At 41.9% G+C, this 144,179-nt stretch overlaps 10 protein-coding genes and 2 long non-coding RNA genes across 20 annotated transcripts; 3 read left to right on the forward strand and 9 right to left on the reverse strand.

Moving 5' to 3' along the window:
- Positions 1 to 15,110: 15,110 nt before the first annotated feature.
- Positions 15,111 to 18,152, reverse strand: hoxa1a (homeobox A1a). Its single transcript, XM_021559868.2, has 2 exons — positions 17,255 to 18,152; positions 15,111 to 16,283 (listed from the first exon to the last, which is right to left on the reverse strand). The coding sequence occupies exons 1-2, from the start codon at positions 17,868 to 17,870 to the stop codon at positions 15,913 to 15,915; spliced, it is 987 nt and encodes a 328-aa protein (XP_021415543.1). The 5' UTR covers positions 17,871 to 18,152; the 3' UTR covers positions 15,111 to 15,912.
- Positions 18,153 to 21,748: 3,596 nt separating this feature from the next.
- hoxa3a (homeobox A3a) lies at positions 21,749 to 62,447 on the reverse strand. Of its 8 annotated transcripts, XM_036971254.1 has the most exons (5): positions 62,111 to 62,447; positions 54,190 to 54,294; positions 36,879 to 36,939; positions 23,502 to 23,703; positions 21,749 to 22,841 (listed from the first exon to the last, which is right to left on the reverse strand). In XM_036971254.1, exons 2-5 carry the CDS (start codon positions 54,225 to 54,227, stop codon positions 22,072 to 22,074), a joined length of 1,071 nt encoding a protein of 356 aa, XP_036827149.1. In that variant the 5' UTR covers positions 54,228 to 54,294; positions 62,111 to 62,447; the 3' UTR covers positions 21,749 to 22,071. The 8 variants fall into 8 exon arrangements, with proteins under 8 accessions (XP_036827149.1, XP_036827148.1, XP_021415549.1 ...); XM_036971253.1 differs by lacking the exons at positions 54,190 to 54,294; positions 62,111 to 62,447 and adding an exon at positions 38,290 to 38,634; XM_021559869.2 differs by lacking the exons at positions 21,749 to 22,841; positions 23,502 to 23,703; positions 62,111 to 62,447 and adding exons at positions 27,556 to 29,202; positions 32,455 to 33,043.
- Positions 25,583 to 27,674, forward strand: LOC110487954. The gene is made up of 2 exons (XR_002468322.2): positions 25,583 to 25,740; positions 27,142 to 27,674. It is a non-coding gene; the product is annotated as an uncharacterized LOC110487954 (long non-coding RNA).
- LOC110487953 lies at positions 39,036 to 41,042 on the forward strand. Its single transcript, XR_002468321.2, has 2 exons — positions 39,036 to 40,199; positions 40,298 to 41,042. It is a non-coding gene; the product is annotated as an uncharacterized LOC110487953 (long non-coding RNA).
- Positions 45,020 to 48,512, reverse strand: hoxa4a (homeobox A4a). The gene is made up of 2 exons (XM_021559876.2): positions 46,718 to 48,512; positions 45,020 to 46,228 (listed from the first exon to the last, which is right to left on the reverse strand). Exons 1-2 carry the CDS (start codon positions 47,130 to 47,132, stop codon positions 45,903 to 45,905), a joined length of 741 nt encoding a protein of 246 aa, XP_021415551.1. The 5' UTR covers positions 47,133 to 48,512; the 3' UTR covers positions 45,020 to 45,902.
- Positions 54,886 to 61,619, reverse strand: LOC110487950 (homeobox protein Hox-A5). Its single transcript, XM_021559875.2, has 2 exons — positions 56,665 to 61,619; positions 54,886 to 55,998 (listed from the first exon to the last, which is right to left on the reverse strand). The coding sequence occupies exons 1-2, from the start codon at positions 57,260 to 57,262 to the stop codon at positions 55,742 to 55,744; spliced, it is 855 nt and encodes a 284-aa protein (XP_021415550.1). The 5' UTR covers positions 57,263 to 61,619; the 3' UTR covers positions 54,886 to 55,741.
- Positions 62,448 to 63,649: 1,202 nt separating the features above from the next.
- Positions 63,650 to 67,038, reverse strand: LOC110487952 (homeobox protein Hox-A7). Its single transcript, XM_021559877.2, has 2 exons — positions 66,259 to 67,038; positions 63,650 to 65,077 (listed from the first exon to the last, which is right to left on the reverse strand). The coding sequence occupies exons 1-2, from the start codon at positions 66,623 to 66,625 to the stop codon at positions 64,686 to 64,688; spliced, it is 759 nt and encodes a 252-aa protein (XP_021415552.2). The 5' UTR covers positions 66,626 to 67,038; the 3' UTR covers positions 63,650 to 64,685.
- Positions 67,039 to 72,586: 5,548 nt separating this feature from the next.
- Positions 72,587 to 77,951, reverse strand: LOC110487956 (homeobox protein Hox-A9). The gene is made up of 2 exons (XM_021559879.2): positions 74,154 to 77,951; positions 72,587 to 73,766 (listed from the first exon to the last, which is right to left on the reverse strand). Exons 1-2 carry the CDS (start codon positions 74,710 to 74,712, stop codon positions 73,522 to 73,524), a joined length of 804 nt encoding a protein of 267 aa, XP_021415554.1. The 5' UTR covers positions 74,713 to 77,951; the 3' UTR covers positions 72,587 to 73,521.
- Positions 77,952 to 78,687: 736 nt separating this feature from the next.
- LOC110487955 (homeobox protein Hox-A10) lies at positions 78,688 to 85,013 on the reverse strand. The gene is made up of 3 exons (XM_036971368.1): positions 84,719 to 85,013; positions 80,347 to 81,381; positions 78,688 to 79,545 (listed from the first exon to the last, which is right to left on the reverse strand). The coding sequence occupies exons 2-3, from the start codon at positions 81,242 to 81,244 to the stop codon at positions 79,271 to 79,273; spliced, it is 1,173 nt and encodes a 390-aa protein (XP_036827263.1). The 5' UTR covers positions 81,245 to 81,381; positions 84,719 to 85,013; the 3' UTR covers positions 78,688 to 79,270.
- An 883-nt stretch (positions 85,014 to 85,896) lies between these two features.
- On the reverse strand, positions 85,897 to 88,955 carry LOC110487957 (homeobox protein Hox-A11a). Of its 2 annotated transcripts, none has more exons than XM_036971369.1 (2): positions 88,134 to 88,955; positions 85,897 to 87,298 (listed from the first exon to the last, which is right to left on the reverse strand). In XM_036971369.1, the coding sequence occupies exons 1-2, from the start codon at positions 88,765 to 88,767 to the stop codon at positions 87,066 to 87,068; spliced, it is 867 nt and encodes a 288-aa protein (XP_036827264.1). In that variant the 5' UTR covers positions 88,768 to 88,955; the 3' UTR covers positions 85,897 to 87,065. The 2 variants fall into 2 exon arrangements, with proteins under 2 accessions (XP_036827264.1, XP_021415556.1); XM_021559881.2 differs by having other exon boundaries at positions 88,128 to 88,941.
- A 10,877-nt stretch (positions 88,956 to 99,832) lies between these two features.
- Positions 99,833 to 101,784, reverse strand: LOC110489441 (homeobox protein Hox-A13a-like). Its single transcript, XM_021562148.2, has 2 exons — positions 101,059 to 101,784; positions 99,833 to 100,821 (listed from the first exon to the last, which is right to left on the reverse strand). The coding sequence occupies exons 1-2, from the start codon at positions 101,723 to 101,725 to the stop codon at positions 100,574 to 100,576; spliced, it is 915 nt and encodes a 304-aa protein (XP_021417823.1). The 5' UTR covers positions 101,726 to 101,784; the 3' UTR covers positions 99,833 to 100,573.
- A 14,959-nt stretch (positions 101,785 to 116,743) lies between these two features.
- Positions 116,744 to 121,109, forward strand: LOC110489442 (homeobox protein XHOX-3-like). The gene is made up of 3 exons (XM_021562149.2): positions 116,744 to 117,336; positions 118,453 to 118,688; positions 119,197 to 121,109. The coding sequence occupies exons 1-3, from the start codon at positions 116,964 to 116,966 to the stop codon at positions 119,722 to 119,724; spliced, it is 1,137 nt and encodes a 378-aa protein (XP_021417824.1). The 5' UTR covers positions 116,744 to 116,963; the 3' UTR covers positions 119,725 to 121,109.
- The last annotated feature ends 23,070 nt before the right edge of the window (positions 121,110 to 144,179 follow it).

The following is a 144,179-nucleotide window of genomic DNA, read 5'->3' on the forward strand; positions in this document are numbered from 1 at the left end:
CTATTGCGGACAGTCTGAGCACTGATGGAGGGATTGTGCGTTTCTGGTGTAACTCGGGCAGTTGTTGTTGCCATCCTGTACCTGTCCCGCAGGTGTGATGTTCGGATGTTCCGATCCTGTGCAGGTGTTATTACACGTGGTCTGCCACTGCGAGGACGATCAGCTGTCCGTCCTGTTTCCCTGTAGCGCTGTCTTAGGCGTCTCACAGTACGGACATTGCAATTTATTGCCCTGGCCACATATCAGTCCTCATGCCTCCTTGCAGCATGCCTGGGGCACGTTCACACAGATGAGCAGGGACCCCGGGCTTCTTTCTTTTGGTGTTTTTCAGAGTCAGTAGAAAGGCCTCTTTAGTGTCCTAAGTTTTCATAACTGTGACCTTAATTGCCTACCGTCTGTAAGCTGTTAGTGTCTTAACGACCGTTCCACCAGTGCAAGTTCATATATTGTTTATGGTTCATTGAACAAGCATTGGAAACAGTGTGAAGTTATTTGGGTTTTTACTAATTATCTTTGAAAGGCAGGGCCCTGAAAAGGGATGTTTCTTTTTTTGCTATATTTATTTATTTATTTATTTGTAATTTTTTTCACATTTTTAAACAGTCCATTTATGTTTTCTAACGGGACTATACACTTGGGTGAGATTTTTTTCTCGCCTGTGTAGCCTCGCTTCACTACCAAAGATACAATTAAACCATCTAGTGTCCTGTGAAATAACAACACAATGCAGGTAGCCTAGTCAAGCAATTAACATCCGAAGTGGCAGGTTAATGGTTGGTTAATGTGTTGAGCTAGTAACCGAAAGGTTGCTGGATCAAATCCCTGAGCTGAGAAGGTAAAAAAAATAATACTCATTTGTCTCTCCCTGAACAAGGCAGTTAACCCACTGTTCCCTGCTAGGTTGTCATTGTAAATAAGGATGTGTTCTTAACTGACTTGCCTAGTTAAGTAAAGGTTACATTAACTATCACTCCTCCACTAATGGTCTGTATGTAGCTACTGCTCATTCTGTTTGCTTGAAAATTGTTTAAAAAACAGTGAGGTCCATGGAGATGTTCTAGCTCTACTGGTAGTACTGCTACTACCAGCAGTACTACACCTGCACCTGTTGATGACACAAGTTGTTCTGCTTCCACGAGCACATCCAATGCTAGCATTAGTAATTCTACATTTGTTGTTCCATCTGTAGCATTTCTTAATATTATTCAGTTCCTTTGGCTTTGCCGCCTCATTGCTGAGTATTGCTCTGTTTAGGTGGACTGTAATTTTAGTGTGATCTGCTAGGGGTGTCAGTGGGCTGACTATGAACGCTCTGAGAGACTTTAGGTTGAGGTCAGTGATAAAGTAGTCTACAGTACCACTTATAAGGAATGAGCTGTATGTGTACCTACTGTATGAGTCCCCTCAAAGCCTACCATTGACTATGTACAGACCCAGCATGAGACAGAGCTGCAGGAGTTCTGACCCATTTTTGTTGGTTGTTTTGCCATAGTTGTGTCTAGGGGGGGGCATATTTGACAGGGAATGCTGTCACCTCCGGGTATGTGTGTGTCCCCCTGTGTGCTGAGAGTGTCAGGTTCTTGTCCAGTTCTGGCATTTAGGTCTTCACGGACTAGTACATGTCCCTGGGCCTGGAAATGGTTGATTGCCCCCTCTAGGATGGAGAAGCTGTCATTGTTAAATATGGGGATTCTATTGGGGGGATAATATAGGTAGCACACATGAGGAAATGTTTCTCTGTTGAGAAAATGTCCTTATTAATTTCTAGCCAGATGTAAAATGTTCCTGTTATGACTAATTTAATAGAGTGTCAGGTCTGCTCTTAACCCAATTAGCATACCCCCTGAGTCCCTTCCCCGTTTCACACCTGGTAGTTTGGATGGGACTACCAGCTCTCTGTAACCTAGAGGGCAACCAGTAGGTCCGTCTCCCCCATATCATGTTTTTGTAAGATGACAATGTCTGTATTTCCAATTTCTTTGATGAAGTCTGGGTTCCTGCTCTTTAGGCCAAAGGCAGATGATAGTGGGGGGTTGGGCCTGTTGCTCGGCTCACGGCCTGGGCATATGTCCTGCTGTCATGTTAAGGTTCTTGCTGAAGGGGCGGGGGGCATGGGGGGGGCAGAAGGGGCATAGTACTGATGTGGGGGGGACTATATAGGGTGTGGCTAGAGTTTGTTTGGGGAGGGGTCGACTGGTTGGGGTGGAGATGTGGCTGGTGGTGCTATGGTCTGGGTGGAGGTCCTCTTGGTGCAGATCCTCCAGGTAGAGGCCACTGCAGTTCTGGGGCGGTGTCTCGCTAGTCTGGGCAGGGTGTCCGTTTCTCTGTTGCTTCTGTGTGAGTTTCTTGGGCTGCATTTGCTGGTGATGTCCTTCAGGGTCCTGGCAAAGGCGGGTAACTGCTGTTTTGTGGAGTTCGACCTGGTCATAAAGGCTGTTCAAGAGTAGTGGTGTGCCAGGTAAACATTTGGTTTTGAGGCACAGTCCCAGGAAATGCTTGCATTCACTTGCTGTATGGTGGCAGGGTAAGTATTTTCGTGGTAGCAGGGTGGAGATAACCACTTGTGCGTTGGGGAAAGTGGAATACGCTTTTCAATCACTCCCTTGAGTGCTGTGGCCACCCTTTCCTGCTGGGCCCTCAGGTTGTTTGTGCCTTATGATGTGGCTGGGGGACCCTAGTCGGTCCTCTGACAACAGCTCCATGGCACGCCAGGGTGTTTGGACAACAGAGTTTAGCCACTTGTGTTTTGAAAAAAGTTACCTCTCATCAATATATTACCCATTTCATTCAATGAGGAGCACAATCTGTCTTTTGTCCTCTGTAGGTGTGGGGGTGTTGCCAGGAGAGCTGACAGGCCTGACGGGGGACGGGGGCCGGGGGGGGGGGGGAATACTGCCTTGACTGTCCTGCTGTGGTGTTAAGACTGATCGAGGTCTGAAGTGGACTGTCCTGTTGGTTTCTCCGGGGGGATGGCTAGCTTTCTCATGAGTGGTTGATTGTCACACCTTAGCTTTCTCACCTCTTCCTGCAGTGCTGTTAGCTGGGCTGTGTGTTCCTCTGTTAGCTGTGCCATGTGTTCCTCTCTCTCCTCCTTAAGTTCTCTCACCTCGGACCGGAATGCAGCCAGCTCTATCAGACAGTCGTCTATCTCCACCTCCAGCCCTCTGGGTACTGTAGAGGGGGTGGTGTTGTGCTGGTCTGTTTTGTGTGTCTGTGCTGTCTGGAGTGTGTGGACTAGCTCTCTAATCTCCAGCTTGTCTCTCTCCAGCTCTGTGAATGTATCCCTCTCAATGATGGATGAACATTGCAGTTGTGGGACCCGAGTGTGTTCAGTGCTGGGGGGGGGGGGTGACTATCCTCGTCTGCAGGACAGTTTGAAGAGGTGTGATCAGACTCGCTCGGGGTGGGGGAGTCGTCACCAAGAGAAAGCTTCTCCTGCCTGATTCTGAGGAAGTCCTGTTGGAAATGTGTGAAGTTGCCCTGCAACACCACTGTTCCATTCTTGTACAGGTTGAAATCCCTCAAGTGGTGAGGGGGCTGTGCTTCGGCAACATGGGTGGGGTTATATTTTGCTTTGTTGGCCCTGTCCAGTGGTATCGTTGGACGGGGCCACAGTGTCCTCTGACCACCGCCTATCTCAGCCTCCAATATCTATGCTGCAATAGTCTATGTGCCAGGGAGCTAGGGTCAGTCTGTCATATCTGGTATAATTCTCCTGTCTTATCTGGTGTCCTGTGTGAATTTAAGTATCCTCCCTCTAATTCTCTCTCTCTTCCTCTCTCCCTCCCCTCCGGAGGACTTGAGCTCTAGGACCATGCATCAGTAATACCTGGCCTGATGACTCCTGGCTGTCCCCAGTCCACCTGGTTGTGCTGCTGCTCCAGTTTAAACTGTTCTGCCTGCGGCTATGTTCACCGGACGTGCTACCTTGTCCGGAACCTGCTGTTTTCGACTCTCTTTATAAATACATTTGATTGATTGATTGATTGATTGATTGATTGATTGATTGAGTGAGTGAGTGAGTGAGTGAGTGAGTGATTGATTGATTGATTGATTGATTGATTGATTGAAAGAGGGTGGCTCAGTCTCAGTGTCCTCGTTTTCCAATATTCAAATTTTCCACCCAATGCCAATACTTCTCTCTTAAAAGAGGGTTAGTGTGTTCTTATAGCTGTGTGCCATTACCAGGGATGGTCTGTGTGGAAGACTAGGTTGCTTACATTCCCATTTTTGTAGCGGTCAGCAAAAAGTGTCTCTGGATTGTCCATGAGGAGCTTCTCTTTGTGGTCTTTCTGTGCCTTGTCATTTTTATATCAAAGGGGGTACAGAGGGATGTCATGGAGCAGGGAGCCAAAGAGGCCTCTGCATTTGGGTGGGGGAGGAACTCTGCTGCCGTTGTTGGGCTTCACACCTCTCACTTCACACTTCAGTGCTAATTAATGTTGCAGTCGTTTCCTAGCAAGCTTGGTAGCCTTTTAACTTAGCATTCAGTCTTCATAACGTTAAATATCTAGAATTTATTGTAATGTTCTTTTCACTCTAGGCGTTCAAAGTAGCTTCAGACTGAACATTTCCTACTATTTTGCTGGTTGCTGGTTTTTCAGAAAGTTTTCTGGATCATCCTTGGCAGTAAGAATCCACGGTAAATAAAATCCTTCCAGAATCATTCCAGGTCATTTTGTCCAAAATCAGGTTGTAGATTTGGAGTTTCGATTTTGGAGTGAGGGTTATGTTCTGGAGGGTAGTATCCTCTATACCTTAAATCTGTATTTTTATAAAAACATGCAATGACCTCTCTCAACTCAATTTCATTTCCTTTCGATCTCTCTGCTTTCTCTCTCCCTCTCCCTCTCTGTTTCTCTCTCTCTCTCCCTCTGCTATCTCTCTTTCTCTCTCTCTCCCTCTGTTTCTCTCTCTCTCCCTCTGCTATCTCTCTTTCTCTCTCTCTCCCTCTCTGTTTCTCTCTCTCCCTCTGCTATCTCTCTTTCTCTCTCCCTCTGCTCTCTCTCTCCTCACTATTTCTCTCCCTCCGCTCTCTTTCTGCCGTTCTCTTTCTCTCTATCTCTCTCTGCTCTCTCTATCTCTCTCTGCTCTCTCTCTCTTTCTCTCCCTCTTTTATCTCTCTCTCTCTCTCTCTCCTGCTCTCTATTTCTCTCTCTCTCTAACAATCTCTATCTCTCCCTCTCTCGCTCTCTGCTCACTCTATCTTTCTCTCTCTCTCTCAATACTCTCTCTCACTCTCTACTTTATCGCTCTCTCCCTCTCTCTCTCTCTCTCTCTGCTTTCTCCCTATCTCCCCTCTACATCTCTCTCTCTGCTCTCTCTCTCACTCTCACACTCTCTCCCTCTCCCTCTCGCTCTTTCTGCTCTCTCCCTCTCTCTCTCTCTCCCTCTCTCTCTCCCTCTCTCTGCTCTCTCTCTCCCTCTCTCTCTCTTTCTCTCTCTCGCTCTGCTGATTCTATGGTTGACTGTGTAGTTCTATAGGCCAGAGTCAGAGTTAGTGTCCAAATTATTGCCACAGATCAGAGATCACTTTACTGATTTGGGGTATTTATGACAACATTGTCTAATCCATGGTTTATATGTGATTATAACAAAGCCTGCTGGAAATCCTGGGGAGGATTCTGGAGTGTTCCATCTGCAGCTTCTATACCGTGATTCCGTACAGTGACCATTCCTGTCTGGTGAGAGAGGGGGATGGGCTTGCCCATCAGTGTGTGTGTGTGTGTGTGTGTGTGTGTGTGTGTGTGTGTGTGTGTGTGTGTGTGTGTGTGCGCGAGCGTGCGTGCGTGCGAGCGAGCGTGCATGCGTGTGTGTGTTTGTGTGGAGGAGTAGCCTTTCTGTCAGGTGTTGGTACTCACATTAGTCACGTAAAAACAAAGCATTCTGGGAGGCGCTGATGGGCGACACAAAGGGAGCATCCAGACTCCCCTCTGCGTCAAACGATACCCGATCCCCTCTCTCTCTCTCTCTCTCTCTCTCTCTCTCTCTCTCTCTCTCTCTCTCTCTCTCTCTCTCTCTCTCTCTCTGTTTATGTGTTTATGTGTGTGTGTGGCGAGGGGGGTACTGGGGATGGGGGCGTCTTATTGGCTGCCAGGCTGGGGTCACAGTGAGGTCGAGACTTCCGTGATGGATGGACTACTCTGTCTCTACCCTGGGTTTCCTTCTCCTCCCATTCCCTTGCGCTCTCGCTCTCTTCCTAAATTGTTTTCTCTACTGCGGTCTCCATCTCATGCTCTTTTTCTTTCTTCCAATTCCCTCTCTTTATCTCTCCCAGTGTCTTTCTTTCTCACTCTCTTTCTTTCACTCTCTGTTTAAAATAAAATTCCTCGCAATATCTCTAAATGCATTTCATTTTAATGCATTTTCTCGCTCCACTCCTTCGGATTCAATTTCCCTCTCAGCCTTTGTCATTATTTTGGAGATCACCATGTCTCTCTCCCCTCTCCCCCCAGTCTTCCTCTCTCTTTCAGATGTGCTGGTCTTCCATCAGTCATTTCAGGTCTAAACCAGAGAAACCTCATCACATGCCCTTCCACTTTCTGCTCCCTCAAGCCCTCAATTCTTTGTTCTCCCTTCCCTCCATCCCTCCTCTCTCTCTTCTCTCTCTATCCCTCCTCTCTCTGATCCCTCCATGCCTGCTCTCTCTGTTCCCTCCATCTCTCCTCTCTCTCTCTTCTCTCTCTATCCCTCCTCTCTCTGAACCCTCCATGCCTGCTCTCTCTGTTCCCTCCATCCCTCCTCTCTCTCTTCTCTCTCTATCCCTCCTCTCTCTGTTCCCTCCATCCCTCCCCTCTCTCTTCTCTCTCTATCCCTCCCCTCTCTTCTCTCTCTATCCCTCCTCTATCTGTTCCCTCCACCACTCCTCTCTCTCTTCTCTCTATATCCCTCCTCTCTCTGAACCCTCCATGCCTGCTCTCTCTGTTCCCTCCATCCCTCCTCTCTCTCTTCTCTCTCTATCCCTCCTCTCTCTTCTCTCTCTATCCCTCCTCTCTCTGTTCCCTCCACCCCTCCTCTCTGTCTTCTCTCTCTATCCCTCCTCTCTCTGAACCCTCCATGCCTGCTCTCTCTGTTCCCTCCATCCCTCCCCTCTCTGTCCCCTCTATCCCTCCTCTCTCTGAACCCTCCATGCCTCCTCTCTCTGTTCCCTCCATCCCTCCCCTCTCTGTCCCCTCTATCCCTCCTCTCTCTGAACCCTCCATGCCTCCTCTCTCTGAACCCTCCATGCCTCCTCTCTCTGTTCCCTCTATCCCTCCTCTCTCTGAACCCTCCATGCCTCCCCTCTCTGTCCCCTCCATCCCTCCTCTCTCTGAACCCTCCATGCCTCCTCTCTCTGTTCCCTCCATCCCTCCCCTCTCTGTCCCCTCCATCCCTCCCCTCGCTGTCCCCTCTATCCCTCCCCTCTCTGTCCCCTCCATCCCTCCCCTATCTGTCCCCTCTATCCCTCCCCTCTCTGTCCCCTCCATCCCTCCCCTCTCTGTCCCCTCTATCCCTCCTCTCTCTGTCCCCTCTATCCCTCCACTCTCTCTCTTCTCTCCATTCATCCTCTTTCTGCTCTCCCCATCCCTCCACTCTCTGTTATCTCCATCCCGCATGCCTTCATCAGAAGGCCTGAAGACTGCTGAGGAGAGAATCTTTAAACGGAGAGACAAGGCCGGTAACAGACTCATTATTATCATGTAAGTACAGGTGAGACTTGCTTCTAATCCAATAAAAATAAGAAAGTGATTGGCTGCTCACTACTTGACAGGCCCATGAAACTGATGTTTATTGAGCTAAAGTTCACCCTTGGGAGCAATAAACAGTAACATTCACTCTCTTTTTATTGCTTTATCGTTTGACATGTTTAGGTGGTTGTAATTCCTGTATTTTCAATTGTTCATTATAGACACTCTTCAATGACTTAACCTGACCTAGTTCACCTAGTTAACCGAGCTCCCGAGTGGCGCAGTGGTCTAAGGCACTACATCTCAGTGCTAGAGGCATCACTACAGACACCCTAGTTTGAATCCAGGCTGTATCCCACCTGGCCATGATTGGGAGTGCCATACGGTGGTGCGTAATTGGCTCAGCATTGTCCTGGTTTGGTTGGTGTAGGCCGTCATTGTAAATACAAATTTGTTCTTAACTGACTTTCCTAGTTAAATAAAGGTTATTTTAAAAAACCTGTCCATGTAGGGTTGTAAAATGTTGGTAACTTTCCCAGAATGTCCTGGTTTTCCAGAAATCCTGGTTGGAAGATTTTCAGAATCGGGGGAATAAGCAGGAAATGTGAGAATACTCCAACCAGGATTTCTAGAAAAACTGAAATGTACAACCCTATCTATACCTTGTGTGAAGCAGTAGATGTAACTGGACTAGAGATAACTTTTTTTTTTAAATGCATTTCCAGCCTAACGCTACATCGCACATTCTACAAGCAACATCAGAGAGACATAATGTCATCTCTCACACTCTTCCTCTCTCTCTCATCACCGTTCTCTCTCTCTCTTTATTTTTTTCTCGATCATACTGTCAACCCCTCCATCGGCTCGATCCCTTAGTCGGCACCCGGAGACCCACATCTGTCGATGGTGGAATTCATTTTGTCTGCCACTCAGAGGGGGAGGGGTCAATGGCTGCCGACGTGCCAATAACCAGACTACCCTGATGAGTTCTGTCTGTCTGTCTATCAGCCTCTCTCTCTCTGTCTGTCTGTCTGTCTGTCTGTCTGTCTGTCTGTCTGTCTGTCTGTCTGTCTGTCTGTCTGTCTGTCTATCAGCCTCTCTGTCTGTCTGTCTGTCTGTCTGTCTGTCTGTCTGTCTGTCTGTCTGTCTGTCTGTCTGTCTGTCTGTCTGTCTATCTGTCTGTCTGTCTATCAGCCTGTCTCTCTCTCTCTGTCTATCTGTCTGTACATCTGTCTATCTGTCTATCTGTTTATCTGTCTGTACATCTGTACATCTGTCTGTCTGTTTGACTTTCAGGATCTGGGCGTATGTCATTGCATCATGAATCATGTGTGTGTGTGTGTGTGTGTGTGTGTGTGTGTGTGTGTGTGTGTGTGTGTGTGTGTGTGTGTGTGTGTGTGTGTGTGTGTGTGTGTGTGTGTGTGTGTGTGTGTGTGTGTGTGTGTGTATTTGCGTGTGAATACCTGTGTACCTTCAGCTGTCCTGTCCCTTTCACACTGTGATGGCTGCTTATGACGTCATATCATCCCTTTATCACATCCCTTTATTCTTATCATCATCTGATGACTCTTCGTCAGCAGAAGTGAGGACAGACGTCTGGCATACCTGATCACGGAAACACAAAGTGTTGTTTGATGATTTCTTCATAACATAGGTAGGCCTATAGGTTAATGTATACAAGGTGAAATAGATCCACAAACACATACAGACAGACGCACACACACATGGTGAGAGAGCGAGAATTTCAATGGTGGATGTCTCAGATCTGTTTAGCATGTTCAAACATCACCTCGTGCTATTCTTGTCATTGAGCACTAATGCGAAATCCCAAACTGTTTATGACGTGTCCTTTGGAGACACTATCCACTTCACAACATTGATTCATGTTGAGAAAAAAAAGATAGAAACGTTTTGGGAAGAAAAACTGGCTCTGTGCTGTCTACTCCCCAAAGGAGTCTTCCTTTGATAGAGAAAAGTCTAAAGAATAGAAAACTAAATGGACAGATTCGTGATAAATAACGTTTCAAACTTCTGAGAGGGTTTTAGTTTACAAATGGAACGCATTAAGTTTAACAAATTGTTGAAAGAGTGTGCGCGCCAGACCGAATGTCCGCGCCAGCCTGCCTCAATCACTCTTGCGCAGACGACATCGATAAACACAACAGAAGTCCAGAAAGCAAGGCTTGCTGGGAAAACGAAGAATCAAACAAAGTTAAAAACTGAAGTAAACCGTTGAACGAATAGATATTTATTTTTGTTGCTAACAATGCATTTGAGAGTTGCATCCATCAGACTCATCTGAGAAAACTTTATCACACACAGTAGAATTTATTTCCTCTTAAGAGGATTTGGTTATGTTTTTAGCAAGTGAATTTTGTCAGATAATATAACAATCAGCTGTACATGTTATTGAAAATGTAGTGGTTTGTGCTATCTTTTTTATTTCCACAATGTTAAGCATTAACTTCTTTGAATAAAATTGAAAAGGGGAGAGTGCAACCCAGAAATGGTAGGGCCTATATCGGAATTGCATATTATAACATTCGTTTATGTATTGGTCTAATGGTTACAAAAACAAATGACAAGAAAACGTTTCTAGAAGCATTAGCCTACTATTAGCCTATCTTAACGATCCAGTTGAAAGAGAAAAAAAAATGAAATTACGATATTATATTAGACGCTTCCTCAAATAATTAGTTTTGGTCTAAAGCATTCAATTCATCTAGTTTACAAAAGATAATCAAAAAAATAAACAAACGAAGTTGTTATGGCAAATGTGCTAAGACCTTTCCGATTCAGTTGAATCAGTTAAAACCACTTGTTGAAAGTTAATATAATTTGATTATGGTACTTTTACCGCCGAAAAAAAAATGGTTGGTTTGGAAACGAGAAAAATGATAACATTAGGCCTCCCTAGAATATATCAAGACAAATAGAAATAGTCCCGATATATTTAGATTTCACTTGAAAAGTTAATGTGAGCACTCAAAAAGTGTTTTTACATTTGGATAATAAAATGTTGCATTACATCCTCCAATGCTCAAGTTGTTTTGCACAAATTGTCTTTTCTGGTCCAAATCCAGGATACACGATGAAATATTTATTCAATTTCATAATCTACGTCACCTCCTTATGTCAAAACTTTTAAACATCTATTCCCCCATCAAAAGGCCGTAATTGTTTACGTCAGACATCTATCATCGAACACTGTTTATCCGCGAGCCTAATGGGTACCATCAACTAGGCTTACACAAGAACACCACGTGAGCAGAATCTACCGGCCGGAGTCAGTGAAAGGGTTGTTCTAACATACCTTTATTCTGAGGTCATACTTGTAAAAACGTGAATTATACCTACAACATATGTGTCCTGCTACAACCGAGAAGGAGTATTGCTTTGTAGCTAGATTGTGACTGTGTTGTTTGCCCAGTGTGGTCTTTAAACTTTTGTTTGGGTTCGGGGCTGCTGTGACAAACAGCCTCGGAGAGGAACGGTGACCGCGGAATGACCCCGAGTTTTCTTTACTTTGTGTTTTTAATTCAATCCTCGTCGCCCTGGTACCCAGAGTTCATACGGTGTTCGTCGCCCTGGTACCCAGAGTTCATACGGTGTTCGACGCCCTGGTACCCAGAGTTCATACGGTGTTACTGCTGGTGTGGGGGAACGTTCAGTGGTTCCAAAGGCCTCGTGTAGGCTACAGAAAGAAAGAAGAGAATAGCGGATAGGCTTCATATAGACAGACGGATATGAAACTCCAGGCAAAAACGACACATGTTGGTAGCCGATAGCCTACAGCTGGGTTCTTTTGGTAAATATGATGTATTTTGAATTCAACTGAATACAGGCCTAGCCTATATATCATAAACTGACATAGATATGGATCATAGCATGCATCATGGATAGAACTGCTGTAGAGCAGTTGCTAAAGATAGCCTATGTTGACTGTAGTAGTGAGTATAGTAACGTTGAGTATAGTAACTCTAACCATAGTAATATCTGATAGGTTGTCCTAATATTGTAATATTATTGCTTGAAAATACATTTATAATTTAACCATGGACCAACTATGAAGCATGAAGATTATCGAATGAATGTTGCAAGAACAACGTTTTATTTGAAATAGTATTGGAAATTATATTTTCTGTTTTGGCCATTTATTTTGGATAAAACTCGAACATTATAGTATAAATGTAGTTTATTTTGAGATCCAAATTGTCAAACTACAAATAAATAAATAAAACCCTGTTTGTGGACTAATACTCTGGCACAATTAGGTGGACATGTTTTACAACGACATACATGTATTTTCCAATAGGCCTGTGTTAATACATGTCATTATTTCCCTGTGCTTCCTGCATTATTGGCGTTTTAAACAAGTCTACACAAGTAATCGCATTAATGATTTCAGAAGCACGGCCCTGCACGGTGACGCAAACGATATAGAGACAGACGCCAGCTCTCTATCCTCGTGGCAAACAGAAAATATAATACCAACGGTAATTTTGTAGATATTGATTACATTTCGAAAGATTCGAAACCAAAACAAGGGTCTAGGTTTATTTTAAAAGAACATTGGACAAATTTGTGGAATTAAATGTTATATAAAATGATCTCTTGAAATGAATACATTGTGATCAATTGGCTTTGCTGAAAATGATCTTGCAAATGTATATTATTTCAAATAAAATATTTGAAGCAAGGAAAATAATTGTATTTTAAATCATGTGAAACAATGAGCTCATTTTGGATATGCTACAGGCTCAACATTGGTGTAACATGTTATCGTAATTTAACATGCAAATAGGCTATTCACTATGTAACATTCAGTGAAAACACGTGTCATATTAGCAGGTCAGATTTTGAGCAGAGAAAACGACAAGTTCATTAATTGACTATTGGGAACTTTTGATCACATATGGACTATTGTATGTAACATTTAAGAAGAATTGTGTTCACGAAAATAGCATATATTTATATCTAAATAACATATATATTTAAACTGTGTATACAGCCAAGGGCCTCAACCAACTGGTAGGCAGGCCAATGTTTGAAAGTGGCTAGACGACCGACAAAAACATGACTGGCCTGGTCTATCAACCAACACAAATACCAAATCCCTGATGAACACCGTTGTTTATATGTATGACTATTTATACAGAAACACCCCTAGTATTCAAGAATGACGGTGTCTTTCAGGATTTTACCCTCACAAAAAAAGTAAAATGGGACAAACAGATGTCAATGTCTAATCAAACAATCCTTTTTTTTTTGTTGTCCAAAACTGATCAGATGGTGGCCCAATTTCAAACCAATAAGGAGAATGTCTATCATTAGAAATAACTAAACGTTTCCCAAACTCTCCACGGAAAAAGAAACGTCAGCATCACTTACGTTGCTTGTCCAATCGGTTCCGGCTATCTCCTGAGAGCCCGAGCTAGCTGGCGAGGCCTAGCGCACAATAGCAGCTCTCTCAGGTGGATTTCAACCTCGAATTCAGCTAGCAGACATGTTTTGCCTGAAAAACGTAACGTGAAGTGTTCAGAATAAGTAACAGTTCTTTAAAGAAAAATCTGTCGTTTTAGACCCGTGTGTAAACTTACTGTTTTGTGGCAGCTTGAAACTCATCCAATTCATACCAATATTTGCCTTTGCCACTTTCCAACAGCAACTAACCACATATTCATGGTTGCAATCCAAATTCAAAATATAAAATAAAAAGGCAGGTTAATGGGTTAGGGTTAGGGTTAGGGTTAGGGTTAGGGAACTGTGGGTGTGTTCGGTGTGAGAGTGGTGAGGACGGTGAATTGGCTTACTATTTTGGTTTATTTTCATATCATATTCATCTATTTATTTTCCTCAATGGAAGCTATTGAAATGAGGAACAATAAAGGTGTAAGTACCAGCCCACGTGTGTCCAAATAATACACACTAAACCCAGTCAACATTTGAAAATATATAGGTCCGCTGTGTTTGTATGATTGTTTGATTCAACATCGCTAATGGGAGATGAAGCACAAGTAGTCCTACCGTAGTCCTTTGTTGTTGAAACAGTGTGTGTGTGTGTGTGTGTGTGTGTGTGTGTGTGTGTGTGTGTGTGTGTGTGTGTGTGTGAGAGAGAGAGAGAGAGAGAGAGCTCCTGACTTCATTGCTGACTTTATACTCTCCAGTCATTATGACAGACACGCATCTTCCCGTATGACCACTTACAAGTAATGCATGAACATATTGACATTTCTCTGTATTTATTGGTTGGACATAGGCCTACATCTATCATATAGCTCAATGGACATAGGCCTACATCTATCTAATAGATCAATGGACATAGGCCTACATCTGTCATATAGATCAATGGACATAGGCCTACATCTATCTAATAGATCAGTGGACATAGGCCTACATCTATCATATAGCTCAATGGACATAGGCCTACATCTATCTAATAGATCAATGGACATAGGCCTACATCTATCTAATAGCTCAATGGACATAGGCCTACATCTATCTAATAGATCAATGGACATAGGCCTACATCTATCTAATAGATCAATGGACATAGGCCTACATCTATCTAATAGATCAATGGACATAGGCCTACATCTGTCCTCTATTTGTCCTTCTCAATGTGGACAGGGGATCCGAAAGCGCATGACTCCCATCGCACACCGTTGGTACTTGACACGTCATCTAGCACATTGCAATATTTGTACCTGCACCTTATGTACTGCCGAAGCCAAGTCACTGCCCATATTCAACCGTGGATATAGAGCATCCTTTCTGACGTATCCTTTCCCAGCCTTATGCCGTCAGGGGGAAATGCCACACATCTCTGGTACCTTGAGGAGCCTGACAGACACACCGAAAATGACAGGAGCAGAGGGGCTCATCCTTGTCAATATCCTCCTCTCGATGTTTTAATCTATTACCTTTTTTTGTCCCTTCAATAAGCCAGCAGCTCGATAAGGTTGTCATCGCGAATGCCACTGACGTCTGCGCTCTCATCCCCTCCGTGGAAAAACATGCCTTTATTATGCCAATAATGCTTTAACCCATGGGACGGGAGTGCGCACGGCTGCATGCACTGACAACGTTTAAACTGGAACACATACAGCCCTATGCTGGAGAGATAATGACGTTGGACTTCGGACATGAGAAACCTTAAGCTATTGTATTGTAGTCGATTACTATAGTCGGGTCATTCTCAGAGGCCTGTATACAGGTACACTTGCAACGCTATCATATAAGAATAACACTATTGTAGTAGCATCTAGGGGCATATGGGTCATGTCTTCCACTTTCCACGGGTCTCCTTTGACAGAAATGGGCTCTGTTCCATTTTGACGAGAGATCCAAATGTGAATGCTTGGTCATGCATGACGAGAAAAAAAGCCTATGATCATCCTTTTAGCCACAATAAACATACATCCAGAAAATGTCGTAGAGGCAAAAGCACTTTAATACACATATTTTGACCCGTAAACATCGCGCTGAAAAACCCTTTACATGTGCTCTGCTCGAATAAATAGTAACAGACAAGCCTTATAAGACATACGTCATCATCGGTCTCCAAACTGATAAAACTCAGTGTCCAATCAAGTATAGGCTACATGAAAGCTTGGCGTATCATGCAAACCTCACACAATACATTCAGATTGACACTCGCGACACTAGGATAGTACAAACACAGGCCGGAAACACAGGTTTGAAAATGATTCGGGAGGTATTCTAAGAATGTGCCAGCAGTGATTCCACACATAAGAGTTATCCTGGCTGATTGTGCGTAAAACACAACTCCTAGTGCAAACAGTCTGCGAAAGTAGTGCTGCACTGTCTAATGAATCAATCTGGCACACATGAGGTATTTGTTTCGTTGTGCAGCTTGTGTAGGTTATAAATCCAACTCGTTGTGGAGCAATGGTCCACTCTGCAGCATTTGACTTGGGAAAGTATCCCATGTGCACTATGATTACTCTACACATGAACGAACAATTGGAATAGAAATCTGACAGATTTGAACTCACAACTCCATGAACTGGTCAGATGTGTTACCCTGTTTAAACCACAAATTACAACACACCATAGATGAACCACGTAGCCAGGACAATAGCCCAATCTCATTGTCTCAAAATCCACCAAGTAGTGCATACATTTTTATATTTACCTTGTTCAAATTAATTTAACCTATCCGAATTAGGACTTGTATATTATATTTACTATATGTAGACCGTTGCCACGCGGCAAGGATTCTTTAGCTGGAGGAGTATGGGTCAACCCCAGAGGACACTGTTGAAGAGGATGGAGATGGGGTGGAGGGGGCGGAGAGGGACTTGTCAGATCCGGCTGCTTTTTCCGGGCAGCTATCCCTCGGGTCTGACACTGCGGCATTGGTGGGCAGCAGGCATTCCTTCTCGCGCTTCTTCTGTTTCATCCGGCGGTTCTGGAACCAGATTTTGACCTGAGTCTCGTTCAGCTGAAGCGCTGCCGCGATCTCCACGCGCCGCGCGCGGGTCAAATACTTGTTGAAGTGGAACTCCTTCTCAAGCTCGGTGAGTTGTTTGGTGGTGAAGTTGGTCCGGACGGTGTTGGACTGCCCCCCATAGCCATACTCCCCTGATCTGCCTGTAGAGGAATGAAGGGAGAACATGAGGGCTACCTGGAGGTCAGGACTAAATAAAGGCCAAGGAAGTTGGAGAACTGACACATTTCTCCCAACCTTCTCCCAACCTTCTCCCAACCTATGATCCTTAGAAATCGTGTGCCATGCACACATGTTTGGAAAGGTACTGTCATTTTTACGCACAATGGTTTAAATCCACCTTTTTGATCGCCAGAAGTTAACATAACTAAACGTAGTTAAAATGTATATGTTCAAATGCACAACAATGTAAACATTGCCACAATTACTTTGTGACATGTTAATTTTCACGCATTCAACCTTTCATGCATGCTCAAATCACTTATGATGACATCAGTGGAATGCTTCGTTACTTTGTATTCAATATTTTACGAAAGGCAAACAGTTCATCACCGTTTTCACGCGTCATGCGTGGGTATTAGATGCCTGCTTAGATGTCCACTTTCTCCAACACCCCAAAATGTTCCATGCATTCCAGATATCACACCCAAGACAAACCAGACACCATACCAATAGCTTACCAGGCCTACAACTCAGGCTTACAACTGGTAATTAATTATATATGGCCCAACACTTCAAAACATGTCCTAAAGGAGAGTTTGGCCAACTTGAGAGCTGAATACCATAGAACTGAATGCCATGTTGTTGCATCTAAGAAGCGTTCCATAATGTCACTCACCATGCGTAATTTGGATACGATCTATGTGGCGTCAGAATGGCTGCCATGACATTGTGGTGTTGTGTCAGCGTGTCATTGTGAAATCATATCTATTTGAAACTGCAATAGCCAAACCTTCATCCTCCACTCTGCACTTGGGTTACTTCCTCCAAAATCTGTCTTTACTACACCTGTTCCAATAATAACAGGCGGCCAATCGATCTATTACTCACACTCTACATTTGGGTTTATGAGAGGTGCATTCATCTGTCAACTTATGCATGGTACGGCACCCACCTGTCTTGGGCGGGTTCCTCTTCACTTTCATCCAATCGAAGGTCTGTGCGTTGGAGGCGCTCTCGGAGGACAGGGGCGAGCAGCACGAGTCAAGGTGGGCCGCGTGCAGGGGTGACAGCGGGTTTGAGCACCCAGAGAAAGGAGGCAGGTTCGCCTGCTCGTGCCCTCCACCATAGGTGGCGTGAGCGTACTGGAGCTGACCCAGGGGCGCTCCCCCGTAACCTTGGCGATGCTGCGGTACCATGGACGAGGAAATGTTGCCGGAGTACATTAATGGGGCGCACTGGGGGAAACCCGTGGCCGACTCCACTTCCTGGTTCAGTGCGTAATGGTTGTAGGTGGCACAGAAGCCCTGGGGTCCATAGCCCGAGCCGCAGGCAGGATGGGCCCCATAGGCTAAACCAAGAGAGCCAGTAGGAGTCTGGTAGGACCCCGTTTGGTGAGGGATGCCATCCGGGGAAGACCTATTGGGCATGAAGCGCTCATCCGCCCCACAGTTGTTCACGGTGACTGCGCAGGACTGGAATGTAGTAATTCCGTGGTCTGAGTGGAAAGCCCTGACTGAGCAGGACCCGCCGTCGCCGCTCATCACAGAGTAATCTAAGAAGCTGCTCATTGTAGCATTGTCTCAGCGGGACTGAGACCGTCCACAAAAGGCCCGGTCTTCTGATGAATCTCTCCTTGTCTCACCCTGGGTGACCGTGCCACCTTACCGGTTCCCTGCCTTATCAGATAAGGGAGGGGGCAACACAGGGCGATATCAATGAAACGGTGGGTGGTCACGTGGACCGGGTCAGCCAGTGAGCTGCTTGGCCCTGTCCCCTTAGCTGTGACAGATTGGTGTCTGAGTGGGTATTTAAATTCCAAGCGCTCGTCGATCAAGGTGACGTGCTTCGGCACTAATGTATTGGCCGAGCAAACAATGAGCCCGGAGGCAGACACCGCAGACAGCGCTCAGGTCGCATGTAGAGCGGGGAACAGCAAATACGGCATCCACTCTATACCCTGCCCAGCACGGATGACTGTCTGGAGAATAGTTATAGGCTATCCCAAACCCTCCAGGAAAATGACCTACTCTGTTTCTTCAGTATGCACGAGGTAAGGTGGCATTTCAAGATGAACAGGGGGATATGGAAACATAACTGAATGCATTTTGAGAGCGAGAGAGAGAGAGAGCGAGAGAGAGAGAGAAAGATAAGAGACTGTGTGTTAATATCGTCAGCTGGTTGGCATGGAGACGTGAGTCCCTCTCAACTTACCATACCCGTGGGCCTATTCAACAGGATTCAACGTGCATTATGTTATTTCACTAGATTGGGGTCTGTATACATCTGTATACATCACTTATGTATCAAGGACTTCCCCGTCGTTTGACCTCATCTCTGCGTTGATAGAGGGACAGAGGCATTGTAGGGTTTAGATTTCTTTGAGGCAGGCTTAGCTGAGCCCCATGATGATATTTGAAGACCACAGAGTTGACCCATCACCAAGAATCATAGTGACAGTTTTAATAGTGTTGCTCCAAAGGCCAGTCTACAGTGTAGGTTCCTCTCATGATCAAGTGATCAGCTGATTTAATATTGTGAGGTCTGTGTTGTAAGGCTCCTACAGCCTGAGGAGAAACTGCTGCTTGATTATCCTGTTATGAGACAGTTTGAGAAATGAATGGTGATGAAATATACTGTTGCAGAGAAAGGGTAAACGATAGGGTGACTGGTACTCCCAGTCCTGGTGCTAAGCTCTCTCAATCGAATACAAACAGATTTATTGGCATGGGAAACATGTTTACATTGCCAAAGCAAGTGGAATAAATGACAAACAGAAGTGAAATAAACCATCAGAAATGAATAGTAAACATTACACTCACAAAAGATTCAAAAGAATAGAGACATGTCAAAGGTTATATTACTGGCTATGGACAGTGTTGTAACAATGTAAAAATAGTTATTCAAGTAGGAACAAACTTCTTCAATGGTTGCTCTTTGCTTGTGGCAACAGGTCACACATATTTCTGCTGTGATGGCACACTGTGTTATTTTACCTAGTATATATGGGAGTTTATCCAAATTAGATTTGTTTTCAAATTCTTTGTGGGTCTGTGTAATGTAATCTGAGGGAATTATGGTCATACATTTGACACGAGGTTAGGATGTGCAGCTCAGTTTCCACCTAATTTTGTGGGCAGTGGGCACATAGCATATCTCTCTCTCTCTCTCTCTCTCTCTCTCTCTCTCTCTCTCTCTCTCTCTCTCTCTCTCTCTCTCTCTCTCACACACACACACACACACACACACACACGCACACACACACACACACACACACACACAAAACCCAAGTCATATAGGCTCCATCATAGTCACAAAGTATGTTTTTATATAACGTCACAAAGACATGTGACATGATGTTTCAAAATCAGTTGCAAGCTGAACTGTATGATCATTGTTATCGCACACAGATAGACACATATCAGAAGGGCACATATCACACTCACACTTTAACAAAGACAGAGAGAGGACTAGGGTAGAGTGAGAAGAGTGGGAGAGGGTTTGCGCCCCTACTGGATGATGAGAGGACTGTATGGCCTAGTGTCGGTCATTCTTACAACAGCCTCTTTTCCTTCTCAGCAGTATTTCCCCCGCGGTAGTAGATTAGCTCACATTGAGCTTCTAGAGCACAACCCGTATGAACGCTGATAGGGCCTATCTTACATTTAGCATAAAAACGGACTGACACTACAAGACTCTTAATTCTAAGAAATGCAAGAAAGTATCACACTCCTTCCTTACGCTTCCATTTTCTCCCTTCATCATCTCTCTCTCTCTCTCTACAACGGTGCACACAGCCTAGCCCCTAGTAGTGCGTGGGCGCAGAATTGAATCTCTTCCCCAGGCCATGGACGTTCCAGAATACGCTTTGTGCGAACATGGAATGGGGAGAGAAAAGGCGCATTGTTTCGGAATGATTTCGTTACCAGCCTTTGGAAAGGAAAGCCCACGTTGGACCAGAGTTGTATAGCCTAGGCTGATATGGCAGCTTTCCTCTTCGCATATGTGCATAGCCTATACACGCCCACTGCCAGTTTGTTTTTAGGAAGTTAAATATTGGCTAAACGTCACTCCAGTTAAATGTAATAAGGCTATGCACTTAACTTTGCAATGCTACGTTTTATGATCGATCCATGCTATGTAGCAACCGGTGGTTAATATGCCCACAAGCATAAGCATGTTGAGTGATGTAGGAATGTTATAATTCTACTCAAATTTCAAACAACTTGCACAGTGAAATGGTCAATACACATATTTCCCCAAGACTGTGGATAAATATATTTCTGCAAGAACAAAACACATTTATAGCCGAAAGCCATTTTGCCCTAATAGATTATTCTTATGAAAATCTCAATTTAACCAAATGTATTTCTTGGCATAGGCCTACACTGTTCCCCAATCATTAAATGCATTAGAGCTATTTTTAGAAAATATAAAAAGTTTAAAATGAATACTAATGTATAGGCCTGCAGCAGCCTGTTTTGAAACAGGCTACTTATAGCACGAGGGGTGACATGCTTCTGCTGCCCTCTTCCCTGCACGCTTGGAGAGCCCGCGCGCTGTATTTGAACAGCTATAAAAATGAATTATTACCAAAAGCCTACAAAGCTTCCGCGTTTTTGGCTTCGAATTGCGAATCCCATCCAAAAACATTTTATTTGTGCGTTATACATCACAATTGATCTCTTTGATGCCATTCTTATTAATGACGGGGTTTGATTTATGAGCTCGGAAAACATGGCTCGAGCATTCGCCTCCCCATGCACCCAGCACTGGGAGCTCGCACTACAGGGAGCCATGCTAGCCTACCATGTTTACAATTCTACTAACTTTACAACCAGAGCAAGTAAAAGAGGACATTTATTCTAAATATACTGTAGTAGGTAAGCTTATGGAGTCTGTTGTATAATCGCCTCTGAGTTACATGAAATTGGACCAGAAAAGTTTTCTAAATAGTTTCTGATTCAAAATTGTAAGATTATGTTTTTATTCAAAAAAAACGAATATTAACTTAATTCTCGAATTCCACCGCTATTTAAATCTGTGAAAATAATTTTAAAGGTGCTAATTTGAAATGAGCATAAACAGAATACAATCTCAATGGCTCTAAATTTGTGCATTGAGATTATTAAACCTCATCGATGAAGATTTGTGTTTGTTATTTTTTATCCCAGGAAATGTTATGCTTACAATATAATATAAACCAGGCATTTATTAGAATTACTATAGAATTCATACTCAGAGATCAGGCTATATTGGCCTGCTTTCATCAGACTATTTTGACTTGCAAATTAACGATAGTAAATTTGTATTCAGGATTAACTAATTAACATTTAATCGATTAGTTATTCCTCCTTTCTATTTTTTGGACAAATATATATTTGATCCAAATTACACTTTACACTTCATAAAACGGTTTGGATAGTAATAACTGTACACAATCTTGCAATTTCCTTATGGTAAATCAGATTTATTTCTAACAAAAATAGTAATGGAATTGTAAGCTATACAAAAATAAAATTACCAGAATTCATATTATTGTGCACCTTTACACAAATTGCATCTTGAGAAATCAATTTGTTATTGTAATTACAAGCCATATTCGTCCAGACTCTTACCTTGAATTAACCGACTAATCAATTAATCAATAAAAATAAAATGTGCCGATCATATAGGCCTAAAACAACCACCAAAATGAAATTCATAGTTAAACCAGAGTTTGAATTCTTTAAATGTTCCGGTTTGAAAGTCTTGTTCTATTTTTGATTGATTTCAATAGCTCAGATGTTGCAAGTCGATTGTAGTTAGTGACTCCGAGAAAAAGTAGAAGCTGTCCGTAGATATGTCCAGATTGTCCACGGGGCTGTCCAGGGATTCTGACAAACTGGGCGAAGCGGCATCGGAGAGGTGAAGGCAAGAATCCGAGGAGAATACTTGGAAGTCGTGTATTGAGACGTCCAGGGCCACGGGACTACCGCCATTGTCCGGGCCAGTTGCAGAGCCGGAGCCTATTGTTGGCACGCAGCCTGGAACAGTGGGTGACGGGTTGAGAAAATGTTTCAGATTTTTGTCATTGCTGCTCAGTGGCGAAACTGTATAACTTTGGGCCTCGCCATTGTGCGGACCAACATTCTGTAGCTGCTGGGAAGAGCTCAGCGAGTTATGCTGAAAGGAGCAGGCCTCTCTTTCCATAAGGGCCCCGGTCACTGTATTGAGGCTCTGCTCAAACAGCGAGCCATCATCCTCCTCGTCGTTGCTCTGGATTCCGTCCCCGGCGCTCAGTCCTTTCCCCTCGCCATTGTGGTTCTCCTTGCATTGGGTCTGCCTCTTGTGCTTCATCCGGCGGTTCTGGAACCACACTTTGACCTGCCGCTCGGTGAGGTCCAGCAGGGCGGCTATCTCCACCCTTCTCGGTCGGCACAGATACTTGTTGAAGTGGAACTCCTTCTCCAGTTCCAGGAGCTGTGTGTTGGTGTATGCAGTCCTCAACCGCCGGGAGCCCCCTCCCCCTCCTCCTCCACTTTCTAGAATCTCAGGGGAGCCTGAAACAGCAGCACATAAACCATAAGATTAAGAAGCATTTCAACATGAGCAACAATTACTTGATAATGCACATATTACGCCCGAATAGACACAAACCACCAGAGAGTAAGTAACCTATTCCACACAGTGGCCACTTCAGCAAAATGGCCGCTCATTCAGAGCAGCACCCAATGCATCCCTTTACCCACAAACATTATTGCAATATGGATATTGATAAATAAATGCACACTATTACACTAAGTCCTATAGTGCACCATATGTACCTAATATTCCCTCAAAATACAGCAGAGAGAAAAAGCGGTAGTGTAGTCCAGGCCGGTGTAGGCTAGCTGATATACTAATGAATGCCCCAGCTGCCCCGCACCAACACTAGTCCATCACTCTTCATTACTGTCACACATCAGAACTCTGGCACTGCTCGGCGAGGAAGGACAGCGTGGAAATCAAATACATGATTTTAAATTACTTACCTTTTCCCAAACTTTTAGGAGAAGTAGAGTAAAAAATATGTTGATCCCAATGCGTAATTGTGAACAGGAAATTAATGTCAAATATGCAACTTGGTAATGACTAGCCTATTACCATTCCTTCAGGTGCTTAGAACGTGCATTCTGCATAAAAATCTCGACACTTTAAATTGCCCCATAAAAACCACCCACCTTTCGGGGAGAAGCATACAGGTCCAGTCGTTATGGCTGTCGCCGTGGAAGTCGGCAGGTGATTCTTCTTGGAGGCTTTCTTCTCCCGCATCCAGGGGTATTCCGGGGGTAGGGAGGCGGTGGGCAGCGGGCAGCATCCATCCGGACTGAGTCTGGGCCGGCTGTGCCTCGGGTGGCTTCCCGGGTTGAGGCTGGGAATGGTCTGCTCAAAAGGAGGAGGAATCAGTGTCGAGCGTGAAAGCGTCGAACTCTTGATTGATGAACTTTGAAATGAATCACCGACAGGGGGGAAAGATGTCAGGCACTCAGCAAGCGACGGCTGACTATTGATAAAACCGCTCTCTCGCTCGAATTCGTAATTCATCTCCGGTCACTGCGAGCCGGGGAAAGTTTGCTGCGTGTATTTTTATTTGTCGCGGCTCAATGAGAAAGATAGACTTTTTTCAAATTCACTGATTACTGCCGTATGGTGAACGAGCTGCTATTAAACTATTGAATTCATGGAGACAAGGTGGAAATTGGAACGAACTGCCTGTCACATGATTACTTCTGCCCAATGACAATTTGGGGTTTAATCAAAAGAAGCCACTGTCTGCTTGATTGATCTAAAAACTCTGGAATAGAACGCCTCGTCTATGCGGGGAAGGCTGTTTTTATTTACACCTTTGTCTCGTCCCTTAACCCCCCCCCCAGTCAACTCCACTAAGCTATAAATGTGTTTTTAGAATGGCCGCCTGCGCGCTGTGACAGGGAAGTAGCTACACTTGCTCGTGCACTCTTCTTTTCTGGTGTTGAGTATGTCAATAGAGAACGCCCCGCGCCACGCAAATCACGCAAATCACGCCAATAGCTAGTTACATGCTATGCCTGCGGTCATTGGCAAATTTAGCCATTCATGTAGAGTTCCGTCAGGGAAAACACACCGCAAAAACTAATACTGAGGGCTCCTGACAGAAACAAGACCCAACAATCCAATGTGTTCCAAAGCGGTAGAGCTAACCATATAGACTGTGTTCATAGACGTTATGTTCAATACAAGCATCTATGGGCTATATAGGCAAGGCTCATACATTGATACACACAACTGGGAACTTAGAGTCATACTTATTGTGGCTAATGCTCACTACGATGCCATGTTACTGTCACCCACTTGTGTGCAATACATTCATTACACATGAAGAAGTGAAATATTGTGCATAACACCCAAATAGCCTATACGCACGCGCGCGCGCACACACCCAAATAGCCTACACGCGCGCGCGCGCGCACACACACACGCTATACAAGTGGTGTATGTACTAGCAATCAGATTTTATACAATGATACGAACCTAATGCAAAAAAATATATTTAAAATGTCAAATTCAGCAAATTGTGCATCTGCATACCAGTCATGTTCTGCTTCACTTTAGTCCACAATGCTTTGGGAACCGTTACTCGTTCTCTACCTCTATAAAAGACAGCACTTACACCACTCTGCATAGTACTCCCGGGTTCACTAAAGTAAGGTTGACCGATATTCTAAAAATAATCTGGTCTGGTCTTTATGCTGCTTCTCTTGCGGGTTTTCGCCGGATATGGGAGGTTTTAGAAGGCGTCTGAGGCCAGGTGTGGTGGGTGGTGGGTGGGTGGACAAGTGCAAGAATGGAGAAAAGGATCCTCTTTACATTTGATCCTTTTTTCTCACACATTTTTAATACCCCTTTGTTTTATTGAAAAGTATAACCTGCCATGGGAATAGGTCGTTTTAACGACTACATTGCAGGGATATTCTGTAGAAGGACATGTGTATTGACTGAGCAGCTCCCACGGTGTTTGGTCATTTGCACGTCCAGTACAATCTGTGAAAGACACATTTGGGATGTTTTTTGTCAAACAGCCAGGAAGTAGCTATGTGTTTTCTTTAGAAAGTAACTGGAATAGTGAGTTGGAGAGAGGAGAAAAATAAGTGGTAGGCCTCGCTCAGTTTATTGCTTATATACCAAACAAAGAATCCTGGAAGCCTGCGCGCGATCAATCTTACTTGCTAAAAGGTCTGACAGCTCCGTGCCCTCAGAACACATTTAAGGCTTCTAACTCTCCCCTGGATCAAATGCAGCCAGGAAGCGGGGAGAAACACTGGCCACTCAGATTAGAACACGTTTCTGTTTGCAATCATAGCTTTTCTGTCGCTTAAAGGGTGTTTTAAGACAGTAGAAATAAAAGGAAAATGTAGCAGATGGGTGATAATGCGCGTAACGGTGAGTAGGCTAAACCAACATCTCCATTGCATTTTTCTTTCTGGAATTTATTTGTGCTTGTTTACAAAAGTCCATATTTTCGTTGGAGCAAACATTTGGGTTTGTTGGAGGTGAGAAGAGTACGCAAAGGACGGGGCTGCTGAGGAGGAGAAGGATGGCTTTTGGGAATTACGCATAGGCTTTGTCTGCAAGGCAAGGAGTGGGTGGAGGCTTTCTGTGAACCCTACTCCGACCTACACACATTTTTTACAGGGTTATTCTGAGGGAATGATTTAGGACCCCTTTCCCACGGATGGAAATACAATGAACAACAATTCATTTTTTTTAAAACAAAAAGTTATTTATGGTGCGTTAAAATCTCCTACATATGAGTCAAATCAATGCTGTGTGTGTGTGTGTGTGTGTGTGTGTGTGTGTGTGTGTGTGTGTGTGTGTGTGTGTGTGTGTGTGTGTGTGTGTGTGTGTGTGTGTGTGTGTGTGTGTGTGTGTGTGTGTGTGTGTGTGTGTTTTGGATCCAGAGCTGCTCAGTCTATGCTGACAGACCAATTGTTCTAGGTTCCCCTGCTAACCATATGTCAGGATCACAGAGCTCTTGCCCTATAATATCAGTCATTTTGTCATCGTTCTAAAGGAAATAAATTCGAGTACAGCTTTTGTAAAACTTTTCAATAATACTGAAATGCATTTGAGGGGAAACTATCAATTTACTAGTAAAGTACTTGTCTTCGATTATTGGTAGGGAAATAGTGCACCGTGCATGGTACTGAATGTTGCATCGTGTTCTGCATTATCGGTCTGTATTGACCTGCTTTATATAATTAGTCAATATGCTCATTGAATTATGTTTGAAAATCTAAACTTGAATGCAGTCAAATTAATTCAATAGAAAATACGTGTTATTCTATATGTACGACAGCTTTCTTTTTCAGACATGTGTGAATTCAATTTGGGCGTGCCACAACAAAGGAAACTGAAGTACACATTCCCTAAAGCTAGTCTTCAGAGAGACATACACAAGCTATAATTGTCATACTTATTTTACGTGATTGCACAATATTAACAGCTGAGATTATGTTGAATACTTTTTGCTTCTTCTAAACCTGTATAATTATTATTGTGAGCAGCGAATCCCGCGGCCTACATAGGCCTATTTAGCTGCATCAGATAGCATATAAATCAAATATTCATATGTCCTGTACTACACCCCCTTCATTAAGTCTCATCTACATCATTTACATTTGTAAATAACTATAGTTATGAGCTTAACAGGCCATTTTATGCATCCTATAGCGCCATAATACATTTGAAACAGTTCCACCTAAAATGTGCTGATTGAATATAGGCCTATCAGCAAACGTTTCCCACTAACGGTTTCTCATTTAACCTATTTTATCCTAACAGATACTGCAGAAGATCCTCGTGAAACTTGTGTTATTATGGATGTGCCCATGCGGAGGAGGAGCGGAACAAGGCCACCGCAAGAGCTTCTGAGTTGCCCACGCGCTAGAGGAGACAAAACAAGAGGCCTACAATGTTTTCGTGATTTATTGTCACTACAAATTAAATATGATGTTATAGATTATTAAAGGTATTACAGATTATGAGATAATGGGGATACTGTTGTTTTTATGAAATAGCCTACCCTCTAAATAAAGTCCTACCAGTTTTTTTCTACCTCACAAATTAGGCTATTTATGGGATATTAAGGTGTTTATTATTACTATTATTCTTATTATTATTCCTTCCTTATTGTAGTTTGTGCCATTGTGTTCTACGTTCTAATTCCCTCGAAATGAAGGTTGAAAGATAAATTTATATTGAAAATCATGTCTTTATTTATCCGAACTGCAGCAGGATGGAATGTATGACATTGAAACAGAAACTTGGTAATATCTTAAATATTTTTTTTTTGCAATAAAAACAATTCTAATGTCTGTCCTTCCTTCCAACCTTATTGCATGATTGCGTGATTTACATTCATAGAGAAATCAAATACCAACACCGTCGTCTGTCTGCCGTCAGGTAAGGGGTACAACTAGAGGTCTGTTTCCAGTAACCTTCTCCCCACATACAAAGAGCACAGGGTGGTTAAATAATACTAAAGAACTCCATATTACGTCAGAACAAAAATAAATAACATGTAAAAAGTCCAACAGAACACAATTTGGGTAGGTCATAGGCTGGAGCTTCCAGACCTTCGTTTGTGTGTGTGTGTTTGTCTCAAAAAACCCTGCACATGATTCCTATAAGGATCCTTCCACAAGTGCAACAAAATGCAAAACAATAACACAAAAACATATATTCAACTGTGGATAAATAACAAAAATTCACATAAAAAATAATACCATAATATTTGTTCATATACCCTGCTTGATTTTTGTTTTTAGAAACAAGTTAAAGATTAAATAGGTCTATGCATTTGTGTCCCCGCGCTTGTCATATCAGATAATATGTCTGCGTGGAACAATGACACCATAGCAAATAGACATCATATTTTAAGCAAAGTGATTGCTTTCCTATCCTAATTCACACATTCAACTATTTAAAAAACAAAACGTAAAACAAAGAAAAGGTGGAAGAAGCTACTGAAGAAGAGAAGGAACAAAGCGATGGTAGGTCTGGAGGTATAGGACAATGGGGCGGAGTGATCCGGGGTGCATCCCGGCTACAGATGCGTAAGTTTGGGCGCTTCCTGAATTCTTCCCTGAGAGTAGTGCGGCGTAAGGTCTGTGTACGTCGGGTTCGGATCACACAGTCCGTGATGGTGACTATTGCCCATAGTGATTGCTCCATTGTAGTCCATGTGTGTGGACGGCGGGTGCGAGAGATGGGTCAGGCCGAAAATGGAGGACCCGTTGTTGGGCATCGAATCGATGTAGCCTCCGCTAACATACACAGGGCTGCCCTGCTGCAACTGCGCCCCATAGCCCCCATTGCCTTGGAGAGGATGCGCGTCATACTCGGGCGTGGGCGAGCCGCCAGTCCCGGAATACCTCTTCTGAGAGGGCGGGCAGTTGTTTAGGGAGCTGTTCAAGGGAGGAGGATATGACGTGGACATACCGTATGCATTATGAGGGGGCTTATTGTAAGACGTTGGCGACTGGGACTCATAGGGGACACTGTTAACCAGAGAATGCATAGAGGTGAGGTATCCTCCACCCCCACTACTGGGAGATGGACCGAGGGGGCTCCGAGGGGACTGTCCCCCGGGAGAGGGCATCATACCGCACCCTTTCTGATCCTTTTTGTACTTCATCCTGCGGTTCTGGAACCAGATCTTAATCTGCCGCTCCGTGAGGTTGAGCAGGTTAGCCATCTCGACCCTGCGGGGTCTACAGAGGTAACGGTTGAAGTGGAACTCCTTCTCCAGTTCCACCAGTTGTGCGCTGGTATAAGCCGTACGGGCTCTTTTCGACGCGGCTGACCCGCCCGGAGGGCTCTTGTCTCCTTGGCAACTCTCAACTGCGCGGAAGAGGAAAAGGAAGACAGTCAATCAGTAACCAACCCCAGCAGCAAGCACAAGAACAAGACCCACAGAGTGACAAGATACACATAGCTGATAACACACGTCTCTCCACATGGACCGACTCAAATATACATATCATTAAGAATTCTACAAATGCAGATAAAACAGAGATGTCCCAGTAGACTGTGGATGTTACTAATTTAATTATATCAGACATATCATTAACTATGACTGTATACATGCTGAGGCCGGCTCTTAAGTGTCAGCTATGCTTTACGCAAAAGCCAAATTCAAGTGGTTATAATTGTGTGTGTGTGTGCGCGCGCGCGCGCGCGTGCGTGCGTGCGTGTGTGTGTGTGTGTGAGAGAGAGAGAGAGAGAGAGAAAACGAAAGATTAGATAGGGTTGTTGGACCACATCCATACACAGCCGTGCTGTGCATTATAATACATTATAATCCTATATCTCACTGGAGCTGTATTCAAACATCTGTATTCCTCAAGGCGCATGAGCTAAACCTCGCCATGCCTTCTCCATTGAGTCTCACCATGCTGAATGGCTGGGGCTCGGCCGCTGCACAGCAAGGTGTTGGTCTAGTTACCGTTTGTGGCATGTTGCCAACATCTAAATTGTACTTCTAGCTACTGTACAGCCAGAGGCTGAGCGAGAGGAATGCAGCATGCCACCATGTTCCTACTGGGCACTGACATCAGTTGAAAGTTTAGTTTAGATTTACATTTGGTTGAGTTGTCAACTAACTTGAATTCGACATGAAATCAACCAAAAATGTTGATTTAGGTTCCAAAGTTGGGTGAAAAAAATACTAAATTATCTTATGTAGATAACTTTTTGCAAATCTAAAGAGTTTTCCACATTGATTCACATTTAAATTGTTGGTTGAAACGATCTGGAAACAACATTGATTCAACCAGTTTTTGCCCAGTTAGATTCTTTTTTTTAGAATTGGGGAGAGAAATATTTTCATAATTTCAGTTTCAGAAACGAGGCTACTGTACTGCTGCTTCCTGGACCCCTGGAAGAGAAGCGGCTGCTTTTTTATTGCTCCTTTATTTAACTAGGACAGTCAGTTAAGAACAAGTTCTTATTTTCCATGACGGCCTAGGGGATGCCTTGTTCAGGGGCAGAACGACAGATTTGAAACTTATCAGCTCCGGGATTCGATCTTCCAAACTTTCGGTCCAACGCTCTAACCACTGGGCTACCTGCCGCCCCATACTGCTTTAGCTTGAGCAGTATGGGAATCCTAATAAAACACCTTTAAAAGGTAGGAAATATGCTATAATCATTATGTATAATTATACAAATAAAACATGTAGTAATTGTACTGTTTCAAACAAGAGCTACTGCTGTAATTGGAATTATTGGCATATGGTTGAGGGTTCTGTGAATTATTGGCATATGGTTGAGGGTTCTGTGAATTATTGACATATGGTGGAGGGTTCTGTGAATTATTGGCATATGGTTGAGGGTTCTGTGAATTATTGACATATGGTTGAGGGTTCTGTGAATTATTGGCATATGGTTGAGGGTTCTGTGAATTATTGGCATATGGTTGAGGGTTCTGTGAATTATTGGCATATGGTTGAGGGTTCTGTGAATTATTGGCATATGGTTGAGGGTTCTGTGAATTATTGGCATATGGTTGAGGGTTCTGTGAATTATTGACATATGGTTGAGGGTTCTGTGAATTATTGGCATATGGTTGAGGGTTCTGTGAATTATTGACATATGGTGGAGGGTTCTGTGAATTATTAGCATATGGTTGAGGGTTCTGTGAATTATTGACATATGGTTGAGGGTTCTGTGAATTATTGGCATATGGTTGAGGGTTCTGTGAATTATTGACATATGGTGGAGGGTTCTGTGAATTATTGGCATATGGTTGAGGGTTCTGTGAATTATTGACATATGGTTGAGGGTTCTGTGAATTATATTCATACCTGTGCGTAAAAAGCAAGCTTTAGAAGACTTTTCTATTCAATCAGCTTTAGCTGATTTCTGCACAGCGTCTGTTTTGACGTGTCAGAGTTGGAACTACATTAGAGCGGCTCCTGACATTATACCTAAAACAGACATTGCCATTCGCTGCACTGGAGTTCTCATGAACAGAAATTCCATGCAGCCTTGTTTACACGTTCCACCACAGGAATGTGAGATGTAATCTACACCTCCATTATGGTGATAGAAATACTCATTATTTTGTTTAATGATTTGTCTATTTGAGCGTAATTATTTCTATAAAGCCTACACTTTCTGCGTCTGAACTTCTAACTCGAGTGGGGCGGGTGTGGCTTCGTAACAATGATCGCAAGAGCAGCTGCTCACCGATTTGACTACCTCTGACAAAACATCCATCCGCTATGCGGGTGTCTTCTAAAACCGGTAAACGCTCGATCTGATTGAATCTAGGCCTCGGGTTTGAAAATGTCCCTTTGGCATTAATTTGGCAGACATCATGACAAACTCCTGATAAATGTGATTCACTAGATCTTCTAGATGCCTGAATGCCCCACTTATTTAACTTCTCACCAAATATATTCCCAAAAGGTGGCCATAAATAGGCCTACTATAGCCTATGGAGACAATATGATTTGTTAAGGCCATGGGAATTTAAGCGCCTTTGAACTTTGGGTTACATGTTGGTAAACAACTTCCTCCCCATCCCCTGGCTCTTCCTGTAATCAAAACAATGGAACAAATTGGAACAGCTGTTTTTGCGTGTTTGTTTGTTGTCCTGCACACAACGTTGTGTGATCCGGGCCAATATGTGATGTTTATTCTAGCATCAAGTCAACGCTAGAGCATACGGACAACAAATGGTGCATGAAGTAAGGCCTAAAACTATGAGGAATGCATCACAATGGAGTATTTCTAATGAACAGGACTACATCATAATATGTAATAAAGGATGCGTTATATATCAACATATTAATTAAGATGACATTGGAGTATGCGTAATAGGCCTCTGGAATGCATAATGATGGAAGAACCATATGACATCACAGGAGTGTATGCGTAATAGGACAAGATTAGGATAAATAATAAGGAATACATCACAATGGTAGAACAATACTTCGTTCAGTTGTGAGGCAAACGTTTGAGAATATCAATGTATGCAGCATAATCAAACCTTCTATTGTAACCTTGGTTGGTTCTTCTGTTTACGCACGAATAATGAGGTGTATTTTATCACGTGTTTCATCAGCAGTGGGGGTCTAGGTCATATACCTGAGCTGGAGCTACTGGTTTTAGGCTTCTGGTTCTGACGGGACTCTTTCATCCATGGGAAGATATGTTTCCGGGTAGTGGAGGTCGGCGAGCCATGTACGGAGCCATTTGAGTCGGCTTGACTGGAGCCGTTGCTCTTGTTCTGGTTGAGAGAACCAGGGGACTGTGACTGGAGAGGGGGTGGCGGGACAGACACCGACACCTGTGGTTGATTGCTGTCGGTGAGGACGGGTGGCTGCGCCGCCTGGATGGCCGTACTCCTATCACAGCTCTCTGCTATCTCCCCCGGCTTCTTCAGTACGACCGAGCCGTCTGGGGACTGCAGGGAGCAGGCGGGTCGATGGTACTCACTTTCCACATGAGAGGCCCGGGGATATTGAACCTGATTGGCGTCATAACTGAAGCCATTTGCGCTTTGATACGGGTAGCCACTGTAAATTGCGGAGCTGTCGAGGTAGGTTGCCTTTTGCATCTCGCCGTTTCCCAATATTTATTTCAGAAACTGACAGGGTCTTGACACCCTTGTAGAATAACATTGGCACCCCTTGGTCACGTGACGCCTCTCCGCCAATGGCCTCCTCGGGTGAACCTAGGGTTACAAGAAGCACCGTGAGGAGAAGAAATGGTGGCGATCCATCTTACTTTTCAATACAGGGCTGACACCAGCGACTATGGAGGCAAGATAGGGACAACAGTTCTCTTGCTATTATCATTTACCTTCTGTTAACAATACAGGGCACAAAAGCATGCACAAACCTCATATCACCACCTGCACCAACTGTATCAAAATAAATACTTTTATAAAAGCATAAAATTGTGCCATATTAATAATGGTGCCAAAATGAAATGAGAAAAGACAGTTTAACAGGTTAGTTAAAGAACACAAAACGATTGGCCTATGTTGTGTACAAGGTCAGAAGGCTAAAGGTTGTCATTAGGCTTTATTATATTACATGTAATATTATTATTTGTTAGCTAAATTGCACCTCCCATAGGCCTAATCGTTGGACGGAATACGCGGGCCAGCCCTCAACGCGGTGTGCTGTAGTCTACCCCAGCCCAACCACCTGGCTGAAATCTCTGTCTGGGCTAAAAGCATAAACAACCACATTCCCCAGTTTTTGCTGCATATTTTTGTAGAACCAAGATTGATGACAGGGCCAGGAGGAAACCTGAAAAACCGGGCGGGCATCCGCGCATCTCCATGACCACGACGTGAACTTTACCTCGCAGGCCTATAATAATGGCTCCTGTCGCTGCTGTCGACGCGGGCGCCCGTCCCGGTGATGTATGGGGGTCAGTAGCTGGCGGGATGCAGAAAGCGGGCCGATGAACAGCTAGGCTATGGCTCGATCAGGCACACAGAGATCCGGGATGTAGCCTAGAACTATAGGGTTTACTAGCCTTCTACATGGCTACTCAAGGAAGAAGCCTAGCTATTGTGGCTGCAATGAGTAGGACTGCCCAGTCACTGCTAGCAGTCTACTGGCTGAGGTTGGCAAACTAGGGTCATATCCAACGAGAAGTTATTGAAATACTATCCAATTGAATTGATAGGTATTTATTTTAGTTATTCGATGTGGGCAAATGGGTACAATACATAAGTTTGTAAAATAAAACAGTTGGGTTTTCGTTAGAGTGATTTCAGGCTTAATTTGTGAAGCCTTGTAGTCTTAATAAAGCAACAATAGGCACACGCTTTTGCCACAGCCGCTCTAAAGGTACCCCAATGGAGATTAAACATAAACGAGTCATTTGATGCAGCAGTATCAAGTAACAAACTATTTCAAGTTGGAAGCTAATTTCATAGCTACTGACGACTGGGATAGGTTCATAGGCAGATTAATGTAGGCTATTGTGGAAACTTAAATGAAAATAGGAACACATTGTATAGCATAGTTATCGCAGTCCAAAGACAGTTAATTCAAACAAATTACTGCATTTATTCATGATAAAACGGTGAAAGTGGAGAAGGTTTGTGATGTATGATATTAATTATATTTCTATTCAAAATAAATATATTACTACTCTATTAGGCTGTTACAATGTAGTACTAACTGTGGGCAATTGTAATAATAGTGATATTAATAAATCAATCGTATCAATCATAAACATTACCATTATCTTAATATACTATGACCTATAAGATATTTTAAAATCATAGAAAATTGATAGATAATTAGTTAACTACCGCTCGTTACAGACAATGCACTACGACAAAAAAAAAACTGTCTGAAAACCAGACCGACCCTCTTGCCCTCAACACACCGTAGAACGAAAATGAATTATAGATCCCATCACAACATCTGCTCTTAACGCCATGATCTGGAAAACCTATCAGAACGCTTTTTGATGCATTTCCAAAAGGAATAGTCCGGTACAAACAAGAAAGACAGGGCAGAAAAGAGAAGACCGAGAGAAGACAGACTCAAGCCTTCTAATGCTCAACCCCCCGCTCCGCGCGAGAGAGAAATCTGTCTGCCTGTGTTGTGTGTGAACTCTTCCTGAACCGAGATGTAAGTCATACAGTGATAAATCACCGCGCGACACAAACTCTGCCATTTACAACCGAGAGAGATTTCTGGCCTGCTTACCTTTTCCTCTGACGACGAATGCAGAGCACAACGCAATATTTCTCATTCAACGACAAAATGGATCAGAACAGTAGTCCAGACAGAAAGTTTAGCTGGGGTAGAATCAGCAGCTCATACCTAGCTCATACAGGACTCATCGGCCACAACAGAAAAGGGAAGAGGCGACTGGCTCTGTGTGTAGAAGAAACGAATTCCCTTTTTTTTTCTATTCGACGTCGATGGGTAAACCGAGATTACGAAAGCAGGCGCGAGCACTTGGGTCGCTCAGATAAGCGCTATCTGCCCTCACGGTTGAATTTATCACATGCTAGAGCAGTGCCCATGTCTCATACCAATATTAAACCTAGGCTATCCTGGACTATGTGTACAAGTACGTGCACAAGTACCATGCAGACATCACCAGACCAGTGAACTCCCCCGAAACATAGCGTCACCATAGACAAGAACAATTATGCAAATGAACTAGCGCCTTGAACACAGAAAGCCACTTCAAATCGTGTGGCTCTCCTCCCCCACGTGATGAAGTAGTATGGGGAAAATAGAGCATTACAAAAACCACGAACACCCATCCCCTAAGTGTTTTATGGCATTTGTTGTTATTTATTCCACACAGAATCGAATAACATAAGTACACAGATTTACGCAGCACAGCAGATGACAAACAGCACATTACCATTACCAACATTTTAGCATTTTATGTAGCCTATCAAGCCTTTTGTTTACGAATGGTGCTGGGAGTTTTGGTTATTTTCGTTGCAATATTTCACCTATTTCAAAGTTCCTAGGATGGAATAGGTATGTTTCCTGAATGGTATAAAAATAAATAAACGATGCGTTAATGAACAGGGGACGCCGCAGATCAAAGCCTTGGTTGGGATGAACCAAGGGAAAGACCCCCCATCAGGCTCTTGGTGAGAAAAATGGAAAGGAGGTACACCTCCAGAAGGGAAAACAGAGGAGGGAGACTAGAGAAACAGGGGGAGAAAGAAACCGAGAGAGTTTGGGGAATCCCTCTGCATGTGAATGCTGACGTTTGCGGCCAAGGCAAAAATATTTATGTCCTCTTGTATCTCTAGGCAGTAAACACGTCTTCTCTTGTCTTCTGAGGCCGCAGGATGGATGGATGGAAGGAAGGACAGAGTCAGCCAGCCACACAGTAAAAATATATAGACTAAAACATTCGGACGGCGTGGGAGGGTGAGTGGGACAAATATTCACGCGTGAGGATATTTTTTAGCAAACATTGCCTTTCTTTTTCAAGGCAGAATAATGACTTGGTATAATTATTTTCTCCTTTGTGTTTTGCCGAAATGCCGAGTCGTGATTTCCATTAATGTGGGCCCTAACTACGAGCTGAGAGGTCATGGAGATTGTGGGAACAGAAGGCAGATTGATATTAATACAAAAAGGACGAATACAACCCATCAAACGTTGTTGGGCTTTTTGGCTTTTTGGTAAGCTAAGTTTACAGCAAGTTAAGCGTTGTCTACAGTCTACGCCTAGGCTGATGGTTTTTAGAGATAGGATTTAATTTTAAAGGAGGAAGGCACCGCTCCAAGAGGTGCGATTCCCCCCATCGTTTTATAGTGACAAATTAGACTACAAAAGACATGTGGAAGAGAACGAATTATTGCTCTCAGGCGTTTCATATCACCACAACAAGCTGTAGGAAATGTAAGCTACAGGCTATGGATGTGTGTGTATGCTACACGCATGTGTGTGAGGGCAATGGAATAGGCGTCTGTCTATGTGCTACTTATTAGAATTGAATAAGGATATGACCATCAAGCATTTGTAACTTAAATCGATAAGGACATAATATGGACTTACCGATGGCAGTGCAGGATCACGTGAAGACTGTAGGATGGATGGGATTTCTTTTGGCAAAATTCTGAAAGAAAAATGTAAATGAACGTTACTAGAGCCATACTGTTTTTTCCCTAATAAACCTATAGGTCCAGGATTACACAACATTTAAATGCGTATCATTATAGATAAGAACAATATGTATGTTATAGTAGCTTCCTACCATATTTGACAAGATAGTAAATAATTAAATTAAGTAACAATCCATCAATTTCATTTTGAACAATAAATTCCTACAACATTAACCGACAAAATAAGTCTGTAGCAAATGTATCAAATGTAGTTGAATTGTGATATGTCCTGCAAATATAGCCGCTATTCAAAAAGCCGAAATATTGTGTCATATTGTAGTCATATTTATTCGTTTGCAACAAAGTTAGTTAATGTTCTTTAAATAAGATATATCATCCACATTATCAGAAATAACCAAATGTTTGGCTAGTAATAAAAATAACACACCTTAAAACCAACAATTAGATGTATCGTTCAATTTTCAAATTTTCAAATTATGTTTTACAAATTACAAAACTATCCTGAAAACAATAAAGTAGCTTGTACTTTTGTACAGATCCTCTATTTTTGGGTGTATTTTACTCCACCATTGAAATTGGATCGAATAGTCATTAGCTCTCCCGCAACGGCTGCCCCATGTCCCCGCGCCCATAAATCACACTCGAGCGCCATGACCTCAGCGCGGCCGCGCGGTCCTGGATGGCACTCCGTCTTCCATTATATCCTCGTTTCCCTGGCGGAGCGGCACAACCCTACAGCTTTTCTTAACTTTTTATGGACCTCAATTTGATTTATCCTTTCCCGAGAAAACCCATGTATAACACCACAAATTAATATATTTTATAGGGAAAGGAATTACAACTCCGAGCAGGACGTCATGACTGCTTTCACCTCCTCTGTTTTTTTCTTCTTCTCGCCAACAGACGTTCAAATGGCTGGGTTTATTTGCAAACGGATGTGTAGGCCAACTGCGAATCTGATGTATCTGGCTATGGCTGCCTAACCTGCATACGGTTCTCTAGCTGAACAAATAGCGAGTCTCTGTAGCATAGCAGAGGAATCTGAGGATTCTGATGAAAATGAAACTGGGGAAAATTGTAATTATATATATTTATTTTTTTGGGGGAGGGGGGATATTTAAAACACCAGTGTAGTTAGGCTACACCATGGGATGGGAAATTGTTGTATAGGCTTGGAAACTAAGCTCAAATGTTCCCACGGTATAGTGAAGGAAATATCAGTGAAGTTATGTTTAATGTAATTCATTTTAGTAGCCAAAAACGTGAATATCGATACTCTTTAAAGATGTTCCCGTCTTAGTTTTCCATCCAGGCAAAACCATGGAGTCTTTTTTCTTACTGACCTCTGCTTCTCGCGGCAATAACTCACGACAGTAACGAACAATCGGCGGAAATACCTCAAAATAAAATCCATCCTCCCGAAGCACGAGCTCTGACTCTGTCCGCGAGGAAAAACATATCCGTCCGTGACAGCACTATAATACCGTCCACAAAAACCAAGAACATATTTCTCTCCTCTCTCCCTCTTGCTTCCTCTCGTTGGCAAATGTCTAGAAAGCCCGGACTCCACTCACGGAAAGTGGGGTGACGCGCGCAATCGTTGTATGGCCAGACCGGGGCTCCGTTTTTTTCGTCGTGCCATAACACTGTATTATGCGCCCTGCTCACGTGACACAACGTCAACTTAAATCCCTTTTATTTGAGCCTGTGAATCATTAATGGAGGCAGTCATTGCCCCTGAGGAGAAACGGATCACTTTGGAGGGAGGATAAAGAGGGTGGATGACACTGCAATGTATCTGGCAAAGGGACATATCTCTCGCAATGCCACTTTACATTCACACGTCACCCGATTCCAAAGCGTGTGTGTTCGGTCGGTTTTGGAGGCTTTCGAGTGGCGCAGCGGTCTAAGGCACTGCAACTCAATGCTAGAAGTTTCACTACAGACTTTGGTTCGATCCCGGGTTGTCTCACAAAAGGCCGTGATCGGGAGTCCCAAGGGGCGGCGCACAATTGGCTCAGCGTCGTCTGGGTTAAGGGAGGGTTTGGCCGGAATAGGCCATCATTGTAAAATAATAATTTGTTCTTAACTGACTTGCATAGGTAAATAAAGGTTAAATATCTTTAGTGCCCATTTAAGTAAACAGAGAGTGCTAATCCCGATGCAATATACTGTGATCATTGGCCAGCTAGCCTTGAGCCACTGGCAGAGCAAGAGAAGCGTTTGCCGCTGCGGTGTGACTGCGAGATACAGAGAGGTCTTTACGGGTGGCGGATGGATCACTCAACACCTGAGTCACCCCTTACTATTTTATTGAGAGATAAGGCTGGGGCTATTGTGTGCAGAGGCCCCCATCATCACCCCACATCCCGAGCTATAGTCTACAACCACTCACTCACACATTCAGACAATAGCATACATGCTGGCGGACCAATGGAAATCAAATGTGTTATAGTTAGTTACCTGTCCGAATGCTGAGTTAAAGGTGTGCGCCCCGGTAGCCGGGAGGTGTGTGTGTGTGTGTCAGTCAGTCAGTCAGTGCTGAGCTGAGAGGGCATAGTGCATACGGGAGCTCATTGAACTGAATATTTACCCCCCTGGTCAGTGCAGGGACCCTCCATTCATCCTGCAGCTCTTATGCATTCCCTACGGCCAGTTGAGTAATGCTGGAAATTATAGGTTCGCACAGAGGTCATACTCAATTCCCAGTATGGGGGGGAAGGATCAGGTGGTAATATGGCAACTAGCCTACTCTTATGAGATGAGGGCCAACGACAATAGTAATCTTTGAAATAAATGCATATTCTCTTGCAATCCATAATAGGTCCACAACTTAAATTATGAACATATTGTGGCGCACTACATGATATCGTTTAGCCTTCCCGGGCATTGCCTAAACCTTGACCGGAAGAGCAGCCCTTCTCTCCGCACCGCTTGGCGCTTGATTTCCGTCAACACTGAGCAGCGGGCGTGGAAATGTTCCTCCACCATAACTATTAATCACGCCAAGCGGACATGGAGCGCATCCCCCTCCCACATCACAGCACCCTTTGTCTTCTCAAACTACAACTTGAGCCGTTTAAACTTTTAAAACCTGAACAGGAGGGAACAATCTCTTATCAGTTTACATTGCAGACCACTTTATGGATGATTGGGAGTGAGGAGGCTATGCATTTATTATTTATGTTGGATTAGAATTAAGGGGGAATCAGATTTGATTCGCATTAATTCATGTTCTAGTTTTTGTGAAGAGGTGAAGTCATTTAAACTCCTTTTTAGAGTTTGGCCTGTACTTTGGGATACATTTTAGTGATACAGAAATGTGATTAATATCTTTCTCTGTTCTTCTAGTTCGGCCAGATTTGCATACCACTCCACCAGCGCAGAGAGCACGTGCATTGCAACACCAGAGAGCGTCTGGGGCTGAGCTGACTGTGGACGGAAAACAGACCCTTTCTCCCACGCCACCTTTCGCCACCGCACCTGAACTTTTCCCTGACCCAAACCGAGGCGCGGAGAGTCGAGTGTGAAGTTATTTTGGTTCAAAAACAAGGAGAGGATGGAGACTATTTAACCAATAAGAGCTATACCTTACTTTTTAGCTGGGAACGTTTTGGATCCTTGTTTTTAACGGGCTATTGTTGGTTTCAGCAGTTGATTAACCTATTTCTTGGTTTGTATGTATACATATATTAAAGTTAGTAACATAAAGCTGGTAACCTAAATCCAACTTCCAACATTTACCGGCCTTGAGCTGTAGACTTGAGCCGTAGACAGTCCTCTCCACACCGCTCCGTCATTGGATGTTCGCCAGACTGCGGTGCATCTCCACAATGTTGACATTTAAAGCTCTTAACAGCGAGCCTTGGGTTACCGATACACTCAGCAGAAGATAACTCTTTCTCAGGGGTTTACATCGGCCAACATCAAGGCTAATGCGAAATTCAACGCCCTAAACTGGTTTGGCGTGCATGCTAAAACAGAGAACCCTCGGTGGATCTCGCTATACTCTCCATAACGGACGGACTTATGTTGTGGTGGTGGTTTGTTTCTGTATGTGCTGTAGAAATAAAATTGTAGTGGTAATAATGTTGAATTTTGGTTCTCATATTTTTTCATGCATTTCCATTGTAACGCTTGATAGTTTATCGTTATATATATTTAGTGTAGTGAAGAGCTAATTCAAAAAAGCTTAGAACAAAATACAAAACGTCTTAATTTGACCCCAGAACAATAATAATACTGGAAAAATAATCACAATAATAATAATACACATTATGAATGGCACATTTCATTGAATTAGTTCTGGGAAGCTTTAACTCAAACTAATACATAACGCTCAAAGCCATTTTTTATTTATTTATATGCCTATCATTCTTAAAACGTATATTGCATGCTACATGAATCTTCCATAACAGCCTATAGCCTAGTCAGTCTTTCGTGGAGAGGATGAAGATCTGTTAATGTTTAACTGAGTTCTTGACTGTTCTTTGTGTCTTCTCTGTTTAAGGCGCCCTTTCAGCAATGTGGACAACACATTCATGCCCAATAGCCTACTGATATTTGCCTTCTAAAATTGTGCATGTGGCTTAGCTACACGACGAAACATACGTTAAAATGCACATAAATTATTAATTTTAAAAGTATATTTTTTACAAAATATTTAGAAAACAGTCATCTTTACCCAATGAAGACTGAATACAACTGTTTTTACCAAAATCTAACAATCCTTACAATTCAATAAAACGCAGTTTTACGAACAAATGCGTTTTTGTATCAAGAAAATACAATTCTAAGTGACAGAGCATGCTGTGTGTGAATAAACATGGTAACTCTTCCTCGCGCAGGGTCATTGGGTCGCTGTAAGGTAAGGTATATTGTGATCACGTATCACTGCCAATATACACTTGGGTCGAGTTAATTGCATTGTTTCTTTACAATTACCTTATTTATGCTCAATTAGCGAAGTGGCATTTCTGTGCTCTACAGCCTTGAATGTAAGCCACAGGTCATGAGCGCACAAGTAAGTAGTCACACTGCATCTCTTTGTCAGTCTCAGCAGCATTATAACAACGGGATATCGTTACATATTTTATCAGTTTATTTTACAATATTATATGAGTTCTCTCAACGTCTATGCCACGTTGCAATTCCATATCCGCCTCCTCTGTGTTTTTTGAGTATTTTTAGGGTACATCTGCGCATAAATACGATGTTATGGAAAAGCACAGATGCTATACAGAAGTTTGTACTTTTCCACATGCTGAAGCGCCTAGTGCATAACCTCTAGTCCAACTCTACCGCCTAGGTGTGCGCCTTAAACACGAGCTGAATGCCTTATTCGACCATAACAACTACCTCTAGTCTACTTTCATTGAACACCTACATCTTCATATTCAGATCCCAGGTAACCATTTAGAAATTGATAGTTTTAAAGTTAGCCAATGACTACATGGCGGTTACGGTTATGCATTTTGGCCACAAGGAACCAGTCGCCTAGCAGAGGAGTCTAACCCACAGAGCTGCGGGTTAACATGAGGTTGGTGTTGGTATTGGTGAGCAAGAAAGCCTTTTAACAAAAGAACAGCTGAATATACACAATTATAAATCAATCCCAACCAAATATCAATGACCTGGACAATTACATTGCTCTCAAACTTGGAAACAGCAATGGAAAGCACAAATTATTCAGGAAAGAAAATGTCAAAGTCTACTCACAATCAGACATGACGGCCTCTATCCAGCAGGGAAAAGATGGTAAGGAGCGAGAATTTAACAGAAGGAAATATTTGATTCGTGCTTCGCGGTGGATCACTTCAAATGAGAATACTTCCGATTTTCATATCTATTTCTGACCCGAGGGCATTCATTATTGAATAAGTCACGTGAGCAAGCATATTAACATTTTAGTACATTGGGAGTGACCTCTATTCGGGTTTTAAATGAGCTCAAATGTCTAATTTAACCATCTCGAAATCGTGAGAGACTGTCAAACATGTGCCAATCATCCAAAATGGCAATTTCTCAACTCCACCTCTGCGCCATGTGCTGGCACAGAAAAGGCCTAGACTAAGTTGGCAAGGTACTTTTTTGCAATTTAATTTGTTTCCTTAATACATTACATTTAATTACACTTGTATCCACTTAAAGCTCAGATGGAGATGTAGATGTCTGAAGATGTAGCCCTATCATGCATTCCATTCCGGCTGTGCCCAAAGCCACGAAAGCCAAGAAAAGCCAAGAAAACACTCATTGTACATGCTATAACATTCCACTCAAGCCTACATTATATAATGCCACATAGTCATGGCTTCTGTGTATCAAGGATGGACCATGGATGCTTGTAAAGTTGAATCCCTAGATTAAACGTACTTCTGATGGAAAACAATATTATGGCCTTGAATAACTGGTTATTCATTTCGTTCACATATCCCACTCTCAAATCAATGTTAGAGGTTCCAAAATTATAACAGACTACCTTTAATTTACTAGAATAATGTAGATCATTTGGAAGGGTCAACTAGGTCATTGATATTATGGCTACAGTAAATTGAATATGTCGTTTTCTCTAATAGGTCTAGGCGTGGTCTATCTCAATCCTTCCTTTCGCACACATGATCTGACAGACGTGTTTGTGTGACGAATAGCAGCTTAGACTATTTTGAGTAAATTAGCAGCACACCTACACGTCATTTTGTTTCCGCAAAAGAAAAGAAAAAGCCACGGAGGTCTGGACATTGTGTGTGTCGTAAGGTCAGGGGTCACGCGGAGTGCTCCGAGTCGATGATTGGCCAGAGACGGCCGTGTCCTCTAGTTAAACCCTCCGATTGTTTGACTGTATCAGGTAGTGACCAACACTCACACGCTGGTACACTAAGGTTTGAGGGGTAGATGCACTTCATCCTTATAATTACACATGAAAACAGTAGCAGCCAGATACGTGGGTGGACAAATACTTTGATAGAACAGGCCTCTATGGAGCTACATAATACATTGGGGGACAATGTATTACTATGGTAGTATCCTATTCGCAACACTCTCATACTGTTGTAAGGCTGTCATGTACAGCTAATTTACAGATGATCAACAAATATGCACACAGTCTTCCGTTTAGTAAGTGTTAACTGGGGGAGGCAGGTAGCCTAGTGGTTAGAGCGTTAGACCAATACCCGAAAGGTTGCTGGATCGAATACCCGAGCTGTCATGGTAAAAATCTGTCTTTCTACCCCTGAACAAGGGAGTTAACCCACTGTTCCCCGGTAGGCGGTCATTATACATATGAATTTGTTCATGGCATATCTAATTCAATGAAATGCTTTAAAACTGTGTATGTAGCAGATATACATGGCTCGTAAATTAAACTGCTTAGTTTAATAGCATATATTTTGCACCCTGGAAAGTCCACCGAGAAAGATGTATCTGGGTGCCCACTTTACCCACAAGGATGTTTCTGGATGATGTTGCATCTTCGGCTGCGAACCTATATTTACTGACTACCTTGGGTCTGTATGAATGCACCTAGTGGCCTTTTGTCTGTATTTAAAGACGTTTTGGGAGTTGCCTATAAGAATATCACTTGTTTGAGTTGTTTGGTCCAGAAAAAAATAGAAAGTGGACAAACAAAGCAACATTCAAGGCCCAGCTCTCTGTCCAGTTGCTTTTTTGGACCAAGCCTGATAACAACATACCGAACGAGTTGAAAGTTATTCTGTCAAAATAAGGTAAGAAACAAACTTTCTAAGATAATATTTTTGAATGTATAAAGATCATTTTTCTTCGTGCATAGATATCCATAATTAAGTGAATTTCTTATGTGCATAACATCCATGAGGCACGCGCACATTCGAAGCACTGGATAGCTAATTCAAAGGTTTACTCGCTGTTTGGGAATAGTGTTATGTCATTAAAGACATAATGGAAAGTATTGTTATGTCATACATTTTAGAAAAACAAGCATGATGCGCATTGGGTTTGAAAGCCTTTTTAAATGATATATCCACGCGCTTTGTGCCGCCATTGACATATAGGCTATGGTATTGTTACCATAGCATTCATTCATTTAATCTATTTCAATGCATATTACTCAGAAATATCCTACAATATCATATCCAAACCAGCCATATAATTTAAGTACATATTTATTTCACGGGAACAGTTTCTTGCATGGGCCTAAATTACAATACATTATTACAACGTCCATTAATCAGACAACATATACAAATATTCACAGTTTAGAGCACACCACAAAATATGGACAAACTAGTCTACACGGCTACACGAACAAACAAACAAACGAGGTTGCCTTTTTTTAGCCTACAAAATGGATTCAGTATTGTGCCTTTGCTATGATTTGTCTATACTCATTAGGGGTGAAAGTCACCTGGACATTACACGACTTAATAATACATTCAACAGTAAACCAACTCACTCACACATCACGAGCTAAACCCTAACTCTGACATTGTCTCATTCTAAACCTGCTGAAAGGTCTCAGACGGGCACCCCGAGTTTTCCTAAAACATCGTTTTCCTTTCAAGTATATATTTCCATGAGAATAAACAAAATGATTGCATAGAACAAAAATAAAAATGAGGCCTCACTTATCTCTCGTCTCATTCTCTTTTATTTTCATTCTATGCAATGATACATATAATCCAAAGTCCTGTGATACATTCGAGTGTGAGTTATCCTTCTGTCTTAATAAACAAATACATTTCAGTTGCCATCATGGGCAGCAAGTGGCGGATTTCGAGCTAAAAAATTAGGAGAGAGCAAAAAAACAGAGAGAGGAGGTTGAGGTTGAGAGGGGAAAGGGTATTGAAAGGAGGTGACAGGCCCAAAAGCCAAGAAGGGGGTAATACCATAGGGGACATACTCGAGAATCGGTCCACAAAATTCCGTTTCTGTGTTCTGTTTGCCATTCTCAGTCTGTTGGTTTGGCGCGAGGGTTCCATCACTATAGGGTCGCGGCGCAAGGCGTGGGAACGAGCTGCTGGTGCGTGCCAGTTTTGATTTGCTGCTGCTGCTGGGCTCCCGAGGATGAGCTCGCAGAGCGGATCTTGGTGTTCGGAAGCTTGTGATCTTTCTTCCACTTCATCCTTCTGTTCTGGAACCATATCTTCACCTGACGTTCGGAAAGGCACATCGTGTGCGCGATCTCCACGCGCCTGCGTCGGGTCAGGTAGCGGTTGAAGTGGAATTCTTTCTCCAGCTCGAGAGCCTGCTGGCGGGTATAGGCAGTGCGGGACCTCTTGGGCACTCCTCCACTGTAACTAGCATTGACTGGAGAAAGCAAGCACACACACATACAATCAAGCAGGTGTTATCTCCACTAGGCACATTACAAATGTTATTCTCCATAAAGGTTTGTTGGTAGTCTAATGGGGGAATAAAGCCTACGATGTTTTGTGGGGGTTTCCCAATGATTTCTGTTGCGTAGAAGTACCTTCATTTGGAGACGCCATGTGTACAAGCGCTCGCATCCAGGGACAAATCAAGCCTTGGAAAATGATTAACAAAATCAGCGGGGCTGGATATTACATTTTGGCTGGGGTCCAGCCATGGAGGTAGTTTGGTTTAAAAAGCAACAAAGACCTCATGGCCCCGGCAGGCAATAAAATTTACGAGGGGTTCTTAATTACCGACCCCGCTGCTCGATGGTCGTAAATTGCCATTGTAAGGGGTGCTACTAGTGCTGCCTCAATGGGCGTGCATACGTTCCAGTGGTGGCTTGCTCAGTGGTTCCGGTATTTAAACGTGGCGATAACTCACCAACATGGACCTTCTTCATCCAGGGGTAGACCACCGGCGGTTCCTTGCCCTTCTGTGCACCGGGATAACACTCAGTAGCGAGGCTGCAGTCTTTGCTGACGTCCTCCACCACACCGCTGTCTGGGACTGGGTTGAGGCGAGGGCCATGGTTCTGGGCAATGGGCTGAGGTTGTGCCTGATGCCTGTCGGTAAAATCGTCGAGTCCATTACTGGGGACATTACCGTAGTCGTAGCTCGGTTCTGTGTAGTTTGACCTCGGATACGACGCCTCGTCATGATGGGGAAAGCCCGAATCTTTTGGCCGTTCGTAGTACTCAGTAGGGGCGGGGATGTATCCGTTCTGTTGATATTCGTCGCATGGAGGAAAGGAAGGTTCGATATAGTTCGAGTTTATCAAATACGAACTCATGATCATTAATTTGTGAAGTGCAACAATACTAATTTTTATCGTGCTGTCGTTTTTCTGATCTCCACCAAACCCTCCTACTCTCTGTCAAATGTACAAAGTTGTCTGGTCACGTGTAAACCGCCACCAATCACCACGTCTCCTGTGGGCATCATGTAAACAGGAACCAATGGAAAGCCTGGCATTGGCACAACGAAAATTGCTCCGGCTAGCCTACGTTGTGTTTTCCTTATTAAATCAAAAATATATCAAGGAAAAAACTATCAACTCACTTGTTTATCACATAGCCTAAACTAAACTAGAATAAATAAACCCTTTATTTAGCAGTAAACCACATTAAACCACGGCCTTGAGGAGATGATGATGATGGTGATGATGTTGGGTATATCTTACTGTTGCACAGGAAAAGGATGGGCTCTTTGGAAATAAGCAAACTGTAACTGCTCTCTTTTCTGTCAAAGATGACATTGGAGCTCATTTCCAGTCCATTGCTGTCCAAAATGCTTTCCTTTCTAGTCAATTCTGAGTTGGTAATTCCGTGAATAAAATGAAAAATCTGTATCTCACTTGATTTGAACGACAGTAAAACAAAGCAAGGTTGAAAACATTGCATGTGCGCCGTTACGCACCTCTCATGATCATATTCAGTCATTAAAACTAAGGAAAACTCAGCATTTTAATTTAAGAAATGTTTGTGAAGGATAACATCAAATAGTTTACATTTGGCTTCTCATATGATGATACAAGATGGCAACTGAATAACAGTGATTTTGACATGGCCAAAGGTTCTCATTTTCATTTAATTTCATTTGAGTAATTTAGAAGATGCTCTTATCTAGAGTAACTTAATCTATACATGATTAGTGTTAGTTGATGAGAAATTAACATTCGTGTTGAAAGTTGTAGCAACTCAAAACAAAGGTGAGGGTTCAACATGCACATCCACAGACTCATATTCTACTACTAAAGCACATTTTAGTAACCACGAAGATAGGTCTAATACGAGTCATTTTGTGAAGCAAATGACTGTGATTGACTGTAACTAACCTGTGGTATGAAATAGTATCTTTACTATACATACATTACGCTGTTCATTCACTTTCCTCCAAGATTTAACATAAAACACCAGATAATGATTACAACAGCAACAAAACTAAGGGCATAATAATAATAATAACAATAATAACAATAATAATAATACATTTAGTGTATGCCTACTATTAATACGTTAAACCACTACAACAACTGAAAAAAACAACTACAACTAAAATAACTATATTTAAGACCTGAAAATATCATGACCATGTAGGCTAAAATTAACCAAACACACTTCTCGATTCATTTCACTATGACAAAATGTCACTATGACAAAAGTGCAATTATATACAGTTTATAATAGAAGCATCCCTGACCGTATCTCTTCTGTGCCATCAGTATCTCGTCAATTGCCATCTCCAAGACCTGTTCGCCCTCCAGCTCACTATTACAAATCAGAGATGAAAATCTTGAGGAAGCCAGCTCAACCGCACGAGCAACACTACGGAAGGTGTCTGCGACCGTCTACGTGAAGAAGGCCCGGTGTGCGGTGGCAAGGGGATGCAAAACTTCGGAAATATTGAAGGCTTTATTTATTTATTTTTTTCTCTCCCCCTTTCTGTTCGCCCCCTAAACAGCGATAACTTCTCTCTGACCCCAAAGTGACACCGTTTCTATGTTGTTTCTGATTAATCTTGCCCATTGACAGTCTTTGTTAAACAACAAGGCGTACCCTTCCCCAACGAGGCGACATTTTCATATTTGTTAGACGCAGTGACCTGAAGCTCACCCCGGACTTGGACTTCGGTTTTCCAGGGTCTACTCGACTCTGGGTAGATTACGGAGCACTTAGCACCGGTCAGCACCTAACAGCGCCCCAAAATATATTTTTTAAAACCAGTACAAAACCCACCATAAAGCGTAGGTCCAACTGAAAAAGCCTTGCGTCGACTGTGCCACTCCTGTAGGTAATGTTAGCCAACTAAACTAAAGTTTCGGTGTCTCCTGGTCAAGGTTTTCTTTAGAATAGTATAAATATGTATATGTGTTGAATTTGTTTCACACGGTTAGTCTTCTGTTAATGTTTCTGACCTAGGCTCATGTTTTTCCTGTTCAAACAAGGTCCTCCTCGGAGCTGTGTATGTGTAAGCCATCGCTATGAGATTTTCATTTTAGTCAGATATAGGCCTATATGGCCTTTTAAGCATCTAAATAGCCAAAGTTGTTCGGTGTTATATTGCAATTGAGTGTATTTTACACCTGTAACTCATCGTGAATGACAAGGGGAATCTTTTTTGTTGTTGAGGATCTGGCCTCCAGAACGCATGTAACCAAGACCACCTGAGGGTCTATCTATCAGCATAATGTCCACGGTAAGAATACTTGACTTGATATCTAAATGTCCGCTCTAGTGTGTTATATAAGTGTTATATAAATATGGGCAGGATTGGCTATTATCCACTCGCTAGCCGTAGTACCCTTGAATGAGCGACAGTTTAAAGGGTCCGTAATGCTTTACAAAATTTTACAATTTACTTGTTGCTATACTATAGTGTGTGTGTGTTATACACAGGTTTGGAAACGTTCAATTTGGAATGCGTTATAAACAAGTCTTTTTGCATGATAAAAACTCATGAACTGTAAAAATCCTGATTTATGATGTTCAATTCCCTTCATTCCCTTCAGTTGAGAAACTAGTTCTTTCGAGATGCTGTTTTATTTTTGGAGTTTTGAAACAGGCGAAATATAAACACAACTGTGTGTGAGTGGCAAACGTAATGATCTGATAAACAATTGAAACGACTGAAATATGCTATTCAAACAACCACATTCAGTGTTTTACCTTTTAGGGTGGAAATACTGACGTTCACGAATGGATGTTTACGATTTTTAAAAATTAGAAGCGAATAAGAAATGTGGGCCTGCATGGTATCAATCTTAGGTTACAACGTGATTTTGGCTATTGAAATGTTTCTGTAACAATTATTCCAAATCAAAATCTTCAAAGACATCCATGTTAATTAGCAAAAGAGCAACAAAAAAAGTCTAGTTGTGAATAAGAAATAATTAGGCCTATTATTTACTGACTTAGAAAGGTACTGTGAGTGAAAGAAGTAGATAGCCACTCTTTCGGTCCTTCCCATATATAACGAACATATATCATACCGACACTGTACTGTAAATTCAGATAATAAGAAAGTGCTCTGACGATAGTGACTGATCACATATGGTTGCTAGATCCCTTGTCTGTTAGGAGGACCAGGCTGCAGAGGACAATGTTCCCCCAGTATTCACGAGGCGGTTAAGGTAAGGGTAAGGATTTTGATAATGCAGCATATTGAAATAAATAATATATTGGGAGTGGTGTGTAAGAAGGAAGCTATAGATGTATATTTTGGCCTAAACATGAATGCCACCCACAGAGCTCATCGTACATTTAACACACGTTCAGAGGAAGATGGGTGGGTGAAATAGTATGATTGCATTCAACATTTTGTTGAAGTTGTCTTCTTAAAAAATGGGACATAAATCAAAGCAAATGTAACTGCATCAAGTGAGTGTTTTATGTAGATTGTAGATACACACAAGTGTTGAACAACATGGCCTTAGTAGGTCTGTGTTATCATAGCGTACTATTTTGCCCAACCCGTTTCTTCTAAGCTTATAGGATAAAACATATACTATATCTTCTTCCATAGACAGTTGTTAGAACGGTGCCATAGCCCAATGCGTTATCTCCTATAACATAAAGATCACTTGTGGGAGCCACAAACATTGAGTGGCTAATGGCTATTTCTTTATTTCTTTATGATAAAGACACCTCCAATTATCATATTAGTCCTTTGGCTCTTGACTCTTTTGCAATAAACGAAGACACCGAATTACCAATAGTTAGGCTATTGTATAATAGGCCACTTGCTTGTGGCCTAAACGAAATATGAATGGCAAGTTCGAGAATAAATTGTTGCTAACACGGCTACGGTGGATCTCACAATTTCGAGTGCACCGTTTTTATGTGAGCTTTAAGAGAAAAGGCCTATGTTACATTTAGCAGTGTATTTAAACCAAATTGTATATATTACAATAGAGGTGCATATATTTTTTAAATTATCTCTATGAAACATGTTGGGTTACACACTTTAATGTAGAATAAGATAAGGCTTGATCTCACATTTTCACAACTTTACGGGAAAGGATAACGGCGATTCGATCCTGTTATGCAGATCCATCCGCCATTAGAGGCTATAGCCTATATCCTAATGCGTTTTCAAAACCCAATTAAGTACGAATGCTATTTTGTTATTACTAATAACAATTGACTGTTCTCATTATAAAATAAACATATTCTTTCTTTGTAACTAAAATCCCTTTCTGGATCATTTTTTGTAAAGGCTAAAAACAGGACTTTTTCCTCAGCAGAAGGAGAGAAAGACTACATGTTTTAAAGGGGTCCGGGGGATCCATTTGGGGGGCTGTGGGCATAGTCTACCCATCATCCTGTGACCGGGGTAAGAGTATCAATCCTCAAAATGCAAATGTTTCCCTCATATCCAATGCAATTTATTCAAAGGAAATTCACCAATCAACCGCCCTAATAAAATGCCGCCACTCAATCTTGGGTCTGGGGACGGACGGGGGTCCACTCCCCTCGGTCCCAAACTCGGGGTCGCCCTGCTTTCAGGGTTCACCTGGAGTGCACCGTCAAACATATGTAATTCAAAGCTATTCTATCTTTTGTGTGGAGAGTCAAGATCGCTATTATAACGCTGGCATCAGGCCCCTGCTGAACAGATGACGGGAGACTTGTTCAGCGGGTAAACTTTTGACCCCAAATGTTCCTCCTCTTCCCCCGCTATATCGAGATCATCAGTCCCACCCCTGCGAGGCTGTGCTGCCCAGGCGAGGTGTCTGGCTGCTTGGGAAGAAAACTTGATTTGCAATATATCCATTTCTGTTATCATTACTCTAATTATTCTAACGACAATCATAATTAGTCATATAACAGGCAGGTCTATAATATAATAACTGTAGTTGTATCTCTGTATTGTCTCACTGTGGGTGTTGGTTACAATGCACCCTGTACAACATCACTAATGTACAACATCACTATACAACATCACTAATACAAGCAAACCGCTCAGGGATGAATGTCCTTCATACTTTTGTGTGAGTCTTTATCTCTCCTTGCCTCACATAGGCCTAGTGTTTTTGCTAAAATGCCCCAAAGGCTCTCCAAATAAACTAATGCAATATGCAAATTATATTACTTCATTGCAATGTGTAATAAGGCAAGCAAACCGGTCAAGTATTGTGTGCGTCCTATCCTACTATTGTATTTCTGTGTGTGTGTGTTTCCCCCCCTCTCAGCAGCTGGCTGCAGGTGACACTGAACTTGGCCTAAAGCGAGCTCTGCTGGTGGCTGGAGGATGCAGATTTATCTTGCTGCTATGGCTGACCTCGCGGTGAACCGCGCACGGGGATGGTTCATTTTTTTCTGCCTGGCATTGTCTGCCTAGGACCCCGATTTTGATTATTTTCGGTGTAATTTTCGCCCCAGACGTCACAATGATATTGGCATAGAATAACGGTTTCTCTTTTATGTTCACTACACCATACAACTGTAATGGAAATGAAGTCAAATTGAATTGCATTGGCTATTTGTTTACACGACGGAATCTTCTATGTCGACTGTTAGGGGAAGGGGGAGCGGGGATCAACCCACCTCAAATCATCAGATGATTCAGAGTTTCAATTCCATCTACGTACTGACATATTATACTTTGAGGGTTTAGTTTCTATATAAACCCTTTTCATTGCAATTCGTTTTCTGATGTCAAATAGATTCAAATTGAATTCACACCTCTGACGGGGAAAGTTATGAGGTGCCTGTAAGCACCAGTTTCGTCCTAATTGGGCGTAATTGCAATCTGTGCAAATACATAAGAGCAACACACAACAATGGAAATTGAGTCAGAAATCCAGAATTTCGAACACACCAAAGCACTGTTATACACAAGAAATAGACCAAGCCCATACTAGTCACTCATCAGCACACACTTTATCGCAAGACTGTCGCCACAAGTAGGCCGAAGAAAACGAAAACATACTCAATCTAAAGGAAACTATTGTGATTGGGCAAATGCGTCACAAAGTCAGACCAACACTTGTGACACATTTTCACATAGAAGTCAAAGCTTTATTGGTATCTGAGTGTTCATCTCGGCCCGGACGCACGCGCCCAAGCTGGGCCATGAGGTCACCATGAAGCAAGAGTGACACTCTCCAACTGAACTTTACAACACAAAATCACAAAATGACATAGCTGACGCAAAACGGAATTCCTTTCTAAGTGTGGCCCTGCCGTGTTTTGTCCTCTATTGTGTTTACTCTACAGTGCGTTTGGCTGTCTTAAACCATTTGAACAAGTTTGGAACACATGAGGAAACCTGACCAAAGACACACCTAGAGCTTCAAACAAAGTGTAGAACCTGTGCCTAACTTGACAATTACACAGATTGAAAAGCTCAATTTACCCCAAAAGTGGTTGTATGATAGTTGAGTACCGTACACAAACATATTACAGTTTAGCAATGACATTGGAAACACCATAAAACAGCTCAAATAGCTTTATGGCTTGTCCAGCACATTAATGGCTATGAAGAGTCCAAAGAAGCCCCGTGTGTAATACAGGAAGTGAAAAAACACGAATTAAAAAGGAAAGGGAATGGACAGAAGCATAATTATCCCACATGCAAAAACGTATTATGAGTTACACCACAGATGGAGGGAAACTAGTTACACTAGGAAGGAAGCAATTAAATATCCATGAGCCTGAACCAACCCTGGCCAACATCTGCCGAGAGAAACCAGGATTCAGCTCAGCACCACTGACAAATTAGCGTAATGGGCTAATATGGACAGATAGCGCGTCCGAATACAATCATAATTCTGTTTCAAACAGGGTGGCTGTTCAGAGCCAAGGGAATGGAAGGCTACAGGCTACTCAAGGGCAATAGAGGCAGAAACTTACCTCGAGACCGAAGCTGTCTTCTCGTGTGCGTCCGGCATGCAGGGTCCATCGCGAGGCGTTCTGGTGAGCAAGGAGTGGGTGTAACGGTCAAGGAACTCTTACAGCCTGCAAGGAGAGAGTCAGACGAAGCCTCGCGTCAGTGCGATTATATGTTATGTGCAATATACTGTCAACTCCCCAAAACCATAAAACTTACTTTAATGGCCACCACGTGACAGTTTATGGCCAGTGAGCCTATCTGGCCGCGCTCCGGATGATTTTTACGATCTAATCCATAGACAAAACCCCCATTCATTTGGCACCCAAATGTCAGGGAGCCGGAACCGGCCTAATAAAGTTTACGTTTCGAAAAGTGAACTGATTCTCTGATAGTAGTAAACTCGAGCAGATGGGACGCAGAGCCCCTCGAGCCGGTCACTGGCAAGGACCCGCTTTATCCCTACGCACAAAGGTGAGTAAAGTGTGCAGACATAGATTTTGCTACCTGTTGATTTTCTCGACCTTGAAACTAGCTAGAAAAGTTTAACTTTTAAAGTTTTAATTGCAATCAATGGAGTGAAAGGCCTATAGTCTTGACCTAGAAAAAAACGAGTTACTGCAGGCCTAAAAACTTTACATTCAACAACAAAAACCTTACAAAAACATACACACTTTCGTTTTTCCGTGAGGCACATGAAGAAGTAAGTTAAAGAATCGAACTAACAAATCATTTACAGTCTCTGTCGTTCCAGTAGAAAGTTTATTATAATCAGCATCATCACTATAATATTATTTTCAATTTCCAGTCATTCTTTAAAAACATTTACAAAAAGCGTATAGCACGATGGAGCTATACACGTAGGCAATGGGATCCACTATGGAACCCTTCACATCCAACATAGAGGGGAACGTACAAGACAGAAACACACATTCTAAGAAGCTGCGCCAGGTGAACAGATTTACAGTAGCTCGTGTAAAAGAAGGATACAAAGGCACAGCTACACGCAATGGGGCAGAACTGCGGTCCCGTCACGTGTTCACAACGCACAACAATCGCGTAAGGCTTATACGTCTGTCTACAATAAGGAACAAGTTATCTAAGTTTGGTACAATACATTGAACAAATAAATACATACTTACATATAAAACAAAGGCTATACACAAAAGCAACACCATTTTTTTATCAACTCATTAATTATTCGAGTTTCTATACTGTTTTACAAGTGCAATAGGCTACACAACTTTTATTGAATAGTTAATGGACTTTTTTTGCGGTAACTTCGAGTTTATTATATTTTGAACAAGAAATAAGTTAACAAACATGTATTTCCCATTGGTTTGTTCTCTAAGACAAACAATGTACAGAATGTTTATTTTTTTACTCACACAAGCATTATCACGGTCAAAATAAATATAACTATAGAGGAAAGTATTTTTGAAAAGGCCGGAGTATGGACAACTGCATGTTCACTGTCCCAAAACAGCCATCGGAAAGTCTTTCGCAATGTAAAAATGAATGGAAGTTCTCCCAAGCGTTGTATTATTTTATTAGAGCTCATAGGGGAACCAAATATCAGGGACGGTGGTACCCTACACCCCCTGCCGCTGCCATGCTCATGCTTTTCAGTTTGTTGTCCTTTTTCCACTTCATCCTTCTGTTCTGGAACCAGATTTTGATCTGGCGTTCTGATAGGCAGAGCGCGTGCGCTATCTCGATCCTCCGTCTGCGGGTCAGATACCGGTTGAAATGGAACTCTTTCTCGAGCTCCAGGGTCTGGTAGCGCGTGTATGCTGTCCTCGCCCTCTTCCCCTCTGGTCCAGTGAGACTGTCTGGTGGTAACACACAGGACGCAACAATAAACCCATAATCAAAATAGCAACCTACACAACAATGTTTACTAATTCTTTATGCAGGTTTACCTGGCAACAATGCAAGGACATTTATTTTTTTATTGATCAATAATGTTTACTAACGCTTTATGCAATGATTATTATATAGTAAAAAAATTACTTTATTCATGATCACACTTCGATGCAGCTCAGTCCACATAAACACACTATTCACCTTTCCCACACCATAAAATGTAGTGGAAGTGCCAATTAATTCCCAAAAGTTTGTCTTATAAAAATACCATAAACATTTAGAATAATACACAATTATGGCAAAAGAAAATCCTATATTTAAACAAAACGTTCACCTCCTGCATTTTGGTAACATGAAAATGTTCTGTTTTCATGCCACGTTGAATTATTTTCCAACGCTTTGGGTACAAATATACAGGTGAACAGGTGGCGTAAATCTCGCCATTACACCGCTTAACCATTACTACTACCAAATACAGATTATTTTTCTCTTATGGGATGATTCGGTTAAATACTTTTTACCATCGAAAATGTCAACAAGCACAGCTTAAATGGCTATAGGACGTCATGTCCACGACAAGTACAAAACATAAACATAAACGTCTACCTAATCAACATGTAAAGCTATTTTACCATGATTTATGTGCAGTTTCCTCATCCAGGGGTAGATCTGAGGCTGGGCACCGTCGGTGAAATGTTGGGAAGTTGTCTGCTCTCTTCCAGCGGGCTTATCTTCCTCGAGGAGGGGGGAGGCTTTCGACACACACTCCTGGTTCAACAGCGTGCCTCCGTTCGAACTCGAGCTCGGGGTCGCGCAGGGGATAGTTATGGAGTTCTTTATGGCTCGGTGTTGCGGTTGAGACTCGCTGACCGTAGACGAGCTTGTGACAGAGGAGGAGCACCGGAGCGGGTCAGGTGCAGGCGAGAGGGGCGCCGTCCCAGTGGCGCTCGCGGGCTGGGTGTACCTGGATGGCTCGACAGAGGACGTTGTTGCCGCCGCCGACTGGTTCGGGGAGTAGCCCTGTGCCCGCTCGTTGGCCACAAAGTGCCCATTACCGCGACCGACAGTGAGGTCCATCCCGTTGTAACCATAACCTTGCCTGCTGGAATGCATGGTCGTTGAGTCCCTGTATTGGTCGTTTGCTGAGCTGTGGTCTCCATAATTATGTAACTGGAAGTCGGCGCCATTGGGATAGCGACCGCAGAATGAGTTTACAAAATAGGAGCTCATTGATTGACTATTCAAATACTGTTGTTTCGCAGGTATTTGTTGTTTTTATTTTTGGAGAAAATAGTAACGTGTGTGCTTGATTTGTGGCTCTTGATGCTTTTGCTTCTTCTATAGCACCCTTGCACAATTTATGATGAATTAGGGAAATGAGTAGAACGTGTACTTGATTCTCTCTTACGTAGGCACCCAAATATGGGTTACGGCTGAGAATCACGTGCTTTTGTTGACCAGTCGTAAATCCTGCTTGATGACCTCCAGAGGTAAACTCGTGCACAAGTAGGAAATCTGGGTGGGATGTTATGGGCGCGCGCCTGGGAGTGCGCCTGGGCAGGGCGCTCGCGGGGCCCGGGTTGCATCTCTTGGATTGTCCTTGCGCGCCATCCTCCGGCCACAATCTCGCACTGCCTGCGACGGTGTTTGAGGCGTGGCTTCAGAACAGGGTCGTTCAGAGGTTAACGACCATTGCGGCAAACAATACAACAAGAAACGCACTGAATAGTGACTATACAACCTCTCCACTGACACAGAGTACAGAAAGAAATTCAACATTAAACATTATCCTTATAGTTGGGAATAAAACACTAGCCTAAAATATCAAAAACAATTGTCTAGCACCTTACATTTAGTTGAATATTTCGTTAAAGCATGTTACAAATCTTTGAATTTTAGTAATCAACCATCTATATGTGCATGAATATCCTCCTTAGTTCAGGCTAATGGTGTGAACAGCTTGGTCAACCTGCAGATCAACCGTTATTCCTAAAATTGTTAGATGCTCTCAAAAATTAGGCACTTCAAATGAATTACTGTTTCGTTTTTTTTAAGATGACAGAAAGTAAGCTACCGTACAATAGTATTATTAGACAATTATTTACCCCTCGATTGAAATTCCATAAATACTTAACGTGAATAAAGCACGTTTTGATCAACAAAAATTGCCTGAATTAAGTGTGTGATGTTTAAATTGGTTCAATGTACGTGCGTAAAATTTTGCTACGGTTCCAAATTAAAAGCCTAAGCTCTAGCAGACATTACAGCGAAACAATAATATCAATTTTATTGTCATTATATATTTTTTGCCAATATGGATAACTTAAGTCAATTTAAGAACAGGAAAACGAGGAGCAGAATATCGTTCGAAATGAATCTAAACACACGAAGTTTCTCGCATTCGATGAAGAAAGAATGAATGAAAATCAAAGTAAGAGAAGAAGGGAATATAGAATATATATATTTTGAAATGATGTCTGACAATAGAGGGAATAAACAGGATTTCTTGGTTTAGGAATGTTAGTGTATTTTACATGGACTAGGTGCCTAGGTGAAATGCCTTGGCCTCTCTCGGCATCTTCCTCACACCCATAGACAATGTCCTCGGAGTGAGGACGCGAATGTAGTAGGCTATAGGACTCTATTTCAACTCAGATAAGTCTTGTCAAGTTTTAAAAATAGAAAGATAAGGCACCGCATAATGACAATCTAAAATTAGGTTCGAAATATGATACGAAGAAAGCCCTATCAGTATAACAGCAGAAGTAATACAACTGTAGGCTCAAAACCAGCAATGGCAATAACAAACATATTACTACATTATTTTAGCAGAATTTGGTTTTAAATCATGTTAATCGGTGTGGAGTTGCTGATTAGTTGGTGTAACTTAGAGGTCACCTGTACCTAAAATAGAAGTAGCTGGTGCAGGTGCAGGCAGAGCAACAGCATTTTAAAAACATTTAGCTTTACAAAAGATACTGCTCATTCCGTCTACTTAGCAGAAAATAGTGCACTCCATATGGATTACTGGACACTCAGGCACGCTCGCGACGGCCAGTTGCAACCAGTTTTACAGGAGTAGGCTCTGGTTATCCATAGTCCATTGGACCTCTCGGTCCTATAGTCCCCAAAAGACGATAACCCATATTTAGGCTACACAACGCCCCACGCTGGCACTAACAGCGTGATGGATACGTCTCCGTGTCTGTCCGAAGGATGCAGACTCACAGAGGTAATATGGCCCCTTCGGGCACCGCAGGAGCCGAGGAACAATCTGCACTCAGGACCAGATGTGTACAGCGGTGTATGAAGGAGCCCTCTATCCGAGCCCGGGTCTTGACTTTCAGGGATAGTTTGAGAGAACGCGTTCAAACATGCTCCGGATGTTGGAAGGAGCGAGGATAGGTTCTGTGCTTTATAATGGCCAGGAGTGTTTGTGATTGAGGTTTTAAATAGGTTGTTAGCGAGAGAGAGCCTAAGAGCTAACATCTGATTTATCAATGGCCAATAGAAACAAAGTTCCCAAGAAATTATCCCACCCAGGGGACAATGGGCAAACCAGGAAGTGGGAGAGTAAAGTGAGGGAAAAGGTAAAAGTCTAGAAAAAACGAACAAGACTAATGTCCGCATCTGGTAGAAGCGTCAGGATTCGGCAATCTGTGTGCGTGCTAGTGGCGCACATAAGCGAGGGGAGCGCATGCTTCCCAGACCGTAAAAGGCCAACTATTTGAAATTCAGATCCGAACCTTGATCGATGAGTGAGTAAAATTTCACGACGCTTCAGTTTTATTTGCTCATAAATGTAATTAGCTACGTGGGCTGTGTTACACGCGCAATAGCCTAAACTGTTCAATCTGCATGCATTTCAGATACCCTAGATTTTGTATAGTGCAGTGGAGCCGCAGCAAGGCCATTTTCTAATGTCCACTCGAGTGGTTGCATTACCACTGCCCATCTCGACGATGGTATTCAATTGGAGACGCTAAGGTTAAATGGAACACTAAAAACAGGCATTCAACGGGTAGGTGAACCGTAACGGATTCGCTTGTAATAGACGCAAACTCATCGAAGGAAACTAAGCATACTGACACGGACACAGCAACTACACACGCATTATTAAAATGCAATACAACAGTATGGTATTGTGCTGTACTCCTTCTTTGGTATTGATGCCAATTGTGACGTTTTGGTCTCTCAGAGTCTTATTTGTGTCAGTATTTTGAGGTAATAATCTTGCCATATCAATTGTGACGCTTTGGTCTATTCTGTAACATAATTTTGAGGTAATCATCTACGGTCACATGATGGTGTCTATCTGTGACATACAGAGAGAGATCTTATGTAAAGAACACTGACTATCTGTTGTCCTAATCAGAACCCCATTTTAAGCGAAAGTGTATTTCCTTTCTAGTCTATGGCTCATAATGATTGTATTTGTTTCTTGGTATACTCATTTCTCAACAAGTCTTGGTGTTTTATCATTCTTTGGGACATTTTTGTAGACTACACCTTAAAATGTTATATTCTATTCTGTAGGCTTTTGAGCCGGGAAAAATAGGAAGGATTAACTTCAATTTCGTAAACATCCAATACAAAAATGTCAAGCATATACAGTAATTCACAACAATCAATTCCAGCCATCAGGCCCAACATGAAAGGGCCAATGCCATTACTGAACAGCACAATATCACATCACTCTTATTTGTGTTGCTAGAAAGTTTATAATTATTATAGGTATGCACAATATCGAGATGAAGGGGTCATTGATGAGGGTATTCTTTCTGTGATGTGGTGCTGATGTTACCTCATTGGGGTAGAAAACAGGAGAGGAAGACAAGAACACTCGAGATTAAGCTAATATAAGATAGTATACATTAGAAACGTTTTAGTCATTTAGCAGACACTCCTACCCAGAGCGAATTAGAGTAGTGAGTGCACACATGTTCGTACATTTTCCTCCTGGACTCGGAAGTAAACGTAACACCGTAAACAAAAATCCGGGACACTCAAATTAGTATGATATGTTACATTTGTATGGTATGTATTAATTAGTCATCCATTTCGTATGATGTGTTACAAATTCAAATTCGTATGATATGTTACGAATTGCAAAAGTTGCTAAAGTTAACTAGGTGGCTAAGATTAGCTAGGTTAACTAATATGTTATGTATTTGCAAAGTAGTAAGTAGTTGCCTGTGATGAGATTCGAACACGCAACCTTCGGTTTGCTAGACATTTGCCTTTATACCCCACCTATCCATCCTCCTTTCATTTATTGCTTAAGTAAACGTCCGTGTTATTTAACCATACCAAACTAAACATATCATACTAATTTGAGTGTACCGGATTTTCGATTGCTATGTTTCTTCTAGTCTATAAAACGAGGCTGACTTTTTCTTACTGGTCCCCTGTGGGAATCGAACCCACAGCCCTGGCATTGCACGCGGTCCTATACAGCATACAGTATATAGATTAACACAACTGCAACACAATATACACATTGATTGGGATTCGTGCTAGAAAACAGCACTGTGTTGTGGTTGAACTGTGCTGGCACAACCATGTAGACTGAAAATAGCAAAATGGGAACAAAGTCATAACCAAACGAAGACCACACTTCTCCCACAAGAGGGCGACAGAGAATAGCCTATTGGCTACAGTCCCAATACCCAGCTGCCGACAGACCACCCAATTCAAATTGCAACAAATAAAGAAAACACAAATAGCATACATGCATGCTAATAAGTTATTGAAGTTCTCATAATGAAAATACATAGGGCTACACAAATATTGAATGACATAATTAGATAGGTCAAGCCCAGAGACCACAATCAACTACCATAACAATGATCATAAATAATCATGCAGATTATGATCATATCATATCAAATTATCACATTATTGGAGAAAACCCATTTTAACGAAGCCTAGAACACTCCAACCAATCTTCTGATAGTCAACACTTTAATACTGGACAAGCATAGTGATGGTGTTTGTTTTTATTTTTATGCTCACTTTATTTAATGAATGATTCCCAAATCATATAAAATCATAATCATGATAAGCAAGTATTCTTACCGTGTTCAGGTTTCATGGTGCGTGGGGATGTTGCGAGAAGCGGACGGACAGGTGCAGTTGGCGCGAGGTAGACCGGGGAAGATCCCCTGCTGTGCCAGTTAGGTCCCTGGACGAATCCACGAGCCCCCGGGGTCAGGCGACGACGCGCTCACACTCAATCCGTCCATTGTGCCAAACCGAGAACGACGGTAATGAATCCAAACCGTCCGGTTCCAAGAAAGGGACACTGCTCCTTGCCACTGCATAATACAAAACTCAACTCAAAAGCGAAACAGCATTACCCATTACGAAAATACATAAACAATGACATTGAGGAGCAAAAGCTTTTACAGTACAGAAAGGGTTGTGTGGCAGACACAGGCTGTTAAATGAGTGACGTTCTCTTCTGGAAAATTATATATAAAAAAAAGTTCATGTTCACGGCTCCATGCCATGTGACCGGTGTGGACCAATGGGAAAGGAGGAGCCTCTTAAAGCTGTATTGCTATTTTGTACATTTTCATAAACAACAACAGATTTATGACCTAGTGAGAGAGGGAGAGCAAGAGGAGAGAGGTGGAAAGCGGGTGGGGAGATGGAGAGAGAGGAGAAGGGGCAGTTCAGAGCTAGGCGCCATCTTACCAGAAAGAGGGGGAATGCACAGTTAAACATTCAACATTCATTTCCCCTACACAGTAGGCTACACATACACAGCCTGTCCAGTCTCATGTCCTCATAGTTAGCATACTTTTGCCCATTGTTTCCCAATCTCAGTCCAGAGGACCCCAAGCACCATTATTAAGCTTTGATTATTTGAATCAACTGTGTAGTGCTAGAGCAACAAACAAAACATGCACCTCTTGGGGTCCTCAGGACCGAGTTTTGGAAACACTGCTTTAGCCTCTTTATTAAAGGAGTAGTTCACTATTTTACAACTTGATGTTAGATGAAAGTAGTAATCCATGGTTCAGTTTTCTTTGAACAGCCACTACAACATTCAGGTAACCTTAGCCACCACAAGCTAAAAGTCTATGGCAGTTATAGGAGCATGTGAGCATGTTTTAAAAAAGAAGGTAAAAATCACCTGAAATCAATTCTAATCAATTCCATATTTAGTTTGATGTTACTTAAAGGTGCTTTGGCTATTTTAAAAAACATGCTCACATGCCCCCATCACTTCCAATGATTGTTAACTTGTGGTGTGTGTAGCACCATGGATTGCAGGTTCTACTTTCAGGGTGAGGAACCATCTCAAATTAAGTTGTAAAATAATGGACTACTCCTTTAAAAACGTGTCATGGGTTTCATCAGCTCTTTTCACTTTTCCTGCTGAATGAGCCAGATAGTGTGTTATGTAATAGTATAATTTGTAGGCTTAGTGTTGTCAATATTTATTGTCATATAAAAATAAATGTAGAACTAAATGAACGTGAAAAATGAAGACAAGTATTTTTATCCATCCATCTATTTTGGCATGTTGACTATATGTGCTTTCTTAACATTTTGTCTAAAGTTCTTATAAATGTATGGTTGTTTTACAGGAAATTCGTTACGAAGCTATTTTCAAAACTGAAGGCTTTTGTTTTTATTGGATTCATATTGTGTCTTGCATAATGTCAAAATACGAATACCTCCGAGTCAAAGCAGAGATGTGGAGGGAGCATATAGGTTATTTCTGAACATTGGAGCAGTTCTCTTGTATTCATTTGATCAGATAAAAGAAAACACTATTTCCCTAATTTACAAATAGCCTACAAACACATGCAAGCAGACACACTCATGTCCACCAAAAATGTGATTGACGTATACGAGGATGCAAAAATACACTAACAACACGACGTCACAGTATTTACAAAGACTTCAATTTCACACATATACAAGAAGTTATACAGTATTGAAATTCAGTGATACAGTAGTAGCCGAATAGGTATGTAGTCTCTGAGGTAGGGTATTGGAATCATGCGAATATGTATTACAATCTCTACATGGCCCCAAAAGATAAGTTCTCACAAATATAAGCTATAGGAATACGCCAAATCGTAACAGCTACAGCAGTGCAATATAACGAGAATAAGGGACAGTAAAACGTTAAAGCCATATTAGCTAGTTATTAGCACTTTTACGCAACATTTGCATTTATTTCCATTTGAAATAGAAACAAATAGAATGCGAAAAAGGTCCCTTTGTCTAAGTTAATTGAAATTGAAAACTGTCGCATTAGGTAGTTCTCTGTTCAGGAATGTTATTTCAGTAGTAAAATATCTAATAGCTCCCAACCAATAATATGTATTATTGAATAACATTTACAGTATGCCTTTTCTCCATTCAAAGATCAAATTTAGTTTTCATAATAATACTATAGTGTAAATAGGTAGTATCCGTTCCTTTTCATGTGCACATAGACATATGCCCTTGGTTGCTAGAGACAGTGTTTCACTAGCTTGTATACAGTACAATAAATAAGTGCTTCTCAACTTCAGCCTGCAAGTCGTTTCACCAATCCTTACTAATCTCTAAATTGATAAACAAACATGATGAACAGAGTGTGTCGATTCTATGAGAGTATACATCTTTAACATTTGACAAATACAAACATTTATGGAGTGTTTCTTTCATTAATAGCCTCTACGTCGCCAACTCCTTCTCTTGCAGGGGTTTCTGACGCCACACCCGCAGACGGGGAGTCTCCTTGCTCTGCCTCCTGGGTCTTGGAGTGTCCGTTGTTTACCGGATTACCATCCCCATCCTTGTTTACGTTCTCTGAGTTGGTACTGAGGTTTGAGCTCGAAGACTTGTCCTTGTGATCTTTCTTCCACTTCATCCTCCGGTTCTGGAACCAGATTTTGATCTGGCGCTCAGTCAGGCAGAGCGCGTGTGCTATCTCCACGCGCCTCCGGCGGTTCAGGTACCGGTTAAAGTGGAATTCTTTCTCCAGCTCCAGTGTCTGGTACCGGGAGTACGTCTGACGTCCACGCTTTCTGTTTGGATCTGAAATAAAGAATGGTTTTAATCGATGTACATATGCAGGATCTTAATTTGATCACTCTTTTGTTGTTGAGAATTTTCCTACGCAGCAGGAAATTGAAACTTCTAGAGTATTTGATATTTTAAAAGGCTTCTAAAGTTGGTCATTTCCACTTTAAAATGCCAGGCTTGATTTGCCCTAACGAAAACTGCATAAAGCCCTACAAGAAATGTTCATTTACTATAATGCACATAATAATTCACATTTCCTGTTGCTGCAGGATTATTTTCCTGTTGTTGGAAACTGGCTCAAATGAAGATCCTACATTTGTACATAGCATTTTCACACTAGGCCCACGAATAAAAAAATCCTGCAAATTGCTCTAAAACCATGCCATTTGTAATAACTCTGATAATAACTTGATACTGATAATGACACACATGACAATTATGTGATCTTGGATTCTTGGATTTTTTTCTATAGAAAATAATAAAATTTTAAAAAGCGTGCCACAGTCTGTCATTCTGCGCCATTTTTGCTAAGATTTCTTTCTCAAAATGTTTTCGGACTGTCAAGTGCTGTTTTGGCTCAGACTTCCGTCCGTTACAAATATTCCAGCTGGGATTCTAGCCTGTAGCCTATTGCTAATGCACTGCATGCCTCTCCAATTAGAAGCATGTGTTAGTCCACCGTTACTAGGTCATACCCACAGCCCATAAGCAATTACTACTGCTATTTCAATGGTATTTTTTAGACACTGTCCTGCCTACCAATTCCGTACTAATGAGACACTAGTATCAATACCACTGCTCCGACTGGTCTACTGATATTGTTTACAGCCACCACTATAGTTTAGTTATATCCCTGTGTACAAATAGGTTCCTGAAACTGATTATGTTAATCACAACTGCCATTCTGAGCCCAATCAAAAGGGCGAACTGCAGAGCGCACGAGCAATGATTAACACTACAATTTATAGCCTGGTATTTTACTGCCACAAACCGTAGAAGAGCAACAACAACAAAAACAGTGGCAATGTCTTTTCGCGATGAACACTACAGAAGCGGAGGGATAATTAATTTATGGTCACACAACTAACTCATTTAAAAAAAATCGGATTATTTCCATGCAATACCAATGGCTTCACGGAATTAATTGCACCATTAATTAAGACAACAGTAAGTTGTCCCATGTAAGATCATACCTGATGTTCTCATCCAGGGGTACATCCGGTAGTGTTTGTCCTCTGGCGAGGTGAGTGGACCCGGCACCGGCTGGATGCAGCTGTCCCCGAACAGACGGCTCTGGTCGAAAGAGCTGCAGTGCAGACTGTGCACGTCCGGCCCCTGGTCATAAGCAGGAGTAAACATCGGGGGGCTCTGGTAAATAGCATTGTTGACGTTGTAAAGTCCGGACAAGGACGTTGGGAAGGCAGGGGCTGCGGCACTGTGAACAGATGCGGGTCCTTCTCCACTGGGTCGAAGAGCGCACGAACCCTGGTCGGCATTTGGGAAGAAAGAACCGGTCGCCGTATATTTGCTAAAAAGACCATCCACATAATAAGAGCTCATATTTTTTCCGTGTGATTTGTTGGGTCAGAATCTTCAGTGTCGTTTTTACGAGGTAGTGTGATAAATGACAGCAATACACCCTAGATTTACACCAAACCACGTGATCCAGCCCTGTGACCGCTGTAGCCAATCTCCAGCAGGGCCAGAAATATCATTATGGCGCACAGACTACAGAGTAGAATTAACACACACAGACTGCAGAGTAGAATTAACACAGACTGCAGAGTATAATTAACACACACAGACTGCAGAGTGGAATTAACACAGACTGCAGAGTATAATTAACACACACAGGCTACGGAGTAGAATTAACACAGACTACAGAGTAGAATTAACACACACAGACTACAGAGTAGAATTAACACACACAGACTACAGAGTAGAATTAACACACACAGACTACAGAGCAGCATTAACACACACAGACTAGAGTAGGATTAACACACACAGACTACAGAGTAGGATTAACACACACAGACTACAGAGTAGAATTAACACACACAGACTACAGAGTAGGATTAACACACACAGACTACAGAGCAGAATTAACACACACAGACTACAGAGTAGGATTAACACACACAGACTACAGAGTAGGATTAACACACACAGACTACAGAGTAGGATTAACACACACAGTCTACAGAGTAGGATTAACACACACAGACTATAGAGTAGGATTAACACAGACTACATAGTAGGATTAACACACAGACTACAGAGTAGGATTAACACAGACTACAGAGTAGGATTAACACCGACTACATAGTAGAATTAACACACACAGACGACAGAGTAGGATTAACACACACAGACTGCAGAGTAGGATTAACACACACAGACTACAGAGTAGGATTAACACAGACTGCAGAGTAGGATTAACACACACAGACTACAGAGTAGGATTAACACACACAGACTACAGAGTAGGATTAACACAGACTACATAGTAGGATTAACACACACAGACTACAGAGTAGGATTAACACACACAGACGACAGAGTAGGATTAACACACACAGACTACAGAGTAGGATTAGCACACACAGACTACAGAGTAGGATTAACACAGACTGCAGAGTAGGATTGACACACACAGACTACAGAGTAGGATTAACACAGACTGCAGAGTAGGATTAACACACACAGACGACAGAGTAGGATTAACACAGACTACAGAGTAGGATTAACACACACAGACGACAGAGTAGGATTAACACAGACTGCAGAGTAGGATTAACACACACAGACTGCAGAGTAGGATTAGCACACACAGACTACAGAGTAGGATTAACACAGACTGCAGAGTAGGATTAACACAGACTACAGAGTAGGATTGACACACACAGACGACAGAGTAGGATTAACACAGACTGCAGAGTAGGATTAACACACACAGACTGCAGAGTAGGATTAGCACACACAGACTACAGAGTAGGATTAACACAGACTGCAGAGTAGGATTAACACAGACTACAGAGTAGGATTAACACACACAGACGACAGAGTAGGATTAACACAGACTGCAGAGTAGGATTAACACACACAGACTACAGAGTAGAATTGACACACACAGACTACAGAGTAGGATTAACACAGACTACAGAGTAGGATTGACACACACAGACGACAGAGTAGGATTAACACAGACTGCAGAGTAGGATTAACACACACAGACGACAGAGTAGGATTAACACAGACTGCAGAGTAGGATTAACACACACAGACTACAGAGTAGGATTAACACACACAGACGACAGAGTAGGATTAACACAGACTGCAGAGTAGGATTAACACACACAGACTACAGAGTAGAATTGACACACACAGACTACAGAGTAGGATTAACACAGACTACAGAGTAGGATTAACACACACAGACGACAGAGTAAACACTGTGGGAACATATGAAATGACACAAAATACAATGTCATTGGTTCAAAAGAAAACCGCTGTCCTGTTGCAGTTATACCTTACTTTTCACAATACAGCATAACACCATCGCTCCCACCCCCTCATAACATTACATCTGGAATTTATACACAACTAAGAATATAAAACTGCATTGTGTATTTCTTTAAAAGCTTTTCTTCAATTCCATCGAATAGCTAGCTACATGTCTAGGTGCTAAAACGGAACTATATGTGAGAGTCTACAACAAACATCAAAACATTCTGATTATAGTACACAAAGGAAAGAGCACCACATGTACATAGTTAATTGTTTTTATACGTTTAACATATAGTCAGAATATAGGTGGGCTACATTTGATTGCTTGTCATAATTTACTTTACAACAATTTATTGTATATTACTGTGATTAAAATAATACCATTTACAATTGTAACCATTATACATTGTTTCCTATTTGAATTACTGTTGTTGTGTAACTCGTGTTTCCAAAAATATATTATAAACTGGGTGGTTCGAGCCCTTAATGCTGATTGGCTGAAAGACCATTTCTTTGTACTGCTCTAATTAAGTTGGTAGACAGTTTATAATAGCAATAAGGCACCTCGGGGGTTTGTGGTATATTGCCAATATACCAAGGCTAAGGGCTGTATCCAGGCACTCGGTGTTGCGTCGTGGTTAAGAACAGCCCTGAGCCATGGTATGTTGGCCATATACCACACACCCTCGGGCCTTATTGCTTATATATAAAATTACTTGTTGTAATGAGTACAAGAAGCAAGTGTTATTGAAATATTAGAGACAATTATTTTGAGTGGTAACCCAATGCTAGATGAAGCAAGTGATTAATTAAAAACATAAAAGTTAGGTAAGCAAATTAAGTAAGTCAATTTGAATACTCAAAATGAGCCGCATTTATTTGTAGGCCTACATTTAGACATCTACTATGTTTGTGTTATCGAGCTTTCTTTCTTTAACTCTGAATTTATTATGTTTTATCTGCAATATGCTATGGCCTAATTAGGTTAAGTTTATGTATATTCTTTCGTATTCCACAATGTTATCTGGAAATAAACACAGGAGGGATCAAAACTAAAAAATGCAATTCTGTGTGTGGAGTTAGTGATCATATAAAACAATTAGGCTAAATTTAAATATCACCAAACATACTCTAAAACGCAAAGCCGATCACATTTTACAATATGCCATATCATAGTACGAAAGCAAATTGAACGCAAATCAGACCAAAAGCTACTTGTGTTGGACCATATTGCAAATGTTGAATATGAATAATACTTCAGAAAAAAAGTGGAAAATAGTTTTCCACTGACTTTACAAAATGTAATTGCATCTTGTACTCTGAATCATATGTTGATATTGCATGATAATTCTGTTTATTAAACACTACCTATGTCAAGTTTTCCTATAGGCCTAACCTGAAGATAAAAATAAACGCATTCTAACTATAATAATTAGACCTACTAAATGCCTGTTTTCTTTGAAGACAATCAAACACTCAACGTTATTTGCCCAGTAAAATGTACTTAATTATCTAGATTGTCAATTCATTTGACATGTATAAAATGGAACTTTTAGGTTTCTTTGTGTAGAAAATGTAAAGATACGCATGTACAACATGCTGTGTATAACTAGACTAAGGCCTACTATTTCGTCTATTTTTATAAATCTTTATATTATTAAATACTGCCCTGGATGTGCTTACGACCACAATAGCTAATAATGTTGGGGCGGCAGGTAGCCTAAAGGTAAGAGCGTTGGATTAATAACTGGTTGCAAGATTGAATCCCAGAACTGACAACGTAAAAATCTGTCGTTCTGCCCCTGAACAAGGCAGTTAACCCACTGTTCCTAGGCCGTCATTGAAAATAAGAATTTGTTCTTAACTGACTTGCCAAGTTAAATAAAGGTCAAATAATCTGTATAAGAACAATTAGAATAACAATGTTATAGAACGCAAATTATGCAGGAAAAGGATGCATCAACATATTAGGCCTAAACATGTCTAAACGTTGTATTCCTGATGAGCGCACTGTATTCGTAAACATTCCTTAACGTGGTATTAGACTTGCATTGTAAAACCGTAGGCAGGGTGTGAAATCACTTTGTTGCACTCTTAAACTGTTGTTCCTGCGAGAGTAACCACAAAGGGAAATTCAAAAGAGGCCATTCTGAGGCTTGTTATGGAACATCAGCGCCATCCTCTGGTCACTACACAAACTTGCAGGGTGGAAAAGGTGCAATGCGCACAGAACTGCAATCACAGCCACCCGCTTAGTGGCCAAATAGAGAAAAAAAATCACATAAAGGAATGTGATTAATGTAGGAACTGTGGCATTCATTGCGCGCGGTAATATTTCCAGACGGAATGCAGATTTAGAGGTCCAGTGATTAGTATCGAGAATAGTATATCTAAAATGTCCATGTTGGCCTCATATACACTGAGACTAGGTCTTGCCTCATATACACTGAGACTAGGTCTTGCCTCATATACACTGAGACTAGGTCTTGCCTCATATAATGCTGTTGTTTTATTGCCCTTCCTGTTCCTCCAGCACGTCAACAGAACACTAGCTACCACCAGAGAAACCGAGCGAGAACGTTTCCCAGGCCAGGTAGAAACAAAGGGGCGCTCGAGATGACCATGAGTCCGGCGAGCAACATTCGGGGAGACGCCAATAAAGCTGATCATTTCCGCTAGGCCTTTTGTCCATGCTGCAGTCCTACAGAAAGAGAGAAAACAAATGGGTGCCGAGTTCTGAAAACGGCCTAATTGTGTCTGGACGGCCATAAAGCCATTAAATGTGGAATGCCAGACAGTATAGCAGGCCAGGCGTTTTATTGCTCTTTCTCTGGCCCAGCCTTTGATGTTTGGGGTCCATCTGCGTCCTCGAGGCAGAGCGAGTCACAACACCGCTATATGGCTCCATACAACTACTACAGGCCTGTGTATATTCAAATATATGTGCATGCATTATGTGAATAATGTTGTCTGAAAAACGAAGGGTGTTTCTGTGATTCTGTAATTATTTAGTTTTGCCAAGGTCCGGTTGTAGCCTATTCCACATGTCTCTATAATTTCAACTGTTGTTATTATTTGGTACACCGCAGATTTAAGAGAACTCCTCTAGGCCTATAGGCCAATAGGCTTGTGGAAGCAGGTCCACCTCAACCACTCATTCTAACTAGAAGTTCATATCAAACAGATTTGTAATTTGATTACCAACACCACAGCTAAATTCCATATAGTACAGTCCCCTCGTTGAACGCTCAATACCTTCGACCTCTCTCCCCTGCACATATTGCAGGTTTTAGAACATGGCGGCCATGATGTGTCCAGAAGCACGGGGTCTTAACTGAGCGGTGGTGTCATATCATAGCTGAAGAACAGATATCCTACAGGCCCCAGCTGTCGAAGATTTCGACATCTTTTGCAGCGCTTTGCACCCCATAAACGGTTATAGTGGTAATTGTATTTTATGGCTGTATACAACTAACAATGTCCTCTGCCAAGGCGCGCGGAACAGAGCAGAGCTGCATGCACCGTGCTGCATGTTTACCCTGATACAGAGACTTCAGGCAGAGCCCCCCTCGAACCCCCCCCCCCCCCCCCCTCATTAACTCCACACGCACACACACACACACACACACAAATACAGTGTGTATGTGCGTGTGTGTTTTGCGCGCTGTGTTGAAGAAAGAATGCCGAGTGCGCGCTCACATTATTTGATAAGCCGTTGACATTTCAAAGTCAAAGACTCGAATTTCCTCACGGGAAATGAAATAAATGGTCGACTGTCATTACTACCTGGTTTACATTACTCCATGAATAGTTTTGTATTAGAGTATTATTCCAATATTTTGTTGGAGAGAAAATATAAGTGCAAATGAATGTAAGTGTTGGCATATAGGCTACACAATACATTTGGTAGGATGCAATACATTTGACTGTCAATATATTTAAGAATTTGATAATTTATTGAATTAATTCTTAGATTACAGTGAAATGTAAAAGCACAACAAATTATAAGAATTCAATGTGGCTGCATTCACAGATATAATTTGTTTTATTCAATAAATAAAGTACAAATTACATTTGAGAACCGAACATCCGAACGTCTCCAGACCATGAGGTATTCATTACGCAGCCTACAGTGTTTTTAAAATGTCCTCTCTCTCTCTTTCTAACCAATATGTCCTCTAAATGTTACTCCCTGAAATTCAGACATAGTTTCCTATACAAGCGTTATGTTTCTTCACAACGGAGTCAGGTAAAAATGAAAGAGGTTCTTGCAACAATAGGTCTTGCAATTATAGGTAGTTGAGAGACGTCTAGGTAGTCAACACAAAATGATTGTTATGTACCTTCTATTAATAGTACCAATAGGCCTATATGCATTTTAAAAAGGCTTTTGATACTCATGCACCCCCTTCAAAATGCTACCATCACGTTAGCAGCCAGACGTTAGCAGCTTAGCAGCCAGACGTTAGCAGTCAGGCGTTAGCCTATCACTCCAACGTTAGATCATGAATCAACGTTACCAGTAACTGAAATAATGACAACAACAAAAAAACTTAATCACATTTAAAACTAAATTCAGTTGAACCGGAAATACAAATATCTACAAACCAGAGAACACACACATAGCTACAAACATCCATACACAAACGAGCACAGAGAACAGGCCTACTAATACTCGTGTTACACAATGACACTTGCAGCCGAGGCCTTAATTAATTAACATCCTAATAACAATAACAACAAATTATGCGCACTGTTAAATTGTGCTATATAAAGGTAGTTGCATCAAACCGACGAGTAGAGCCGGACATGCTTTTTACAAGACACATAACAGCTTATGTTTGGAATAAAACAATAAGACAACGACTTCTAAAAAATACAATATTTTCACAGATATCCCTTTTTTGTGATATTTTTTACGTTCTCGTTCAATGAGTCATAGGTACCTATAAATCATTTTTTGGTCCACAATCTTTATTACATTTCTTCATCTTCATTCTGCGGTTCTGAAACCAGATTTTGACCTGTCTCTCGGTAAGGTTGAGCTGCCTCGCGACCTCGAACCTACGGTCCCGCGTGAGGTACGTGTTAAAGAGGAACTCTTTCTCCAGCTCAAGGATCTGGTGCTTGGAGTATGGACAGCGCTTTTTTCTCGTGGCGCTTGCGTGGAGCCAGTTAGATACCGGGTTATCTGGAGAGAGGGGGTGCGAAACGAGACTGGTGTGAGCCCGGTGCTGCTGGCCCAGATGTAATAAAAACACATGACCCACAAGGGACAAGGCTGATAACAAAAGCCCTGGAAATCAATTATGGATCTAAAAATCTAAATGCAATCCAAAGTAGCAATGCACTCCTATACCTGACTGTTGCTGCTGTTTAAAATCTGAAACACATAGTATCAAAACATAGAAACGGGTGAGAGAAAGATAGCCTATTATCAAGTCCCGATAAATTGCACGCCTCGAATTGCATATTTTCAACCACGCGCCCCCTCTGCTACTCACACATTTCTACCTGCATCCCCGCAGCTTTACAGAACATAGCATTACCAAATGTCAAAGGATGAAGCAGCACTTACTTGGATCGAGGGCCGGTTTCTCCTCTATCTCCCCGTTCAGGTTTGCGGTCTGGCCAGGTAGTGTGTTCTTGTCCACCGGGGACGCCGTCGCAACTGTCCCGTTGGTGAAGTCGGACAGGAGCAGTGCGGTGTGGGATCCAGGCAGCGTGCTGTCCACTCGTGCGCCCAGGCTCTCCGGTTTGATCCCGTAATGATGACTCGTTGGTAATCCGGTCAAGGGCAAGGACCCTGAAATGGGCTCAAGCAGCCAGGACTGCATGTAGCGACCCTCCAAGTCGCCTGGAGCCGGGCCTTGGTGATGCCCATACGGGTGGTGGTACACGGATGACACGGCACCTGGAAACTGGGTCGATACATGGCCCCAGGACGGGCTGAAGACCGGAGCTTTCGTCGGGAAGGTGCAGGGCCCAAGCTCGGTGTGATCGGTGAGCGAGGTGAGCTGCCTCGCATGCTGGAGCCCCCCCGGACCGGAGGTGTATCTGGGCGCGGACAGCTCCTCGCTCTCCGGCAAGATGAGGGAGTCGACGTAGTAGCTAGTCAACGTTCCAGATGTCGACATGACAAAAGAGACTTTCACATGTACCCACACATACACAGATACATACAAAAACAAGCGTGCCACACACACCACACACACATACACACGCACTAAACCCGACTTTTACAAAATAACAATCTAAAGAAATCAAGTACAGCAACTTGGCACCACAAAGATCTACAGTGGACTAATAGTTGGGAAGCAGGACTGCCATTCGATTGGGTGACGAGCGCACGTGATCATAAAGGCTGAACAATAAAGGATAAATCAATCCCTTTGGCTATTAAATGCTCACGGGTCTCTGTCTTAAAACGTAACAATGTCTAGTTTTAAAAGCAAATTATTATTATTTTATACAATTACTGCTGATATAAATGTAGGTTAATGGAAAGGGAGAGTAGACTAAACTGAAATACCATTGGAAGTATCTGTCCATTTAGTATAGGTCAGCAAATCTAATAAATAATTCTCCCAAAACACACATTTAACGAGTATATTTACACATATGTTAGAGGGTAATAAGCATTACCAATGATACTCACAACAAAACATACAGGAGCTGAACATAACCAGGATAACGCCGCCATATTGGGGCTTATTAACGATACCAAATGTCATAAACTGCATTCTTTCTATGGCGCCAAGGAACGTCAATTATTCAGATATTCTTTCTTACAACTAATGCTCTGGGTAGCTTTCCATCGTAGCATGTAACCTCTTTCATCTTCTGTCAAAATGTTCAATATTTATGTTTCATATTTTCATTGTCAGGAAACATTCCAAAATGAAAAGCTTTTACGTTCACGCCCCGTTAAACATAAGCTTTCGAAGGTGTGCTATATCATGCTATTTTGTGAAGCCGTAGTTTGGTATTATACAATAATAACCTAATATCATATAAGATTAATAGAACCACAAGCCTGCTGAGAATAATATCTGACTAGTTGAATGTGTTATTTCATCAACATCCTATGACATTGTTATTATATTGCCTATTTGGAAAAAATATATATATAATTTCTCAGTAAAAGTAATATTCTTTTCAACAGCAAAATATGGAAAAGTTTTAGTTCGGATAGTTCTTTTTTATAGAAAACAAATGTCTAAATAGAATAGAAATGTGTGTTGGCATAGTAGTAGGTCTACCCGGTTAAGTTAATGTATTTACTGCTGCGTTAAAACAAAAACAAAAACATTTAAAGGATCATTTTACTGTTCTAGTCTAATATTGTATTCTATATCCATGAATATCCAGGATAGCCTACATTCTGGTTATTAAACAAAACCGAGGAATTAAACAGCAATGTTCTATTACAGAAAATATATTAATTTAATCAATAACCTACATGGAAATAGGCCTAATTGTGGCATATTTAAACAATTAAGATTCAACAAAATAAGCGACAATTATGGATATTCGTCATAGAAAATAGTATGCACATAGTAGTGCACGTCGTTCTGGCTTCTTTTTCAAATACAAATACTTTACCACTATTACTAAGAATTAGCCTACACATATTGTTTGCATCCGACTATTACTAGGAGTTCTATAAGCCTATTATGAGGCCACAATCATAATTAAGAAAGACCCTGTTGTTTTGGTTTACCTGGATTTTAACCTTTATTTAAAATGTATATATATATTATCAAATTTTACCCTTTTATTTTTATGTCAGATTGTCCAGCATCATCCTCAGACAATTGTTTTTATTTTTGTTCTAATTCTAATTTCTCATTTCTCACTTCTGTTCAAATCCAGGTCATATGACATAATCAACCAAAACACAGGCCCCTAACCATAATTACCATTAGCACTATCACAAATAGGCTACCAGCACAGCAGTGCCAATTATGGAAGCTACTATGGCTAATGAAAAAAATGATACACTATTAAGTAGAAAATAATAAGCTAACAAATACAGCATAATGTACAGAAGCCGTTGAGTTTCCTCAGAAAAGTGTGAGATACCGCGAGAGAAAAACATCCAATTAATAGATCATTTAATAGATAGTTTAAACATGGGGTTGTTTATTTCATCATTCAGACACATAGATCACGTTCTAATCAAATTTGAAAGCAGAAATAAAACTCGTTTTCAAAAACCGAACAACAATGGACAAGCAAATACAATACAAACCAACGGCAAACCTAAGTCTGGATACAATATGATAAAATCTGAACTAGTATGAAGAGAGGAAATCTCGGCGTAACACGTTGTAACACTTCACAGACATGTTCTCGAACCTTGCCCTACCATAGCTTTAGAGAACCGTGATAGGATAGCCCACAGAATTACGTGTTCTATTTATTACCGTCGAATAAAACTGAAAGCTAGGCCAACACCTTACAGGCCACAGGCGATTGACTACTGCTAAATAATCCACTCCAGCCTGTTTTCCCATACTGAAAAAAAACGTTATAACTCACACTAATAACTGAAAAGATAGGCGTTCATCTACCTGGAAAGCATTGGGCCTACCACTGTGCATAATCAGATAATGCTCGGTGAAAATATATTAGAGACATTAGAACAACATAAAGAGGCTAGTGGATAAATAAAGGCCATGCGCACTTAAACACAGCACAGACAGCAACCTTCAAAAGAAAAAAAGGACACACAAGTGAATGCAATAGCACTTTAAGGCTGTAAACTAAATCAGGGTGTGTTTAACACGGACCCAGTATACCGCAGGGGTTATTCACTTATTTTTCCCGCAGATAACAGCTTGTCTGGCGGATCTAAATATCGCCATAAAGCCCTTCCCGTCTTTTGTGTCCGGGCTGTATTGCGCAGCGGAAGCATCCGGTTCAATTGCCCACCGGAGCGCCGCTGAGGTCGCTGTTGCACACTCAACTTCCCCTTCCACTACAATGCAGTGGTCGTAACCGAGGCCTTGTCTGGCGTCATTGCGTCACGAGTGAGAGAAAACATACTTATCTATACGCAAAATCCAAGTCCAACTCGCCTATGGCTGAGCTTTTACCAAGATAAATATAGGACGCAGGCAATTCAGGGGCTTAATTTGACGACGAAAATAACAAGTGGAGTTTGTATAAATATTACTGACGATATGTTAAGATAAATACACGACAGTAAGTATATCTCAACAGCTAAAGGAAATAAGAAATGTCCTATTGTTTATTCATATATTTATGTAAAAACAAATAACACTCCATCCTATTACATACAATTCAATCAGATTGCACGTGTCCCAGACTACGTTGACTGAAGTTTCGATGTATTAAACTGGGCCAATTCAGACAGTTTCGTGTTGTAGAGGTAGAAAATAGATCCCAACAACATGAAACTACCTAAACCACTCCACAGTCCGCTCCAGGCCTCAAGACGCACAGCAGCCAATGCATAACGCCACGTCTTCTTCGGTTTTCATATCGATTTCAAACACCAATGCTGTTCATAACGAGCCTGTATTGAAAGTACCATGTTCTTTAATGTTCATTATCAAATCCTTGCACTGGAAACTGTCTTTCTTATTACATGTTGAGTCCAGAAAACACAAATCGCAAACAACAAATTGACTTACCCATTCATCGAAGTTATTCCACTATTCCAATCACAAAATGAATGGAAGACTTTGTCCAAAAATGCCCAAACGCAATATTACTTTCTACCACTGTCTATTGCTTCCTCTCCGGCTAAACGTCTCTCTCTCGACTGAAATCAGTCTTTGGGGAGAGCGAGAATCGTCATATACGAGCAAGTCATAAAACTCTACAAATGCCGCCTTGCAGCGTTATAGGCCTATGCCTATACCGCCTAGACATATTATGACTGGTGTCATATGTAAATAGTTTCCGAGAGCTATTCCATGGATCCTAAAAACATTTCTTAACGGACAGGCAAAAGCCAAGCAATGTACAACTTCAAATGGGATTCAAAAACCTGTCCAAATTGCTTATACTATTTTACAGAAAAAAATGGCGAGAAATGCAGAGGTATAAACACTGACTTCAAAAAACAGACTAATCCAGTATATGTGAATTTATAATTTATTACGCAATACACAAAACACAATCTCATATGTACATAATGTTATACACAATAAAAACATTTTCACAATGTAGACTGCTCATGTACATTTCCCTTAGTTCGAGTCTACACAACAAAATGATCCTCAACTCATCATAATATATCGGAACAATACATTTATAGGTCGACTCATCTTATTCCCTCACTGTTGATAGATAGGCCTTGTGTGATCCACATTGAAAAATGCAGGAAAAGGGGGGGTCTGAATCATGTTGTTTCATGCAATCTACATTTTAAAGAAACTGCACAATATATGCAATATATTTGTAAAACTCAATTGTGATTTATATGTGTAGCTCCAATTTAGATAAAATGTCAACCATTATTTTACCCAAGACACCTATTCCAAGATGTGACAGAATATGAAGAAATAAGAAACAACCGATAACATTCACGTTTTACCAGTAGCTAGCTATACAGGACGATGCAAAGGCTTGCCTGTAGGCCTAAGAAATATGTGCCCTTTTCAACTTGCATTATAACTAAAGCTCGTTTAATACAAAGCTTATTAAAAACATTCAGTGTTATCACGAAAAACCGAAATTTGACGTGAGCTCCCGAATCCTGTTTTCTCGGGTCATTTTCTTCAGTTTCATTCTGCGATTCTGGAACCATATTTTGACCTGCCTGTCGGTCAGGTGCACGCTCCTACTGATCTCTAGGCGACGCTCGCGAGTCAGGTACATGTTGAAGAGGAACTCCTTCTCGAGCTCCAGTGTCTGGTGCTTGGTGTATGGGCAACGTTTCTTCCGGCCGCTTTTTGCTGTTAGCCAGTTGGCGGTGCTCTCACTTTTTGAGTCTCCTAAAGGAAATGGTAGATACATGCTTTTTAGGCTGACAGCTTGGGATGTAAGATAGGCCGCGCGCAAGCTTCTGTGTGTGTGTGTGTGTGTGTGTGTGTGTGTGTGTGTGTGTGTGTGTGTGGTGTGTGTGTGTGTGTGTGTGTGTGTGTGTGTGTGTGTGTGTGTGTGTGTGTGTTGTGCAGGTCAATGGGTTGATATAGGCCTTTCCATAAGGAAGGTTCAACGGCCTTGTGTACTTTGCTTGAACTTAAAACATGTGCAGGTAATAATTCAAAGATATTTTATGCGATGTATAACATTTTCTATAATTTTAGACCTACTATAATAAGAACAAATATCAACAGACAAAAATAAAAACAGGCTTTTAGTAGATAGTGAATAGACATAGCCTACGAATGTTAGGCCTATTTTGAGCGACAGTGAAGGGCCTATAATGGAAACTCTATGATAAACCTATAGCCTAAACCGAAACAAATAATTACATGTATTTTTTTTTATAATAACATTGCTTTTTTCCCCACAGCATTTTTACTAAATTGCTTCTATTATTTTTCCAAACCTTTCATGCCCGCTTGATATTAAGGCATTAAAATAAGCATGGTGTCGCCTCATATAGACCATATATTATCCCTGAATAAAAAAAAACACCTAAATGACCTCTGAATGCTAAAGCAGAAATCCGTCTCTCTGCAAGTGTTATAATCTTTTTATTTGTCGCCATACCTGCTTCACTATACAGTATGAAATAAAACCAACCGTGGCAGAGTGATTGACAACACCTTTTGATGATCTCAGCTCACCTTTAGTCGTTTTCACTGACTTTTCCTTCTCGAGCTCCACCACAGCTTCCTCGGGAGAGGAAGGTTCCCCGTCGGAGGACGCTCGCGTCTCCTCGTCCCCCAGTAGGGCGTTCGTCTGCTGGGGTTTGGGCGCGTTACCGGAGGACAGAGCCTCCTCGGTGTCTCTCCTCCTGTGCTCCGCCGTGGCTGAGCAGGCTAAAGCTGAGGACAGCTGGGGTGTCGAGGTGTGGAAACGAGTTGGTGCAGGGGGGTGTAGGCCAAAGTGAGAATGAGAGGGGTTCGATTGGGCACCGTGGTAAACTTTATGAGAGCGTGCGTGCGTCTGAGACAAGCGGAAGTAGCCAGGCACGGGTACAGTACCCCCACCACCGCCGCCGTCGGTGACTGTACACGAGCCTGAACCGGAGCCTGTTGTGGTTAGCCTCGAGTATGTCAGGTCTTCGGCTGTGGAGGCTTTAGGGCACTTCTGCGGTTCATAGAGACAGTACACGCTCTCCTCCTTAATGCTCTGTGGGAACGAGCAGGGCGCGACCTGGGGACCCACAGTTTGTTGCTGGTCCATTCGGTCCATTCTGCACGACCTCTGCGCGTCCATCCACATCTCCATGCCTGACATATACGCGCCTGACGCGGCAGACATCATGTTTTGGGGACCTGCGTTGCTCCGCTTGCCTATGCCAGGGAAGTATCCACAGTTCTGTAGTCCGTAAGGAACCTCTGAGGCGGTGTTATGGGGCAGACACACGCCGCTGCCCGGGTAGTAGTGTCCCCCTGCACCCTCGGTCCGACCGCTGATCAGAGAATCCACAAAAAACGCGTTTCCTGCGGGGCTGTCCGAGCATGACATTATTGTAGTGTATTTTGGCGAGGGGAGAAGATAGCCCTTTCTGGCTGACATTTCTTGTGCAAAACATGCTGGATATGATTAGATGTACCCCCCTCTCCACTGTGCAGACTCTGGAGCCAATAGGAAGGCTCGGATACGCAGGGCCCCTCCCCATCCACCACCACGTAGCAGCCGGGGCCATCGAAGGTCTGAGGAATAGAAAGGAGAAAGCACAGCAATCAGTGCGTTTCTCTCATCTCGCTTTAATGCACCACCATAGCACCGACGGGGCGAGGCCATATGTGCAGAATGCAAACATTCGAAAATAAAAAGTAGTCTATGCGCACCCATGCATGCGCAAAGGGGAGTTCGGCAGCATATGTTCCATATCAACTACCAATTCTGTTTTCAGCATTAAGAGAAGTGCGTCGTATCCCTTATTATTTTGAACTGTGCGTAAAATAAGCATAAGGTTTAATTAATCAAATGATTAATTTGTCTTAAGCCCTATGGCTCCCTATAGTTGATACTTTATATGCGTATATATCACACAAGAAGACTAAATGGAAACCATATTAGTTTTAAAAACAGACGCAACAACAGGACCAATAAAGGAAAGCCTATATAAGCTACTAAATAATGACGTGTTCACCTCATCATTATAACACAATTAATATGAAATAAAAATTACAAAAAGTATTTGAAACCCTATTTTACACTGTAGGTTAGTGACCTTTAAATATGACTTTGCAAAAGTTTAGAGACTTCAAGTGTTACATCCATCAACTGCAGATAAGGCTATGCGTTCTTCCTGTACTAAAATGAGAGGTTTACAATGTTTAACAGCCCTCAGATGCTGTTTAATCGATACTAGACTAGATACAACTAAGCTACATGTACTCCTTATATAGCTAATTTAAAATGAACGTTGAAAAGTAAAACCAGCACATTAGTTCATATTAAACCAAATCAAATAAACAACCACTTCGCAAGTCATTCGCGCCTATAGCCTACACCTTTCCATGCGCACACAGTGTCGACAATCCTCCCGAACTGTAAGTGACAACTGTAAGCCAACATTAAGGTTCCCTTCAGGTTTAAACAGGTACCGTAAACAGGGCGTAACAAGACGGCTACACATTCTTTTACAGTGATTTAATATAAAATAGATCACTGCGTAAGTCTAATTAATTGACAAGTAAATGGATTGTAGAGAGCTAAAACACCGATGAAGGCATTAGGCCTAATTGGCAGGAACATTATACGCTTTACATACAGCAATTTTCTCCGAGTTCAAATGATTAGTTTCTTCTAGATCTATTTATTATATAAGATATACATATAGGGACATCAAAACAGACTGCATATCCGACCAAATAGCAGCACTAGATGATTTTGGGGAGTCTGGTTAAATCTAAATCATTGTCAATTTAGCGTCGAAGGATGATGCAGTAACGCCAACTGATGTTTTTGGTTACAAATAGGCCTATGTGTAGCCTCGATGTGTAGCCTCGATGCCTAATAGCGTGTTACAAAGGCATTGTAAAAGCAAACTATGGATGCAGATAATCATTATGGGTTCATCAAATATAAAGGTGTCCTATATGAACCTACGCTTTTTTTATTCACACAATTCACCACACGTATAAAATACCTTTGTGGGCATCTAATTGACATGCTGTTTCAACAATAACAATACATTTTTCTCAATTTTGCATTGAGATGGACACCGCAGAGTGAAAACAGAGCCGGAGGTCCACAAGCCACCTGGCACGGGTAATGGTCAAAACTGGCCCAGATTAACTTCAACCTGGAGAGAGAGAGAGGAATGGACGCATCCAAATGGAGGGAGACCAGTTGAGGCCATATAATACCCCAACGAGACAATGGGAATAACCTGAGCAAGTAAGTAAACATGGGGATTTAACCCCCCAAAACACAAACGTGGCCTTAAATGTAGACCTAAAAGCAATTTCTGCATCGTTACTAAAGGCTTATAGTTGTGGTTTGGGTCTAGTGGGATAATAGTTCTATGGTAAAAGACAACAACATTGCACTGTCACGAAAAATGACATCTTATTCATTATGTCTCCCAATTAAACATAGAAGTGAGACTAGTAATAGTTCTATCAATTCTAAAGTATAAGGAACGAAAAGGTTTATATGGTGCATAACTGGGGTTGACTATATATACTGTATATATGAGGAGGGGGGATCCGTGCAGCTAACATTATTTGACTGTTCTATAAACTGAACAGTGAATTGTGCATTCCATTACGAGTGAACTTAACTACCAGACAAATCAGCAAAAACACCATCAGCAAATATATATATATATATATATATATATATATATATATATATATATATATATATATATATATATATGATCATATAAAATATCAGCCATTCGAAATTCAATACTTAATAATGTTGACGTTAATTAATTCTGTGCACATGCAGCTTTGAAACAGTTGTAGTCAGCACACACACCCCATGCTGCATTATCGACGTGTAACCTAGGCCTATCAGTTATATCTCCGTGTTACAGTTATTAGCCTAATTGCGGCTATTAAATCTTCATTTCACAGCTGTCCAGCTATCATTTCCCCTAAAACAGTTTACTCTGAACAACGCTTTGATCAACCTCATATGATGGTGGCCGGGGAGGCCGTTTCGGACGGATCATGTTCGTCGCGAGTGCAGTTATGAACAATAATGCAGAGTTTTATTACATCCAGCGGAAGCATTTATTTTTCACGAGAGACAAAGGAGTAGTAGAGGGGTGTCCACGCGCATGCAAGAGCCGTGGCGAACCCCATCCGCGCCTTGGAATGATACCGAATATCCCCCTCTCTAGCGTCTAGAACAGGAAGGAAAGAGACACACGTTTCTGGCCTATCACAATCAAACCTACTTTTTCAATCACATAATTTATACTTTTGGCACGACCCAGAGAGTAATGCCTTCTGGAAGGACACCAAATGCAGATTGGTTCCAAAAAGCCCAGTGAGAGTGGTGATTTCACAAGTGATTGTTGTGATTTAGAAGGACCAACTAATCCAGATCATTAAAAAAATGTTTATATAAAACACTGAAATGAATAGATAATGATGAACTACTTTAGATAAGACATTCACTCCCCTCTTTCCATGATTGTGAACAAATACTTTCAGCCTGTAATAACCTTGATATCTTACAGTAGGCCTGTTCTATTGGATATTTGGGACAGATATTTTGAGATATATTTTTGGGCCATGCTTATACATGTAAAATATACAAGCCTAACAAATGTAGCAGAGCACGTGTTGCTAGGCTACTACATGTAATATCTTACCTAGGTCCTCTACAATTATACTGCCAATCATGCTCTACTGCTGACCACCATATTGAATGTGCAACCTAATGATCAAAACAGCTAAAGGAAAGAAACGTTACAATACAGTTGTACTTAAATAAACTGTTCAAATAATCTACTTCTGAAAACAGGAACAGCCAGCTCTCTCACATAGTATGAGGCTTTGTTCTTTGTTCGAGAAAATGTACCTGATTTGCAAGGTATTGTATCCCTCGAGAATCTTGAAGGTTTCTTGTGCTGGGTTCGAGTTCTTGCAAACAAAAATATCTACGACAATGACATTGATCTCAACAGCGCCGCACTGTGGCAGGAAGAAGCGTCTCCAAATGAGCACAAGCCCCATGGCCGCTACTCTGATCCAAGGAGGACAACCTGCGAAGGGGGAAAAACCTTCTCAAATGAAGTCGAAACGGCCAGTGAGCAGAGGCTTTTCCTATCCGTCCTCTCCCCTGTCTTCGCTCTCGCCTCCTTTGTAAAAGAATTGATAACCTTGGGTCTCAGACGGTTTATTGCACTGCACTCTGTACAAATGCTCCAGACTCTGAGACAGATTTTATGGCCGCGTTGCTGCGGCAACGGGGAGGATGTCCAGCAATTAGGGACGGAATTCCAGCCCGCAGTAAAGGATGCGCCAGGCGAGGTAAGGCCGGAGAGAGGCAACCATAAACTTCAGCCTCTCTCTCCCTGCGTTTATGGCCCTTTTGACTGTCATATATGAACGCCATTGCGCTGCGGCTGGCGCTCATAAACAGAGTGATAATACAGCAAATATGGCGATGCTCGCTTAGGAGGATGTTGTGGAAGAAGGGATGATTTTAATCAAATCCGTGAGAGACACGTGTAGGTGAATGAAAAGGAGATGCACATGGTGACTGTATTCGGCTTGTTTACCACAGTGTTGTGGGTAATTGAGACAAACATATTCAAAGTTCAAAGCCAATAAATGAACTCAATTGAATGATAAGCCTGAATGATGGTAGCCTATACGTCAGTGAGTTCAAAACGATTAGTGCCTAGATGTGCATGTCACCCTATACAATTGCAATGAGCAAAGGTCATTAGAAAATACAACCTGACACACATAAGAAATAGTAGCCTAACGTTTAGGTGCATATCAACATTTACGATTGGTAGCTTAATGAAATATCGGTGTTCATCAATCAATCGCTCACACAAAAATCGTTTCCACGAATAAGGTTTCACATTCGAGTAAGTAACTCTCAGTTTGAAATATTTAAATAGCATTTAGTCTTATTTCTTTGTGCTTAAAATGTTAAGAGTTGTGCGTAAAAGGCCTGTGTGAAGGTAAAACAGCTTTAAAATAGTTTCCAGTCTGAGTAAAATAACCAGTCACATTTGTACATTCCTTCAAAAATCTTTTCATTTTTAATTTCGAAATATAGGATAATACAGAATATTTGGGGCATACCAAGCAGTTGATCCAAGATTATGTCCCTAACAATATATTTCAAAACGCATTTGACGTTCACGGTACTGCAACAGAAAACAAGAAGACCTGTGAATAATAGAAACAAATAGTTGGTCCTATTTGAACAAAACCTGGATGCATATTGGCTGAATCTGGGTATCGAAAGACTGCGGCCTTGTTGCATACATTACCTATATTAACAACAGGCGTGTCGCAATGCAACAATTCGTGGCTGAACAAGCTTATATCAGGTTCTGTCTGTATAGGGTTAATATTATCCTCATTGGGTTTGTCCGTGCATTAACTTCAAATTCAAAGCCAAATTAGGTGTGGTAATCAAGTATACAAAATATAAACAGATGTTACTACATGTGTTGTGTTGAAACTATTACAATGGCCTAGTCACGGTTTGGGGTCAACACCATTTAACACCGGGTCCTTATTATTTTGCTGATAGAGCTTCGCAGCTGGTATTTAAAAGTGATAGAAAATCAGTGGCTGCAAAATAAACAACCTTACGAACAGAGACAATGTACAATCGCGCTCTTCCAAGTCTCATTATTTGGTCACACCAATTAATGAATTAAAGTCATAGCCTCATTTATGAAATGCACAACAGCACATATTGTCTGCCAACAAAAAACCTATACCACGTCACCACTCGTACGATTTTACTAACAGAAAACTTCATTTACCAGAGGCTTTTCGATTACAAAATGAACCCGACTCAGTCATTGTTAGACTGGTAAGGCTGTCCGCGCTGTGAAGCGAAAATGAAGGCAATAGACCTAGTGTGGCACAATATTATTAGGATACACAAGAAACATAGTCTTGGTAAGGACAAAATCCGCAGAAATATATTTTTAAAACAAAGTCTGATGGCCAAAATGCCGTCAGTGTGTCAACTTAAATCATGCTCGTTCTCAAACTGTTGGAAATCAGGAGAGATTCTGCTACCTGTCCTCGAACTTGAAATTAACAGTTGAGCATCGTGTTGCAGCTGCAGACATTGTTGTTGTTGTGTTGTTGCTACCTCTGCCACAAACGTCAGGGATAAGAGACCACAGCGAGTCAATAAGTCTGTAAACGCATATGGCAAGTCACTCCTAAAGCAGCGGGTTCGTGGTATAATAATGTAATCTGTCCCTGCTTAATTTCTTTTCCTTCATTCTTCGGTTCTGAAACCAGATTTTCACTTGGCGGTCGGTGAGGTTCAGCATACGAGAGAGCTGCAGTCTCTTCTCTTTGTTGATATACACACTGAAAAAGAACTCCCTCTCCAGTTCTCGGATCTGATATTTTGTATAAGGACATCTTTTTTTACGAGTCCTCTGTCCACCTAGAGAGGAGAGAAGAGAATGGCGGTCACCAAAATATACAAATAGCTCATATTATCCATGACTATGTTCTAGGATTTATAGGCATTGTCATAGGCTTTTGGGTAGTCTATAATTACGCATGTGGTCCAAATCAATACGACGAAAAATATTGTTATTGCCTCTTAATTTCTATATATTATTTATGCAGTCATTTCAATTACAATATGAAGCCATTAAACAGCATATGCAGTGTTGTGGATACGAACACTGCATATGCTATACATGATAACTGACAGTTTTCAGCGTGCATGTAAGGCTATAGACGAAATGCAATTAATCATAAAATAATATCAACAGTAATACCACATCAATAGATTACATTTGATTTCTCACATCAGAAACATGACAAATAGCATACTAGTGCAACACACACACACTGCCAGACTGCGTTAACGCACGATCTCCTATGTGCTAACCCCTAAACCAGAGGCATCCCCTCATTACACGCAAGTAAGTGCTCTTTTAATGCTAAGAAACCGTGAAACTAGGCTACATTTATGATTAATGTATGACCGGGAATATTAGGTCTACGTTACAATTCACAGTAATAACTACGTGCTTTTTAAAAACTTTAGGGAGTGTTAAGAAAAATCACTAGTTCTGATTTCTTTCACGGCCAATTTCAATTCCAAGCACGTGATCCTGAAGTTTATAACAAAGTTTTGTTGGGGAAATCTACAGGCCCTCTATAAACCTTATAAGCTTATAAAACACCATATAAAGAATTTAACAGCAGCGCGCTAGATTGCAAACTTTCTCTCATAACCAGGGTGCTGACTTAATACGTACTGCTGCTGCTGCTGCTCGATTTCTCCTCATTGTTGCCGGAAGAGGACTCTGGACTGCTGGTCTCCTCGCGTGGCTCCTTCCCCTCAGTATCCCGGCACGGTGGAGCGTGCTCTGCCACGGAGTTTGTTTGTTTCGTGGCCGTTGTGTTCCCTGAATAGTCGTTAGACGACGGCGTTTCCGAGGCGTTGCCATATGCTGTCTCGAAAAACTGGTCGAAGGCTTGGGGCAGCACCCCATTCCTGCCAACGTTTCCGTAGAAATTGGACGCTGCAGAGCCCGCGCCGGAGTGGTGGTGGTACGCGGCAGGGTTGTTTTTGGCAAACATTTCCCCCATGGTGGGCTGCGACGACAGACAGTCCCGGTGAACCATGTCCTCCGTAGTGGGGTAGCACTGGGGCAGGTTCCCCCGATGTGTCCATTTACCAGACGCGTCAATGGCAGCATAGTCCCTGAACGTCACCTCTCTCACAGGCTGGACTTGCGGCAGGTTAGAGGAGTACGAATATGTTATGGGGCGAGTAGACGGGGTCTGGGACAAAAATGAGGGTAGACCGGAGAAGTCTGCCCCCGCCGAGACGTAATAGGTGCAACTGGGCAAATACATGTTCGAACCGACAGGGACCAGCTCGTCAAAATCCATAATTCCTTCACTCTACCACAATCTGGGTCATGCCTCTATAGCCGCCCTTAACATGGCTCTGGAGCGCCCTGGCTCGTGCCTCTTTGAAGCTGGTTCGCTAGGCAGAAATTTTGAGACGTAAGCTGACGTGGAGAGCCAACTCCATCCATTCCGGGGAGGCGTGGGTCACGTGACCAACAGCAGAAATGGACAGATTTCCTGTGCGTGTGCGCGAGAGAGAGAGAGAGTTAACGGTTTATTTTTTATTTAGCTTTTGTATATTGTCTATTTCACTTGCTTTGGCAATGTAAACATGTTTCCCATGCCAATAAAGCCCATTGAATTGAATTGAGAGAGTGAGGGAGAGAGGGTCGAGGGTGTGTGTGCTATGAGCGGGTGTGGGTGTGTGCACGCGCGTGCATCATGGAGAGTGAGGACTTATTCAGTGAATGTGTGTGTGAGTGAGTGAGTGAGTGAGTGAGAGAGACATACTGCTAGTTGTCCTGAAGCTTGACATTGGTGGTTTATCGCCATGTCGGTCTAAAATGAATTCCCTTACATGCAGCAAGTCAGAGGGAAAACTATAATTGCATTGGTTGTTAAAATGTAGGGAAGTGACATATTTCTATCGAATAACTAACCTGATTCAATATCAATTTCACATATGCTATGCGCCTTTCGACATCTAATCTGTGTGTGTGTGTGTGTGTGGGGGGGGGGGGGGGGGGGTACTGGTTGAATCCATGCGTCTCGTAAGCTTTATGATATCCCTGAGGGTTTGAAGATGTCTTTGGAAATATTACACATTTGAGGCTTGCCAACAATATCTGTATCCTCTAAACGTGTAAGTACATTTCATTCAATAGTAAAATCCAAGACTATTGATTATGCTTTTGCAAAAACAAAGACAGAAAAATAACATATTTCTATGCTATGTTTGATGTTTGTGACTGAGGTGTGTGCTCATAATTTACAACATTATATCATGACCGTTTGGCTTCACGGCAACATTTGTCAATCAGGGTCATGTTCAAGTAAGCCTTGATGTTTGGCCCTGCCTCCGGTCAGGTGTCAGCGTCGCGACGACCAAACAGACATTTTAGGCCATGCAACACTTAGACAACACCAACAGACAGCTCATATTGACGCTTGGCTGTTAAAATACTCCAAACCCGTACATCACCTGCATTTCGCCACATAAAAAAAGACGGACGTTTTGTAAAGCGGTTTTAAAAAAGTTGCCAATATTGCACAATGTTGTTTACGACAGCGATAACTGAGGAGGCACCGGATCAATACTTCATATTTGAGCGCAGTAGGTAGAGATCGAGATAAATGCCCATGAATTGATTGTGGGTGTCTGTCTGGATATTATAAACACCCAGCGCTAGACCAACAATAGGCTAGTTATAAATGGACGTTTGTTAAATCATAATAGGCCTATGTTAAACTAATAGTAGTTCGTTGCTAGTTAGGTTGCATAATTAGGCCTCAACTGCAAAATTAGTTTTGTTTTCAACTTGAACTCCGTGATCTATAGGTCTCACCGCCTGTAAATAGCAATATTATCCAGATTGCACAATGCGTAAAGTGCCGTTTTACGCACAGATAGGCCTATTTCTAGATGGAATGAGGAAATAGACATCTATTTCTATGACCTGCAAGACATTGTGAACTACAATGCAATTCAGTTTTACAGTCCAATTCCGTTTAACAGACTGCGCACCCCTTCAGCGGCCCAGACAATAGTCCAGACAATATTTGAAATAGCGTCAACACACTACAACTATCAGCGTTGTGGAATACATTGATGTTGAATCAATAGCCGATTTGTTTTGAAAGATTTCTCCAGACGTTGTCCTCGTTTAAACCCAACTCCACGAGAAACGTTTAAACAACTTTTATGGGCCTATGGGCAATAATTATGTTCGAAACCATTATTCATTCTAAAGATTATGTTGGGTAAACATTTATTTCCTTATTAGCACATGATGTATAGACAATCTAACCAAAGGTGGAACACTAGTCAAAAAAGGTTCATGTTTAAACATTTAAAAAGTATATATAGTTATATCTCATAATTAGGCTAAATACTATAGATTGCATTTTCCTCACGAGTATTGTACCCATTTCGCATCTATTGAATAGAATTACAAACACATAGGCCTATGAATTCTTAACAGCCCAACAAAGTGTATTAGGTTATACAATTTACTTGTTGTAATGAAATACAAAATAACATATATTTAGATTAATCCTTTTCGAGTTTGTTTTTGGATGATACATTTTGAATAAACTACATGTGATGATACATGTTCAATTAGATTATGTAGGATAGTAGGGTATTATCATTTTTACTATCAATAAGACAATGAAGATATCCGTCTCTTTGCGTATAGACCACAGTGGTGGGTTTTGCGTGTTGTGAGCTGGTGGAACCTAACTCTGCTGTTCTGTAAACGAGCGACCAGAGAACGGATTAGGACCGCGGGAACTCGCTTTACCCAAATCCGCCCGGCCTAAACTCCACACACACCGAGCTTCAGAATGCGCCAACGTGACACGTACTGTAATATGACCTCGAAAACATAACATGTCTTAAGAAACGGTAAATTGGCTATGAGCTTAAACCCCTGTTCCAAAATAGAAACAAATAGAAGCATTAGAATATATCGGGTCATCCGTTCATGCATTGCCTCCTATTCAAATGATTGTGGGGACACAAACAAACCCTGTGCCTTCGAAACCACACGCTCCGCCTCTTCGTCAATCCAGACAAATTCTACGACTTGAGCTAGAGCTTTTAAGCCGTAATTGAGCACAGGGTGCCCAGGAATACCAAAGGCACAGACCTGAGTTTTTATAGCTCCCATAGTCTTATACTGCGTTTTTTTCTCTCGGCCAGACACCATCAAACCGACCAGGCGTGATAGGAAGTCGCCACCTACACGGACAAAGTCAGGAGCCGAAGCAGTCCAGCGACAAAAGAAAACTAGACATTCTAAAACTTAACAAAGACAGGTAAGATTCATACTTACTCTTATAAAAATGCATTAGCTCCAAAAACATTTTTTCTACGTAAACTATTTGTCTATACTGACCCAAAAGTGTTAAATCATTCACTAAAGTTAGAAACAAGCTAAGAGAGACATTTAAGTTTCAACATGTAAACAGTTTTTATGTTCGGGGAAGATGCTTCATAACACACTTGATTCATGTCGACCCTACGACATCTCTCTTAATTAAGGTCTTGTGAATTTTCTTCGGTGGCCAAAAAATAAGACGGCATCTCTGCGTAAAAGCCCCCCACGCCATAGCGTTGTCTGTGCGGTCGACTTCAAGTTCGGCGGAGGGAGAGGGTCGCCGCCCGCCGGTAGGCCCTTACAGTAGGGAGTGCAGACGCCATTTAAGGGCACAGTATGCCCCGGATGAAGTTTCCCTGATTACAAATTCATTTTCAGCTTCTGTCAACAACACTGCGAGTTAAGGGAAAGAAAAGGTGGCTTTAGGTTACAAGACAGATCGATTTCTGCATGTATGAAGTGACGTCTAAAAATGAACTTAACCTTCGTGGATTGCTTTCTAGACTTTGGAATAGCAGATTTGTTGGTGTAGTTTTCATTTGAGAACTAGACACCAGTAAACTTAACTGATATTACATAATAGAACTGTAATGTTTTTCTAGCCTAGCTGGTTAAATAAAGGTGAAATAAAAAACAGAATAAAAAAATAATTACCAAAAACCCATGGATTATAGTCCTCTCCATTTGATACATTAAACAATTAACTTTACGCACAGAAAAATGTTCACTTCACTAGATCTCAACAAAGGGACGCAAATAGGCATTGATTTAGTCCCACTGATGGTAATAAGGGCGATAGGGCTGCCACATTAAGGATGAATTAAGGTATAAGTCTAACACTAACTATTTAGGCTTATCCAAGTCAATAACTTGTTCTGGAATATTGGTCGGTGACCAATAGGCACACATGGCACAAGTATTTTTACAAAACGAAACAATTCAACTTTGCTGTCTGAGGATATGTCTTTAAAATGTCCTTCGTTTTTCCATTGATTGTTTCTTTGTTCTTCAATTACCGTTAGACTTACTACTAAAGCCCAATGATTATTGATATACAAAAATCCATTAAACTGTTGTTGTTGACTACAGTACGATTTTACCATTCAGAAAGTGATGTGTACAATTTATTATTGGTGTGTACCATGTTTTGTGTAACGTTTATTTGTTCAGCCTAAAGCCAATGAATGGGAAACAAAATGGCGTAGGCCTAGGCTACTTAAATGAACCTTGCACTTTGGCATAAAGCCTATTGTTTTCAAACGAAAAACGTGGGTGATGTCTTACACATCTTCAACAATGTCAACTGAATTGGTATCTACATGTTCAACATAAACATCGAATGGGGCTATATAGGCCTATTGCATAGCAACCTATTCTCACGTTACAATTCATTCTAACCCCAAGCCAGAAAAAAGCATTAGGTCTGCTGTAAAACCTCCAATATACAAAATAAATACATATCGATTCATGTTCAATAAACATTTAATGGAATCTTGCTAACGCGTGTGTATTCCACGAAAAGTGATGCTAAATTGCATAGACTTATACTCAATTACGCAAAGACCCAACACGAAACGCATCGCCTTTACGATTGACGAGACTGCACTGCATTTCCACACAAAACATGTGCTTCATTTCCATATTTTGATTCGTCAAAAGTAGACTAGAACTAAACATTTATCTTTCGATTATTTTATGCACAGTTGTGAAAAAAACGTGTGTTTTTGAACTTTAATGATATCTCATCTTGGCTGTTATTAAGTTGTAGGCGGTAATCAAGTCTATAAGCGAAGAGGGCGCGGACGAGGGCGATTACTACCACACAGATATAGTCATATGAAACATGACCAAAAAGCCCTGACATATACTTTAATACGAATGAACAAACACGAAGATACCAGGAGGCGTGAACTTTTTTTAATCAGTAAAGAACTGTTTATTTATCCACAGGTGACAGAAATGTGAGGAGAGGGCGACGGCGGACGACAGAGGAACCGAGGGACCACAAGGAAAAACAGAGCCCATAGTGGGAACCCTATTCAACTCCCTGGTCAATGGGAGGACGTGTCTTTAGCCTTACTATCTATTGCATCAATTCAAGGGAAACGACTGACATCAGTCTCGCATTGAACTCCCAAGGACGGAGTGACACAAAACGAGTAAAATGACCTCAGCGACGGAGTGGACAACCACAACAACATAACAACTAACCGTGTGTTGCATGGAATATGGATTATAATCATTCCCGATGTAGCTAAACATTGGCCAGAAAATAACTTAATAATGCAAAAGACACATTTCAAAAATTTCACCAGGACCTTTGACTTGTGTACATAATGTTGCAATGGCTATAGCTTAATAAATTGTGAAACAAAACTGCGTTTTTTTTCTCTCTCCATTTTATAGGAGTCACGGAAGTGTTGGGCATGTAATATAGTGTGAAGTAGACCCACCAATATCAGCACCCTATGCTTATCCAAATCATTTTCCGTAGGACGACGGAAACACAGCAACGAAAACAGGCCTACTTTTTCTTGACGCATCTCGTGCTTTTGAACTTGATTTTCTTATGGACGTCGCTCGCTTAAATACAAAAATGAGTTAACCATATAAAGCTGTGATAACAGTGTATAGACTACGAGTACACTGTGTTACTTGGATCAATTCTACATTTAGCTCAGTCAGAAGTTACATTATTTCTACCTTGTAAAATGAATACGTCCCCTAAAGGACTCATCATATAAATGTACACACAACTCAGTAAAAAATACTCTCATAGTATTTTCCCCAAGAAGAATATTTAAATACAGGCTATAACATATATTTTTGTTTGTTTATGAGTCGGGTGAGGGAGGATTTTGATTGGTCGACGATGACAGGATATTTTTCTCCGGTTCTAGGTATGGGACCTATATCTGAATAACACAATTAAAGGAAAATTGCATGTGTATGGTTTAGGCCTGTTTGTTGCACTGTGCTCTGTGTGATAGTTATTTAGGCTAGAATATTAACGGGAAATATAGCTCATATACAACTCAATGTGGACAACTAGGGAACTAAACATGAACCTAACATATAGTAGGCTTTAGACTAAACTAAAATCCTGAATCTCAAATGCAAAAGTGATACTTTGTTTTACTGTAATGTTTTGAACTTCAGAGTACAAATGAAATATATATGGAACGGTAAGAAACCAAAATGCACCACGTGGCCTTATAATGGTAGGTTTACTGAAGTTTTATATGATGAGACAATAGTCTATATTAGAACAAATAGAATGTGTTCTTGAATCGATAAAAACGAAATAACACTGTACAATATTTTAATATTTTTCCATTTCATTTCAGATGGACATCTCATGAATCTTTCCGTTATAAGGACCTATGTCACGCCGTTCAAAATAACAAGGCACACTGTCTATAGGCCTATCCCTTTTCTGTAAACGCAAATCGGAGCACAATAGCATCGCATAAAAACAGACAAATAACGAACAAAGTGTGTAACTAAGACATAATTAGGCCTACTGAAGAAGAAAAAGATAGCATACTACACTGCAGCCGGACTCCTTTGCCCGCACACAAGGTTCATTTTGGATTGGGCTACAAAATCATTGGTGTCAACACACCTTCCTGGTAGAAATTGAGAATAGACCTACTGAATTGTATGGGCCGAAGAAAAAATACCACCGACTTACTTGAACTAGTAAACGCATAGGCCAGGGCACGAGAGCGCAGCCTACGGAGGTGTGACGCACATATCATCGGTCAAGTGCCTCTGCTTGACCGCTGTTAAAACGACCGTATCCCACGGTGTCTACCGGGCTGAGGTATTTTAGCAGGCTATACTGCGTGAGCTTAAACCACATCTGTATGCGCTATCCTGGCTAGCGGGGTAGGCCTCTGGAAAACACAATCAGTATATCTCGGCCAGCCAGTTGAAGATTACAGCCTTCTTCATAGTCTCTCTCCATTACCCGGGTAGACAGCGAAGGTCAAAGTAAAGAGCACAACACTAGCCCCGGCCTTTACTCATCTCCTCCCCGCATGACAGAGTTGGGAGAGCAGGGCGCAGTGTGAACGGGGAGCAGGTTCATGTTAAGATCCCTAGTTGTCCACATTGAGTTGTATATGAGCTATATTTTCCTTTAATATTCTAGCCTAAATAACTATCACGCAGAACACAGTGCAACAAACAGGCCTAAATCATACACATGCAATATTTCTTTAATTGTGTTATTCAGATATAGGTCCCATACCATAGGCTGCTCCTCCGCCAGACAACAATACGGTTAATACAATAGGCCTACTTTTTTTTTCTTAAGTTTGAAAGCTTTTTTGTATGTGTTTTTTTCTGTTAGGATTGACCGCCAACAGCCATTAAAACTGATGCAAAAATGTATTCTCCACAGAGAAAGGCAAAAAACAAGATATGACCTTTTGTGGACGTTCCAATAAAAGCAGATATTTCAGTGCAGATATGAAATGGAAATGGAATAGTGAAATTCTATAGCCCTTAAAACGTCTGGACTATTTGATAGCGCAGCAAAAAAGATTTACAGACGATCATGTACTTCTTACTTCACTTAGCCCGTTTGCCATTAAGCGCGAATCAGTAAGACAGTGAATTATGTTGAGCTCTCTGAACCTGTATGTATATCATTCATTTTATGCAACAGGGAATGCCAAATTGAATTTCTGCCTGGATTACTTAGGAGCTGTCATGTCTGGCTTTGCCTTTGGGTGGCAGCAAGACTCCAGCAATGCTGCAGTGAGCGCTGGGCGTGTGCCAGGTTTAGAATCCAGTCCAGCCTGCCATGCTCTATTCGCCAGCCACAGTTTGAATATCTCTCTCCATGGGTGGCGTGCGCGTTCGCGTGTGTTTGCGTCGGAACCGTGTACGCAAGGACGGAGACATTGCACGCAGACGGTGCTCTCGGTTAAGACATACTTGACCCTGAATTCAATTCGTCTGACAGAGGATTTAGTGTAATGCCTAATAAATCATCGTTTTGAGAAACTAAGAAGTTAAAAGTCATTATATATAATTTGCATAATTTTACATTATAATTCTTTACGAATTACTGACAACACTTAATTTGAAATTCAGCTCTTTATGCTGCTTAAATAGTTATTACATAATTAGGTCTACATGTTTTGTTACTAATTAAAAAACTGTTTTAAACTGCAAATCACAATTTATTATACATCATAAACCATGCATGTATTACTAATATAAAAGTAATACTAAAGTACTACAGTAAAACAATTTATTTCGATAACTTGTTTATAATCAAGAGACATTCTAGCCTTATTTAGGTTAGATATGTTATAATGTTATATTTTGATGTGATAGCACATTTATACTGCCTTCGTGACAGCCTATAGACTATGAACATAACATCTACAACGGTGTTTAATTGTTAGCATTATAGAACTTTTTGAAACAGCAAAAACATTAGGACGCAACCGTTTCTATTTCAAATGTATTAATGTGTGATTCCGGATGTTGCTAGAAAAATACCATGCACCACAGGTGTGCGAGATCACTGATTAAAAATAGCAAAAGACAATGGCACAGCCTAGAAGCATAATGTGTCTTGTTATTTCCCTGTGCCACGGAGAAGGCCAGACGTTTGCTTTTCTTAAATTATATATATTTTCCTGCAGCAACTGAATCAATATATTTACGATATATGGATAACTTAAAGTAGTAGAGGGTGAAAACATTGAATATTCTGCTATGTTTACCTGTATAGACGATATGAGTTTGCTCTGCTGCTTCCTGCGTTGAAGACTGATTTTGCAATGCAGCATATTTATTCAGAAAACAAACACAAATATGTAGCCAAACATGCCAAGGCCTCTGCATTCTGATTCGTGGGAGCAGTATGTATTACTATTTTCTTGCAGAATTCGGTTACCGCAGGATACATTTGCGTAATTATTTGACAATTATAATAAGTTTCTATTTGATCGTGAAATGCTTGTGGTAAATGTTCATAGCCTGGCATTCATGAAGATAATGACAAGGAGCTTTTGAACTTCCTCCAACAATAAAAACACAAGTCATTGCTACGGGTTCTGTAAGTGCAAAACCTTTCCCCTATATAATCACCATGTTTGTTTGCTTTGCTAGTTTCATGTCCGCGTTCTTCTCTTATTTGAAGAGTGGCCTGTGCCACAGTAAAAAAATGTATGATACAGTCCTAAGCCTAGTACACTGAGACTTAACGGATGTGATTCCACTAATACGGTAATAGAACCAAAGTGGTAGGCCTGTCAACGAGAAACATACATTTTTATCTTGAGTCACCAGAGTAGTACATGGTGCAAATCAGAACATTATTTAAGAAAGCGCTCTATTATAAATTCTACATTTTCAACCACTTCTGAATGGGAATAATAGAATAGTTGTAGGCTACGGCTGGTGGCGTAGCCTGTTAGCACTTCATATTAGCCTGCATAATGTAATAACAATGTATAAGTATCAGGTGTCTTAAATACCAACATCTTTATTGTTAAGTCTATTCTCCAAGAACATCTAAAAACGTTTGAGCTAAAATGGTAATGTATAGGCTTCTAGCTCATTATAAAGTTACTTCACAGATTAGACTAGTACTGCGGTTAATATAATGTGCCACCCATGCACCTTTTCAATCCAAACTATCTTAGAATTAAACATGTAGACCTGCATCACAATCTAGACCTGCAGCAATAATATCCCGCATTTGAAATCGCTTCTCATTTTGTGATTTGGTGTGATATGGATATTATCAGCAGACATGAACGCGAGACGCTCGTTACAACAAAAGATGATCAGTCATATAGGGGATTAAGAAATGTCAAAATGCTAAACATTTTCATACAGACTTTGTCGTTGGGATGACGAGATCATTGAATACATAATTGAAAATATTATTGCAGGTTAGTGCAAGACCTCAAAGAAATCGAAAACAACAATAGCCTAAACTGCGCGTGGGTGTTTTCTGCAGCACATGGGGGGGCCTACTAATGTTCAAAATCCAAAATGCTCACCTCTGTGACGCAGAAGCGGTTATATACACCTTTGAAATTCTGATATTTTAACTGTGGCTGAGATACAGTGCATCGAATTGACGTTTTCACTGATATTATTATGACGTAATAATAAGTAGGAATTCCTATCGAATAAATGCTTCCTGCATTCTCTATATGATTGCGTCACAGTAATAGTGTTATGACGCGAAAAAAAATGACAAAAATGCCTGTGAAAGCATGTAAAATAATGACAATAATTGAAATAACGGAACATTCACAACTGAGATCTACACATGTAACAGTAAACACAACAGGACAAACAAATAGAGAACATTTGGAGCAAGTATGGCTTCGAATAGGCTGTTTGTCCAGGTATTGTTGCTAAATATTTCCATATTGATCTCATATAAATGTAACTATATTATTATTAATATTATTATTATAACCTAGTTGATGTGGCTAAGTAGGGTATAACCTATTCACATGCCAGTCTGGCTACAGTCAACTGTAGCACTTGAGACGATTTCATCAGTAGATGGCGATGTTGGCATTATAGTCCTGCACATACACTCAAAACCAACTTCCATGATTTGATCTTTCTCCAGAAATAGACATTTTTGATGCACTCAATAGATAGATTCAGACTCTTCGTAATACCATCACAACCAGGCGACACATGGAATTAACGTACAAAAAACGACAGCCCAGAGTAACCCAGTATGGCTAAACGAGGACCTTCCGCAGTGACGCATAAATCACCGCGGTCAGACATGTTCCTTACACACCACACCGTAAACAGACCTACTCGAGCCTCGCACACTGCCCCTGAATCTAAGCATAACTTCAACCAACCTATGACTGATCCTTTCACATTTGAATAGCTATGACAAAATGACACAACTGACCTCAAAATGTCACCAAAAACTGAACCATTTCTCTGTAATATACTGGATGGATGTTCAAAACAGAAGTCGTGGATATATATGATTGATTCAACAATGTCCATATTTTATTGGTCCGGATTTTCATGTCAATCCTTCTACACCGACATGTTTTACAGACACACACAGATGCCTTGAAATTGTATGGTTTTGTCTGCATAGTTTACTTATACAACCACATGAATACACACACAATATAAAACCTATATGGGCATACAAACCATTATCTATGCATTACTAGAGGGAATGCACCATGGATTCGTTATGAGTGAGAGCATGAGAACCATTTGAAAAAGCTTAACTTTAAATTAAGATGCACATGATAAGTGGTGTGTTGAAGGGGTAATGGAACGGATTAATATTTAACCGTGGAAGCTATAATCCTAAATGCCGTCACTTCCTGTGGATTTCCAAATGTTTTTTTTTCCTCCACACGGTGAAGTTGCAGATAAAATGAGAAACTAAAACACACACCTCTGAAGGGTGTCTGTTTTCCTGTACTGCATGTCAGTCGCAAAAGTTACACGCCCCTTTCTGCTTTGGGATCCATTCACCGCGAACAATATTTTACATCATGGAGTAAAGGTGGAAGGTCCAGAGTTTTTATGCATATTCGTTCCAAAAAGGTCCCGGAACGCATTTGGCAAAATAGGCCTACATTTGTGAATCATGATCGGTGGGATATAATGAGTCAACTGTTCCAACCAAAAACCGTGAAGAGCATTTTGAGTGTGTGTGTTTGTGTGTGTGTGTGTGTGTGTGTGTACTCAATTCCCATCGTTCAGAACTAACTGATGCTCTTCACTTTGACGACCACCTTCTTCTCCTTTACGCGTCTGTTCTGAAACCAGATAGTGACCTGTCGCTCAGATAGATTCGTTTGGGCCGATATCCTCCTTCGTTTGTCCTTCGTTATGAATTTATTGGCCGCGTACTCGCGCTCAAGTTCCTTCAGTTGCACCTTGGTGTATGGCACGCGCTTCTTTCTTCCACGTCTGAAGGAGCTCACGTCCCCTCCTATGTGAGACATTGCGTCTGGTGGAGAAAAAAGGAAAACAAAATAGATATGGTGTAAGAAGGTTACAATAGTAGCCTAGCCATAATGCTATCATACGAGACAGTTTTACAAAAAAATGCATCGTTTCGAAAATGTTGTTACATTAGGCATTACATAAAGGCCAAAATATTTCGTACATATGACTATAAAAACACACTGAAAAGACTGTCTGGTTTATTGCGTAAAAACCTGAGGGCTAGCTCCTTGTGTTGTACCTGGTATGGAGGATTTCCACATGTGTCCGGGCTGAGGCTGCTCCTTGGTGCAGTAGACTTGTCCGTTCCACCCGTTTGTAGTCAGAGCCCACGGCTGATAGCTCTCCATGGGCAGCAGGGGCTCGTGTCTGGGTTCTGCTGGCCCGCTCATAGTTGGTACCACGGGGACGTCCAGGTAACTGGGAACGGGCTGGTATGGCCCCGACGCATAGCTCGGATAGAAGGCGAACTCCTTGGCCCGCGAGGTGAAGTCATCGCCCGAGGCGGACGTGTCCATGTACTTCTCCCCGTATGCAGAGGGGGGCTGCGTGCCGCACGACTTTATGCTACTGTGGTGAGACATTCTGCACGGGTAGTAGCCGCTACCGAAGTATCCATAGGGCAGGGACGCGCTGGAGGAGCTTTGCGCAGCCGAGCAAGGGCTGCACTGCTTGGCTGGCTCACCCATACCGGAGATGGGGACCTCACTTGACGAGTACGCGGTGCTCGGAGCGAGGGACGCGGGGTGCGCCATCAGGTTTCTGCATTGGTTCGCCGCAAAGTTGCCTCCCGCAAAACCACCACCGCTAGCGTCCATGTTCTTGCTCACTTCATCGGAAACGTTGTCGTAGAGGAACATCACCGACGGGTCGACCCAGCGAGGACGGAGGAGCAGTGACGTTGTCATAGCACGACATCCAACATTGAGGCTTCTGGCTCTTTTAAAAAAAGCACAGAGACTGAAAAAAGGAGATACTGATTCCGAGAGAGTGAACCACTCTGACGTGCCCTGGTGCAACCAAGGTCGCGCCTTCATTGGCCAAGAAGGGCCCACGTGATATGCAAAGAGCACGATAAACATCTCCCATTGCAGATAATTAAATGTAGAAAAATGCGGTGTTGTCAGATGACCGTACCTATCAAGGGATTTGGCTTGTCTTTTTGCCGCTCAAAAACGAGAGGGTTTCGTGAGTAAATCTAAAACAAACAACAAATATCATCTCCTATGACTCCTATATAAAGGTTACACTTCAAACCTAACTGTGTGACGGACACATTTGTTTGAAAAGGTTCCTCTTTTATAATTGGAAAGCCAAATAAAAATAACTTAGTTGTCCAGACTGCTTCAAACGACTGCGGTGATTCACCTACTTAAAATCATCCAAACACGTTGCTTTTACGCACATAAAGGAAGTACGTGTAATCATGTCTATGACACAATGTCATTGCTGATTATTTTGACGATTGTGGGCCTGTATTAATTCCACAAAGTATAATCCATTCAAACCCTAATACAGCTCACATAATTCGACCAGTAGTAAATAGCATAAGGAATGATTCGCCAAGGACACGTTTCCTAATATCCCTTAAAAGACGATGGAGATGAACTACTAATGCTAACAGTGTTTGAACAGACCGAACCACTGTGGGGAAAACTGATGACTCATCCAAAATACACGCATGTGATAGAGAATAATCCGATGAGAATTAAAATGAACAAGGCTTTATTTAGAACAACAACAAAATATAGACTTGGAAAACGTCCAACTCATTTTGCAACTAAAGATATATTGGCTCAAATCCATGCGTGATTCAATCAAAACGCCCCGTTTTCTTATCACTCAAATGAGAGGGATGGATACAGGTTCGAGCATTCAATACATTAGTGAGAATTCGGATATAACGTCAGTGTGCACTGCAAATACCATACCCCTCGTTTTACAATATGCAAAGACAGAACATAGCTATCAAGTTTTGGCGCAGTTGGTTTTTACATGGCCTACTGGGTAGACGCGGCTAGAGGCCAAGGTCAAGTTGAAAGTTGATGTCTAGCGGACGAGTCTGTTGGGTTATTCAGTCTTTGAAGGACCGGTCTGTTCTTGAAAAGGGCAGAAGAGGGGTGAGAATTCCTGGCCGAATGAAAGCTTTGGAGGGTATAAACTTTTACTATCATTTTGTTTTCGCAAACGTTTTATTCTCTTTGTGTCTAAGGAAACGGTTTTAGGCATCATGTGTCTCGCATTGGAAAAGTAACCGGAATGTTGCATTTGCAAGCCAATCTCGTGTTTTGGAGAGTTTTAGCGAAGACTTGTGAAAAATGATGTGATCTCTCAGAAGAAGGATAGACGTGTCGTTGGCTTGTCTGCTTGGTGGTGTTTACGGCCAGGGGCTCTCTTTCCAATTATATTGCGTCGGGAGAAAATACACAGGCCTACAGCATATTTTCTCCGCTGCAGTATAACGCAAGAAACAATATGGTCAATTGGTTGTAGTTTGTGAACTTCAGCGGTGTATCACAGATAAGCCTAAATTAAATGATGCAAGTAGTCAAATGTCAAAGTTAGTTTCAGACTACAAATGGACCAAAAATAAAGTGCGCAATGATTAATTCATGTAGAATTCAATAATTTTTCCATAGGCATTCTTGCCGATTATCGCGTCATAATACTGTTATTGTGATGCACTCATATAGAATTCAGGAAAACATTTTCTGTAGGTATTCTTACCTATTATCACGTCATAATAATATTAATAAAAGCAAACAATGCCTCAGCCCTCAGCCACAGCTAAAATATAACCATTGAGTAGGCCTATTCGATATTAAAGCTAGATCGCGTGCAGAGTCCACATTATCCATTAAACAGTAGGCCTAATAACAAACGTAGACATATTAATTATCAAGTCAGACCAGTTCTTTCTTTGTATGCCTATTATTGGAATATTCTGGATGGATGAGGGACTTTGAGAATAGTTAAATAAACTGTCGTACCCTATCAGACGTCAGCTAAAACGAGGGATAACAGATATTATGTGTAGCTTTATGTTACGCAATTGGTCACCAACTCAGATTTTGTTTACCTTGCGATGCGGTAACGGGACTCAAAATTCATCTTAAAACGCATTAATAGGCTCCCTCAGGCTGTCTCAGCCTCTCGGGTAGTCTGTCTCAGCAGCTTAACAGTTCCAAAATAATCAAAATGTTAGGTTTGTCTAACGGCCCCTACTTTAAAAAGTAGGCCACTTATATATTCCTGATTAAACTAAAAAGACATCCCCAGCCTTAATTCATCAGACATAGATACAGATTGATGGCGTTGTAGCCTACCGGTTTGTTGTGAAACGTCAATCTATTATTGCGATATTGAAATTAGTGTGTGTTTTTTTTAATCAATCCGTTGACTAACAATTATATGTGAGGTTTATATGTGCTACAGCATAAAGCTATCCCACAGGCTTTGTTCTAAAACGGTAAGGAACTAGTAATTATCCTCCCATTTGGCGAGGTATTTCAAGATGATTCTATATGTTTGATCAAATTCACATTCCGAGAATCTATGTGATCAAATAAGTTGGTATTTCACCATTTGATTCCCACATTGGGTGTTTATTAACTTATCTTTATATAAGCCATAAACAGATTTGAAAATGCTACTCGATTCATATCGTGAAACGACACGACTCAGTGTTATCAAATATATTTTACATAAGAGATTGTTTTAATACGTTCAATAGCCATCATGTGTACGAGGACTAATTAACCGATAACAAAGAAGCTATGATACAAATATAACGGCTTTGTGAATCAGGTGTGAGTCATCACGTTCCAACGCTATTACTTTCTCTTTTTGCTCACATTGGTTTGGGTTAAAGACCCACCAAGATCTTCCAAAATCAAACTTTTCGAAATTGTAGTATAGTAGATTGAATATTTACATGAACTAGTCAAATAAATAGCCATCTAAAGCGAGGTTAATTCTCAAACCCTGGTTTTCCAGCGCCGGGCCTGCAATCAAAACAAATGAGGAGCTGTCACCGAGACAGCGGCGCGCGCATATGCGGTCTGCTTTGAGCCAGTGGTCTGACCAGACCAGACATCCTAGCGAGGAACAGACCACCGCCATGCCCCATATGAACCTGGCCCAGACATTCTACTGGCTAGGGAGACCCGTCTGTGAGGTCATTACCAAGAGCATGGAAATGCTTAGCTTCCTTCGACTGGCATTGTCGTTGCGCGGCAAATAAAACAATTTTAATTGTATACGACGTAACAATGGGCCTACAAAAATAAGTCTAAACCCATTAAGGAAAATCAAAACCATTTGTTAAGCTATGAACTATCATCATATTACTATTTTCAAATAACAATGACTCTTGCAATACGTTGCAAAGATGGGGGACAATTTCCAATCCGTATATTTTATTCAAGCCCTAACGTGAAACCAATATGTGCCTTATCCATTTGTTATGGTGTGATGTAAAACTAAACTGTGGTAGAAAAACTATAGCCAGAGGAATACAAATATGTTTCTGCGGTCGAGCCAGTGAACCACAAGGGCGGCCTGGCACATGACTTTTCCATGTTCTCCGGACTGCAACGTGATGTGACACTAAAGAATAAAATTAAAAGGAAATTGGAAAATGAGTCAACAGGGTGGCTCTTGAATCGCCCCTGACTGACAGCTCTCTTATACATTCGCTTTGAGTCTAAGTGCCACAAAGTAGAAGTCTTAAATATTTTGTTAACGGGCTGATAAAACTATAGCTATGTAAGCTACATGTTAAATCATTTATTGGCACAATGGAATCCCAGTAAATATATGGGCCTACAGATAATTGCAGTTCAACTTCAGCCACGATCCATGTCCACATCTGTTGTATGTTCGAATGTTACCAGTCTTCAATGAGTGGACGGATTAGGCTAGCTAGCCAGCTCCCGTAGGATAACTATCTTTCTGGAGACATGAACTCTTCCTAAACATTATTATCCCAAGGACGAGGCCGTGGAACTTTTTCAAGTTAACATACAAAGGAAAATGCATTATGTTCAACACAAATGTTATCAAGACGGTGGCAGTAGGCTATATAGGGAATATCCAGTCACTCACTTACCATCAAGTTGACTCAGATCGAATCATCAGGAAACTCGGCAACATGTTCGTCCAACGACTTCCTGATGACTTTACCACTTATGGACAAATGTTTCACTATAGCCACTTGCGTTTTTGTAAGGCCAAAACGATTCGTCATTAACAATAAACAAAACAACTCGACAGTAAAAGCATAATTTCAAACTAGCATTAACATAAAATAAGGTTCCTAACAAGCTCTGTATAGCAACATACAGAAATGAACGTCAAAGTGTTTACAATTAGGCTAAACACCAACAAAATAGCCTATAACCTATAAGAGTTCAACAATAACGCCAATTCGCCTAAACATAGAGCCAACATTTTTAGACTTTACATCTCATGGTTTAAAACGATAAACATAATTTGCGAAAAACCACTTAAAATCCATATTATATTGACGTTATTAACGTTAATGTAAAACATGATTATACTACATAGACATTTGTTTCCAGTGAATTTGAAATTCCATTTTATTAGTGACTTATACTTATAGCCTGTGTTGTCCTCGGTTATGAAATACCCCTAACCCTTCGTGATTTAGTTACATATTTCATCATTCGAAAGGAAAATATATTTTTTATATAAAGGAAATTCCTGCCATCAATGATGCACTGGTTACACGCAATGCTCGATTTGCATGTATCCTAGATATAATATAATATAACATTTTACTCTGAAATTACCAAACACATTTGTTTAATATGCTAACGAAAATTATGCCTTTTCATAGAAGTCACATTAGCCTATACAACAAGCTTCGATTTCACATAAACCAAATAATTTTTACTTCAAAAAAAAAACAAGCGTTGCACAATGTCACATTCAGTTGGTCATTCAAAACGTTCAAGACATTTTATCCTGTCAAGAGGTTACAATGGGGCGGCAGGTAGCCTAGGAGTTAAGTGCATCGAGCCATTCACGGAAAAGTCGCTGGTTCGAATCCCTGATGACCCTAATTGCTCCTGTAAGTTGCTCTGGATAAGAGCGTCCGCTAAATGACAAAAAAAAATAAATGTTGTCGACACAACATCACTCTCAATATCACATGTTCACCTCCATATGAGGTGCGGCAGATAGCCTAGATAGCCTAGCCTAGTGGTTAGAGCGTTGGACTAGTAACCGAAAGGTTGCAAGATCCAAGCCCGGAGCTGACAAGGGAGGATATCTGTCATTCTGCCCCTGAATAAGGCCGTTAACCCACCCAGGCCGTCAAGTAAAGACTTTGTTCTTAACTTAACTTACTTAGTTAAACAAAGGAAAAAAAAAAAAAAAATGAAATATCAGATTTGCCAAGATTTAGAAATATGGCCTTGAACGAATGTACTGTTGTACTATACACAGGAATAGCGGTAGAAGGTGAAAGATACACTCGAAACGAACTGTCCATCTTCCAATGGAGATAGCGTTTATACTGTCCTTTTAAAATGAAAAGGCCAGCCAAGTTATAACGCTCCAAATTAAAACAGCGTTTCAAAGGTTCGCGCCAGGTGAGTGCTGGGTGTCTTGGTTTGCTACGCTATTGTTGACATTGTGGTAAAACCTATACGGCTACCAAATGGTGTTTTTGGTTTAATGGGGTGATGTAGGTGTCAGTGCCTAGGTAAGACCTCCGTTAGTGAGAAGAGCGGTTAGCAGTAACATATAGAGAGACGCAAGGAGCGATAAAGGGGAACTTAACAACAGAAGATATCTGCAGGCAGCCCAAGTCACCTCGCATTCTCTAGACATATTTACGGGCGCGTTCCAAGGTCAACGCAATTAAAGCTCTGGTGACTGCGTCATCCAGTTTCGAGGCCAAGTTGTGGCAGAGGAGAGGGGAGGGGCTAGTATAGCATAAGATATATTATTCCATTGGCGTATCCTTCTTACTGACAATTCTATAAGCAAAACCATTCCATGTGAAATTGAACGTGGTTTAATTTTTTTGCCATGGTGGGCATTAATGGAATAGCCCACTGTTGTTCAAAACTAAAATACTGAGACATATGGCCTAGCCTATAGTTGGGGGTTGCATCGAGCCCTGCGCAGACTCCATGGTCAAGTTCAAGTTGTGCCCACTAGTAAAACCCAAAACGGCACAATCTGCAAGGCCTGCTGAGGGGGCCGCTTCCCTGTTTGTTCGACCGGTGTACTAGACACTTGCAAAGACTAGAGCAAAATCATAACACACTGCGGTCCGTCTGCCTTTCGGTTCTTGCACTTATGCCCACACATAGCCTACGGAGAACAGACGTTTGTGGGTCAAACCGTTAAAACACAACTAGAAATCTACTTTGAGTGAAAACCAGAGTGAAAGTACTATCAACAATGAGCGAGCCACCCTACCCCATCTGGTGTCCTCCGAGTACCATATCTAAAACACACACAATAAAGTGCCACTACTGTAAACGAACACGGTCATCCTTGAATTGCGCAAAAGAGCATTGTAAGTGTTGGCTTATCTGCTGACAGATCACAAGATAGTAGGCCTATGTGTCATGACTGGTACGCTGCATAACTCCTCACAAGTGACACACCAGGGCTTCTATAGTCCATCCTTATGTGTATCCTGTAGCACAAGGATAGAGTGAAACACAAGGATATCCCAAGAGGTCATGAGATTGGGCCTATATGAAAAATAGCATCGCCTATAGGGACTGATTGAACAAAAAACATACAACTATTCATTTAAGCGCGTGTGACATCAACTTAAATATTATTTTCAAGGATTCCCTACCTTCTATTTTTTTATACCCGATTCTAAGGAGAACATTTACTTAAACATTTGCAGCCAAATGTACACGAAATGGAAGGGTGTGATGTACACGAAATACTGCAAACAAACATGAATATCACGAAATGTCTGTCTACTTGGTATAGCGTTAAGAAACAATTATAGACCAAGGAAATTGGAAATTGCCTTCAAATAGGCGTTACAGTTTCCTTATTTTCTTATTTATTTCATCCATCACAAAGGATTGACAAAATATGTATTCTACTGATCCATATTTATTTGTACAGTGTAGACGGGCAGAAATAGACATGTAAAATATATAATAGTTGTTTTCAAACTGAGTTGGTAAAGAGCCAGCTATTGTGTATAAAGTACTGCTTATGCCACAAAGTATCAGCCGATCAGAGAGACAGAATAGCACAATTGATAACCAAGACATGCTGTATATAGCTAGGCCTATGGAGAAAAGTATCCTTTAATTTTCTGCCAAAACAGAGTGCGTACATTTAGCTGTGATTGTGGGTATTATACTACTGTACAAATATTTAGCCTTGGGCTATAAATCAGTTTCAGAGTTCTCAGACCAGTCGATTAATTTCCATGAACCCAGATGAATGGAAGAAAAACAGTTGAGAGAGAGTGGAACATAGTAGGAGGGGTTTTTGGAAGGGAAATATGGAACGCTCGGTTTACACAGTATCAAATGCAATTCATTTCAAAAGATCAATTCATCCGATATTATGAACACAACAGTTAATCACTAGTTATAAACACCCAATGAATACATACTCAATAATATTTTAGGAAAAACATGGTAGGCCTACGGCCTTTAAATTAGACAAATCCTCCCGTGGTTTAGATGACAGCCTTAGTATTGTAATTACTCATTGTTACACTGCATACTTACGGCAGACGAATCCTAACCTTCATCCCAACATGGATGGTTTAAGTCATGCGTAACAAGTATTGTGATGACCCAACATGGATGGTTTAAGTCATGCGTTACAAGTATTGTGATGACCCAACATGGATGGTTTAAGTCATGCGTAACAAGTATTGTGATGACCCAACATGGATGATTTAAGTCATGCGTAACAAGTATTGTGATGACCCAACATGTTAAGAAGAACACAAATAAGAACTGGCATCGTTGCAAAGTGGCACCTAAATCCACAATATGCAAAGTTTCTCAAACCACACAAGATAGTATGAAGAAATATCAAGGCCATTTTGCTGTCAATAATGCAACATTAGGACAACAGAAAACAGTAACACGCAATAATATAGGCTATCGATTAATTATCAATAACATCATATTGGGAAACATGGTAGGCTTTAAAGTATGCCTACACTCGCGTCCGTGCTTCTACACCTGCATTGCTTGATGTTTGGGGTTTTAGGCTGGGTTTCTGTACAGCACTTTGGGACATCAGCTGATGTAAGAAGGGTTATATTAATACATTTGATTTGATTTGATTTTGAACCTATTATTGATTTTTTCTTCCCATCGACTCCAACTATTGTTCACTCAAACATGGATGGTGTCAGTGAAGTCATTTCATTGGCCTACATGTTACGTAGAACGTTACACAGTAAACCGCAACACTGTAAAGTGTTACCAAAAATCCAGAATTGCAAAAAGTTTGTCAAACCACCCACGATAGTTTGAAAACATAGTATGATAGGTCTTGTTGGTAACTCAAACTTAAAAATATCGAGGAACGTACTCTGTCAGGAGTGTTGGCTGATCCAGAGAGCTTGTTGTGTTGCAGGTCTTCTGGACATAGGCTTAAGGAAAAGGTCATGTCTTACCGAAATAATTTCCCTCTCTTTGGAATTGTGTCTGCTGTGAAATATTAGTTAGGTTCTAATGATACATTCTATTACTATGGTTCCGATTGTGACTCGGTGGTTTGGACACATCATAAATGTCTCCCGAGCTTGTCTTGACCTGGACTATATCAATTAACAGCATCAACGTTCTCATGGAGGGTTAGGGTTAGGGTTCAATTTTATAACACAAGTGGAAAAATTGTACGGTAGCCTAATAGGGCTTAAAAGTGATTAAGTGATGTATGCCTACATTTCTTAAAAACTTCAAAGACAGACAGAATAAGACATCTAAAATATATAATCGCTTTTTGTACACTACGCTGGTAGTAAAGAGTCGAAACTATTGTGCAAAAAGTTAAGCCTACCTCTTGTGCCGGACAGAGTATCGTCAGATGGGAGATAAAGAATACAACCATTTCTAACCAACTCTAATACAAATAGGGCCTATTGAGTAATATAGCTAGTCTATTTATACTATAGAATCAAAGCACAATCCATCCAAAACATGTATAGTTTTAACAGTATACTGTAGTGTGTTTCAGAGCGATACAGAGAATCAGGAGATACAAGATGCAGACCTTGAAAACGGCATCTAATATATCCTTAGAGAACAGGCCGAAACATAACATTTACTGTGAACTGTCATTGTAAGGGGAGAGTAGAGCGAGGGAAAGCTAGAGAATAAAAAGAAACGGAAGGATAAGGGGAAGGTGGACCTGTGTGAACTGCAAGAGAGTGTGTGCGCAGGAATTTCACTCAGTCAGAGTCGCTGTGACGATCCGGGAGGGCTCGTGTGTGTCGTCCTCTTTTTCAACAGGCGAGGGCGCACGAGGACAGCGATGGCTGCGCGAGATTGCTTGGCGGCATCCCCGGCGTCACACCTTCTCACGACGACCCCTGATGTCATCTTAGTCCCAAGTAATGTATCTGAACTGTGGACATGTCTGATGCGATGCGACATCCCAAACCTGCTCAATCTAGCAGTGGAAATCAGAGGACCCAAGAACTGGATAGCCCAATAAAGAGACTGTCACAATGGCTGCATCCCGATTCTCCAACCTTCTCCTAAAGTGTGCACTTGCACACCCCCATCATGGATTCAAAAACATTTAATTGGTGTTTACATTGTTTAATCCATGATGGGTACACTCTTAAAAACAATGGTTATTTGGCGTTCTACATAGAGCCTTTTGGTTATATGGAAGAGATTAATTTATAAAGGTTATATTATACTGTAATACTACCTACTGAAGGCAAAGAACCAAAAGGGTTCTATCCCTACCCCATAGTATAATGTGGATTTTAGACAACAACAGCTAATAAAAGATAACACAGTCATGTCAAACTCTGCAATGACATTTATATTCATATTAATGGTGCTGCTGCATGATTTTCCCTGCTCAGAAAAATGTCTAGCTGTCTCTCCCGACACGAGCAGAGGGAGATCAAATTAATATTTCGCAACATTGTTGCCAAGGGCAGTGGCAAAGAGCAAGATTCATACAAACCTCTGCTGTTGCAAACTAAATGCTAGCTAGAAGCAAGAAGAAATGGTGTGTTTAATAAAATCATAGCTAGCACTCTTAGATACATTTTTTGAAGGTGCCACCAGCCATCAATTTGACAGTCATCTTAGCCCAGCTAAGACCTAGAATTTTGGGCTACCAATCGCAGTGCTCCAATGGATAGCAACTGTCTTCAAGTCCCACACCTTGGACAATCTCATGTTTAGACTGTATGAAAGCTACCGAGGGTTATGACAAAAACTGAGAGTTTTCTTTAAAAAGGAAATGCTTCAACAGTTAAATAATTGAAGAGTGGAGTAATGCCCACAAGGCCACATACATGCCCCCTCAGATTAGCCCTGTTAAAAAATAAAACAAATATTTCTATTTTTTGTTGTTGTTTCTCTGTAATAGACTAGCCACCAAGCAATTTTATGAAGTTGCCTTTAGCTAGCCCAGATAGGTTCCCAATCTGCCAACCTCATAACTAACTACCAATAAGTCATTTCAGGCTACCAATCAGTTAGAGTAGCTAGAGGGTCTAACTACATGCCCAGGCAGGTCACCCGTGATACAAGTCAGCATTTGATGTCCATCCATGTCTGAGGACTATAGGAGATGACGTGGAAAAGGCCACTATGGGAAACAGTGAGCACTGTTATCTTCAAGATGAGAAGCATGTATATACTGGACAAAAATATAAACGCAATATGCAACATTTTCAAAGATTTTACTGAGTTACAGTTACAAATAAATAAACAAGGCCTTCATCTATGGATTTCACATGACTTGGCAGGGGTGAAGCCATGGGTGGGCCTGGTAGGGCATAGGTCCACTCACTGGTTAGCTAGGTCCAACCAACAGCCAATCAGGATGTTTTTTTTCCCCACAAAAGGGCTTCATTACAGACAGACCCCCCCCCCCCCCCCCCCCCGATCCTGCAGGTGAGGAAGCGGATGTACAGGTCCTGGGCTGACGTAGTTACATGTGGTCTGCAGTTGTAAGGCCAGATGGATGTACTGCCAAATTCTCTAAAATGACGTTGGCCTCCAACAAGCATATGATAGAGAAATGAACATTCAAACTGCGCATTTTAGAGTGGCCTTGTATTGTCTCCAGCACAAGGTGCACCTGTGTAATGATCATGCTGTTTAATCTGCTTCTTGACATGTCACACCTGTCAGACAGATGGATTATCTTGGTAAAGTAAAAATGCTCACTGACAGGGATGTAAACAAATGTGTGCACAGAATTTATAGAAATACGCTTTTGTGCATATGGAACATTTCTGGGAACTTTTATTTCAGCTCATGAAAAATGGGACCAGCACTTTACATGTTGTGTTGATATTGCCTGGCTGGTTCCTGAGGACAAGAAAAAATTAACAAAAACACGAGTTAATCATATCGAAATCAATGTGAGTTCATCTGCCAAAATGAAGACAAAATGCTATGCAGACATAATTATTACGTTGTAGAATAACAACTGATATGAAGTTGTTGTCAGCAGCAGCCCGAAAGAGAGATCCTCTGCCTCTGATAGCTGAGTTACTGCCAGACTCTGAGCCAAATGTAGATAGTGTTTTAAAAGTCATTTAATGATTAACTAGGCTATTGAATCACCAAGACTTATTATAAACAATTTATTAGGTAGCATAGCGTTTAGAGCTTTGGGCCAGTAACCTGCATTTCAGGAATCACAGTAGCAAGTACTCCTGGTTAGGGGTGGTATGCACCCCAAAAATCTGAGGATGGCTGAGGAGTGGTCTGGAGGGGGGCTAGGGCCCCTGACTATATGTTTTTCAAACACCTGAAACAGCTTTTTCCTGCAATCTAGAGCCATGATCATTATGCTTAATTCTATGTAAAATATATATATATATTATTTTTCTGCTTATCTAAGCGTAGGCTACCTCTTCAGCTGTCTGCATGCTCCTATACTGAACAAAAATGTAAACACAACATGAAAAGTGTTGGTCGTATGTTTCGTGGGCTGAAATAAAAGATCCCAGGAATTCTCCATACGTGCAAAAAGCTTATTTCTCTCACATTTTGTGAACATATGCGTTTACATTCATGTTAGTGAGCATTTCTCCTTTGCCAAGATAATCCATTCGCCTGACAGGTGTGGCATATCAAGAAGCTGATTAAACAGCAGGATCATTGCACAGGTGCACCTTGTGCTGGGTACAATGAAAGGCCACTCTAAAATGTGCAGTTTTGTCACACAAAACGGCATGCTGACTGACTGCAGGAATATCCGCCAGAGCTGCTGCCAGAGAATGTAATGTTAATTTCTCTACCAGAAGCTGCCTCCAAAGTATTTTAGTGAATCTGGCAATGTGTCCCACCGGCCTCACAACCGCAGGCCACGTGTGGGTGAGCTGATGTCAACGCTGTTGACAGAGTGCACCATAATGGCGGTGGGGTTATGGTATTGGCAGGCATTAGCTACGGACATCGAACACAATAGCATTTTATCAATGGCAATTTCAATGCACAAAAATTCCTTGGTGAGATCCTGAGGCACATTGTGAGGCCCATTTTTTTCAAGGTATCTGTGACCAACAGATGCATATCTGTATTCCCAGTCATGTGTGAATTTATTTAAACTTGACTGATTTCCTCATATGAACTGTAACTCCGTAAATCAATGAAATTGTTGCATGTTGCGTTTATATTTTTGTTCAGTACATTATATTCTTAGATATACATATTTATATTTATTAATAGCCAAAATTAATAAATGCAGGGCTCTGTATGGAGCCAATTTCGATTCAGTGAAGAACCCCCAGGGTTCTGATCAGAGGGTTTTATATAGAACTTTTAAAGGTTCCATTTATGAAGCAACCGATAGAACCTTTGTGCAAGTACACATTGGGAGCAGGGTGGAAAATCGGGACGCACACAACCTTGAATACTTAATCTCCGTCAATTAGCTAATAACGGCTTGGTCTGGATGCTTATATAGCCTATCCTTCATAGACAGAATAATCTACTGAGGATGCTATGCGTAATGGGTAAGCAGAAAACAAACAGAAAGAGAGTTGTAACAGGCCCCAATACGATTCCAGGGCTCAATTTAAAACACCGTGAAATCTTTAAAGTGGTAATATCAAGTTCAACCTCCCCCAAAGGCCATAGCCTTAAAAGCCTTGCCCTTTATCGCTGTGTTTAGTGACTTTTTACTGCGCTAGAGTACATACATCAAAGGGAGTTTAGGAGACAGACGGCCCCCACCCTGAAAACATTCACCGCACATGCACGGCCTCGCCTTTTTCTGCGCGTGCGTAATCACCCATAGAACACAGGCGCCTGTGCACAGAGAATGTCAGAAATTGTTTTGTTTAAATTTCACAATAATTAAATGGTTGACTTTTCCAGTAATGTGTAGCCTTCTAATATACCTTTCTGTGACAAACATATTATGCTTATGAAGTGTTTCCCTGTTCAAATATGCCATAGCCCTAATGCAGGCTATAGTATAGCTGGAAAAAACAGAAACAATTACAGTAAAACAATGCTTCATAAATTATAGGCCTTAGTGATAAAAAACTTGTCACATTGTCCTGTAGCCCATGTTCTTGGTTTTCTAGACTAATATAGCCTAAATGTAATCACAAGTAAAATGGTCAGTAATCGTAACTCTCTCTGGCCACCAGGACTTGACCTCTGAGCACTTTTCTTGACACCACTTTAGAGTGGGGGGGGGGGGGGGGGGGGGGATTGGGAAGGGGGAGGGAGCGGGAGATTGGGAAGGGGGAGGGAGCCGGATAGGCGCATTGAAATGTGACGAAGATTGCGTGTTCTGTTCCAATTACGCAGCGTTCTATTGACACTTGGACAGGGCACTATTGAGCGAACATCTCAATTTCATTTCATTAGGCGCTTCGTGGCGCTCATGAAGCATGTTGTTCCAAATGGAACATGTTTTAAACGGCTCTATTACTCCCCACTGGTAATGGAACCTGCTTTCACTTCCGTTTAGAATTGCGGTCTCGTGGACGTTGTACTATAATAACATTATTATTTTGATGTCAGATATGCATTGGAGGCCATTATGCTTTTGATTGAAACGCTTGCATTGAATAATGTAATATTATCATGCATTCTTCTTCACATTAGACCTTTTAAAATAACTTTGTTTTGTTTTAGACAAAACATACATCATATTTCCTCAAGAATATTGATATTTCCAAAAATATATATATCTGTAGGCTATTTGCTGACCACGTCACAACTAACAACACAGATAATTTGTCCCTTGTTAAAAATGGAAATAGTTGGTTTAATAATATGGATTACTACATTACAGATTAGGCTACATAACCTGGTGTCCAAGTTATTAGTCAATTATTGATCTTCATAATTTACATATCAATCTTGTTCATCATCTTAATAATTGTGTACCACCTAAGAATTACATGTAGAACCTTTCAAATCAATTTTTTGAAAGGATGCATGCAGATTTGTCAGAATGCATCATAATGATTTTGTTTCCTTGTGGAAATTGAGGATTTGAGAACATAGATGTTCAGTGGGCCTGCTATATACTCATGATTCCGGCACAAAATAATTTGCTCGTTAGCTCATGCGGTGTGGTGATGTGCTTCTACACTCCGGTTTCTATGGCACGTTCTCTGTTTATCCACATCCAATCGATGCGGGGCGTCATCAGGGGTGCCATCATGACGAGTGCCCTATTAAGAATGACAGCTCGAGAGAAAGCGAGGGCAATGGTGATCCCTCCCAGAGCTCGTGCTGCACTCTGGAGCGCTCGCCTCGCAGGGTCAGAACGTATGCTCTCTTCTCTTCTCTCATTTCAATCCATTCCTCTTCTCTTTTCTCCACTCTCACGACTGAATCCCTTCGCCACCCGTAGTGTCACAGCCAGATTGTGCTATTTCCATAGTAGCGATTTGGCGCTGGTTTATTCCACGCGCTTTCGTTTGTTCGTTCGTCGGTAATGGAAAACAGAAAAGAGATGGTGATGCTTCCGGAAGGAGGTCAACTTGGCACGGCAGTTGGCAAGACTGGCTCTAATTTGTCGGAAGCAGTTGGAAGCCCCGCGCGAGAATCACAAGGCAAAACGGTCCACAGGAACTACACCAGCCCCGGTTCTGCGCCCTACTCGCGAGACAGAGCGGACGAGGAGGCGAAGAGCGCACGGGGACGCGTGTGCGCCGATATAAGGTCGGTTGGCATGTCCTCTTCAACCGAGAGACATCGATTAGATCACACCAACAAAGAAGCTAGCAGCTCGGACACAGAGTCTGACTTCTATGAAGAAATTGATGTGAGCTGCACGCCAGAAAGCATGGACTACCCCAACGGGAAAGGTAATGCATGGAACGGCGTGGAACTCTTTTCGTTTTCTTCAACACATTGCATGGATGGGATTTTGGACAACGTAAATTAATGAATGCAATCGATGTCACGCTGTAAACATCGCCAGTAGCCCATTTATGTGCATGCAGCATCCAGAATGAATAAGTAAATTATCGGGTAACATATGCAAGACATTCTATATGATTGTATTATGGAAAGGGAGTGACAACGACTTACGGAACGTAATTGTTATGTTTTTATAACAACGTTCATTTGGAATGAATGTCACATGAATGAATTTCACTATAGCTGAACTCATGGATTGTTACATCCACACCCATGAGAGATCTCTCTTAGTGTTACACCCCCTTAGCTAGGGTTTTAACCACAGTGTCACTTTTTTAAAACGAGTACACCCGGCGCCAGACAAATTAACCAATTTGCACGAACTAGGCTACTAGTAGAGATTTTAAGTACTAAACAAACCACAAATAAAAATGGTAGACCAAAAAAAAAAACGTTTATATGAATTGGTTGGTAGACTGATTGGATTTGTCTGGGGACCAAACCCCTGGAGAACTGACATCAAACTGGTCATGTCTTTATGAAAAATAGGCCCCAAAATAATTGTCTAATGCTTATTAACATATCTATTTTGAGGATGTGTTTTCAAATGAATGGGAAAAAGTAGAGTACATGTTGGACGGATTATTATACATGTATTTTTATTTATTTAACCTGCATTTAATTAGGCAAGTCAATCATAGGCCTATGCTATTCTCTTCATATTTATTTCATGAAAGTATCGTACTGATATCAAGTAAACAATTATCACAATTATGAATTAATAGAATTGTCCCTTCTGCAGGTATGATATTAATCGATATGGATGGTTTAGTTTACTGTATATAGGCCTAATTTAGCATCAGATGCATTTTGGCTAGTTATGGTGCTCTGCTTTCGATTTTTGTCAACCTCAAATCAAACGAAAAATACAGGCTGCAGTGTCAATTATACAAAAACAAAACGAACAAAAGAAACCGCTGTACAATTGTATAATCAAATGTATCTTTATTTTAGGCTTTTCGATAACAAACAATCAGATTCATGTTTTGAACCCATTCCAGGTCGAAACGGTGATTCCCCCATCCACCCGAGTGACAGCGGTATGGATCCTGGTAAAATGGGATTGGGCCAGGTTTCGCTGTCCTACGGAGCTGACGCGATGCGACGGTACCGGACAGCCTTTACTCGGGAGCAAATCGGCCGGTTGGAGAAGGAATTCTACCGGGAGAATTACGTGTCCAGGCCGAGGAGATGCGAACTGGCGGCTTCACTAAATTTACCAGAAACCACTATCAAGGTGAGATTAGGGTCTATAATAACAACAACAATATTACAACAACATAATACAATTTCTCGACTACATCTAAACCTATATTATTGTCCTTAGAACATATGGCCATATAAAGGACATTGTTTTCTTTTTAGATTCGCAATTAAACTATGTAAGTTCGCTTGAAATCATATCAGACAAATCGAGGCCTAGGCTACTCAGACTTTATTTATGTGTGTTCTCAAAACAATGCAGTAAATGCAGGTAGGTGCACGCAACATTTACCCAAAATGAAACGGTGATTCATTTTGTTAATGATTAAACCGAAAACATTTAAGGGTCGAGCTTAAGTATTGACTTATTAAGTGGAATTTGCATATGCCTATTGGTCTGGCCACTACTCGCCAACTGTAAGGCCATTTGGAACCCTGCGTAAAGTGCAAAAACAACTGTAAATCCCTTGTCTGTCTCGTCACAGACTGATGTAGGTTAATATTTTACCCCGCCTGTCTGTCTGTATGTCTGTGTTCCATAGGTGTGGTTCCAGAACCGCCGGATGAAGGACAAGCGGCAGCGTCTGGCCATGACGTGGCCTCACCCCGCCGACCCCGCATTCTACACCTACATGATGAGTCACGCGGCCGCCACCGGGAACCTGGGCTACCCCTTCCCGTCCCACCTACCATTACCGTATTACTCCCACCTTGGGGTCGGAGCCGGCTCGGCCTCCTCCGCCACCCCATTCTCCAACCCCCTCAGGTCCCTTGACAGTTTCCGGATGTTGTCTCACCCCTACCAGAGGCCGGAGCTTCTGTGTTCGTTCAGGCACCCGCCCCTGTACCCCAGCCCGGCCCACGGCCTCGGTCCCGGGGGGAGCCCCTGCTCCTGCCTCGCCTGTCACTCCGCTCAATCAAACGGCCTTCAACAGAGGCCTACCGGGTCAGATTTCCCGTGCTCCCCAACGAGCAGGACTGACGCGTTTTTGACGTTTACTCCGTCGGTGCTGAGCAAGTCCTCGCCGGGGACTTTGGACCAGAGAGAGGAGGTGCCATTGAACAGATAAAACGAAGAGAGCACATCCACATGTGTTCATTGGACTGGGTCAAACAAGCGCAGAAAAAGGCCATAATCTTTTATCAAACTTAGAGAAAAAAACATGAACATGACCCAAACAGCATGAATACAACGATCACGTGGAGCATACTCCATACAAGCAGCAGCATAAACGACAGATACCGCAGTGCGCGCTGTTACATACACCTGCTACTACAAAAAGGAGAGATGAACGCGCTCAGGCGCAAACAATTTGCCTATTTTGTTTTTAAGCTATATGTTTTCTAGCACCAACGCGACGATCTCACACATCATGACAGTCTATCCACTGAAAAATAATAATTTCAGTTGTAAAACCCCATGCAGACTATGAAACATTATGAGATCGGACAAAAAACACATTTGATTTATTGAAGATGAATTTGGTGCGAGGAAAGAGAGAGCCCGGGTGGACTGGGAATTACAGACAACCGTTTATCTCCGTGATGGATGGCGTTAACGATTAATCTTTAGACCTATCTATAGTCTCTTCAGATTTCCAAATTGACCTGTTTTGTAAATTTCACTAGAATGGTCTATTCCAACTTCCTTTTTAACAAGGGAATGTGTTAACAGACTGCACCGTCTCATTGTGGCTCTCTATCTCCCTACCCGAGCCTCCCTTTCTGACGTGTTGGGGCCGAAATGTGCAGATGCTGGTAAAATTAGTAAGTGATGTAGGCCTATACGTACGTGGTGGATGGGTTTTGAGTGTTGAATAAATGATAATACCGGCGCGCGCGGAGGCGGTGGAGGGTTCGTTGCTGCCAAACCGTAACAAGGCGTCAGGGGAACGGATTAGCTCGCGCTGGCTTGACGGGGAAGAGGAGGAGAGGTGACGGGAGTCTGAGAAGAGGACGAGGGAGAAACGGAGAGGAGGATATAGAAGGGAAAGGGAAGAGAGAAGTCATTGGACAATCACTCCAGGCAAATTAGGCCGAGTTCGTTTGCTCGAGCTGCTGATCTCACCCATATACCCTCGACTGAACACTTGCCACCTCTCTCCCCCTGCCTCCCCAATTCTTCTGCATCCTACTTCACCCTCAGCCAATGTTCATAATACCGAATGCTTGGATCAATGCATTTATAACGACTGATTCTGAAAGAAAAGCCTTATATTTATTAGCCTACTCGTTCTAAAATATTTGGGGGAAATTGCTATTATTTCTTTATGTCAATTTCTCGCTTTGCACTGTTACTGACATAGTATTTCATCGAAATAACCCTGTCATGTTTTATGGGTAGTACTGTAAAAAGGCTCAAGAGAGCGAATTCATATAAGTGCAGAACTCTGGTCATTTTTGCTGAATAAATTGTTGGATTGTTCTGGACTTCAAATTTGCAATAAACAGCGTTTCAAACGACAACATCTATCGAATGTTTTATTTTATGACTCATTATAGGCCTACTATTTTGAATCAAAGGAAGACCTGCATGTAGAATTCTACTCTAAATCAAATAAAAACATTCTCCCAAAAGGTTATTCCTTCCTATTCTATTGATATGGAACGAATTCATAGCTCATTGTAAGGCCTAAAGTAATATAAATAACTGAAGTGACCGGTGTCAAAACAGAGATGCTGGGCCTCGTCTTGTGATGTGCGCGCGAGATTGTGTGGCAGCTAAGTGGTCCCCGGGCTCCGTTAACGCCCGTCATATTTTCTCCACCGGTTAATAGACAACAGCACAATTAGTTGTCTCGAAAAGATATTGGAATGCAAAAGATCGATGATCTAACCTGCTCCACCAATCAGCCCGAGCTTAATTGGCTGCATTTGACTTGTAAATTGAGGCGCGCGCTCAATGTAAGCGAGAGCTTCCTGGATATAATGGGACACATTTGGAAAAGACTAGTACCACGAGCTCAAATAGGGTTCTAATAGGCGTTTACATCGTCGAAAGGGTAGATTAGAAGTTATTTCAGCAAATGAAAATTGAAAATGTGACATTTAAGTGGAAGGTGGATAAAGCATCCCAATAGATTATGCCGTGTAAAACGCAGTAACAATACATTTTTCCCTATAACTATGCAACAAGGCTAAAATAAGACTAATTAAGTCATGATCGTTCTCCAATTAACTAATTTCCAATCGTTATCTAACGAATAAACCAGACAAGATTACACTACGGTTGGTTTTACTTAGCCTACCATTTTAGGAAGAAATAGTCTATGGCCTTATTATAGAGATACAGTTTAGGTCATTTAGCAGATGCTCTTATCCAGAACAATTACGATTAAGCGCCTTGCTCAAGGGAACATTGACAGATGTTCTACCTAGTCTGCATGGGGATTCGAACCAGCGACCTTTCGGTTACTGGCCAACCGCGCTTAACAGCTCGGGTACCTGCGGCCCAAACTCTTCCTTTCCCTTTCCAATAACCACACTCTTCTAAAATATATTAGCACATATCTATTTTTGTATCTGTAGAAAAATTATGTGTAGGCTAATTATTCGTTAGATTCTCACATTCCGCGGTCATATCCGTGTGTCACGAGGTAAAAGGTTCGTCCTAATCAGACGGTGCCCGCGAGCCCCCTCCCCCTGATATACCCTCCACCCCACGCGCGAAGGTGTGATTGATCGCCTTATTAAGTGGAGTTCTTGTAAGTGTGACCGAGCTGATTAAAATGCATATGTTTGGAATAATACACCGTTTAAACAGCCCGGGACGGGCGAAACCACAAGGCAGATTTGTGTAAGCTATCACGCCATATTTTAGCCTGATATGGAGGTTGCAGGACGGAAAGGAAAATAGTTTTGGTTTGCATAATAAAATAATAATGTAAAATAAAATGTAAACGAAATACATATTCAAATGCATCGGCCATTTCAAAATGGTGTCCCATTGGACAGTGACAGAGTGAGTTATGGGCAGCAGCCAGGATCTTATTTTGGTTATCCCATACAGTAGCAGCCACCCCCACCATATGATCATATTTTCAAACGCGCGTCACATTGCCGGAAAGACACATAAAAGTGATACAAATTACAACCACATTTAACCAACAACTCATATGGATCCCCAGCTCTCCCTCGCTACAGTTGAATACTCAATGGACTAATCCACCATCAACACGCAATTTAATCGCTGGAAGACAGTATAGACTACGACCGAACGGCTGCTATATTGCGGACATAACAGCAATTACATCGGTCTTATAAGATGTTATTAGTGAGAATTGGCTCCGGGCTCGTCGGATCCCTGACTAGCACAAAGCTTCTTGATAGGGGAGGTGCGGAGCAGCTGTCCACTGGAGAGAGAAAAAAACAAAGTCATTCTATCGGAGGCTGCTGCGGCTGCTGTTTAAATTGTATTACAGTCTAATTTACAGGCCCTTGTCATAGCGCGCGGGGCTGGCTAGGGGAGGCGTGGATGGACCAATCACTGAGTAATGATGATGAATGGGGAATTAAACTCCATACAAGCAAGACAATTTAAGCCTTCATCTGTTTAAATAGGCTTCCAATATCATTTGGAAACGGAGGTCACGTTAAATCAATCGGGCGATGTGTGAAAGTCGTTTTCGGTGGCGTCTTTATCAACATTATTTACGGTGCACGGGAGAGGGCTTTTATACCGGGCCTTACGGGAGAGGGAGGGGGGAGGAGGGAGAAGGGCCCGGCTGCTCAGAGCTGGTGACATGAGGGAGTGGGGGGTGCCTCTTCAATTGTCACTGGTTATTTTATTCAGGTGGATCTAAACAGGTTGTAGACTAGCTATAGCGTTTGTTGATGTGAGTCAACTCAGACTGGCACTTAACGATTTCCCTCACCTAATAGAGCTATATGGATATTAAGCTAGAGTTTAACGGGCCAATATTTGATTTATGCATGTTTACACCATATGTGTATGCACAATGTAGCCCCAGAGGCACGCCATTGGATGATTGAGTAATTCGCTGACTTAATGGTTCCTTAACAAATAGGCTTTTACTCACTCAAACTGTTCTTCACAAGCACTTCAGGGATGCACCACCAATTTGGCATGACAAGGTCGGTACCTAGGCCTACGCCAGCTAACAACAAAAGTTCCCACATCTGTAGATAATGTTCCCTTAAGATTCTCATTAGGTAATTAATTAACATTTTCATAGAAATGTTCCCGTGATGTGAAAGGAATGTTTCCAAGAGATCCTTCCCTCAATGTCAAATAAAACTTACCCAGAATGTGGTTAAGTGTGTTTCTCCTCAGAATGTAAGATACTAACGTTCTAGACATGTTTCATGAGAACGTTGCAAGATCTCTCCTGTGTCCAGTTTTCTGAGGGTTAGGAGAATATTCCATCAACATCCACCCAAAATAAATCTTAGCTCTGTTACAATTACACTCAATAAAGACTTTTATTGATCATAGTGATTCAGGAGTATTACTAAAACAGGTTAACATGCCCCACCAACATTAAACAACTATAGTGAAAGCACTAGCTGAAATAAGTACATGACGACAATAGTCAGATTAACCAGTAGTTGTCAAGGCCATAGTGGCATAGCAGGAAACTCAGCATACCGAGTTCAAATTCCAGGTGAGGACTGTTGAATAGTAATTTCTGTATAAATTAAAATGCACAATATGTGTCAAATAGGCCTATGTAAAATGAAAACACACGTTAAAAGCACTGTGTGTGAGAGTAGGAAAAATCCCTTCCATTTGTAGCTGTATCAAAGTGGAAATCCCGTTACAATGATCATCACGATACTTACCAGATTCTTCCAGAATGGCGTGAGTGAAACAGCAAAAGCTTTTGGGTTTGGTATTTCACATGATGTAGCGTACGTACACTGCTGTATAAATACATTCTTTCTGGCAGATTGCCTTTACTACATGTAGATGGGCTACCTCTCTGCTCCCTCCCCAAACGTGCTATAGAACTCTGCTTTTCCCTGTAGGTTCATGGGCCTATGGCCTCGACATTGGTCTACATTTGAACAATTCTCCCCTGTGCATTACCCTTCCCCCTCCACTCCCTGTGTCTGGTCCTGACTGTTACCCCTCACTACCCTGACCATCCATCCTCTCCTGTTACCCCCCCCCCCCCCCCCCCACCATTTGGGGATCCAGGAGTATAGGAGTATAGGAAGGAGTATAGGTAGTAGAATAGGTAGTATAGGTAGGAGTATAGGTAGTAGAATAGGTAGTATAGGAAGGAGTATAGGTAGGAGTATAGGAAGGAGTATAGGTAGTAGAATAGGTAGTATAGGTAGGATTATAGGTAGGAGTATAGGTAGGAGTATATTTAGGAGTATAGGTAGTAGTATAGGTAGGAGTATATTTAGGAGTATAGGTAGCAGTATAGGTAGGGGTATATTTAGGAGTATAAGTAGTAGTATAGGTAGGGGTATATTTAGGAGTATAAGTAGTAGTATAGGTAGGAGTATATTTAGGAGTATAGGTAGTAGTATAGGTAGGAGTATATTTAGGAGTATAGGTAGTAGTATAGGTAGGGGTATATTTAGGAGTATAAGTAGTAGTATAGGTAGGGGTATATTTAGGAGTATAAGTAGTAGTATAGGTAGGGGTATATTTAGGAGTATAGGTAGTAGTATAGGTAGGGGTATAGGTAGGGGTATATTTAGGAGTATAAGTAGTAGTATAGGTAGGGGTATATTTAGGAGTATAAGTAGTAGTATAGGTAGGGGTATATTTAGGAGTATAGGTAGTAGTATAGGTAGGGGTATAGGTAGGGGTATATTTAGGAGTATAAGTAGTAGTATAGGTAGGGGTATATTTAGGAGTATAGGTAGTAGTATAGGTAGGGGTATATTTAGGAGTATAGGTAGTAGTATAGGTAGGGGTATATTTAGGAGTATAGGTAGTAGTATAGGTAGGGGTATATTTAGGAGTATAGGTAGTAGTATAGGTAGGGGTATATTTAGGAGTATAGGTAGTAGTATAGGTAGGGGTATATTTAGGAGTATAAGTAGTAGTATAGGTAGGGGTATATTTAGGAGTATAGGTAGTAGTATAGGTAGGGGTATATTTAGGAGTATAACTAGTAGTATAGGTAGGTGTATATTTAGGAGTATAGGTAGTAGTATAGGTAGGGGTATAGGTTGTAGTACAGGTAGTAGTATAGGTAGAAGTATAAGTAGTAGTATAGGTAGGGGTATAGGTTGAAGTACAGGCAGTAGTACAGGTAGTAGTGTAGGTAGGAGTATAAGTAGTAGTATAGGTAGGGGTATAGGTTGAAGTACAGGCAGTAGTACAGGTAGTAGTGTAGGTAGGAGTATAAGTAGTAGCATAGGTAGGGGTATAGATTGAAGTACAGGCAGTAGTACAGGTAGTAGTGTAGGTAGGAGTATAAGTAGTAGTATAGGTAGGGGTATAGGTTGAAGTACAGGTAGAAGTACAGGTAGTGTAGGTAGGAGTATGGGTAGGAGTGACCATACCAATCATTCTGCTGGCTAAATCAGGGTCTGAACGTTTCCTATTCAGCATGCTGATAGTGATGTGATAGAGTTGTTATAGTTATCATTATCTTGTTGTTCCCCAGCTAGCTCCATCACATCATCTGTTTGTGGAACACAGCCTGTGGAAGTCATACATCACATCTTCTGTTTGTGGAACACAGCCTGTGGAATTCATACATCACATCATCTGTTTGTGGAACACAGCCTGTGGAATTCATACATCACATCTTCTGTTTGTGGAACACAGCCTGTGGAATTCATACATCACATCTTCTGTTTGTGGAACACAGCCTGTGGAATTCATACATCACATCATCTGTTTGTGGAACACAGCCTGTGGAATTCATACATCACATCTTCTGTTTGTGGAACACAGCCTGTGGAATTCATACATCACATCTTCTGTTTGTGGAACACAGCCTGTGGAATTCATACATCACATCTTCTGTTTGTGGAACACAGCCTGTGGAATTCATACATCACATCTTCTGTTTGTGGAACACAGCCTGTGGAATTCATACATTACATCTTCTGTTTGTGGAACACAGCCTGTGGAATTCATACATCACATCTTCTGTTTGTGGAACACAGCTTATGGAACTCACCCAGATCATGCAACATTGTTTAAAAATAATTTAATAAGCACTTTGTTTTATGGGGGAGTGTTATTGTTTTACGACCCTCTGGGCAGCCAATGGCTTTGCAGATCGGTCCAGCTCTCCACACATCATTTTATTTTACTGCATGTTGGCCGCTTTACTGCTCGGCAACGGCTTCACTGATGGCGACAGGGAAAGTTTTCCCGCTCGTTCCCAGAGAATCATCATAAGGAGAGAGAACGTAAACACACACACAGAGGGAAAACGTTCAAAAGCAGTAATATCTTCACACAGTTATATTGTGCACAGCCACACAGTTATATTGTGCACAGCCACACAGTAATATTGTGCACAGCCACACAGTTATATTGTGCACAGCCACACAGTAATATTGTGCACAGCCACACAGTAATATTGTGCACAGCCACACAGTTATATTGTGTACAGCCACACAGTAATATTGTGCACAGCCACAGTTATATTGTGCACAGCCACACAGTAATATTGTGCACAGCCACACAGTTATATTGTACACAGCCACACAGTAATATTGTACACAGACACACAGTAATATTGTACACAGCCACACAGTAATATTGTACACAGCCACACAGTAATATTGTACACAGCCACACAGTTATATTGTACACAGCCACACAGTTATATTGTACACAGCCACACAGTTATATTGTACACAGCCACACAGTAATATTGTACACAGCCACACAGTTATATTGTACACAGCCACACAGTTATATTGTGCACAGCCACACAGTAATATTGTACACAGCCACACAGTTATATTGTGCACAGCCACACAGTAATATTGTGCACAGCCACACAGTTATATTGTGCACAGCCACACAGTTATATTGTGCACAGCCACACAGTTATATTGTGCACAGCCACACAGTTATATTGTGCACAGCCACACAGTAATATTGTACACAGCCACACAGTAATATTGTGCACAGCCACACAGTTATATTGTACACAGCCACACAGTAATATTGTACACAGCCACACAGTTATATTGTACACAGCCACACAGTTATATTGTACACAGCCACACAGTTATATTGTACACAGCCACACAGTAATATTGTACACAGCCACACAGTTATATTGTGCACAGCCACACAGTAATATTGTACACAGCCACACAGTTATATTGTGCACAGCCACACAGTAATATTGTGCACAGCCACACAGTTATATTGTGCACAGCCACACAGTTATATTGTACACAGCCACACAGTAATATTGTACACAGCCACACAGTAATATTGTACACAGCCACACAGTAATATTGTACACAGCCACACAGTAATATTGTACACAGCCACACAGTTATATTGTACACAGCCACACAGTCGAGCAGTAATGTTGTTGTGGACCATAGAAGGAGTCCTAGGTCTTTGACACTCTGGTTTCTGTAAGCCTCAACAGCTTTGGGTTACATTGCTATCCTTAGTGAGAATGTGCCATATGACAGTGAATATCAACCATTAAATATGTAAATCAAATGTTATGGAGACCACGTCATGTTGTTTTTGAGTAGAAAGAGTTTACAGTGAATGTGTTTGGGTGGTTTTCTGTGTTTGAGTATCGATCAGTATTGTCTGGTGGGTATTTGGTCAATATTGTATATGGATGAAAAAATACACTGACAATGTGCTCTTCTGTGGCAGGTGGTATAGACAACCTTTTGCCCTTTGCTACCTGTGTGTGTGTGGGAGTACCGCTTTGTGTATGTGTGTGTGTGTGTATGTGTGTGTGTGTTTGTGGGAGTACCGCTTTGTGTATGTGTGTTTGTGTGTGTACCGCTTTGTGTATGTGTGTGTGTGTGTTTCTATGTGTGTGTGTTTGTGTACTGCTTTGTGTGTGTGTGTTTCTTTGTGTGTGTGTGTGTGTTTGTGTACTGCTTTGTGTGTGTGTGTTTCTTTGTGTGTGTGTGTGTGTTTGTGTACTGCTTTGTGTGTGTGTGTGTGTGTGTGTGTGTGTGTGTGTGTGTGTGTGTGTGTGTATGGGTGCGTAATGTATTGTGTCCCATGACCGTCACGCTCGGCCTGCTGCACCCCTCCAGAAGTACTGGGATGTCTGGGCTTCCCCCTCTACCTGCTCGTCCCTTCGACCCACGGTCAGCCCAAACTGCTGAGTCGCTCTGACCACTGACTGCTGACCAATGAGCACAGTTTTGTGACATCAATTGTCCTAATTGACCATCCTGTAAGAGCATTTCAACAGAATGAAAAAAGGAGTTGACCCTGCCCACCAGTAGAACAGGGTCAGATATTTTATTTTCACCCTTAAAGACACTAGTGAAAGTCCACCACCCCCCCCCCCCCCCCCCCCCCAATCTTCGCATTCTGCTCCACATTTTCAAAGTAAAAGAAAATGAACAGTTAAGACATTCTAGTGTGTGTGTGGTGTGTGTTCAGGGGGTTACAAGTGTGTTCACACCCCTTCACCTTTTCACCATTTTGTTAAATTACAGCCTAAATTTAAAAAGGATTAAATAGGGATTTGTTTTGTCACTGGCCAACACACAATAGCCCCTAATGTCAAAGTGGAATTATGTTCTTCAAAATGTTTACAAATTCATAAAAAATTAAACGTCTTGAGTCAATAAGTATTCAACCCCTTTGTTATGGCAAGACTAAATAAGTTCAGTAATAAAAATGTGCTTAACAGGTCACATAATAAGTTGCATGGACTCGTCCATTCGATGTGGAATAACAGTTTTTAACATTATTTTTGAATGACTACCTCATCTCTGTACCCCACACATACAGATATCTGTAAGGTCCCTCAGTTGAGCTGTTAATTTCAAACACAGATTCAACCACAAAGACCAGGGAGGTTTTCCAATGCCTGTTTACAACAAGGCACTAAAGTTATCCTGCAAAACACGTGGCAAAGCAATTCACTTTTTGTCATGAATACAAAGTATTATGTTTGGGGCAAATCCAATACAACACATTACTGAATACCACTCTCCATATTTTCAAGCATAGTGGTGGCTGCATCATGTTATGGGTATGCTTGGGGAGTTTTTCAGGATAAAAAAGAAACGGAATAGAGCTAAGCACAAGCAAAATTCTAGAGGAAAACCTGGTTTATTCTGCTTTCCACCAGACCCTGGAAGATGAATTCACCTTTCAGCTGGACAATAACCTAAAACTCAAGTCCAAATCTAAACTGGAGTTGCTTACTAAGAAGACAGTGAATGTTCCTGAGTGGCCAAGTAACATTTTGGACTCAAATCTACCTGAAAATCTAATGGCAAGACCTGAAAATGGTTGTCTAGCAATAATCAACAACCATTTTGACAGAGTTTGAAGAATTTTGAAAAGAATAATGGGCAAATGTTGCACAATCCAGGTGTGGAAAGCTCTTAGGTCGTGTCTACACCTGACACCTACATGCGACTTCTGCTATCAGAATACGAAGATTGCATTGAAAAGACGGGTCTAGACGCACAAAAGTGTCTTTGTGGTGTGATTGTGTTCAGATCTGTCTGACCACTTCATGAGGTGGTCAGGGATGCATTATGTGTGGATTTCTCCTCAGTCTGAATGCAATCAGGCTACCGAAAGTGCATACAGTTGGTGACGTCATCAGAACTCCTCCCACAAGTCTTCAGAAAACTTGTGTTTTGGCCCGAGAGGCACCATTTCATTATGATGTTGGTAGAAATACATTCCTAGAGTGTGAGGAACGTGTTTGCTGGTCTCATAAAATGCTAGCCAGCTAGCTAATATTTAGAAAATATATTTTTTGTTTAGCTAGAGTTATGCTAACCTACAGAGGTTAGCTGGCTTGTTAGCTACAGTAGTTAGCTACTGCCATTAGTTGTTGTGTTATAATATTTAGCCTATTCCACCATTTGCCTTCTGGCATTTGAATATAGTATGGGAATAGGGAATCCGGACACATTGTGGACACATTTAAATGTAGATACATGACAGAATTCCATGATCAGAACTCTAAAGCTGCATGTACTCTCAAGTCTAGGCCCGGCCTTATAGATTTACCCAGAAAGACTAACAGCTGTAATCGCTACCAAAGACGCTTAAAGAAAGTATTGGCTCACGGGTGTGAATACTTATGTTAATGAGATATTTCTGTGTTTCATTTTCAATAAATTTGCAAAAATGTCTAAAAACTTGTTTTCACTTTGTCATGATGGGGTACTGTGAGAAAAATACATACAGTACCAGTCAAAAGTTAGGACACACCTACTCATTCAAGGGATATTAACTTTATTTTTGACTATTTTCTACATTGTAGAACAATAGAGAAGACATCAGAACTATGAAATAACACATATGAAATCATGTAGTAGCCACCCTTTGCCTTGATGACAGCTTTGCACACTCTTGGCATTCTCTCAATCAGCTTCACCTGGAATGCTTTTCCAACTGTCTTGAAGGTGTTCACACATATGCTGAGCACTTGATGGCTGCTTTTCCTTCACTCTGCAGGTCCAACTCATCCCAAACCATCTCAATTGGTTTGAGGTCGGGTGATTGTGGAGGCCAGGTCATCTGATGCAGCACTCCATCACTCTCCTTCTTGGTCAAATAGCCCTTACACAGCCTGGAGGTGTGTTGAGTCATTGTCTTGTTGGAAGACAAATGATAGTCCCACAAAGCGCAAACCAGATGGGATGGAGTATCACTACGGAATGCTGTGGTAGCCATGCTGGTTAAGCGTGCCTTGAAAATCCAAATAACTCACAGACAGTGTAACCAGCAAAGCACCCCCACACCATCACACCTCCTCCTCCATGCTTCACGGTGGGAACCACACATGCGGAGATCATCCGTTCACCTACTCTGCGTCTCACAAAGACACAGCGGTCTCAAATATGGAGTCATCAGACCAAAGGACAGATTTCCACCGGTTTAATGTCCAATGCTCGTGTTTCTTGTACAAGCAAGTCTCTTCTTATTATTTGTGTCCTTAATTAAGTAGTGGTTTCTTAGCAGCAATTAGACCATGAAGGCCTGATTCACACAGTCTCCTCTGAACAGTTGATGTTGAGATGTGTCTGTTACTTGAACTCTGTGAAGCATTTATTTGGGCTGCAATTTCTGAGGCTGGTAAGTCTGTGGCGGTCCTCATGAGAGCCACTTTCATCATAGCACATGATGGTTTTTGTGACTGCACTTGAAAAAACGTTAAAAGTTCTTGAAATTTTCCGGATTGACTGACCTTTATGTCTTAAAGTAATGATGGACTGTCGTTTCTCTTTGCTTATTTGAGCTGATTTTGCCATAATATGGACTTTGTCTTTTACCAAATAGGGCTATCTTCTGTATACCTCCCCTACCTTGTCACAACACAACTTATTGGCTCAAACGCATTAAGAACTAAATAAATTCCACAAATGAACTTTTAACAAGGCATACCTGTTAATTGAAATGCATTCCAGGTAACTACCTCATGAGGCAAAGGTTGGCTACTTTGAAGAATCTCAATTATAACATATATTTAGATTTGTTTAACTATTTTTTGGTTATTACATGATTCCATGTGTTATTTCATAGTTTTCATGTCTTCAATATTATTCTACAATGTAGAAAATAGTGAAGAAAATTAATAAAACCCCTTGAATGACTAGGTGTGTCCAAACTTTTGACTGGTACTGTATATTTAATCAATTTTGAACTCAGCCTGTAACCCAACAAAATGTGGAATACGTCAAGGAGTTTGAATACTTTCTGAAGGCTCTGTAAGTGAGCAAGGTAAGGTTAAACCGTGGGAAAGAGACCAGGGGAGATAGTAGCGAGATAGCTGTTCACTGATGCCCTTTCTAAGAGCCTGTACTTAGTGTCTTTAAAGTAAATGCTTTGAAAGGCCACTCACACTGTTAGTCTTTCAGCAGACCTCCCCAAACATATAAACTTATAGAGAGAAAGAGGGAGGGAAGGACCGAAAGGGAGGAGTGTGTGTATGTGTGTGTAATGGTTTGTGAGTCGCTCCAGGAGGGTCTGTGCTATGTAAGTGATGATGTGTGTGTTGATATTAGTATGATGACAGGTTAGTTGTTCAGGAGAGTGTTTGTGTGTTGATGTTAGTATGATGACAGGTTAGTTGTTCAGGAGGGTGTTTGTGTGTTGATGACAGGGTCACACCCTGACCTGAGATATCTCTGTTTTCTTTATATTTTGGTTAGGTCAGGGTGTGATAGGGTGGGTATACTAGTTCTGTATTGTCTAGGGTTTTGTATTGTATAGGGTTTTTGTATGTCTAGTGTTTTTGTAATTCTATGTTGGCCTGATATGGTGCCCAATCAGAGACAGCTGTTTATCGTTTAGGTAGCCATTTCCCTTTGGTGTTTGTGGGATCTTGTCTATGTGTAGTTGCCTGTCAGCACTCGTTTGTATAGCGTCATGGTTTGTTTTGTAATTTTGTTATTTTGTTCAGTGTTCATTATTTTAATAAATAAGAATGTAGGCATACCACGCTGCGCCTTGGTCCGATCCTTATAGCGAACGTGACAGACAGGTTAGTTGTTCAGGATGGTGTTTGTGTGTTGATATTAGTATGATGACAGGTTAGTTGTTCAGGATGGTGTTTGTGTGTTATTAGTATGATGACAGGTTAGTTGTTCAGGAGGGTGTTTGTGTGTTGATATTAGTATGATGACAGGTTAGTTGTTCAGGAGGGTGTTTGTGTGTTGATATTAGTATGATGACAGGTTAGTTGTTCAGGATGGTGTTTGTGTGTTGATATTAGTATGATGACAGGCTAGTTGTTCAGGAGGGTGTTTGTTTGTTGATATTAGTATGATGACAGGCTAGTTGTTCAGGAGAGTGTTTGTGTGTTGATATTAGTATGATGACAGGTTAGTTGTTCAGGAGGGTGTTTGTGTGTTGATGTTATTATGATGACAGGTTAGTTGTTCAGGAGGGTGTTTGTGTGTTGATATTAGTATGATGACAGGTTAGTTGTTCAGGAGGGTGTTTGTGTGTTGATGTTATTATGATGACAGGTTAGTTGTTCAGGAGGGTGTTTGTGTGTTGATGTTATTATGATGACAGGTTAGTTGTTCAGGAGGGTGTTTGTGTGTTGATATTAGTATGATGACAGGCTAGTTGTTCAGGAGGGTGTTTGTGTGTTATTAGTATGATGACAGGTTAGTTGTTCAGGAGGGTGTTTGTGTGTTATTAGTATGATGACAGGCTAGTTGTTCAGGAGGGTGTTTGTGTGTTGATATTAGTATGATGACAGGTTAGTTGTTCAGGATGGTGTTTGTGTGTTGATATTAGTATGATGACAGGTTAGTTGTTCAGGAGGGTGTTTGTTTGTTGATATTAGTATGATGACAGGTTAGTTGTTCAGGAGGGTGTTTGTTTGTTGATATTAGTATGATGACAGGTTAGTTGTTCAGGATGGTGTTTGTTTGTTGATATTAGTATGATGACAGGTTAGTTGTTCAGGAGGGTGTTTGTGTGTTGATATTAGTATGATGACAGGTTAATTGTTCAGGATGGTGTTTGTGTGTTGATATTAGTATGATGACAGGTTAATTGTTCAGGAGGGTGTTTGTTGATATTAGTATGATGACAGGTTAGTTGTTCAGGAGGGTGTTTGTGTGTTATTAGTATGATGACAGGTTAGTTGTTCAGGAGGGTGTTTGTTTGTTGATATTAGTATGATGACAGGCTAGTTGTTCAGGAGGGTGTTTGTGTCTTTACGTGGGTTTTGGGAGGGAGGGAGTGTTTTTGGTTTGTATGTACATAGTGTATATAAGTGTACAGATTGAGAGTGTATATAGGTAGGCAGATTGAACAAGGGTGTTGACCATGACAGAAACTAGGTTGTGTCCTAAATGGCACCAAATAGCCTGCACAGTGTACTACTTTTGACCAGAGCCCTCTGGGGAACAGGGTGCCCTTTAGGACGCAAACCTAGGGAATCAAGGCCCTGGGCTTTAGAGGATAGACATTGTGACACAGACCTATGGCGTCTCCAGGACCTGACTCATAGACCAGGAACTCAGAGTCAGGGTGAGACGAGGGTGGTGGGGGCCAGGGAGAGACGAGGGTGGTGGGGTTGGGACGAAGGTGGGGGAAGGGGGGTTAATGGAACTTTTATGGGTTTGTCGTGCAATCATGTGACCCCTGGCATCCTTCCCCTTCTCTCTCCCTCTCACCCCTTCTCTCTCCCTCTCTCCCCCCTTCTCTCGGTCTCTCTCTCTCTCTCTCTCTCTCAATTAAATGTAGGTAATTTCAATTCAAAGGGCTTTATTGGCATGGGAAACGTGTTCACATTGCCAAAGCAAGTGAAATAGACAAACAAAAAGGGAAATAAACAACGTAAATAAACAGGAAAAAAAAATGAAATTAAAAGTAAACATTACTCACAAAAGTTTTAAAATACTATAGACGTTTAAAATGTTACATTATGTACAGTGTTGTAACAATTGACAAATAGTTGAAGTATAAAAGGGAAAATAAATAAACAGATAAATATGGGTTGTATTTACAATGGTGTTTGTTCTTCACTGGTTGTCCTTGTGACAACTGGTCATGCTGCTGTTGTGTTGCTGTTGTGATGGCACACTGGTATTTCACCTAATAGATATGGGAGTTTATTAAGATTGAATTTGTTTTCAAATTCTTTGTGGGTCTGTGTAATCTGAGGGAAATATGTCTTTAATATGGTCATACATTTTGGTTAGGAAGTGCAGCTCGGTTTCCATCTCATTTTGTGGGCAATGGGCACAGTCTGCCTATGGCGGCCTCTCTCAATAGCAAAGCTATGCTCACTGAGTCTGTACATAGTCAAAGCTTTCCTTCAATTTGGGTCAGTCGCAGTGGTCAGGTATTCTGCCACTGTGTACTCTCTGTTTGGAGCCAAATAAGATTCCAGTTTGCTCAGTTTCTTTGTTGATTCTTTACAATGTTGGGTCTAATTGTGTTTCTGTCCTGGGGCTCTGTGGGGTCTTTTTTGTTTGTGATTTGTTATGTAAGGTTTGAGAATCATTTATTTTTAGGTGGTTGTAGAATTTAACTGGTCTACATTGATTTCGATAATTAGGGGGAATCATCTTAATTCTGCTCTGCAAGCATTATTGGGTGTTTTACGTTGTACAGGGAGGATGTTTTTGCAGAAGATCATGGTGCTGCTGTAGGCCCTACTTGGTTGGGGACAGAATCACCAGATCATCTGCAAACTAGATCTTAGAACGCACTAAGAAGCATAGAGTGATGTTAGAGACATAGGATTGGTCAGCTAACAGTGCCATGACCTATGCAGAAGAGCAGTCAGAGAATTGACCATAATCTCTCCCCTCTCCTGTCCAGCCCTCCACCTCAGCTTCCTCACTCCTCCCCTCTCCTATCCAGCCCTACTACCCCAACCCCCTCAGCTTCCTCACTCCTCCCCTCTCCTGTCCAGCCCTACTACCCCAACCCCCCCCATCTCCCTCACTCCTCCCCTCCCCTCCCCTGTCCAGCCCTCCTACCCCCCCATCTCCCTCACTCCTCCCCTCCCCTCCCCTCTCCTCTCTCCTGTCCAGCCCTACTACCCCAACCCCCCCATCTCCCTCACTCCTCCTCTCCCCTCTCCTCTCTCCTGTCCAGCCCTCCACCTCAGCTTCCTCACTCCTCCCCTCCCCTCTCCTCTCTCCTGTCCAGCCCTACTACCCCAACCCCCCATCTCCCTCACTCCTCCTCTCCCCTCTCCTGTCCAGCCCTCCACCTCAGCTTCCTCACTCCTCCCCTCCCCTCTCCTCTCTCCTGTCCAGCCCTACTACCCCAACCCCCCCATCTCCCTCACTCCTCCTCTCCCCTCTCCTGTCCAGCCCTCTACCTCAGCTTCCTCACTCCTCCCCTCCCCTCTCCTCTGTCCAGCCCTACTACCCCAACCCCCCCCATCTCCCTCACTCCTCCTCTCCCCTCTCCTCTCTCCTGTCTAGCCCTCCACCTCAGCTTCCTCACTCCTCCCCTCCCCTCCCCTCTCCTCTCTCCTGTCCAGCCCTACTACCCCAACCCCCCCATCTCCCTCACTCCTCCTCTCCTCTCTCCTGTCCAGCCCTCCACCTCAGTTTCCTCACTCCTCCCCTCCCCTCTCCCCTCTTCTGTCCAGCCCTACTACCCCCCCCCCCCCCATCTCCCTCACTCCTCCCCTCTCCTCTCCAGCCCTCCTATCCTCCACCTCAGCTTCCTCACCCCTCCCCTCTTCTGTCCAGCCCCCCCCACACTCCTCCTTTGTCCATGTCTTTTAGCCAGAGGGGGAGTCTGGAGGGGGAGGGCTAGGCTGGAGGAGGGGGGCGTATTGTAGGTGTGGATTGATGGACTTTGGCATGGGTAAGCGGGTCTGGGACCGGACAGTAGAATCATAAAACAGGCTAAAGGATGAGAGGCAGGAGGTGGCCAGACACAACTTTTAATGTTCCTCATGACTCACACTGACTGTCCATAATGAGTTTTATTCACTTCCATCATTTGAGTGTCAATGACGATCATGGGCCGGGCAGAGAAAATGATTGAAGGAGGAGAGAGGGAGGGGGGAGGCACATAGATACACATCTCCTATGACCACAAGGCGACCTGCAGTTGACCGCTACAAACAAGGAGATAAGGATGGTCACATTGCAGTGACCACAAAATGACCAGACCATTGCAAAGAAACCATAAGTAAGATTGGAAAGCTAGTTGGAAGGCTGGAATACTGTTAATTCCTGAGTAAGAGTGGAAAGCTAGTTGGAAGGATGGAACACTGGTCATTCCTAAGTAAGAGTGGAAAGCTGATTGTTTGACAGATTTGGGATCACTTCAGTCCAAACGTGTTGATAATGACATGACATTTAGGACTGAAGAAATCTCACTGTGGGGTAGATCAATAGCCACACACTTTATTCCTGAAAACCATCACTGGTTTACCTTGCCCTTCTCCTTTTCATTATTTTTCTCTCCTTCCTCTTACTCCTCCTGTTATTCAAGCCCATATTCTGTTTTTTCTCCACCTTCCTCTCTCTCCATCCAGGCACATCTCCCTCATACAAAGGAGACGGTGATAATCCCCCCAAAAAGAGATCAATATCTTCTCTTCTCATCCTTTTTATGTCTCTTCACACTCTCTTTCTCTCTCCCTGTCTCTATCGGTCCTCCTCTCCTCCCCACACCTATAGGCAGGACCCCTTCACAGGCACTCCACAGACAGGCAGTTTAAAGATAATAATCAATATTGATCCAGAGAGAGAGAGAATGAAAGAGAGAAGGACAGAAAGAGGGAATAAGGAGGAAGAAGGGTGCGAGGGAGGGAGTGACCGGCCCTCACTCTGTCTGGTCTCTGACACGATCAATGAGCTTTAGCGAATAGAGGATGGATGGAGCCTCTGACTGCTTTGGAGGATAGAGGATGGATGGAGCCTCTGACTGCTTCCTAGTCAGTGACACTGCTAAAGAGATTACACCCCAGGAGTGACACAGCCATGGCCCACACACTCTCCACCTCTCTCTTTCTCCCCCCATCTGTCTCTATTTCTGCCTCTCTCTCGCTATATACACTACCGTTCAAAGGTTTGGGGTCACTTAGAAATGTCCTTGTTTTTGAAAGAAAAGCACTTCTTTGTCTGTTTCTCAAACTAGACACTATAATGTACTTGTCCTCTTGCTCAGTTGTGCACCGGGGCCTCCCACTCATTCTATTCTGGTTAGAGCCAGTTTGCGCTGTTCTGTGAAGGGAGTAGTACACAGCATTGTACGAGATCTTCAGTTTCTTGGCAATTTCTCGCATGGAATAGCCTTATTTTCTCAAAACAAGAATAGACGGATGAGTTTCAGAAGAAATGTATATGGTTCTGGCCATTTTGAGCCTGTAATCAAACTCACAAATGCTGATGCTCCAGATACTCAACTAGTCTAAAGAAGGCCAGTTTTATTGCTTCTTTAATCATAACAACAGTTTTCAGCTGTGCTAACATAATTGCAAAAGGGTTTTCTAATGATCAATTTGCCTTTTAAAATGATAAACTTGGATTAGCTAACCCAACGTGCCATTGGAACACAGGAGTGATGGTTGCTGATAATGGCCTCTTTACGCCTATGTAGATATTCCATACAAAATCATCCGTTTCCAGCTACAATAGTAATTTACAACATTAACAATGTCTACACTGTATTTCCGATCAATTTGATGTTGTTTTAATGGACACATTTTTTACATTTTATTTCAAAACAAGGACATTTCTAAGTGACCCCAAACTTTTGAACGGAAAGTATTCAGACCCCTTGACATTCTCCACATTTTGTTAGGCTACAGCCTTATTCTAAAATTCAATCTACACACAATAACCCATAGCGACAAAGTAAAAACAGGTTTTTAGATATTTTTGCTCATTTCTTCAATATAAAACCAGGAATATCATATTTACATAATTATTCAGGCCCTTTACTCAGTACTTTGTTGAAGCACCTTTGGCAGTGATTACAGCATAGAGTCTTCTTGGGTATGACGCTACAAGCTTGGCACACATGTATTTGGAAAGTTTCTCCCATTCCTTGCTGCACAGCTATTTTCAGGTCTCTCCAAAGATGTTCAATCTGGTTCAAGTCCAGGCCAGGCTCTGACTGGGACACTCAAGGACATTCAGAGACTTGTCCCAAAGCCACTCTTGCGTTGTCTTGGCTGTGTGCTTCAGGTCGTTGTCCTGTTGAAAGGAGAACCTTCACCCCAGTCTGAGGTCCTGAATGCTCCGGAGCAGGTTTTCATCAAGGATCCCTCTGTAACTTGCTCCGTTCATCTTTGCCTCAATCCTGTCTAGTCTCCCAGAACCTGCCGCTGAAAAACATCCCCACAGCATGATGCTGCCACCACCATGCTTCACCGAACAGATGGTGCCAGGTTTCCTCTAGACGTGACACTTAGCATTCAAGCCAAAGAGTTCAATCTTGGTTTCATCAGACAAGAGAATCTTGTTTCTCATGGTCTGAGTCTTTAGGTGACTTTTGGCAAACTCCAAGCTGCCAGTCATGTGCCTTTTACTGAGGAGTAGCATCTGTCTCGCCACTCTACCATAAAGGCCTAATCGGTGGAGTGCTGCAGAGATGGTTGTTCTTCTGGAAGATTCCTCCATCTCCACAAATGAACTCTAGAGCTCTGTCAGAGAGATCCATTGTGTTCTTGGTCACCTTGGCCCTTCTCTCCTGATTGCTCAGTTTGTCCGGGCAGCCAGCTCTAGGAAGAGTCTTGGTGGTTCAAAACTTATTCCATTTAAGAATGATGGCGGCCACTGTGTTCTGGGGACCTTCAGTGCCGCAGACATATTTGGTACACTTCCCCAGATCTGTGCCTCCACACAGTCTTGTCTCGGAGCTCTTCGGACAATTCAGACCTTATGGCTTGGTTTTTGCTCTGACATGCACTGTCAACTGTGGGACCTTTTTATATACAGGTGTGCCTTTCCAAATAATTTCCAATCAATTGAATTTACCACAGGTGGACTCCAGTTAAGGATGATCAGTAGAAACAGGATGCACCGGAGCTCAATTTCAAGTCTCATAGAAAAGGGTCTGAATACTTATGTAAATTTTTTTCTTAAACTTTTAAAAACATTTCTAAAAACCTGTTTTCACTTTGTCATTATGGGGTATAGTGCATTGATTGAGGCAAACCATTTTTTAAATCAATTTTAGAACAAGGCTGTAACATAACAAAATGTGGAAAAAGTGAAGAGGTCTGGATACTTTCCAAATGCTCTGTATATGAGGCTGTTTTATGTGTGCATGTAATGTGTGTGTGCCTGCGTGTGTGTACAGGGTGTGTTGAGGTTGCTGTACATGAAACATTGGTCTCATTTTTCACACACTCCAGAGTATTGATCTGAAGGTAACATGCAGTGATCTACAGGGCAGTTACATTAGGACATGACACATACACCCCTTACTGTCTCTTTACAAGGCCGTTACATTAGAGGGAAATTAGAGAGAGACACACACATTGTGAGCAGCAGATTTACATTAGAAATAAATTATAATGTTGACCAACTCCATTCATCTCAAAATCAAGTGGCCCGTTACAGGTGCTGAAAAACGATTCCATAATCCCATCCAGCAAACCCTCCCCAGTGAGAGTGAGCCCTTGGGAGAAGCCATTGGCGGTGGCCCGGTCGGAATCGGAATACCAATGAAAAGCCAGGAAGTGCTTTGGCCCCGTGAGGGGGGTTATTATTGGGAATAACCAGGAAGTGCTTTGGCCCCGTGAGGGGGGTTATTATTGGGAATAACCAGGAAGTGCTTTGGCCCCGTGAGGGGGGTTATTATTGGGAATAACCAGGAAGTGCTTTGGCCCCGTGAGGGGGGGGGGGTATTATTGGGAATAACCAGGAAGTGCTTTGGCCCCGTGAGGGGGGGTATTATTGGGAATAACCAGGAAGTGCTTTGGCCCCGTGAGGGGGGCTATTATTGGGAATAACCAGGAAGTGCTTTGGCCCCGTGAGGGGGGGTATTATTGGGAATAACCAGGAAATGCTTTGGCACCGTGAGGGAGGGGTATTATTGGGAATAACCAGGAAGTGCTTTGGCCCCGTGAGGGGGGGGGGGGGTATTATTGGGAATAACCAGGAAGTGCTTTGGCCCCGTGAGGGGGGGGTATTATTGGGAATAACCAGGAAGAGCTTTGGAAGAGGCAGCATAGCTCCAATCCCTCACGTTTACCTCTGACAGACAGCAGCAGAGTCTTTTCTATTCTAATAAAGACGGTCCTCTCTATATTTACCTGCTTACCACAGCCCAGTGCCCTGGGGCGACTGCCACCTGCGTGTGTGTGTGTGTGTGTGTGTAAACACTTTAGGGTGAGAAGAAGATTCAGCTGTGTGGATGAGAGCGCAGGATTAGTGATGACAGCAGAGAACGCCGTATCCCATCATTCCATGTTCAGCAGGCGGCCCGTTCTGCGGGTGACACGGTACATGGGGGGAGGGGCAGTTCCGCCCCGTCAGGATGCATTATGGGAAGATGGATGTGGCACAGAGGGATGGAAAGGACACCCCAAATGCTCTCTCTCTCTAACTGTTCCAATTAACAGAGACAGGGATGAGGCATTAGGTCAATTGACCATGAAGACAGCCTTAAACAGGGAGTGAAAAGGCCATAGAGAGAGCTGTTATATCACTGGGCCTGATTGGCTCTTAATAGCTGCAGATTTCTGCTGCTGGACAGGTTCTATATTACCAGAATCCTTAAGATCGCATTATCCCACTGAGCTGAGATATTACTGCACTGTTGGAGCTAGAAATACAAGCATTTTACAACACCCACAATAACATCTGCAAACATGTTTATGTGACCAATAAACTTTGATTTGATTTGAAGCCTAGGCATTAAGCTATGCTAGCAAACAAGTCTTCGGGTCTCAAGCAAGGTTACACATGATGTGAATCACCCAAGCTTCTCCACACTAAGAAGGAACCACCTTTGTCACAATTTTAAAGCATAAGAAACAGTTAGTTCTTTGTCGCCTCTAATCACAGATACAGAATCCGTTTACCCGACAGCCAATCCTCACCTCATTTATGATGGGGAGGAAAACATATTTGATATTGTAACAGTGCTTAGGACAGTGTGGCTGTGGCAGAGACGGGTGGGACTCTGCAGGAGTGGTGCCTCCTGGGTATTTAGAGCCCACCCCCCGCGGGCTCCGGCGGGGTCGCCAGTCATCAGTCCCGTTACCGGCAGGCACCCACCGGTGATTGTTTACCATGCGGACCACAGCAGGGTCCTCAATGTCGTGGGAACCTGGGCGTGATGGATTCTGACAGGCCTGATGATCACTCTTCCAATGAGAGTAATTAATATAATGAAGAGCTACTGAGCATGTGCAGGAGAGGGTGATGAATAGAGTCCACATTCCGTCGTTACTCACAGGTGACACAGAGATAGAGAGGGAGGAGAGGGGGTGAGGGAGAGGGAGACAACCAACAACAGATGAGGGTGAAAGTGAGGACGAGAGACAGAGGGAGACTACTAACAATCTACTGGTCAGGATAGAGAAGGAGAGAGAAGTAGATGGGGAGAGAAAGACTGTACAATAACAATATACAAGCCGAGAGAGGTGGAGAAAGAGAGAGAGAGAGAGAGAGAGAGAGAGAGAGAGAGAGAGAGAGAGAGAGAGAGAGAGAGAGAGAGAGAGAGAGAGAGAGAGAGAGAGAGAGAGAGAGAGAGAGAGAGAGAGAGAGAGAGAGAGAGAGAGAGAGAGAGAGAGAGAGAGAGAGAGAGAGAGAAATACAGAGCAACACAGAGGGAGGAGAAATAAAGGGTGAGAGGAAAGAGATCCTCATCACGGAGAGAATTGATTGGGAGACTAACAGAGGATAAGAGAGAAGGAGAAATAGAGAGGGTGAGAGAGAGACGGTACCACAATGCATAATGAGAGGTGAGGAGGGGACAGGTACATATGAACCCAGATTCGGGTTTGGACAGCCAGATGGTGAAGCGTGATTCATCATTCCAGAGAACACATTTCCACTGCTCCAGAGTCCAATGGCTTCGCTTGGCATTACTCAGTACTTTGTTGAAGCACCTTTGGCAGTGATTACAGCCATGAGTCTTCTTGGCACACATGTATTTGGGGAGTTTCTCCCATTCTTCTCTGCAGATCCTATCAAGCTCTGTCAGGTTGGATGGGGAGAGTCGCTGCACAGCTATTTTCAGGTCTCTCCAGAGATGTTCGATCGGGTTCAAGTCCGGGCTCTGGCTGGGCCACTCAAGGACATTGAGAGACTTGTCCCAAAGCCACTCCTGCTCGTCTTGGCTGTGTGCTTCAGGTCGTTCTCCTGTTGGAAGGAGAACCTTCACCCCAGGCTGAGATCCTGAGCGCACTGGAGTAGGTTTTCATCAAGGATCTCTCTGTACTTTGCTCTGTTTATCTTTGCCTCGATCCTGTCTAGTCTCCCAGTCCATGCCACTGAAAAACATCCCCACAACGTGATGCTGCCACCACAATGCTTCACCGTAGGGATGGTGCCAGGTTTCCTCCAGATGTGACGCTTGGCATTCAGGCCAAAGAGTTGAAACTTGGTTTCATCAGATCAGAGAATCTGGTTTCTCATGGTCTAAAAGTCTTTAAGTGCCTTTTGGCAAACTCCAAGAGGGCTTTCATGTGGCTTCTGTCTGGCCACTCTACCATAAAGGCCTGATTGGTGGAGTGCTGCAGAGATGGTTGTCCCTCATGAAGATTCATCCATCTTCACAAAGGAACTAGAGCTCTGGCAGAATGACCATTGGGTTCTTGGTTACCTCCCTGACCAAGACGCTTCGCCTCTGACTGCTTAGTTTGGCCGGGCAGCCAGCTCTAGGAAGAGTCTTGGTGGTTCCAAACTTCTTCCATTTAAGAATGATGGGGGCCACTGTGTTCTTGGGGACCTTCAATGCCGCAGAAGGTTTTTGGTACCCTTCCCC

The sequence above is a fragment of the Oncorhynchus mykiss genome, chromosome 32 (assembly GCF_013265735.2).
Source record: "Oncorhynchus mykiss isolate Arlee chromosome 32, USDA_OmykA_1.1, whole genome shotgun sequence".
NCBI lineage: Eukaryota > Metazoa > Chordata > Actinopteri > Salmoniformes > Salmonidae > Oncorhynchus > Oncorhynchus mykiss.

Excerpts from the sequence above, each read along its gene's own strand:
- hoxa1a (XM_021559868.2), bottom strand. The coding sequence starts at position 17,870 with ATGAGCAGCTTCTTAGATTACTCTGTGATGAGCGGCGACGGCGGGTCC. Across the intron at positions 16,284-17,254 it reads GAGGAACCCGCCCAAGACAG|GCAGATCAGGGGAGTATGGC; the intron begins GTGGGTGCCGTA and ends ATTCCTCTACAG.
- hoxa3a (XM_021559869.2), bottom strand. The coding sequence starts at position 32,926 with ATGCAAAAGGCAACCTACCTCGACAGCTCCGCAATTTACAGTGGCTAC. Across the intron at positions 29,203-32,454 it reads AACCAGTAGCTCCAGCTCAG|TTGAGAGTTGCCAAGGAGAC; the intron begins GTATATGACCTA and ends TCTTCCGCGCAG.
- hoxa4a (XM_021559876.2), bottom strand. The coding sequence starts at position 47,132 with ATGATCATGAGTTCGTATTTGATAAACTCGAACTATATCGAACCTTCC. Across the intron at positions 46,229-46,717 it reads GATGAAGAAGGTCCATGTTG|TCAATGCTAGTTACAGTGGA; the intron begins GTGAGTTATCGC and ends TGCTTTCTCCAG.
- LOC110487950 (XM_021559875.2), bottom strand. The coding sequence starts at position 57,262 with ATGAGCTCCTATTTTGTAAACTCATTCTGCGGTCGCTATCCCAATGGC. Across the intron at positions 55,999-56,664 it reads GAAACTGCACATAAATCATG|ACAGTCTCACTGGACCAGAG; the intron begins GTAAAATAGCTT and ends TGTTACCACCAG.
- LOC110487952 (XM_021559877.2), bottom strand. The coding sequence starts at position 66,625 with ATGAGCTCTTATTATGTGGATGGTCTTTTTAGCAAATATACGGCGACC. Across the intron at positions 65,078-66,258 it reads CCCCTGGATGAGAACATCAG|ATCCAAACAGAAAGCGTGGA; the intron begins GTATGATCTTAC and ends TCTTTATTTCAG.
- LOC110487956 (XM_021559879.2), bottom strand. The coding sequence starts at position 74,712 with ATGTCGACATCTGGAACGTTGACTAGCTACTACGTCGACTCCCTCATC. Across the intron at positions 73,767-74,153 it reads GAAACCGGCCCTCGATCCAA|ATAACCCGGTATCTAACTGG; the intron begins GTAAGTGCTGCT and ends CCCTCTCTCCAG.
- LOC110487955 (XM_036971368.1), bottom strand. The coding sequence starts at position 81,244 with ATGTCAGCCAGAAAGGGCTATCTTCTCCCCTCGCCAAAATACACTACA. Across the intron at positions 79,546-80,346 it reads GTCAGTGAAAACGACTAAAG|GAGACTCAAAAAGTGAGAGC; the intron begins GTGAGCTGAGAT and ends CATTTCCTTTAG.
- LOC110487957 (XM_021559881.2), bottom strand. The coding sequence starts at position 88,767 with ATGGATTTTGACGAGCTGGTCCCTGTCGGTTCGAACATGTATTTGCCC. Across the intron at positions 87,299-88,127 it reads ATCGAGCAGCAGCAGCAGCA|GTGGACAGAGGACTCGTAAA; the intron begins GTACGTATTAAG and ends TCTCCTCTCTAG.
- LOC110489441 (XM_021562148.2), bottom strand. The coding sequence starts at position 101,725 with ATGACAACGTCACTGCTCCTCCGTCCTCGCTGGGTCGACCCGTCGGTG. Across the intron at positions 100,822-101,058 it reads GTGGAAATCCTCCATACCAG|ACGCAATGTCTCACATAGGA; the intron begins GTACAACACAAG and ends TTTCTCCACCAG.
- LOC110489442 (XM_021562149.2), top strand. The coding sequence starts at position 116,964 with ATGGAAAACAGAAAAGAGATGGTGATGCTTCCGGAAGGAGGTCAACTT. Across the intron at positions 117,337-118,452 it reads GGACTACCCCAACGGGAAAG|GTCGAAACGGTGATTCCCCC; the intron begins GTAATGCATGGA and ends AACCCATTCCAG. Across the intron at positions 118,689-119,196 it reads TACCAGAAACCACTATCAAG|GTGTGGTTCCAGAACCGCCG; the intron begins GTGAGATTAGGG and ends TGTGTTCCATAG.